The sequence below is a fragment of the Spermophilus citellus genome, assembly GCF_964194105.1.
Source record: "Spermophilus citellus genome assembly, chromosome: 8".
Classification (NCBI taxonomy): domain Eukaryota; kingdom Metazoa; phylum Chordata; class Mammalia; order Rodentia; family Sciuridae; genus Spermophilus; species Spermophilus citellus.
The window spans coordinates 124,960,829-125,092,977 of NC_138189.1; the positions used below are offsets into that span (position 1 = coordinate 124,960,829).

The following is a 132,149-nucleotide window of genomic DNA, read 5'->3' on the forward strand; positions in this document are numbered from 1 at the left end:
TAGCAATGATCAGAACAGGCTGTTAAAGGTGATGATTTTTGTATCATTGCTAAGTGGAACAGCAATGAATAACAATTATGTGACTTTAGGTAACAGGACAATTTGGATTTGTGAAAGATTACTTTCTCAGCGATTTGGGAGTGTGGAGTGGAGAAGGTGAAAACAGGAAAAAGGGAGTTTACAAGGAAGATCTGGCAATTGTTTGGCAGATGATGAGTGCCTGAACTAGGAGACTGTAGGCATAATAAGCAGATGTTAAGATTCTTCCAAGAGACCAAAATTGCAATGTTGCTTTCTCAAAGGTAGCAATGATTTGCTCATCAATACACTCTGTTAATCATACTTGAGATAATTAATAAAGGAAAAAAATATTTTAGATTATGGTTTCAGGGGTTTCAGTTTGTGATCTCTTGTCCCTTTTACTTTGGGCCTATAAGAGCACATACATCATGGCAGGAGCACATAGCACAGAAGATCTGTTTACCTCATGTCATTCAGAACACAAAACAGAGTACAAGGAAGGGGCTGGGGCCCTAATATCCTCTTAAAAAAAAAAACAAAAACAAAACTTCCCTCCCACCAGGCTCCACCTCCTAATGGTCCCAGGCCTCCAGATGGCACCAAGCTGAGAGTGTAATACATGAGCTTTTAGAAGACACTCCAGATGCATACTATGGCATGACCTAACTGCCACAATGCCTGCCTCAAGTAAATGCTCAATAAATACACATTGGATTCTGGGAAGACAGAAGTATCACTGGAGTTGTTTTAATCCTCCTTAATCTCTCTTCCAAACAGACATAATGTGCATTTTCAACTCACCCATCTTCTCTCAAGTTATTCATTCCCTAAGTATTCATTCTTTACGTTGAAGACACCTCATGATTATGAATATTAAATATCTTAATTATTTGTACACATCTGTTACCCTTAAAAGTTTGTGAGCTCTTTAAGTACGCTGACGCCATTTCATATTTATGTCTGTTTGGCTTCTGTGACTAGCCTTTTTCTTTTTTTCCTGTCACTTTGTTGATACTAAAGAAAAATAGCATTTAAGGCTATTTCTTCCCAAGATGAGCCATTAAAAATTTCTGTGTACAATGAACCAAAATGCATTCTGCTGTCATATATACTTAATTAGAATTAATTAATTAATTAGAAATTTTCATAACTAAAAACATACACTGTATGCACCTACCTAGCAGCAAAAAAATTTAAAGTTATGACAATAGTAAATACAAATTAAACTTTAAAATAAATAAGGTTATAAAATAACTCCAAAAATAACACAAATAATGCACATGGTGACATTGATATCATCCAACTGAAATAAAAACAGTCTAGAGAGAAGTGGAAAAAATAATTTATTGCAGATCTTTTACACAATAACATTGAACATTTATACATATATTGAGTGTGCTGATATGAAAGACTAAAGTTAAAGATATTTTTACACAAAAGTAGTTGCACTGTATTTTATAAAGATAGTTATTAATAAATTATCAGACACATTTTAAGAGTAACAGGCCAGTTATACCAACAGGAATGCATTCTAGGTTGAAATCAGACTAACAATTCTGAACATAGTGCCCTGGATAAAATCACATCCTTCTGAGTAAAAAACAACAAAAAAAGCAAGCTCATTTCTGGAAGTGAAAGTTTAAGAACAGCTCTATAGCAGTACCCATCAGTGTATTTCCAGCTTTATTCCTGGACACAGCTAGAGTCCCTGACCTGTAGCCCAAGTCAATGTGACATCTCAATGTGAAAAAACAGCTTTTTATAACAGCTGCAAGTGGATAATGTGATTTTATATAAGGGACACAGGAGAAATGGGAGCACTTTAGAAGAATTATGATTGCCATGTGATCTGAATGGCCAACCAAACACTTTAATAGCAGAAATGTATATTTTGTATTTCCAAAAGGAAATTACCGTACTTCAAAATAGTCACTCTTAGCGTGGTATATTCATTCTTACTTTGGAAGTCTGAAAAATAAATGGCATTTTTTCCTAAAACCTAGAATTCAGTCCTTTAGAAAATGATTTCTATAATGACATACATTGACATGATATAAACTTTGTTCTATGTTATAGTCATTAAAATATGCATATAGATGTGGAGTATTGAACAGATTTGGTAAATAATTATATATATCTCCAAATACTGCTCTGTTTCATTTAATTAAATTCAACAACTATTTATTAGGTGCCTACTACTTGCAGATCACCAGTAGGTAATGCTCACAGTAGATTTTGAGACACATGAAGCTCACATCATCCACATCAAAAGCCAAACTTTAGATAGTATACTAAAACCTTAAAAATAATCAGAAGCAGAGCTAAAGTTGAATAACAGAGCAAGATATATCTAGGAGAAGTGCTTGGGATAATCAGATAAGACAGTGACATCTGTGTCCATCCATAGGGAAGCATGGCTCCTTGGCTTGGCACATATTAGGAGACAATGGGAACTTGATCTGCAGTTCTTTTCATCTCCCAATCTGAGATTCAGTTATCATCCTGATTAGTTTCCTTTAAAAAGTGAAAGAAATGCAGAATTAATTTGTAGTGATAATAAATCTTGCAACATCCCTCTAAATACATTTTTGTGTTTCTGGCAGTATGTTTTGCATTCATATCTACAGTGTCTATAAACCATTTACAATACAATTCAGAGAAGAATTATTCTTAGGGTCACCCAGCTAAGAAGACTAACACTTGAGATATAGTTTATTTTTCAGAAAAAAATAAAAATGTTCATTATCATGCCAACCTCATAGGCAAATTATTTAAAAGCAAAAACAGCTAAAAAAAATAAATATTTAAACACTTGGCATTCCATTCTGTTTGAGACTTGCTATACTCTAAAAGGCAGTTTACATACACAGAAATAAATATGATTAAGTAGTCTCACCCGCTCTGAAGAACCAATAACGTAACAGGGGAACAGAATGTCACACTGGCTTCTGATGCTCTACCTCGTGAGGTGGAAGAGGCTAGATGTACCCCTGGGATGAACTAGGCCACTGCAAGGGGCATGATTCCACCTTGGGTGCGCTCAAGTCCAAGGGTTCTGGATAGAGTACAACCACAGTACTTGCAAACTCCTAAAACTTCCCTACAGAATTATTTAGAGTCTGGCAAAACATAAGTCATTCATTCCACTGGAAGAAATTCAAAATGGACTTGAACTTCAAAAAAATCTCCAAATGCCCCACAGGGAGATACTTTGGACCTTAAGCTTCATGGTTAAGAAACCTCCCAGGAACTGTAGCCCTTACTTAGTCCTGGTGGTGATCTTAGAACTAGCCCAGCTCTGAGGGGACCTAGTAGGGAGGGTGTCCCTTTCCAGCCCACTCAGTCACATCTGAACTAAATTAGGAAAAGCAAAAAAGGCAGTCCTTCTCCAGCTGGTGCTTTGATTTTAATTTCATTGGAGAACAACCATAAAATATCACCTACAAGGTACCAATTGATCTAACTGGCTCATATAATGTTTCAGTTTTGTAACCCTGTCTTACTTAAGAGTTAATTTCTATAAACAAAAATTCATTTCCAATGAAACACACTTCTAGGGATTATGACTGAACTCCCCATTTTATACTCTGTTTTTAAAATAAGGTTCGTCATACCTCTGTTCCTGTATTTTTTCTGGAGAGGAACCAAACTTGCATTGGTTCTTTTTTGCCCTTCATGGACACTGGGCCTCTGTGCTCCAAATGGAATTGTGGATCTGAGTTTTCTGGAGACATAAGACATCTAAAAGAGAGGGGAGAAAGAGTAAAAAGAGAAATAGATAAAGATTCTTGGGAGAAGGGGTCATGTACCCAAGTTACAAATTAAGACAGCAAAAGTTTCTAAAGTTGTATTTCAAGACACTCCAGTTTTTTAGTAATAATGATCATGTCAGGAGTTCCTAAGGTGATGTAGAATCATTTCAAATGGGAACAATGACATAATCTTCTTAAATGAAAAATAATCCCAAAGCAGGGGAAAGAAGTGGAGGTGATAACCACTTGAAGATAAAGAAAAAAAAAATCACTGAGTTAACACACATGCAAGAAACTCAAGAGAAACTCAGTGAATACCAAGGCTTTTCCCCTTACCTGTAAGTGTATTCAGAAACATTTATTTTCCCCTTTTCGCCTGTAGTTTCTGTTCTGCTTGTGAGGTTGACAGTGTTTCCAAAGAGACAATATCGGGGCATCCTCTGTCCTATGACACCTGTCACTACTTCTCCCGTGTGTATCCCTATTGTTATCTGCAGAAACCAAAGCTTTGCTTTAATAACTTTGATCAGTAATATGTGCATTTTTGCTTATTTTGTGTTATGGAATGCAGAATCATCATATAAAATCATAATAATTCTCTATAAGAACTTCAAGCACATCACAAGTAACTTCAAAAACTGTCACCAAATCTTGTGTCCCAAGAAAAACATTCTGTTCCAAAAGAATCATTTGAAGTCTGAAGATTGAAAGATGCAAAGTAAAGAGATTTTAAGCAATAAAACAAAAGATATGAGAAGTTTAATCTCATTCTCATGACTTTTCAGTACATGGGACAAATGAGATAATTTCCAATATAAGAGAATGTAATACAATGGGTTTAATAAAAATACTCTGGAATTTATTGTCAAGATGCCCTTCTTTGCACATAGTAATGATCTCCTGCACAAGAATATAAATTCATTTCTCTCAAAGGTCTACTACCAATATTACACACACACACACACACACACACACACACACACGTCTTTTTTTTTTTTTTTCACTAACCTGAACAGATTCACCATCTACTTGAACCTGGCCAGCAATTTCCATCATGTCCAAGGCCAGGTGGCAAATGGATCGTGCATGGTGGAGGCAGGGCTCTGGTAAGCCACTGACTGTCATGTACTTATCACCAACGGTCTCCACCTGACATAGCACACATAGTCAGATGTCCACTGGTTAGCATAAAAATGATACTTTCATTTGTTACTATAATAAAAGACAAAAATCTTCCCAGAGTTCTCAATAACTTTAAGCTCTCCTTCCTCTTAATTCTATTAAAATTCCAACAAGAAGAAATCTTGGAATTATTTGGAATTTATGCACTTGGTACTTGGAGTTATGAATGAGCATAGAAACAATTAGTTTCCTCTAGTAAGCAATTAGTTTCCCACCTGAGATCCCCTTCTAATTCAGTAGAATAATGTATTATTTTATTTCTCCCTGAAATATGAGACATTTTGATGGCATAAGTGCTCCACCTGAAGTTCAGTGATTTATCATGGTCCTTAACCATTTATTCTTATGATATGCTCAACAAGTGCTATATTGTGCCTCAGAAAATGACTATAAAATAAATAGTCCTTGTGAACTTATATTACCCTGCATGCCTAGAGATGGTTTAGTTAACATTCTTGCCTTTATGAAGCACTATTCCACTGACTTTCATTTTTCCAACATTTTATTTGTTTTTAGTTGAAATAAGGGCAGAAACACCGAATAAATGTTTATCTTCAAATTGATATTATCTAAAAGCAAATCTGAGTCCCAAGGTCCTGTCTAAAGCTCCCTGACTTCTTTACAACGCAAGGCATTTATATAATTCAGTAAAAATGTCTTTTACAGAGTATTAAAATGAATGCTATTATTTCTACTAAATGTGATAAATGACCTGCATGGTTTTGTTACTCAAGTGCAAATGAGCTGCTGAAGATTTTCTTTTAACCAGGGAATCGTCTGCTCCATAAAACATTGATCTTGGTTACATGGAAAAGAAAATTTTATAACAAGAAATAATTATTTAAGAAAACGGTAAATAGTGACTACATAGAGGCTTACTGACCCAAGACTGCAGCTATGGTCTAAGAATAGGGATAGTAGTGCTTCTGAAGGGGAAGTTCAGAGCTCAGATTCTGAACAGCACTACAGTGGGTTCTGATGAGGACTTGCCTTATAAACAAAGGGATTTTTCCGTGAATCTGTCAGTGTGTCAAATCTGGTGTAGAGGTCGTTGAGAAGGTTGACAATCTTCATGGCCCCTTCTCCAGATGCATGCTTGCTACAGAAAGCATTGAAGCCCACGATGCCACTGAAGAGGATGGTCACGTTGTCATATCTTTTGGCAGGCACTGGACGCTTATGCCTCAGTTCATTGGCAACGGATGGAGGAAGGACAGAATACAGCAATCTGTTTGTCAGGGTTAGGAGAAAGCCACTGTGAGAAATGTTTTTGCTGGTCTTTCAGAGAGCACCAATGCCATTTGCACAGGGTTTTGATAAGAAACTTCAAAATTAGTATCACATACTTTCTCTATATGTATATACATATATAACACACATATACATATGTGTAAGTATATACATGCATATATGTAATATATGTATATGTATGTGCATATATGTATATATACATATAAATGTACGTGTGTATACATACATATATATGCAGAGACAGGAAATATAGAACATATTATATCATTTGTTATTCTAATCACATATATTCCTAAATCCAAGCCTATTCAAACCAAATCAAAATAAGACAAACAAATAAGTAGGCAAAACAAAGGATTGGCAATGGAAACTCAGTTTTCATATATATATATCCTGTTCCTGCTATTATGACATTCACAGTTTGAAAGTGGTCACTATCAGTGCCTAAAACATTGTATGTAAAACACAATAATAGAAACATGTTTACTTCTCATGAACAAGCAATTAATCTCAATCTTTGTAAAGTAATAAATGAAACAGCACTATTCTGCAGTCTCATTCACACCTCACTTCTTCAAAGAGGACATTGACAAAACAGGTGGAAATTGGTTTAGACAAGAAAACATCTTCTTTCTGTAAGCAACACTGAAAATACCACTATGGCATTGGGGATTGTCCCTTTAGGGACAATTGTGATGAGCACACAGGTGGAGGAGGAGAGGTGATAGATTAAGGAGATGAGCAGAGACTTGTGGGCTCTTAATAAAAAGAAACAGGATCAAATGAGGTATCCTCATCTTTTCCCTGCCCAAAGCCAAAGGTGAAGTTTAAATATGCAAAACAGAGCTGAGCTCTCAATGTTTCTTCTAGCCATAGTGGAATGTCTCCAGTCTTCTATTTTAACATCTAAACAGATAACACCTTATAAAATATTAAAGCTATCTTTGAATAGTAAATGCAAACAGAGTAGAATTATTTAGCTTTAAAGGAAATTAATAGTGACTGTTTTATAACAAAATCACCTTGGAAACCCAACATTTTGTAATCTAATCTAATCTAATCTAATCTAATGGAAGGATTCTTGAAGCAAAAGAACTCTAAAAATAAAAAAAAATAATTTCAGAAAGTCAAACCCACCTTGGGAAACAAAACAAAGAAATCACCCTGTGATTAGTACTTATCAGCTACACAATTCAAAGACAAGCCCTTGTTCCAGTTCCCCAAACTCTCTGGTTTGGACTCCAGGTCTAGTGTGGGAATTGAACGCTCTATTCAAATTGACAATTTAGGGGGAAGTGAGTTAAGAGCTTTTTCAATATATTATATAGGATATATGGACATTACCTCAGTTTAAATATGCATTTTTTGGATTATTAGTTATCTATGTTACTGCTATTGTTTGGAACTAACATTACAATCTTTCAGATTCATAATTCCCAGTCCCTACACTAATTTAGAATACAAGAAAAGACATCTTTGAAATAAAACAATTAATTCAAAGTTCATTGTTCAGCACCCACCCAACCCTTGGACCAATGAACGTGGTCAGGATACAACTTTTGCATGAATTCAGAATTTGATTTCGATAATTTTTACACTTTTCTGAGAGATATTCTGACCTCTATCCTTTACCTTGATTTCTAAAAATAGAAGACATATTCCTCTTATCTTTGAGACTGATATATTTTCTTATTCATATTTTCTTTTTACAGCAAACTATGGCTGGGGATGTAGCTCAGTGATAGAGCAATTGTCTGGTAGCCATGAGACACTGGGTTCCAGCCCCAGCATTTAAATAAATAAATAAATATTAAGTAAATAAATAAGAGCAAAGTAGAAGATTTTACCTACTGTTCTAGATATACATCAGTCCCATGATTTTTAAGCCTTGTTAGCAATCTTAACTATAGTATCATCATAATATGAGTAAAACTTTGTCCTTATTTAACCATATTCTTACGTGTCTGTCTTTTTCTTTTCATCTTCCAGGGCTCTTAATGTGAGCTGCAGTCTGTCCGTGAGAATTTCCAGTTCTTGGGTTAGTTTGTATTCCTCCCTGAATTGTTCTCCCAAGAGAACAAGGTCGCGGGTGGCATCGTGCAGAGGGATGTCACTCAGATACAGACCTCTCCTTGTCAAATCATCCAGGTTCATCACACTGTCATACAGAGAAATAAGACAAACTCACTCCCAACTCGTTCCCGTGACAAGATCAGCCCTGATTACTGTCACGGAGCATCGTCCTGATAACTCCTACCATTCAAAGGCAGGCTGAAGAAAAAAATGATGGAGAATTGAATTAATAATATGACTTTAGTAACTTAGATATTTAAAGATCTATCAAAAGACAGTGAGCTTGAGATGCATTTTCATCAAGTTGTATTTTTTGGAATCAAAGAGTGTGCAGAAAATGGGTCTATGGAATATGCTTAATATGTACTTAATAAAAAGTTGCTATTTATAATTTTCTAGAATTTTTCCTTATTATAAACAAAGGAGGAAAAAATCTATCTTAGCAGAAATGATGCTTCTTTTGAGAAACTAGTTCATTTTTACCTATGGGTTCTATGAATCTTATAACTGGCTGTATTTATCATTTGAACACAACTTTTTAAAGTTTACAATATTTATTACCCATCTTCAACATATATTTTATGTACTTAAGAGACCTTTTGTGCTATTCTTACTTTTGGTTTTCAGTTCTTCTTCTGTGCTTATTCTCTTCGACTAATTTTTCTCATTTTTTGAAGCATTATTTGACCTTGCTGAATCCTACTGCACTCTTTGTAACTTGTTATTTTTGGAATGACTTAATAATGTTTATTGAGTCAGCCAATATCTGGTAAGTGAAAAGTTCATGGCTCTTAAAAATTCAACTCACACATCTTAAGGTTACATTATTGGTTTTAATTCTGTAAATGCAAAGGAATTCTGGTTACTATGAATAATAATTTCTCTAAAATGACAAAATCAGGTTATGACTTTACTAAACAACTTAAAATTAACAGAAGTTTCCCTTGCAATAAATTATCAGCATAAATGTCCATAAATCTAAGCAAAAATTAGCATCACAATATACAAAATAAAATAAAGATCTTATTAATGAAGTAGAGTCTCTTTAGATATTTTGTTAAATGGAATAGGTAAGCTGAAGCCCACTTGTAGAAATAAACCTATTTAGAAAAAGGCATTGGCCAAACGGTATGTAAGACCTGCCTACAAGCAGAGAAAAAAGTGGATTATTATAAGTTTAAAATGGAAATGATTGGTAAAAAATGTTCAGAATGTTAGAAAAAATGTTCAAAATGTTAGAAAATTTAATCAAATTATAAGTATCTCATTGTTTTAAAAAAGTTACTTTAGGGCTGGGGATGTGGCTCAAGTGGTAGCGCACTCGCCTGGCATGCGTGCGGCCTGGGTTCAATCCTCAGTACCACATACAAACAAAGATGTTGTGTCTGCCGAGAACTAAAAAATAAATATTAAAAAATTCTCTCTCTCTCTCTCTCTCTCTCTCTCTCTCTCTCTCTCTTAAAAAAATTACTTTAATGAGCTAGCAAAACATTGTTCCTCAATTTAAACCAATCATTCAGAAATTATTTATAGTACAAATAAGACTGCTTTTACTTGATCTCTTGGTTTATATAATGTGAGAACAATCTTTCTGTACACATGAGCATGTCAAAGAATGTCTCACTATAGGACAAATTTCTAGATATGGCAGTGAACAAATATACTTCAAGCTGGCTGTAAATTGGGTACAAGCCTGTAAATCCCAGCCCCTTGGGAGGCTATGTCAGCAGGATTGTGAGATCAAAGCCAGCCTCAGCAACTTAGTGAAGGTCCTAAGGTCCTTTTTATACTTTGTCTCTAAACAAAGTATAAAAAAGGTCTGGAGATGTGGTTCAGCACAAAACAAAAATAAACAACAACAAAAAAAACCAGGTCCAATTTCCAGCACAAAACAAAAATAAACAAAAAAACCACAGTACACTCCAAAATTCCATGAATAGAAATTGTATCTATTCGTGAGCTGTTGTTCTACTGAAGCTCAACATAGAAAGAGGCAAAGGAGGAAAAATGTGGATGTGTAACTGATGTGATTCTGCAATCTGTATTTGGGGTAAAAATGGGAGTTCATAACCCACTTGAATCTAATGTATGAGCTTTGTAATGTTTTGAACAACCAATAAAAAAAAGAAAAAAAATAAAGGTCCATCAACAACTAATAAAAATATTAAAAAAAACCAACAACAACAAACTAATACGTATTGATAGCAGGTGAGATACTATTAGATCAATTTAGTTTATTTACATCCCATAATTTTGTCTCTTTTATTTCCATAACATGTAATTTCCAGAAAATATCTTCATTATTCTTATATTGTCATATATATTAACATTTGATTGAATAATATGTAATTAATATTTAATACACTTAATTATTTAATAATATATTGTTCTTATGTGTTAATACTACAGTTATAATATTAAGAGAGGTTGTTACTAAGCTTGTTAGATTTTTCAGAAATTATAATGTAGTATCTTTTAACAGAAAGAGATCATGGTGAAGTTAAATTAAAAATTTAACCAATAATCCACCAAAAAGTGCTTTCTCAAATGTGTTAGTAGAGAATACACATGTATTTTAGTTTTACAAAGTTAGAAATATACAAAATATAACCTAATAGCAACCCCCCCACAGTTATCTTTTCCTGTTGTTCTAAAGCAAATTTAGTTATATTTTTTATATTCTGAATTCCCATGCATCTTTTAGTAAAATATTTCTCAAACTGTAAAAATACCAATGCATATATTTGTTCCCTTTTTATGTTTATTACAAACAACATATTCTACATAATTTTCAATTTAACAATATATGTTGAGTAGTATATCCTATAAAATGGTTAAATAATTTTAATATGAAATAACTGAAATCCAAGAATCAATAGCATCATTCTACAATTTTTGCCCACATAGTATAGAAAGGTTCATTTCTGGGTGCCAAATGTACCCATGCCTTTATGCCATCATATTGGATGCTTTTATTTTTATCAAATCTCTTGAATATACAAAAATATATAATTAGCTAACTACAGATTAGATATCCCATGATACAGTGGCATATAGAACTTTGCAAACGGATTTAGACATGACACATAGATTGTGTGACCTCTTCTGAGTGCAACAAATGTGTAATGAGATCATTTTTGTTAGAGAGAAGTTATAACAAAGGTTGGAAAATCCCATTACACTTTAACATAGGTAAACATGATGGACTATAATGTTATTGAACTCCTGTTAGCTAAAGATGGTACTTATATCCATATCGATCAATCAAAAAAGTATTACCTTGGTGAACACAGAAAAAGTATGCTATCTGCTTCAGGTAAGTAGATCATTTGACCCTTGAGACGTAAGCAGCTGATCTCAGTCCCAGTCAGTTCATCCTCACATTCTAATTTCTCTACATCCAGTAATCCTTCCTTAAAAAGGCAAGACATAACCATTAACTAGTGCCTTTTTCCCTACCATGCAGTTCAGCAACAAGAACACACATTCCTCATTTCCCCCCATGCATAAAGAAGAGTGAGTGCCTCAGAGCAGGAGAAGGCATTTCAACAGGTGATAAGCATAAGTGGTGACATTATGATAGACACTACAGAAAAGTGAATGGATGGTCTCTTCTGAACTCACAAAAGTGGTATCTACTGCTCATATATTTAAAGTTTTCATGAATCTTGTTTTCCCTTATTTTTCCAGTATGGCTACAACATGTATTACCAGGTTCTACTAAAGAATAAACCAAGCCAATCCTGAATTCACAGAGTAGCTGAAAGCAGTCAGTTCCAAATATATAAAATATGTATAGGTATGGCCTTAGGGAGAGATTTAAGAAGGATGAAATGTATCCTAGGTAAACTACCTTTGCTATAATTATCCCCAAAACACAAAATGTGAGATCTGGACACTATCTTAATTAGCAACCACATGATATTTTATCACTTTTATTTTCCCACAAAATGGCACCAAGAAAAATAAACAAGAATAAATGGCTTAGGGTGAACTTAAAAAAAAAAATCAAAAACAGTTCTTCTCATTTCTAAAATAAGTTGTCAACACTGCATAGGGAGTAGAAGATGATGGTTTTACTATGATATGACACTGGATTATCCCAGTGAAACTTCTAAAACTCAGTTCCATAAATTTTGATCAGATAATAGAGCACATGTTTCTCAGCCACACTTTAAATCACTAACATCACCTTTTAGATAACCATGTTTTTGAGGTTTGGCTTTTATCTTGCTATAACTTCTCCATCTCACAGAATGTCACAGTAGATAATTTTCTCTTCTGATAATGTCTAATTAGTAACACAACAGACTTATACTCAACAATGTCTTTGATGCAATAATATCTTATTACCTTGCTTCTCAATACAAAAACGGTATTGATATGTGAAAGGATCCCATGGAAACTAATATCAATATGAGGACGAACCAGAGAGAAGACAGACAGAAGGCTGCAGTTCCCAGGCTGGAGCTAGAATGTAGATAAAGAGCAAAGGTTACTTCAGTAATTGAAATCAATTTTATGATTTTGCATTAATAACTGCATTAAACCAGCTCAATTATTTTTAAAAATAAAAAATTAGAACTATTCTATAAGAAACATACCTCAACTATGGACTCAAATCCCCCTGTATGCAACTCAGTGGTCAAGTGGACAACAAATAGTTGCATTAACATAAACCCTAGTGTGGATTCAGGCAACTAATATCCAAATATAAGCTGATGCAAATAAAATAAGCATTTTCAGAGGGAAAAATAAGGAAAATTGTCTTCAAAATGCAGTATGATATGTTAAATGCCTGGTTAAATGCCCATGTCCTTTGATGCTTTTTCTTCTAAATGCCATGACAATCTTTGTTCTTTTTTTTAAATTTCCTTCTTTTATCTGAATTTGTTAATGGTTGATTTTCAAAGCTGTGTAGAAGGTAAATATGCAATAAATATTTACTCAATAAATGAAAAAATAAATGAAAGCTGTTAACAGCAAGTTCCCCATTTTGTTATTAAAACTAGTATATTATTCTCACAGATATTTCCTGTTGCCCCATAAGTGATCAAAGCAGAAACAAATAAACAAATGTCCTAAGGAAAGTTGCAGTATTTCAACTATATTGTTGATAAAAATTTATGGGATGTGTGATATGCTTCATTACTTGATATAGTCAAAGGGTTAAATGAATGAAGGGCCACATGTATCAAAGCTACCAGGCCCCAAGGCAGTAAGCCATCATTTTACCTGGGGGAGCACTCTGTATATGGCATTGCCACATTGAGTGACCACTAGGTCCCGGTCAAATATTATGTGAAAAGGAAAAGCTTTGCAGAAGGTATACGGGCTGATGCGTGATTCCTGGGTACCATTTTCTTCAAATCTGTCAAGATCTTCATAAAAATCTTCTTCTTTTGACTCTTTTTCCTCAATTAAGAATTGAGTATGATCACATTCTTCATTTCTCTGCTGAATAACCTAGATGCCAAAGAGGGGAAATGATGTTAACTGTCTGCATTTCAGTTGAGATAGCACCTCTAAATATAAGAAACTTGTTATGAGAATTACATTTAGAAGGTTAGTTGTAAAATATTAAAATATATGCAAATATACACATGTTTAAAACAGAAACTATTTCTGAGCATTGATGTATGAAATTTGATGTTTGAATAATTATGGTATCTTCTTCCCCCACCCTGTGACTCATATGGCCTCTTGGGGGTAGAATTAGGGGAAAACACACTCCTCAGACAAACCCATAAGGAAAACCCACAAGGAAACACAACTTAATATGATAAAAATAATATTTAAAGACAATGAAAAATTAATACAGAGAGATGTATATTTTAAAGTATATGCAATGTCCTTTTTTATTTGTCAATTAGCAAGTAAAAAAAATCACAACAATCTAGGTAGGGTCCTAAAAAGGAAGCAACAATAAAGACATCTGCATTAAGCCCCAGGTACAGGCTCACTTGGGCTAGATGTATTCATTTAATATCAAGATTTAAAAAAGGGGATCTCATGAAAATAGAGAAAATAGACAGCAGACTAGCAAAGTAGAAGAAGATCATCAGGAAGGAGGGAGAAGAAGGAAAGAGGGAATGAAATCTGCCAAAGTATGCTATTTTCATGAGTATACCACAGTAAATCATGCATATATATATATATATGTATATATATATATATATATATAATTATAATGCATAAATTACAATGATAATAATAATAATATTAATAATAATAAAAGAGAGATCAGTAGAGCAAGTAGATCAGGAGAGAAAAGAGGAAAGGGAAAGGAAAGGTACTGGGGAATTTGAAATCAATCAAATTATGTTATGTGCATATATGGATATGGTTAATGAATCCCAGTATTATATATAATTATAATGCACCAATAAAAAGTAAAGTAAATATATGAAGTATCTAAGAATAAATCTAATAAAAGATGTGAAGGATCTGTACAGAAAAAGAAAACTGTATAATCTTACTGAGAGAAAGTAAAGACCTAAATAAATGCAGTGAAATGCCATATTTGCATATCTGAAAAAAAAGAAGATTGGAAATGAGATGCATATACTATTTTAATTGAATTCCAGTAAGATTTCCATTCATGGATGTATTTCAAACCTCAATGCAAGGTTTTAAGTTTTAAGTGTCACTGGATTTGATAATGTCACATTACACATAGTACACATTCTAAATGGATAAAACTGAAGATGCACCCGCAAATCACCAACAGGTAAGAACTGACAACTGCCAAAAGAAAATCATATATTTTAACATGACATGGCTAGATAAAATACATGAGACACTTTTCTAACATAATCAATTTAAATGTTGCAGTTTTATTTTGTATAATACTGTACTTTGAAAGTTTGGGACTTTCCATGGTGTTAGAACATAACTATGATAGCTAAGAAAGTACTGCCCATTAGATGGTCATTAAAGACAGTCAAATAGGATATCTCTGTTTCCACGTGGTTCAAATGTAGGCTCACTACAAAATGCCACTTGAACTTGAATATGCTGAACACATAAAAAGAAGCTCACTGGGAGAGACTATACTGACAGAAAAACAATGATTCCCTTTGTTACAGTTACTCTATTAGTGCCTTGAAATTAGCACTCAAAACTAGTGAAGTATATTATCAATAGTAGTTCAAGTTTTGAAGTTCCAGATCTGGCTTCTTTGACCAAAGACTTTTTTTTTAAATGCCAAAATTTTAGTTGAAAAGAAGAATAAAACATAGCAACTACATTTCAAGGCAAAAAAAATAAAGAATCACTCAGAAAAAAAGATCTGTAAAATAATATCTAATTTTATACTATGGATATCTTGCAGGCTGAAATCCACAACTCGGTTAGTTACACAATCTCCTGCTTCCCAGCTGGTGTGTGCTCACAGGGAATGCAAAGAAATTTCTTCTTGCCTTCAGCAATGTATATTCAGAAAGAAACTCTGCTGGCACAAGCAATAAAAAAATATCCAGTATAATGCATTCCAAGGCCAAATATAGAAGATTACTGGTGTTTTCACAGTTCTAGGTGACACATATTTCTAGTAAAGTCCATAAGCTGCAATCACAATAGGTAAATTCAGAATATCATTTTTAATATATTTACAAGTGTCATATGTGTTAAGAAGAGTCTCCAGCATGGCACATTACCTTCATGTCTATTTCGGTTCCATGTATTTGCTGAGCTACTGTTTTGATGATTCCAATGACAATATCCTGAAGTCCTTCTCTCTCTGAGTAGTAGTGAAGAATGAGTCCCTTGCCCTTTTCTGCATCAGTGCACCTGAAGGAAGGTGCCCGCATACCTGGGTAGATGGTAGCAAGATGGTCATGCAGAGCATCAAGATTCTGCAGGGAAGAGGAAAGAGGGATGGATAAAAAAAACACTTCCACAATGACAGTGAACTTCAGAAGAGCAAGATATGAGAAAAGGGCTCAAAGCTGAGTTTATTTGGCAGCTCGGCAGAGCAAACATTCAGATGGCACATTTTTCACTGAGAAATCTCCAGGGTAAGTGCCACAGGAAATTGAAACTAATATAGTACAATTAAAAAATATATCTATGGCCACTAATAGCACACTTTAAGAATGGATAAAGAAGTGGCATGTAAAGAAAATGCCTGACATTGTCACATTGTCTGTTTTCACATTTCAAAAATTTCTCTCTGCTGTGATGATTGTGGTGAGGATTAAATGTTGACTAATCCTTAAAAAAAAAAAAAAAGAAAATGCCTGAGCCAGATAAAAGATAGAGTTTGAGGGTTAAAGCAAAGATAGGCATATTTTTAGGAGTTTTAGGTAGTTGTATATGCATCTTGTAATAAGCAATAGGGAATACCTTTCAGTTTATACTATGATCCTCAGACTTAGTTTTTATTTTAATACCAATCTTAGAGTGGTAAGGTTATGAAAATATAAGTATATTATTTTATGGAGTAATATTTTAGAAGTTTAAAGCACATTTCAGAAATTAAAGGAGCATATTTCTCCACATTCATTAACAGTCTTCAATAAAGGTAAAAATTCATGAAGAGCTTGTAAAATCATTAACTTTTGGAATTGAGGTCTTAGAAAACTGATAAATTGGCTAGTAAATATTTTCTATTCTTGTAGACTTACATTAATTTAGAACATGTTAAATTTCATAGAGTCTTATATTAGTCATATACAAAACTGGTTCCTATAAATATTATCACAATAAGTGATGCAAAGTATACTTTTAACTTGGTCCAATGTGACTTTCAAAATAACAATTCACAATTCATGTGTAAGTGTGTGTGTGTGTTGCCCATAATATACACACACAGCCAACATGGTCATGAAGGTTGACACTCTAATGCTCAAATAGGTAAATCTGGTGTCTTTTTGTATTGCCTCATCTATACAGTGCTTTCACTTTTCTTCCTCAATATTACATCTGTTAAAATCAAGTCAGGCTAGTTCTTAACAAAAGCATCAATTCATTCTAAATGCTTCTAGAGGCTGCAGTGGCTGTGTAAAGATAATCCAATGTGGCAGACAACAAGTGTTCCACAGCTGATATTACTTACAAATCCTTGAATCTTAAATTTATATTTTGTCCAGTTGAATGGTACAAGGCGTTCCTCCTATGACAAGTTCTTCTCATGGGGATTCTTCCCTGCCTGAGAAGGGACAGCTTGAGGGCTGCGCTTCATGACCCTTGAGATCCTTTTCACTTATATTGATGCTGGGAAAAATCTCATGAAAGATAATGTGCTGAGGAGAAAAAAAATCGCCAAAATATGTTTTTCCTTTTAGCTTCATGTGCCACAAATTCCTTCTAAATCAAAATTGAGTTTGTGGCTGAATTAAGGGCATTTGTCTAATATAGTCAGGCTTAGAGCTATGGTTTATTTGAAAGAAAAAAAAAGACTCAAGCAAGCATTTAATTTTTTTCAATTTTTCTTTATTTCATAAGTCAATAGGCCCATACCACTTTCATACCCACCTATTTTCATTTTGTGTCATATGTATTATTAGCACATTTTTACACAAAGTCAATGCCAATATAAGAAATGGTACCATTTCTGTTAGCAGTAACCCTGATGCTCAGGCATGTCAGAGACTGGATACAATCACCCACACCTGGTATTTGATGGGTCACTAAAGATAGGTACTACACCATGTATGTGGGTTGAGCCATTTTAATCTAAATAGAGTTACTGATAATATTAAGACATTAATATTGGTAATAGAATCTACTTCAATTTATCACTTAAGGCAAATAGAATACCAAAAAAAAAAAAAAACTGAGTGAAAATGTTCACATATTAAGTAACCAGCTTTTCTGTGGTAACAAACTCTCTGGAGATTTGCTGTTTTATTGAATTTACTATTAATTAAATGGACAAGTAAAGTGCTTTCCTGGAGCATAAAAGATTTAACACCACTTTGTAATATTGATTTTCTTTAGATAGTATCTAACATAAAAAATACCCCTGGGACTTCTTTAGTTACAGCTTTCCTTACTTGGTTTTACTTTCAAAATTAAAGTGATTTCCACAGCCTGCCTACTTGAAGAAACAGGATTAATGATTATAAATTAAATTATTTTATTTGAGTGTTATTGTATTGCTAATATATGTACCATCTTCATCTTTAGGACCACAATTATTGTGGCAGCCTCAAAAAGCTACAAAAACAGTTTCTTAGAATAGCTGAGAGAAAACCTTTCCTACATTTGATATTCTATCTAAATGAAGCTGATATTCATTACTGTATGGTTACGTTGTATTCTGAAGAAAAACTATTTCATCTCAAAACTGATAATCTGTATCATTTCTAAATATACCCATGAAAGCAAGTACACGAAGATAGGAGCTGTGTAGTCTAATACAAAAGATACACACACACACACACACACACACACACACACACACACATACATATATATGAATGAATTACACATACATATATATGAATGAAACCCAAAGAGAAATACACACACACACACACACACACACACACACACACACACTGCAGTACAGGTAGGTTTCCAGGACATGAAAAGTATGATTATATTGATTCTTCCTGCTTTTGTGAAATAAATGAGAGAAAGAGAGTGAGAGAGAGAAGAGAGGAGAGGATAGAGAGTAGGTCCATGCACCTATTTTATGTTGAGATAATGAAAGGTTAGTCTGAGAATTCAATTTCATTTCAAAATGTTTTGATATAATTTTGCTGTTCATTCTACATCCAAAGTGAATGTACTTTTTTCTACTCAGGAATGCTTCTACCCGGAAGTTCATATCACCCTGTCACCAGACATTTATCATTTGTAAAAGAAAAATTAGTTTCTGGTATCCTGGGAAACTATACTGGAGTTCCAGATTTAGTATGCTCCACCGATTTAGAAAACAAAAGACAATTTATTATTTCTTTGATAAATGCATTAAAGTTAAATGTTTTTAAAGATCTCAGAATATTGCAAAATATGTATAAACTTCTTTTTTTAAATATGCTTGCCAAAATAAGCTCAGACATAATTACATTGTATGAAGAAATTCACTACTTCATTTTCTTGCTTCCTTTACATATAATCCAGAATTCCTAAATGATCAACAGAAATGAATTTAATAAGACCTTGCCTTGAAATTTTTGAAAAAAAAAGAGTTTTTTTTTTTAGTCTTCAAGAATGGTAATCTAGCAGATGAGAAAGAGGTAATTGTCTATATTGAGATTAGTGAAGTTGAGATCTGAAAGAAACTTAAAAATCAATAATTACAAATCTCTCTGTTTCTATCTCTCTCTGAAAGAGGATGAAACACATTTCCTTTGTTTTTATTCCTCAGATCTCTGAAAAATAGGACCAGCACCAACCTTTTAAAATGAGAATCCTGGGGTGAGGAGCAGGTAGAGGGGCAGGAAAGATGGGGGAATAAGATGGACATCATTACCCTAGTACATGTATGACTGCATATACGGTGCGATGCTACATCATGTACAACTAGAGAAATAAAAAGTCGTGCTGCAATTGTGTACAATGAATCAAAATGTCTGCTGTCATATATACCTATTTATTAAAATAAATTATTTAATTAATAAAAAATAAAATGAGAATCCTGTACCTTAAAAATCATTGTTTAGGTTTCTAAGAAAAAAGTAATTTGGAAATTGAAGATGAAAAATTTCAACAAACAAGACCTAAATAAAATGGCAAACCCAATCCTGAATAAAGGAAATTGCAAAGGATACAGAATAAGATGAAAGCAAGTAAGAGGTTAATGCTTTAATGACACTTTTCTGAGTTTATTCCAGCAAGTTTTAAAAGAAATATTTCCTTAAGGAATAGGCTTCTACCTGAAAAATTAACAAAGTAAAAATCCCTATTTGAAAGAAATTGTTCCAATCATTAAAATTATTTAAATTGGAATAGGTTTGCATTAAAAGTATTTATCATTACCACCCTTGACATAAATATTTTAATTAAAGAAAAATGAAAATAGTCAAAGATCTATACATATGTAAGATATTCCACTTACTCTTGTGCTTTTAAACCCATGTTTTAAAAAGATCCTGCATATATAATATGACATTTGACAGTTAATTGATGGTCTGTGAAAGTATACAAAAGATATTCAAAGAGCAATGTCTTCTAGTTCTAAATTATTTCTTTTTCTTCCTTCACAAGCCTCTTAAAAGAAAACTAAATCCTCTGTGTCAATTTTAAAGTTGCAGGCTGTAGAAATTGACATTCTGGATACTAATTTGGATGCTAAGAAAACAGTTTCTTTTAAAATTTAAAAGTTAAAAATAAAGTGAATAATGCATTCTTTTCTAAGAAATATAAATAATTTAGGGAAGTATTAGAATTTTACAGCTGTTCAGGAAAATCCTCATATTTCCCAAAATAGCCTTTAGCACAAACATTTAAGAATTAGATCAGTCATCAATCCCAGATTGTTGCTGGTGGGCTGGCCAAATCACAATGTTGTATTTTCTAAGCCAAAACCTGGAGCCAACTGGATATGAAGAAAATCCTTTTGCAGGCTGAACAGAGGCACTGAATGAAGAACTTGAATATTGGTTAGCTGAGAGAATCAGTGAAACTGTCAAATGGTCACTATAACCAAGATGCATTTAAGGACCCAGTATCTCCAGCCAACAATGAAAGAATGTTTAAATGTTCAGTTGAGACCCTTATGCATATTTAAACAGGACTATAATTTAAATCCAGACTGGCCTCTAAAATTGCATTTTGCCTGTTTAATTTTCAATAATTAACCTGGCAGCCTTTGACGTTCATTTTAATTCCATCTTAACTCTGTAAAATTCTTGGGGAAGTAAAGAATCTACAATGGATTTGAGCAATACCACTGAAATTGAATTGGTCATTTGGAGTCCCATTCTCAGAGGTCATATATTATCCTAGCAAACATGGCTTATTCAAAGAAGTTGGCTCATTGTACAAATGCGCGCGCGCGCACACACACACACACACACACACACACACACTGTTTCAGTTATATATTGTTTTATATCAAACCACTGCAAAACTTACTGGCTAAAACAACAATTTATTATTGTTTTGTATGGTTCTGTGAGACATCTGAGAACAAAAGTTCTTGCACTGGTTTGGAGTCAGTTGGAAAGTGGGGCTGGGGTTATCAGAGTGCTGTAGCTGGCTACTTTTTCAAAACAGATTACTCAAATGGCTAGTAGTTATGGCTGGCTATTTGCTTCAGCTTAGCCAGGTCATGGCCTGTCTATGTGGCTTGTGCTTCTCATTTCATGTGCCTGGGTTCCTACAAGGATCATCCCATGAGCAACTCTTCCCAAATATCCAGGAGGCAACCTCAAGATTTCTTCTCCTGTAAACTAGAAAGTTTCAAAATGACACTTTGGTCATATTCCATGGGTCAAACAATAAGTAAAGCCAACTCATATTGATGGGAAAGGGAATCACACCCCTTGATAGGGGATAGCAAAAATCATAACTGTAGAAGTGCAGATGTGGTGAGAAGTGTTGCAGCAATTTTTGAAAAATATAATCTCCCAATATGCAATGAAACTTTTGAAACCATGGATTTAAAGTGGAAATACCATCAAAGTGGACATTTCTTATTGACTACTTTCTTATGGAGACTTCAAATCCCATATATTCTCTGCAGTGTTTTAATCAACATACTAGAAGCTTCAAATAGAAATTTATATAGCAAAAGCATGGGACCACATAATTCATTGCTTATTTAAGCATAAGAAAATGGAAAAATAGACAAAATTTCCTGTTGAATATGATCTTACCTTTAAAAGAATATATAAAATTAAATATTTAAAATTTAATATAAATTAATATATAAAATTCGAACATCAAAATAAAAAAAAACTTATTATTTCTTTCTCATCTGGAGATATATATATATATATATATATATATTTTATATATATATCATGTTATAATTACTGTCAACAAAAATAAAAGAAATTATTACTTTGCTCAATGGTCCAAAATTAATGACTTCACAGAAAGTAAGTAAAATCAATTCTAAACTATTTAATGTATCTAGAGCAATGTATCTCAAAAGTTTCCTCTAAAATATTTCTCAAGTTTATTACTGTATTCATTTATAGTTTTAGCTATATTTTTAAAGTGAAAATGGTAAAATAAGTCAATTTAAAAAATTGATTATAGATGCACAAGAATGACTGTATACACAGGGTCATGAATTTGATGTTGGAAGCAAAGTCTTTCAAAGAGATAAAATATATATTAGTTTCCATTGTTTCAACCAAGAAACCAAAGGAGATCATAAAATACATGTGAAAAAAAATTTTTCTGGAACTTAACCACAAATACTACCTTTACTTTTTGTCTTTAAATATAAACTTTGCATAAAGGAACTGAGGTATTATTACAATATAATAGCCATATTAAGAGAAAACTATAAATCCTTCAGGATTAACTCTTTGGTAGAATGCATGAGTCCGTATTGCCCAGCTAAAATATGGTCAAATATTCTCATGTGTTATGATTTCAGTTACTATTTTATTATTCTGTGAAGACTTCAAATGGAAATATTAGAATGAATATTTAAAACACCAACAGATACAAATAATGCACCTTGAAAATTTGATATTGAACAGTAATCTCCCTTGTGTCATTCCTTTTATGACACAATACCTTTATCTCTAGATAAAGGTATGTAGTCTCATTCCAAATTGATTGTCCTTAATAAAATAATTCATTTTGAACTATTAGTGAGTTTGCTTAATAGTGTTCCCTTACTATATACTCAAATAATGAATATCCTTTTTTTTCCCTCTAAAAGATATTCCTTCATCCTTAGACACACAGATTGAATCTGTGGAGATATAGTCATTAACAGATTATGCATGGTCTTTGGTCTCCTGAAGTTTACATTCCAGTTCAACAAACAGGAAATAATAATGCAGCATGAGAACAACTGTGGCTGGGAAATAGAGCGTGCTATGCAAGCATGAGAAAGCCAATCACCCTGACTTGGATAGCTTAGAGATAAGAGAAAGGAGGAAAGTCATCCGGGGAGAAGAAATCTGATCTCAGGATAAAGAAGATTTGTCTAGATGAAGAGGAACCAGTGTAACCTTCCATGCAGAGGGAAAAGCATGTGCCAAAGCTCAGAGGACAGAGAGAACAAAATAAGGATTCAAGAACAGGTTAAGTTTGGCCAGACTGAGAGAAAGGAAGACGAGGAATAGAAAGAGGATGGAAGTACTTTCAATTATCTTAAATGTTTGACTTTTCCAATGAGCAATGAAAAATTACTCAAGGTTTAAGCAGGAAAATGGGATGAGATAGATTTGTATCTCAGGTGAATCGCTAGGGTTATAGAGGGGAGAAGATATTGCAGTTGTTAAGAAGCAGGAAAGACACTTGATTTCTAGATGAGGTTAGACTCTCCAAAGAGAATTAACTCTTTGGTAGAATGCATGAGTATTGCCCAGCTAAAACATGGTCAAATATTTTCTTGTATTATGATTTTAGTTACTATTTTATTATTCTGTGAGGACTTCAAATGGAAATATCAGAAGTGTGTGGTTGATGTTCACAGACTAAAGAATGTTTTATCACTGTGTCTAATGCAAATACCAATTTTCATATCTGAGCTAGGTTCTTAAAACATCTCATGAAAATTGTTCAATTTATAGTCACATACAGAAAAAGCTCCATTTAATTTCTCTGTAATAAACCTAATGATAATAAAAATATTTACTTCTAAAAATATCAGAACTCTAACATAATCTATTTGTCACGAAGACATACCATTTCAGAACTAGAAAAAACAATGGATGAAAAGTGGGTAATATCAATGAAAACTCTATAGTATTCTAAATATCTAGCTTCCTCATTAATCATTGGGGTAAAATAAAATTTGGCATAATCTAAAATCTTGTTTTATTGCATTTTAATATAAAATTATTCACAAACTGGGTGTAGTGGTAGATGCCTGTAATCCCAGAAATGGGAGGCTGAGACAGGAGGATCTCAACTTGGGATCGTGAGGCAGGAGAATAACAGGCTTGAGACCAGCCTCAGCAACTTAGGGAGACCCTATCTCAAAGCAAAAAATAAAAAGTGATAAGGATAATGTTCAGTGGAGGTGCACCGCTGAGTTCAACCCCCAGTACATATATATATAAATATATATATGTATGTGTATATGTATATATATATGACCCCAGTACATATATATATATACAAGATATATAAATACTATATATGTTTATTATATATATTTATATGCGTGTAAATTTATATTCTTTCATACTGTCTTTGAAATTTGCTGTATATTTTACTCTTATGGCAAATCCCATTTCCAAGCTCAGCAGTGGCATGTGGCTAGGGGACTCTCCTACAGGACAATGCAGCTCTGGAACACAGAGAAACACACCTAAACAACTGCTTGCTCTCTCACAATGCCATAAGAAGATCAGCAGATGGTCATAATGAATGGAGGTTAAAAACAGAATTATTAAAACTTTGTGGTGTTGCTATGATCATTGAGAGACAATGTCAATATTAAGAGAACAACTGAAATTTACAAGTTTACTAATGAAGTGAAAATTATCAACAAAAATATTAAAAATGGTACATGTATTTCAAAATTTTAAACCCCCAAATACTTGAAAGTACCAAACTTTAATCCATTCAAAATGACCCATTTAAATGCTGCCTGTTTAATTTTATAATTTTAATTTAAATATCTTCCTGCAACTACTTTGTTTGGAAGCAGTAACTTTTTTTTTTTTTTTTTTGACACTGGTGGTTTAGTAAATCCACAGCAGGAGATTGCAAACCAGTTTCCATCTTGATTTAATGCTGTTTTAAGTTTATAAGAAAAATGTCCCTACGTAAACAACAGACATTTTTGATTAAACACTAAAGTTCTTATTTTGGCTGTTAAATCAATAAGGCAGCTGGGCTGAGAGTAGTTTACATTCCCTCAAAGCTGGGCTTCAGTTCAGTGGGTGTGCACTGACATCATTTTCCAGCAAGGTCTGGCTGCTCTCAGCAGCCAGCTTAGAAATATTCTTTGCGAACAACTACATAATTTTTTATGTTAACACATTTCAAGATGAGGGTCTCACAAAGGCCTGTGCTTAAAATAGCACAGTCCATCCAGAAATAGACTTTCATCTAATGGGGTAATTTACTAGTAAAAAAAAAACTTGTAAATTTTAACAAGACTATAAGATAAAGGCCTTTGGAGACATTATTTATCTTTTTCACTTGACACTGACTTTGAAAGGTTTCCAACTTTCCTCTTACTAATAGACTTATTAAAAGGTAACTCTATAGCAAGTATGCTCAGTATTTTGGGGGAGGTAGATACCTAAGTGCCCTGATCCTTTTTCCTAAATGACAAGTTCTAGGTAGGACTTTGTAAATACTGATATACTGTTTAACTAGACTCTACTAACTGGAACTATCTTACAAAATGAAAATAGAACAATATTATATGTCAAAAACTTTAAACTACAAACTTTAGCATGTATAATAACTAAGAAGCTGTTGAATAGAGCATAATATGCCTTGTGAAGTTTAAACAATATTAATTTGACTTGCATACTAGAAATGATCAGCAACAAGAAATTAAGAAAAAATATGAAGTGCTAAAATATGTTCAAGACCACCCAATAAACGTGGGAAAGCCCACTACGATTCCATTTTAGCAGCATGAGACTCTTGTACAGATGGCTGAACAAAAGCATTCTAGAACCTCTGTTTAAGAAACACAAACTCATAACTTTTACTGATAGAATATGAAATTGCTTACCTGTAGAAATTCTCTGACATTAGATCCCAGGACACGCAAAATGGTATCATAACCAGATTCTTGACAAAAGACAAAAAACATCTTCCCAAACATTTGGAGGATTTCACCAGCATTGAGATCTGTTTTATGGTTTGAAAGAGGTACAAAATACATACATATATATATTACAGGTAGAATACTGTTAACAAGAAGAAGGAGGCTAAAGGTATATTAAAATGATTTAAAATAGCTATAATTTTTGTGCAGAGTGAACACAGTTCAAAAGAAAAACATCTGGCCAGGACAATTCAATGCATTCTGAGAAGACAATATTAACATATTATTTACTATGTATTAATACATTAACAGACAGTAGAATCTATTTTGACATATTTACATAAACATGGAGGATATCTTATTCTAATTAGGATCCCAGTCTTGGGGTACGCACAGTGGTGAGACTCACTGTGGTGTATTCTATATGTACAGAGGAAAGTCATGTCAGATTCATTCTACTGTCTTTGCTTTTCCTGTTCCTGCTCCCTTCCCTTCAGTCTAATCCCTTCCCTTTGTCTAATCCAATAAACTTCTATTCTTCCCTACCCCTTGTTGTGTGTTAGCATTCACCCTTTGGTTTGGGGGATTCACTTATTTCACTTAGCATGATAGTCACCAGATTCAGACATTTACTGGTGAACATAATAAAGTCATTCTTCTTTATGGCTGAGTAATAGTCTGTGGTTTATATAAACCATATTTTCTTTATCCATTCCTCTATTGATGGCCACCTAAATTGATTCCATAGCTTAGCTATTATGAATTGTGAATTGTGTGTAAACGTTGATGTGACTGCATCACTATTGTATCCTGATTTTAAATTATTTGGGTATATACTGAGGAGTAGGATAACTGGGTCAAATGGTGTTCCATTCCCAATTTTTACTGCTTTCCAGAGGGGTTGAACTAATTTGTAGTCCCATCTGCAGTGTATGAGTGTACCTTTTTGCTCATATCCTCACCAACATTTATTGTTACTTGTATTCTTTTTCTTTTATTTAATACCAGGGATTGAACTCAGGGGCACTTGACCCCCAAGCCACATCTCCAGCCCTATTTTGTATTTTACTTAGATACAAGGTCTCACTTATTACTTCTATTCCTGATTGTTGCCATTCTGACTGAATTGAGATGAAATCTCAGTGTAGTTTTAATTTGCATTTCTCTGATTGCTAGAGACATTGAACATTTTAAAAAGTCATCTTAATTTATCATCAGATCAAAAATGTGAAGTGATTTCTTTCTCCTTTAATGCTACTCTTGACTGCATAGATATTTCATTTTTTAATAACTACCAAGTTTCAATTTTAAGTTATTTCATATTTTGTTTCAATTTTGATTACTAATGAGGCTGTATAGTTTTCTTATTATAAACCACTTACTATTTTTTTCTAATCCTGATGTACTGTTGATCAAAGCTACACACTTTATTCTATTTTATGCAAACTACAGCTAAAGTTATGCTGTGGGAATAACAGATATTACCTCGAGTATAACTTTCTCCAAGAAACTCTTTGCCTTTGAAGAACATATGGATATCAATGGTCTTTGCCTATAAGTCACAGTTTCCTTTTTCTTTTATCAGTAGCTAGCATAACTTGTGATTGTAAAAAGAGATTTGGGAATAGTATTTTCTGCATACACTTGTTAATTATGCTATTGCTGACATCATAATTAAAATTATTACATTAATTATTGATGTTTTTTTCCTTCCTCAATACATAGCTTTCTATGGGGAGGCGCATCGAGCACATTTTCTCTTTTCCATTCTAGAAAGAGCTTGTAAAGGGAAGAAGAGGGGGATAGCCTGACCCTATCATTACATATGAATGGGCTCCCCATCAGGGTTGTGATACTGAAACATACATTCCCTTGGGCTTCTATGTGTATGTGAACCAAAGAAAAAAAAATTGCATTCAACTTACTGAGAACTTTGCTTGCAGCAGCAACCAAATCATAAGTTTTGGAATCATCATATATTATTCTGACAAGAAACTGTCCTTCTTCATCTAACTGTGCCTCTTTTCTGGAAAACAAAAATGAGTGAGCAATGTGGGGGAGAAGTTGAAATAACAAAGTAACTACCATAGTCATTCTATAAGCAATGGTTTTATATCTGAAATAGGATTTGTTTTATTTAAATTTATTTAAATCAAGATATTATATCTAAAAGTTTAGTTATAAAGAGAAATTGTCACATCCCTTTTCCCAAATTAAAATATTTTAACTATGTTTTCATACAATTGACATTTAAATGGTACTCTAATACATGTAATTATAAAGCACCAGTAAAAAATGAATAAAACATTTATATAGTACTCTAATGCCCAATATAATACTTGACACTGAACATAATCAAGAAGCAGCTTTTGGTTTAATAAAGATTCATCAAACCTGCATTGTGTCCCTGTATGTGCTGAACATTGTTCTAGACACCAGGGATAAAATCTTCAGTGAAATTGACAAAAATCCCCAATCCCTTAGAATACATATATTCTAGTAAAGGAGATAGACAAGGCATAAAGCTAATATGTAATATAGAAAATGAAAATACAGGGGAAAATAAAGCAGAGTAGAGGAATGGATGTTCAAGCACAGTGGCAAGGCCTTGCTAAAGCTAGAGAATAAGTGAAGTCTAAGTGATCATGAGCCATCTGGGGGAACTGTGGTCAGGGCAGAGGGAATGGTAAGTGCCAAGGACTGGGGAGCATCCTCAGGAATTACAGATTCCAGTGTAGATGGAACAGAGCAGAGGACCAAGAGAATGGGTCAGGGAGGTCACAACAGGCCACCATATTTGGATCCAGTTGGTCATTGGGGTGACTAACATAACTTGAAAGAGATGAAGAGGTTCTGGCCCTTGCTATGTGAGAGGCTAAAGAACTGACATAGGTTCAATGAATGAGGCTAGCTGCTGCATTGAGGATGGAACAGAAGCTTGTAGGACACATTGAGCAGGCCAGTTAGAAGGCTACTACAAACATTAAGGTAAGAAAGACTTCAGGGTGGGAGCAGGGGAGTGGACGGGCAGTGGTTCAAATCTCCATGCTTGTTCCACAGGATTTGCTGATGGACTGGATGCAGAGTGTGAGAGGGAGAAGTCTAAGGGATGACACCAAGGTTTTTGGGCTGAGCAACTAGAAGGATGTTGTCATCAGTAGCTGACTTGAGAGAGACTACTGGAGGTAGACTGGTGGTTAAGATCAAGAGTTATGTTGTCAACATATTAAGTTTGAGATGCCAAGTGGACTGATAAAATCCTCAAATATATCCTTTGCTTATTAAACACAGTAGCTCGAAATGTACACAGTATTAGTGGAAGAAAATTATAGTTATCATTTTTAATAGTCCTCACAATTCTATAAATACATTTATTTTGATATTTGGATTACTTTTCTCAAACAAATGTCCAAATGAGAGGGGGAAGCCATCCTTCAAAACACTGTGAGGTGGAGAAAGGAGCTGACAAGCTCCCATATATCTTTTCCAGTGTTAAATTCATAAAAATACACAGAACTTGGATATCAATCTCTGACTCTTAATCCAACAGATCCAAGTCACTTTCTTTTGCCAGGAGAATACAAGGAAAGCTAGACACCAGGCAGGACAAATCACTTTCTCTCCTCTGAAGCTTCCTCATTGCAGATGCATCTCAAGAGAAAGTTTAAAATGGCAGTACAGCCTATGCCACCTTTAGCTTGGAGATATTCCTGAGAACACCCAATGTTCTTCAAAGCATATCATTTCCTGGCCACAGACATGCATTCAATTTCTTTGAAACACACCCCAATCCATAATAAGCCTTGAATTTAGAATGAGATCCAAATAGAAAACACAGTTCTTTTATATAAAATGGAGGAATACCCATTTCTCCAGAAATCCCTTAACCATGAGTCAAAGCATTCCTTCTTTCATTTCTTATTTAAAAAAAAATAAGATGATAAGGTGAGAGAGAGGGAGAGAGGGGGATGGGAAAAAAGGGGAGGGGGGAGAGGGGGCAGGAAAGAGGGGAGGGGGGAGAGGGGGAGGAGAGAGGGGGAGGGGGAGGTGTAGAGGGGGAAAAGAGAGAGAGAGAAGAGGGGAAGGGAGGGAATAATGGACTGTAGAGGCAGCTAAGTGGTAAAGTGCTTGTCTATCATGTGTGAGGTTCTAGGTTCTATCCTCAGAACTGTAAAAATAACAACAAAATGATTTTGGTAAGCATGGTGAAGTATGGTGTTCTGAATTTCAGAATCCAGAATTTACTAGCTAAATAAATTTGAAGAAACAATATACATAAGCATGAGCATTAACCTTTGTTTTCTAAAGTGGGAACAAATATATAGCTCACTTTCCACAACTGTAAAAAGAACATGTGCAAAATTATGTTTTAAGTAGTTGAAGCATTAATGCACATTACTAATAACTACAATGCTTCCTTTGCCTGCATATTCAGTGTAGAGCTATATGTAAAATGTGATCTTCTCCTTTCCTCCAAACATAGGTAGCTATTATATTAAAGGGACAGAGCTATTCAAAGACTTGACTCTTTTATATCAAACTTCAGTAGATATCCAAAACTCATGAATACAGAATGTACAAGCACCAATTTATCCTTTGAGAAATGCTATTGTAAATTAATGCATTTCTAATTTCTAATGGTAAAAATAAATAAAGTACAGGAAAGGAAAAACTAAAAAGAAAAACAATCCTCTCCTATCCTGAGATAACCACTGCTAATATTATATTTAAATTACTCATGCTTCAATATCCTATATATATATATAAAACTGCTTTTAAATCTCCTTTCTTAACTTACTATTTGATGGATATATTTTCATATTAATAAATATATTTTTGTGCCATGACTGAATAAAATTGCATTGTATATAGGCATATTGCAGTCTTGGTAAAAAATTAGATGGCTTTTATTTTTTTCCATATGTATGAACAATGCTTTGCTGACCATTTTGTTGTTAACTGTATTTCTACATAAAAATAAAATAAAATCCTAGAAATGGAATTTCCAGTTTAAAGGTCATAAATATCCTGATTCTTATTTTTGTCATTTTGCCATTAAACATTTTATTATGAAACAACACTACTCTACAAATTATAGTTTCGGAGCCCCTGATTTAGTCCATGCTGATAAAATATAAGTAAATGCTAATTTAACATATGATAAAATTAATTAATTAATTCAAGTTTTCACCATGCTCCATTCTCTTTCTTCCAACCCAAAGAAATAAAAGTCACCAATTTCTATAATAAACACAGTTTCTCTGAAACACACATAACTCCGTAACAAGCCTTAAATGAGTGGGATACAGGCAGAACACGCAGAACCTGTGCATAAAATGTAACAGCCATTTCCCCAGAAATCCCCTAACCACAAGTCAGTGCATTTCTTTCTGTCTGTCTTTTTATTAAAGACCTTTATCTTTCAAGCTTTAGCTTCTGAAATGGCCCACCCAAACATGTTTCCTAGTGAACAGTAGTATAATGGCAAGAAATAATCACCTTCTCTTACTAATTTCACACCAAATTCTACTGAGTTATTCAAAATTACTTAGAGCTCTTTCATTACATTTCTCTTAGAAACCTGTGGGAATATCAGGTCACCCTTCCTTCCTTCCTTTCTTTTTTTCCCTAGAGGGGTTTTACTACACATATTTAGACTTTGTTTAAATCATTGCATTACACAAAGAAATTGTGTAATTTCTTCGTCATTTAAACTACACTTAGTATACACGTGAGGAAAACCATGGTTTCTCTGAGAACCTTAATTAAAATGTTCTCCCTAATGAAAGATTTTGGATGTGCTTTTATGTTTCAGTTGTTAGGTGACAAAAATATCCTAGGTAATATGTAATAGGCAAAGGTAAATGGGATTAAAGTGCATTATACACCTTTTCATCTATCACATAACTACCAACAGAAGTGCTATATTCATATATAGTCATTTCTTGTATTTTGATGTTTTTGATGATGATGATGATGATTACTATTTAAATCTCTTGAGTAACCCCAAATGAACAGTTTCTACTGTGTTCAAAGAGTATGATTTTCAGGGTTTTCTGTTATCTCTACCTTATGTACCCAATGACTCTGCTTGGGGTAAGCATCGAATTCTTCTACTCAGTGCATAACTCCAGGAAAGCAGTCAACAAACATTAACAAATATTTAGAGAAGGTTTATTTTTAATGTGGCCTAAAGTTTGATTTTAAAGTGGTCTAGGATGAGGTGAAAAGGGCATTTTCTCTGGTTCACAAGTAAACATAGATAGAGAAACTCACTTGGTTTCACCCATAAGTCACACTCCAAATAAGTAACTAAACTAACCCCATATGCAGTCACACTGATTCTGGACAGTTTGCCTCTTGGTGTTTAATTTCCTCCTCTGTAAAACAAAGAAATAGCACTATTTACCTCCAGTCATTGGTCAGCTGACAATTTCAATCTGTGTAAAGAGCTTAGAATAGTGCTTCTCACAAGGTGCCCAATATGTCTGTTATGGTTTGAATGTTAAGTGTCCCCTAAAAATTCATGTGTGAGACAATGCAAGCAGGCTTAGAGGTGAAATGATTGGGTTATGAGAGTCTTAACTCAATCAGTGAATTAATCCCTGATAGGATTAACTGGGTAGTAACTGAAGGCAGGTAGGGTGTGGCTGGACAAGGTAGATCATTAGAGGTGTGGGGCATATATTTTGTATCTAGTGAGTAGAGTGTGTGCATCTCTCTCTCTCTCTCTCTCTCTCTCTCTCTCTCCCTCCCTCCCTCCCTCCCCTTCCCTTCCTCTCTCCCTCCCTCTCTCCCTCCCTCCCTCTCTCCCTCCCCTTCTTGGTGCAATGCCCCAAGCCATGTTCTTCCACCCTACTCTTCTGCCATGATTTCTCCTTTATCTTGAGACCTGAGGAATACAGCTGGCCTTCTATGGATTGAGACCTCTGAAACTGTGGGCTCCAAAATAAACTTTTCCTCCTCTAATTGTTCTTCTCAGGTCTTTTGGTTACTTCAATTAAAAAGCTGACTAAATCAACATCTAACAGGTGACCATCATAGTATTGAAGAAAAAGATGAAGGAAGAGGGAAAAGTGGAAGAGGAAGAAAGGATAAGAGGAGAGGAATGAAGATAAAAATCTTATTAATTCTCATCCAGCATCAGAATAACTTAACCAAACATTTACTTTGTTGATTAAATGATACAATTTATGAACTAAATTTGCCAAACCAAGCTCTATCTCCCCTATCTTAAAATCATGACCAAATGATAATCAAATTCTATGCATTATAGCTACGATTATTCAATAACTACTTAAAATTAAGTATTTTTAAATGAATAATTTTCCTAGTAGAGATAAGTGTCACAGTAGTATGGGTAGACAATAGGGATGGGAGGGGAGGGAGGGGAGGGGGGATAGGGAGAGCAGCAGAATACAACTGACACTAGGATTGCTGTATGTATACACATGGATGTATAACCAATGTAATCCTGCAATCTGTACATGTGGAAAAATGAGAATTCATACCCTATTTTAATCAAATGTATGATATGTCAAGATCATTGTATTATCTTAAACAACTAATAAAAAATAAGTATATAAAAAAAAGAAATTAATTTCCTACACTGTTAGAGACTATTGGAACTTAAACCAATATTTTGTTTTTTCTTATTACCTTTCCCCCCGAAAAGGTGGTGCTTTTGGATTGGGATTTTTGGATTTTAATTGACAACTGGTATCTAACCCAAATGTGTGAAACAATCTTGTGCTAAATAAATGTGTGCATGTTTTAAAATGAGGAAATGAATTAAATATATTTCCCCACATGTTTCCAAACACCTTACAAGCAATCAAACATAACTGGCAAAAGTCCACCACATATTTTGAAAATTCACATTATTTTGTGATATTCATTTTTTTAAATATACAATTTGTCAAAAATGTCCAAGCAACATTTCTCATAAATCTGTACTTAAGGAGATATTCCTTAATTACCATATGTGAACCTAAAAACAAACTGAATCCATATCCTGACACTGAGTTCCTGCTACTCTCTACTTTTTCCCACAAGCACACTTCAAGGACTGCTCATCTTGAGATAAAGAAATTGTTGTGGAGGTATGAAAACAGGTGTTCTGCAATTGGAAACCCTAAATATAGGTGTTAGAAAACAGAGTCTCAAATGAGTAAGTTCTTGTCTTGGACAGTTCCAAGGAATGCTGATCCTGTAAGCATTATTGGAGCTGAGTGGTATTAAAAGACAATACACAGAAGTCTGGATAATAGTTCCTTGGATGGTCCACTGGAAAGAGCTAGGATACCATAATATTGTGTGGTGTCCAATCATTATTAAAATTAAAATGTCCCATTATAAACCACAGATAATAACTGTACATTGCATCTAAAAATTAAAAAATTTATATTGCTTTTATTCTAACTGCCTGGGATGCATGAGTATCCTCTGTATTATTACTGTTTCTAATAAGTCTGAACTCCCAAAGAGAGAATCTAGCTCAAGGAGGCTGCCCAGGGGGAGAAGTGCCCTTCAAATCCATGAATAGCTTCAAGATCTTTCACTAGAGGTCAATCCCTGTGAGTCTTGTGTTCATCCTTCTACACTTTCATGAGGGACACTTATATCTTAAGGTTTTTTTTTTTTTTTTTCCTGTGACTAGTCTGGCATTGGAGACCCTGAATAGCAACTTCCTCATTTTTTAAAACATATCCACAATCATTTCAAATGAGCCCTTATCAGCAACTTCATTCTTAACCCTGGGAGTGCATCAATTCATAGTTGTTCTCAAAATAAATAAATAAATAAATAAATAAATAAATAAATAAATAACTTCCTCAAAAGTTTGGAGGTTGAAATTTCCTTGAGTGCCTGTGATGGTTGATAAAATAAAACTGCCTTTAAAAATATTATAATTAAAATAATCTGTGCAAGTGCCAGAACATTCCAGAAAAAGCAAAAGCAGGCAGTACTAACACACATGTACATCACCCATATCCTTCCTAAATTGATTGGCTTTGGGAACGAGAAGGTTGCAGGTCCTGCTCATTGGGAGAAAGCACATAGTAGATGGTCACAAGCCCACCTATATCCAAGTCCCTGATCTGATCAGTAGAGCTACATGGCTTAAAGCAGTTTTTGCTAAGGTTTCACAGTATCAATTCTCCTATTTATAAAATGAGAATAATGAGTGCATCTGCTTTCTACGGTGGGATGAAGATTAAGTGAAATGAGGATGAAGCACTTAGGACTGAGACTGCAGATCCATATGGTAACAGTCTAATATAAGTGAGATATTACATTCAAAACAGAACAACACTCTGAGCATTCCCATCTGGTTTTCAAATTTAATTTCAGTAGTACAGAGATTTATCTACTGTCTATGACATTGACTTGAAGCAGCATCACACATACCTGCCTTTGAGATGCATGCTAAAGGATTCTGTCATGTCCTGAATTCAATTCAGTAACTGCCTTTTCTCATAGGAATTTGGAAAATCCAACAACAGCATTAGTAAACCTTCCAAAATGTCCATAAGACAACATAAAGAACTCCCACCCTTCCAAATGGATATGTTATCATTAATTAGCATATCTTTTGCTTTTACTGATATAAGAATGATTTATTTTGTAAAGTGATACTAGTTAACATTATAATGAATATTTGCAATTTGCTAAAAGGGTGGATCTTAAGTGTTCTTATTACTATAGAGGAATAACCATAAGAGGTGAGGGGTATGTTAGCTTGTCTATAGTGATTATTCCTCAGTATGTACATACATCAAATCATCAAGTTGTTTACATTAAACACACACAATTTTAATTTGTCAACATATCGATAAAGGTGGGTGGAAAATGTCTATTTCAATAGAATATTGAAATAGGGTTAAGATGTTATTATTCCAACATTATAAATTTCGGTTGCAGAAAAACATCTGTGACAAATGTGCGTTCTGTGTTCTCTGGAAATGAAGAATGTAAAAGGTAATTCATATGTAAGAATTTATACATATTATATTTACAGAGAGTGGCTGGTAAAAGTATTGAAAAACAGAAACACATAACATTTTATCGACCTTTCTCCTAGGGGTAGTTAAGGAGGATAGACAGACATAATTATAAAGTCTTACATATACTATGAAGGGAAACTACAGTTTTGAATATGAGATGTTCCTTTACCCAGTAACATTTGTTGTGACCATTCAAAGCTGATACCTATATATTTTTACAGGAGGAGGTAAAGAGAGTGAAGAAAAGAAGCCCATTCCAAGTGCAGATGTTACTGGGACACATCTAAAAATTCAGAATGTTTGAGGAACTGAACATGGGCAGGAGTGCTAAGAGTAAATGTGACATATAGACTGAGAGGTAGCCATGATTAGGTAATTTGAAGATGGACTAGTAAGGATTTCAACAATTCAATATTTAATGATTCAGCATGAATGGCAAGTAGATCAGAATTTGCAATAATGACCAATGAAATAGTCTCAAAATATCAAAAACTTCAGAATGTTTAACCTAGTTTAGAAATCTCTTTGACCTCAATATCTTTTGATATAGTTCATATAGAAAGAGGTGCTACATTTTGCTAGACACAAACAACAAAGACACCATTTTCCTTACTGTTTCCTCTTCACTAGACAAGGAGACAAAGTAGCAAATGCAAAAGCTCCAGGTATTGTTGTCTTCTGAGTTGTCACCATGTGAATTAGGCCAGTTGAGATTTCTTTATAGTGTTCATTTACTTATGTGTGTTTTCCTGTTGCGTCTGTGAGACTGCACAGTATCAACCCATAACTACTGCTGTCCAACACATTAAAGAGAAACATTTGCCAGAGTCCCTTATTCTGGAGAAAAGGAAGACGGTAGAAAGGACATTGTTCTTGTAAACAGCAGCCATCTCTACTTAATGTTTGCCATCACCATAACTGGATATATAAAGAAGGAAAACATAGATCTCATTTTTTCTTCTGGTGCTCATTGTAATGTGTGGAGTTCCTTTTCTGACACACTAAATTAAACACTATAGTTCTATGATTTTCTTTTAATTTTCAAAAATTGCAGAATACAAAGAAAATAAATATTTTATATGGATTCTTCAAATCATAGAAAAATAAAGATGCAAAACAAATCAAAGCACTTGAGATAAAGTTCTGACTAGCCTTATCACCAAGGGCCACGTTGCTCCCCAACATAGTCCATGTTCTGGGAGAGCCTCATGCAAAGAGCTCACTGGCAATATGAAATGGTTTATATTTAGACATCTAGTTCCCCAAAATTGCTGCAGACATAAGTAAGTTTCTTCAGAAAAAAAAATCCTGATCCTAACAAGGACCTGGTTTTCCTATTTTTCTGTCTGTTAGGAAGTCTTTCACAGTTCAAATAGATATTGTAACATTCAACTGAAATGGTAGAGAAGAAAGGATTTTGGACATTTTAAATAGCTTTATAATATAAAGAACCATTAACATTTGAAAATATACATAGGTTTATTCCTACTTGAGAACAGATATGAAGAGGTATAACTTAACTCATGTCTTCATAAATATGAAAATCTAATCAAAACATGGCAAAACATGATGACATACTTGGATAGACGACTACAAAGGATTGTAACTAGTTCATATCAAAGCATGCGCTTCTTTGAACCATAATGTCTGAATTTGTCTTAATAAAATGAACACTAGAGCATACATGGGGTTTTCTGACAATAAATAAGCACTAGGGGCAGGGAAGTGGTTTGAAGAGTATAACATGAGATTGACTCCAAAGTAGAACTTCAGCTGGAAAACAGAATAATGCAAATAATATTTTTTCCATAATCCACAGGATGTATAGAAAGAGAACTAAACAAACTGAGAAGAGCTAAAGAAGGACTTTTTGAGGAATGCAAGGGAAGGTAATATGAACCAGAAGTAAAGAACAGAGGTGTCTAAGAGGCACTTCAGATTCAAAGTTACTGGTACCAGTTACAGGAAATGGATAAGAGAGGGAGAACAGACAAACAAATAAATAAATAAACACACATTGTAGTTACCACTTATCCTAGAGTGATATGGAAACATTTAGATGAATATATAGTTTGTAGACTGCAACAGGCATGTGTGTGTGTGTGTAGACAGATAGATACATAGATATTTTTAAAATCGTTCTGGGGATTAAACCCAGGGCCTTGCACATACTAGGCAAGCACTCTGCCACCAAGTTAAATCCCCAACCACTCCAGGTTGCTACTATTAAAAGGAAATTTCATATCTTTCAGATGAGCTGGGGAAAAGTAATATTGAAAAGCACTGATTTTACAATAAAGTGATTAAAAAGCTACAATTAATTAAGCTGCTATATAAGAATTGCACTAAACATTTTGCAAACATTATTAGTACAACAACCCTATTATATATATATATATATATATATATATATATATATATATATATATTATTTTTTTTTCCTTTTGAAGTTGAGACTTAGAAAGTATAAGCAACTTGAGAACCACATAATCATTGTATAACAAAATGTTTGTTTACTTGAACCTCAATGTTGAATTCATGATTAACAAATTCAACTGGAAATGTTAATTTAAACACGGGAATATCAGTATATGTTGTCTAACATGTAAAATGTTTCCATATTTGAGTTTCAGACAGGAAAAGTAGAGGGAGAAAAAGACCAAAAATATCCTGATATCTCTAGACTCTCTGAAGTCAATGGATTACATCATTTGCTTTTCTATCCTCAGTGCTTGAAACACTAAACTATGCTCACTAAAGATAAGTTTAACAATATATGAAAGAGAAAATGAATCAATGCATGAAAAAGTATTAGGCCCTGCTATAAGGAAATCAGATAAAACCATACAAAACAATTATGTATTCTTAACAGAAGGGAAAATAATTGACAACCCTCTAGAGGAATTAACTACAATATTTGTCAAATAGCAATGTCATTAAATTATTATCAAACTTATTTTCCTCATATAAAATCTTGATCTAACTGTTTATCTCAGATCTTTTAGTAAAACAGAGTAAGGCTTATCAATACTTTGTGAAGCACTTCATAGTTAAAAAGATATTCAGTAGCCTGCTCAATTCTAGGTAAATGATTATCAGTTTTAGAAAAGTGCTATTTCTTATTAAAATTTTGTGCAGTTTGGGGGATTGAAATCAGGGTCTTGTGTGTCTAAGCATGTGCTTTACCACTAAGCTAAATCTGTAGAATGTGTTATTTGTTTTTTAATAGATTTTTAATCATCATAGATTTTTCAATTTTTTGAAACCATCTTTAAAATCCATATGTTCCAGTGAAGTTAGAAAAATCTAAAATTGAACTCAATGAAATAATTAGTTTATCCAGTGCTGATGCAAGGTTTAGATAGATGGTTAAAACAAGTATTTAGATGCACTTTTAATATAAATAAATCCTGACTTTATGTGTTTTCTAGATTAATCATTGATTTTTCTCCTTATTTAGGAAGCATGGCCTCTTAAAAGGACCATAGGAAACTTTAATGGATATCAACAAAACAGGATTTGAAGTAGATTTAAAGGTCTCTTTTGTTTTTTCGTGCTATTTAATGTGTAGATCAGGGGTAAGCAATCTGTAGCCAGTGGGTTGAGCCTGGTCCAGTGCATTTTTCTTTTTTGGTCCAGGAGGTAAGAATGGTTGTTACACCTTTAAAGAGTTACATTTTAATATTCTGTAGATTCTACACAATGTCTTCAAATTTTTTTTGGTCCATAGACCTAAGACATTTAGTATGTGTTCCTTCAAGACAAAGTTTGCTGGCCTTTGGTTTGGACAATTTTTCATTTTCCTAAAAAGGGGAATTTAATGCCCCTGTGAAATGGTTATACTGTTGGTAAGAGTAAAGTGAATGCTGAGTTTACAATGAAGCATTTTTGGTTTTATCCACTAAGAATTTTCTGTCTGGAATCTGTTACTTAGGGTTTTATTTGTCATTAAATGTTTGGCATCCTTTCTCATGAAGATGGATGGCCATTTCCTACGAAAATGAAAAAAGTATTATATAAAATATTTGAACATCTACTTAGTTTTTCATTGGCCAAAGAAGAAGATAGAGCAGTTTTTTACTTATTGAGACAAAGAAAAATGTTTTCTTACATATTAAATTTCTCCTTAAAAAAAGTTCAAGATGAAAGTATCTTCAACCAATAAATGCCATGATTTTCCTTGGAGTGGAAGGTGCAATAGGGAGGAAGGATCAGAATCATTTTAGAGCATTTTTCAATTATACTCCTCTAATTTCTCCTCCTCTCTCCCCAGGCAGTGAAAATTTCTGCTGAGGTAAGCAAATAATCTTCCAGTGGGCATTTAACAATCCCTCAGGGGAACTGGGTAGGAGACCAATTCCCTCAGCGCAGAGCTAAACCAGGGTCACTGGCATTGATATTAAACTGCATCCCCTAATACATGCTAGGATCCACCAAAAGAATGCTTCAGAAAAAGGAGGAGGAGAGGAGGAAGAAGAGAAGGGGAAAGAGAATGAAAATTAATGTCTGGATTGCCCATACTAGTTCAACCAACAGTATTCTCCTTGCTGGAAAATAATCCTTTAAGGTATTTTATATGAAAAAAAAAATACCCTATGACCTGTTTCATTTTTACAAAAACAATGTTGTTTTGATGACTGTTATTACCGCTTGTCACAAAATAAAAACTAAAAAGAGCTGAGGAGGTGGAGCAGCAATAGAATGTCCCTGGGTTCAATCCCCAGTGTTGAAAATAAATGAATAAATAAAAATTAATAAATAGTTTTTTAAAGTTGCACATAACTTATTATTCTTATCATAATTTGGAAATTCTCATCAGTGAAATTTGTGTGTTTTTAGATTTTCATCCCCTCTGAGGAAAATGTGATCAATATTGATAATTGTTTTGATCATTTAAATTTTTTAAAAGTTTTGGAAGTATAAGTTTTCATCTCTATATTTACCAGTTATCTGAACTGATGATGGTAATAGATAGGACATACATTCTAAATGTGGTTAAATTCTGTATATACTGTTTAATCATCATAGTCATCTTTTATTATGCTCTTGAAATTATAAACATTCATTGTCATAGTATAGCCACCAGAAAATCTGGAAATTTCTGTTTTACACATGAGAAAACATTATATGTAAGTTGCTTTTATAAATTTACCTAGAAAGTAGCTTACAAATAATCCTGTATTTAAATTACACTGTTTAAAACCTTGTTCTGTGTGTTTGCCTTTCTATATCTGTCTACCAACCACTGTAAACGTATAAATATATTTAAAAGGTGGAAAGAAAATCAAAGTCTCAAAGTAAGCCTTAGGGCCTAGATTATTGTTTGATTTATAATAGCCAAATCTCAACATCTTTTTTGTAATATATAGATGCATTTTGTGAGTAATGTAAATGACGTATGAAATAAGCAAAACTGCTTAATGATTGCAGATCCAGGGAAAGATATTGCATTCTAGGGATGGATTTATAACCTCTGTCATTTCCATGGAAGTATATAATTCTAAGAAGTCACTATCCTATTATTGCTTAATAAGACCTGTTAGAAATGATTGATAATATTCACAATGTGCTTACCAAACAATAGCAAGGAGTTGTTACCTACATGAGATAACAAAATAAATTCAGTGACTAAGGGAAATCAGAGTATATAAAAATGTTTTTATCTACTTACAGAGGTAACCTTTCTCTCCAGCACCACTAGAATGTGATAGAATGTGTTAGGCTGATTATTACTCTAAGATTATAATCTACAATATGGTTTGGTACAGCTAGTTGGTGGTGGTCAGTTATACGACTAGATGCAAATTTCTTAAGTGTGGGAGAGAGAGGTAACTTTGGTAGACTGAAATGATTCAGGGGCTGAGATGATGACTCATCATTATAACAGGTTCAAAATCACAGGTGTGTGATATTTCAGTTCATATCCTCAGTCCTGGGCTCCAGGCTCTAGATTGAAAACAGATGCCCACCCAGAACTGTCAAGCTTCATCACAAAACACAAATAAATTAGGTCCCAAGGGAATTGTGGGGAAATTAAAAAGAAAGTATTCCAATTACACATTATTTCAGAGGAATAAATACATTTGATGCACTTGCTCAAGAAATTGAGTGCATTTTAGCATACAAAAAAAAAAAAAAACCTCTTAATTTTATGTGTCTACGCCATGTGTAAATCATAAAGGAGCTCAGGTCTTCCGTTTATTTTTAAGGCCTCTGGTAACATTTGCCTCGCAGAGAGGCCTGTGCAGTCCCTTGGGCCCCCTCTCTGCGTGGGAGCTGACCAGCCTGCTGGGCCTGGGAGCCATAGGCTGTCTTACAGTGTTCCCACGCTCTGGCTGGGTCTGAGGCCGCATTGACCCCAAGGAGCTCCTTTCGGTGGCTCTAGTCCTCCCAGCCCCGCCCTGGCCACCCCTCCTCTCCGGGTCCCAGTTCGGGGCGTGGGAGCGCAGCTGCAGCCAGGAGAGGAGCTTAAGGGCGGGCGGAGACAACTCCGAGGATGCGCACCCGCCACCCCTCCAGGAGGCAGGCAAAGAAGTCATTAAGTGCGGGGGACAATGCTAGGGGCCTCTCAAGAGGATCCCCCACGCAGGGCTCCAACGCGCGATCCCTGATAGAAAAGCCGGTCACTTACTTGATGTCTTCCCACACTTCAGGGCCATAATTGCGGATCACCAGCAGTTCCAGGGCATGATTCACAAATCCGTACTGTAGGGAGAAACCGGAGTGTCAGGGGCCCGCGGGCTGTAGGTGGAAGGAGCTTGGGAGCCAGGCCCCTGCATCTGCGTCCACTGCGCCCTTTAACCTTTTACCCAGCCCTCTACCCTCTATTAGGGGTGCCCTATTATACCACGGAGGTGGATCGTCGCGGGCAACCCCCCCCCCCCCAATTAGGGGCAGATTCTCCCCTTTACCACCCGCCTTTTCCCCACGCCATCTTCTCACCCCCACTCACCTGTCAACTCGGGAGACAAGCTGAAGACCCGGCACAGAATGCGAAAGGCACCCGGAGCCTCCCTCTCTCGGGCGCTCAGCCTTCCCCACTCGCGGGCCCTGCGGGAGCCGGGAACCACCCGCACCTCGGCCGCACCTTCCTTTCCCGAGCTTGGGAAGCTGGGGCGCCGCTCAGAGGACCGGCTCGGGAAGCAGAGGCACTGATCGCTCCCGAAACTACCCCCGGCATTCCCGTCTCCCCGCTGGAATGCGGGCAAACGGAGGCTTCCCCCGCGGCGCGGCGGGTGGTGCGCTCCTCCGGACCCCGCATCACGCTCCAGTAGCGGGCCGGTTCCCTAGACAGCCTAAGAGAGCCTCCGACAAAGCGCGAGGTTCCTACCTGACCCGGCTGAAAGTACTCACCATCGTGTCTGCGCCCAGAGCCCAAGAGACAGCCTCCAGGCAGAGACGGCGGGAGGAACCCAGGCAGCGGCTGCAGCGGCAACAGCGCAACCCGACCGCGGTGGCAGCATGGAGCTGAAGGGAGCGCATCAGCCTTGGCCCGCCCTGATTGCCACCTCTTTCCAGCCAATGGCTAATCGAGCTGCAGGGGGCCGGTCGCTGCTTCCCAGTTCTTTACCAATCAGTCATAGAGGGGGGAATTCAGATGCTATCAGTGCTGCTGAGCTCCAGTGCCTTCCCGCCCCCGTCTGGTGATAAGACCTTCATTTGAGGCCATAACAATGAGGATGAAGAAGATCCAGCTTTGCTCTTTGCATGAATTTCAGGGTAGAAGGGGGAAAAACAGCTTTTATAATCCCAGAGATCACCCCTCAAGAATAATAAAAACTAGGGTGAGGAGGGGACTGTTTGAATGTGGTTGTGCTTATGCGTGTGTTTGCAGGAGACAATCCTTAAACGGAATATACACTCCTGGAGCTCAGTATCTTCATGTATATTAGAGTCTTAAAGATAAACATTTCCTTTGTGGTTTGGTCCCACAGTAGTTTATGGCAGATCGAAAGCTAATAAAACGGAGCTAAACATATTTTATTCTCAGTTAAAGAGACTGAATGAAATGTTGAGTGGCATAAGGATACTTTGGTGAGCAACATGTTAAAACCATCTCTGGCCCTTAGTAACCTGTTCAAGATCCAGCCATGTTCTGGGCTTGATCCCAGGGGAACTCCTGACCCTACAACCATGGCCAGGAATCATGATTACAGGAAGTTTTGAAGCCTCTAAAATTGGCCTTTGTTGCTGTTTCTCAGGGATAATTGATGAACTGAAAAGGCCCAGTACAAAATGCACAAGCTTTTAATTAATCTAATGCTTCCAGCCTCAGCACAGGCAGAAGGTGAGAACAACAGGGCTGTCTGTTGCCTGAAGCTACTGTGCTTTAGGTGCATGGGTACCAGTTTACACAGTACGGTCCAAAGTGAGGTTATCAGTCTCCAGTGGACTTAAGAAGCCAGGATGACATTCTAAGGTGTGAATAGTTTGCTGTGAGAGCAATTTCAATACGAAGAGAGAAAATGTAAAACAATACAATTGTACTTAAAGATATATGTTGATGTATAATTGATACAGAAATAATGATCTAGCACACAAAACAACCAAGAACCTAAAAAATTTTCATCAATGAAGTTATGATTAAATAGTCTTTCGTAAAATGGAACACCTTACTTTGTACACTTACTAAAATATTGAGCCATTATTTAATACTAGTTTTTTTTAATTTTATTGGTGCATTATAATTATACATTATAGTAGGATTCATTATGCTGTAGTTGTATATGCAAATAATTGTTATAACCTTTATGTTTTAAATCATTTAAATGGCACATTAAATTATGAAAATGCATGAAGGAGACTTGATACATAATGATAAAGAAAGATACATTGTTAGGTAAACAAAATACACATGAATGGAGTCATCACCAATTTTTAAATGGATTGTGTAGAATAATGTGCTCTTTGGGTGGAAAAAGCACACATGCATATACTATGTTGTAAACATAACCTGCAAGAAGGAAGCATAGGAAAGTGTTGGTCTAACCATCATCTAATTCCTGGAGAGACCAAGACACTTTTTACATTATAGTTTTCAACATAGATGTAAAAATGTTTTTAACTTGTTAAAAAACTTTTTCTTAACCATGTCTTTGTTTTTCCTCCTTTGAACAGCAGTGTAGTCATGGTGTCTCAGTCTAAATTATGCTATGGTCTCCTCCATCTTACACTTTATATAGATGAAGAAGGAGAGAAAATTGTTCTCTGGGGATGAAGAACAGGGAAAGTTCACCTGGAAAAGTTATGAGGGGAATTGAAAACTGAGTGTTCCTACTAATCTCTCTTTGTCTCCAATTCAAATTTCCACCCTCATTGTTTCTTTTGTCCGGTATATTTTTGCACTTACTGTCCTTTGGCCCAACATATATTTGCATTTGTAAATATTTACACTGTTCTGTTTTCTGTCTCATATTCACTATGAGTCTAAAGAAAGTTCTGTTCACTAAACCATTGTTGACTTTTATTTGGCTTACTAGATACCACAAAGGATGTGACATGAAGAAGGGTTCCTGCCAGCCATGGAAGAGCTCAACAGGGGGTCACCATGCTTCTTCAAGTGACCTATCCAATGTCACTTCTGCTGATCAAGGAGCATAGGAATAATATCATGAATTGGATTATGCCATATTCTCGGAAACAATACATTTCATTCTTCTAGGTGTGTCTCCAGTCAAGGAGAATCAATGAAAGAGGAAAAGGAGGAGCTTAGGGAATGGCTCAACCAGCACTAACGTCAACACTGACTATTTGAAGATCAGTCTAATGAATGAAAAACAAATAAATATAAGGCAATATGTGGCTTTCGGAAATGTCAGATGAAATGACTCACATTTGCAGCTAATAAAAAATTAATTGTATGAGTTACATATTAAAGTATAGTGACTATTGTTTTTAAAACTTTCCCAGTCAATATAATAATAATAAATCTTAGATTGGAAATAAAGAGGGGCACGATTATAAGGTGCTTTCAGGCCCATGCAAATGTTTTTCAAAGCTTGACATTTTCCCCTTTTTTTTCAATCATGGAGCCAGGTTTCTGTTATGGATTATTTTTTTAGAGTGGCATGTTTTTTAATTTCAATAATTTTTTTTAACAAGAATTTGCTTTCAGTTCACATGCTTCTTTAATCTGCATTGCTCAGAGCTCAATTATCACTTAAATTGAAGCTTCTGGTGCTCGTATTTCATGGGTACACAATAATCATTCCTCTTGTCAAATTTTTTTTTTTTTTTTGCTGAAACAATTACTCAATCCTTGAAGCAAAGAATTTAGGATGCAATGAGCAAAGAGAAAAGCACAATCAAAATGTCATTCTATATTATGGTTCTGGATATATGAGGAAAAATTCAATAAGTCTTATTCCTAATCAAATTTATTTTTTTCTTCTTATTCTCTTCCTCCTTCTTATTTTTCTATATTAACTGTAATCTTTGTCACACAAACAGGGGATTATTAAATATTTTTAAAATATCTTGCTAAAGTGACTTTTTTTTCTATACCAAATTCTTTTAAATGTTTATTTTTCCACCAAATTTACCTACTTTAAGTCTGCTAGGCATGCACTCTACCACTGAGCTACATCCCTAATCCAGGAAACCTCTTTAATGTACCTTACCTGTTGAGAAATAACAAAAATAAAATAAAATAAAACCTTCACCAAGAAGTAATATAATGAATTGTTTTTCTCACAATCCTGAAAGATTTTGAGATTTTAGTCAAGTTAAAAATGAAATATGGTCTTACCTATTGGTAGTCAGAATCTAGCACTTGAGCTACATGGATGTTTCAAAAGCAGTCTATAACTCTTAAAAACCTCTAGATATCACATTATAATATTGTTCTTCTGAAATGAAAATTCAGTCATATGTTATTATGGATATAAAGATAAATTCAAACAGGAACCACAAATTCAAGTATTTGTTTATTTCTCTTTTTATCTTGTCTCCATTGAAAGAACAAAGAATAAAGTTAGCTAAGGGGACAGCATAGTGTAATGGTTAATTGCAGATTTTTGCACAAGTTGCTTATTTTATTATCAACTACAGTTTTCTAACTTGTAAAATAAAGTGATAAATATTATTTGTGAAAATAACAGGTCAGCTCTGCTCAATGGTGCACACCTATAATCCCAGTGGCTTGAGAGGCTGAGGCAGGAGGATCATAAATTCAAGGCCAGCCTCAGTAAATTACTGAGGCCCTGAGCAACTTAGTGAGGCCCTATCTCAAAATACAAAATAACAATGGTAAAATGCCCCTGGGTTCAATCCCCAATCGAGAGAGAGAGAGAGAGAGAGAGAGAGAGAGAGAGAAGAAGAAGGAAGAGGAGGAGGAGGAGGAGGAGAAAAAGAAAATAATGGGTCAATATGCTCCAGTGCTGAGAAGATTAAAAACTGTACCTAGCTCTCATGTTGGTTGTGAACAGTGACTGTTTTAATGCAACTATGATGCTTAAAGCTGTAAGTGGAAAATATTAAATACTCAGAAATTGTTATCTAATTTTTTTTGAGATTGTTACTATTGCTGCTATTTTGGGGATCAACAATTAATGTGACTAAATCCTTTTTGTGTACTTTATAGAGCTGGGATCTGTCTCCTGGTAGTACATGCACAGGGAAAAGAGCTGAAACATGGTGACTGGATCAGCCTTGTAAGTTATTTGCTTGGCCAATCAATGGAACATCTCATTTTAATGCAATAACTGCCTGACTCAACTTCTTCCATTAAGGTACTATGAGGATCAAAGAAAACAGCACACTTGACACTTTTCATGAGGACTACACAATTCTGTCACTGATTGCATTGGGATTACTAACTGAATAGCCAATGACTCACATATGAAGGGATGGAGACACTTTGCTCGGCCAAACACTAGAAAGCCTTCTGGATTTTCAGTTAATTCCATCTGTGCATTTTCTTGTAAAATGGAGTTTTGTGAAGAACCTGCTGAGTAGTTTAGAATCCCTGCCTTCTCTATATATTCAATTACATTCCTTCTCCTTCACCTTTGCCTGGTGATTTCTGGTCATGCTGGTCTGTCTTCAGCAGAAATTCGGTTAGGTCAGTTTAGCCAGAATCCCCATTATCCCTGATGTTTCCTCTTAGTCATTTTTAATTATCTAACCCCCTGCATGTCTTCTTGGCCAATTTCCACTTAGCTCTGCTTTATTCGGAGTTGAGCCCCAGCTACCTTTCTTACTGCAGGACCCCACTTAGTGGTTCCTAACCTATAAATTACTGAAACTATCTATATCTCAGTTTCCTCTCCTGAAAATAAACAATGGTGGAGATTAAATGTGATAACATTTGTAAAGGACACATATTACAGTGCTTGACACATGGTAGATATTTGTCAGATGTGAGCTTTATAATCCATTTAAGCAATGTGTTTATGAAATATATAGTTCCTTTTCACATGCGTCATGTTTGAGTTAAAATAACTTGCTTAAATCCAATGCTCACATTATAGAGAATATAAGACATGATTCCTGATCCCTTCTCTAATTATCATTCCAGCCACACAGATGGGCACCAAAGTCAACAGAATAAAGCAGCCCCAGATGTTTTCCATTTTATTATTCCAAAAGAATGAAAATCAGGCCATCTTGGAGTATCTTATTATGTTCTATCTTCTAAAATAATAAGCCTTTAGTTCATTGAAATGTTCTTATTTCTTTCTTCTGTGTACTTTGTTACTTTCACTTTCATCCCTGCCAAGAGAATAATAAAAAAGTCTGCAAATAATTGGCCATAATTTCCAAGGCAACTCAGACCTATTTTTTTGGTCTGCTATGGAAAACTGTGGTTTCTTCAGTCCGATCCTAGGTAAAGCTGATTTTAGTAACTCTAAGGTTTTCTCACATGAAAAAAATAGCATTATAGTGTGAAATGAGTTAAGAAATCCTGATTTTTTGATCTGGATGTTCCTACAGATATAACCTTATGAATGCTATGGTAGACAGAATAATACTGTCCCCCTTAACAAGATTTCAAAATCCTAACCCCCAGAACCCATAAATCTGTCACCTTATGCAGCAAAAGGGACTTTGTAAATGTGATTCAGGGAGTGATATGGGGAGATTACACTGAATTATCTGAATGGACTTAATTTTATCACCAGGGGTCCTTATGAAAGAGAAGCAAGAGAATCAAATCCAAAGAAGCAGAGTTTAAAAGATGTAAGGGAGTGGCCATTGAGCCAAGAAATGCTAATGGCCTCTGGTTGTAGGAAAGGGAAGGAAGTGAATTATCTTTTAGAACTTTTAGAAGGAAGGTAGCCCTGCTGACACCTTGGTTTTAGGACTTCTGGACTCCAGAACTGTAAGATGAAAAATTCCCATTGTCTTAAGCCACTAAGTTTACGGAAATTTGTGACAGCAGCAATAGGATACTAATACAGTACACCAATCTTTTCTAAACCAAATTCTGAGATCTCCCAGATACCTTTGTATGGTCTGAGTATTTGTGTCCCTCTAAAATGCATATGTTGAAGCCCTCACCACCAGTGTGATAGCATTTGCAGTTTCTGGGAGGAAATTTGACTTAGATGAAGACATGCATATTGGGCCTCCAAGATGGGATTAATATCCTCAAAAGAATAGCAAGAGAGACCAGACCATCCCCACTACCATGTAAGTACACAACAAGAAGGCAGCCATCAGCAAGTCAGAAAGACGGTCACCAAAGGAACTGAATTGAATCTCTCAGCACTTGATCTTAGTCTTCCCAGCCTCAAGAACTGTGAGAAATAAAAGTCTGTTGTTTAAGCCACCTGGTCTATGTGATTTTGTCATATTGCTCCAAGCTGACTAAGACATATCTACTAGTTCCATTTCTATGTTAATTTTTTAGAGATGTCAATATGATAGTAGGAAGTCTCCCCATGTGCCTCTACACATATCTTATTACTATCTATCAATCTCCTGTTCTCCTGGGTGCCAAGTTGTATTTCATTGTTAAAATGACCATATTGCTGTAACTAGTAGCTAAGAGAGGACCCTCTTATCACAGACAGCCATAGTCTTTCTTGAAAGTAAGCATGTCTCCCAGGATTGTCAGGAAAGTATTGATGTTTCCACCACAATTCTGCCTTGCAAACAATAGACACCAGCTGTGATTAACTTAAACAAAAAAGAAACTTGTGAATTTTGAGTAGCTCACAAAATCATGAAGAAAACTGAAAAGATAGTGAGAAAAGCATAAACTATATAAATTCTACACATTTCCTCCAAGAAAAGGGATGCAAAAGTAAAGAACGTGGATTGGTTGTTCTGTCCATCTTATAAAGTATTAAAATACTGGAAGTGAATTTTTACAAGGAAATAATGTTATTTGAGAACTATTTTTAATTTGGGAAGTTTTAAAAAAGTATTTTTGATTTTTATTATAGGTAGATGCATTACAAATTTAAAGATTTTTCCTGCCTGTATTCTCTTTTCATGGCAAGAAAACCACTTTCAATCACCATCAAAATCCTTGATCTAGTAAATGTATTGAATTGGAGATCATCATGCTAAGTAAAATAAGTCAGACCTAGAAAAAATTTAAAAAAGTCAAGGGTCAAATGCTTTCTATCATATGTGGAAGCTAGACGAGAATAAGGGAAAAAATAAAAAGACCAAGACAAAGAAAAATAGGAAAATCCCATAAAAATAAAAGAGAGATCACTGGAAGAGAGGAAGGGGATTGAGGGAGAGGGAGGAGGCACAGGAAAATGAAGGAACTATAGAATAAAATTGATCAAATTAAGCTATGCACATATATGACTATACCAGAGTGAATTCCACCTTTACATATATCCATAATATGCTAACAAAAATTATAAATGAACAGAAGAAAGAGGGAATGAAGTAGGAAGGAGGAGAGGGAAAGGGGAAGCAACAACGTAGAATGAATTGGAGAAAATTATATCCCATGCTTGTATAATTATATCAAATGAAACTGAATATTATATATATAAAATGAACTAATAAAATTGTGTGTGTACACATGCATGCATAGACATATATATAATAAACTAATCAAAAAAAGATTCTTGACCTATTTCCCAGCATTCTTTCTTTCTTTTTTTATTTTCTCTTTACATTTAGATACCAAAGTGGGTAGACAGATGTGGTTCTTCCTGGGAATTGAGATTTGGGGTTGAGAAAACGAAGTTATAAGGCTGGGAAAGAAGAGGGGAGTGCCATATGTTACTACTTATCTCTGGACTAGGGGAAAAGATTCAAAGTAGGAAAATTCCATTTCTGTAATAAGCCTGTGAATGAAAATCAAATCTGGTATTTGTCATGTCTTACTATTAAATATTATTAATTATACAATTGAGTATAAATGCAATAAAACCACCATAAGCCAATGATTGGCTTTTCTATATTCTATCTTTACCATTCTTCTTCTAGTCAGTCTTTTCTATTATACTTTGACATAGATTCCTGATAAGAATTCTTTGTCTTTGATCTCAAAAGATATAGTCTATACTCTAGCCTCAGTATATTGAACCACACAAATCATCACCCTAACCTACTGGACCATCTTAGGATGGAAGGAATCCTAATAAACAATACTACTTAGCCCTTATCTGTATGCCCATGGTTCAGGAAACAAGGAAACAGTAGACTGAAATACTTACCTAGAAATACTCAGAGAGAAATGATAGCTGTTAGCAGAATTTGCCATCCAGGTTGTAATCAGGAATAGAGTTACCCCAATCATTTGAGAGTGATCAGAGTAGTCTCCCAGGATTGAAAACTCTGATGAAAATCTCTTGTGGAAATTCTTTTTAAATGCAAATTCTTATTTTCTAACACTGTTATTATAATTGCTAAAAATGTAATTTTATTCAGGAATTTGCACTATAATTCTCATTCCTCTTCCTCAAATGATTCTTAGGCAGGTGGGCCATAATTAAAGGTACTCTGATTTCTAGGTGAAGTCTAGTGCATAATACTCTTTATTTACTTTCACTTGATCTCAAGTTTGAGAAATGAAGGGTACCTTGTGTGCAGGGAACTCCTCTGAAAAATGTACAAGAAAATCCTAAGTAGGTTGCATCAGCTTCAAGAAGATTCTGTACAGACTATTTCGAGTTCTCACAGTAATGAATTTCTCTTAGCAACTGCTTGGCCATGCTTCTGCTCTTTGTGCAAAAATCTTCCTGGATAGAAGCTACCTTCAGTGTGTAATTGACTGTGTGGGAGATAACCAAATTTTAAGAATTGATTGTCAAGAATCGTTCTCCCTCAAACAGATGTGAAAGAGGATGGAAGGAGCCCTGCAGTCCTTTCTAGGCCCACCCTGCACACATTATTAAAAAGAGAGCTGGCACTCGAATCCATCCTAAAAACCTGCAGGAGAAGATAGCATCCTGCCTTTGCCAGGTGATAACAATCTTCTTTTTTTGGGTGTGATCTCTTGGGAATGGCTCACCTTCCCTCTGAGAACAGCCCAAGTATGTAATAGGGAATTTCTTGTTCTCAAATCAGGTATCTCTCATTCTTCCCTGGTGCTGAAGAATTGTAGGCTATCGTCCAATAGGCACAGAAAATGAGAGACAAAACCTAGAGAGCACCATCAATGGTTTTCCTGATTTGGGAGAGGAAAGAACTTCAGACTTTCCCCATGAAGGCTTACATGTGTCACCACATTAGGATTCTTCCTTTGTTATCACTTATCCTCAGTGCTACTTTGTTTACAGGCTTAAAGATGGGCACCTTCTGGACAAAACTCATCAATCTTCTGATTATGTGGGAATCTGAAATAATGAGTAGCACAAAGTATAGAACACTGTCTGGCAATGAGTAGGCCCTCAAAAAATATTATAGCAGGGATTGTGTTGATCATTCAAATCATTCTCATTTCTTCCTAGCATCCCTTGCAGTAAACTTGGTCATGTCATTGGAGTGTGGCAACCCATTTGGAAACTCTGCTTACCCAGCGAAGAGTCATCAGTAACCAAACATCTGTCCATGAAGCTCTCTGTGAACCCTTCTTTTCCTCTCCTCTCATTCCTCTTTCTCTTTTTCACCCCCCCCCCCTTTAAAATGCTGGGGATTGAAGCTATAGTCTTGTACATGTTAAACAAACTACCATGGAACTATACCCCAATCATCTTTATTTGATTTTGAGTCAGGGTCTCACAAAGTTGCTCAGGCTGTACTTGTGATGGCCCTGCCTTAGCTTTCCAAGTAGCTGGAATTACATGTGTGCACCATTGCACCTGCATTCCTACTTTCTGATACTTGACTTGCAACTCTCTTCATTATTCTTCACTAGTGGAAACAAATGGAGAACTATTCCTAACTCTGTTGAACATACAATCTGGTCACCACATTTTCTAACAATTGCATAGACTTTTTCCTCAAACACTACTTATGAGCCCACTAGACCTTCTGGAAAGCCAGGTTTCTATCCTCATTGCAGGAATAAATGTGAAGGGTCTGAGATTTTCCCAGTTAGCGAATTAGAGTGACACAGCTTCATGGTTGCTCAGAGAAGATGCAAATCTCCTGGATCAATGAAAAAAGATTAACTCACTATAATATCACCAGGAAGAGGGCATTAGTGTGATCTTGCACTGATTTCCTAGGTTCCAGTTTCCACAGGACAGTGTCAAGAGAACAAGTGACACTGATGAACACAGTGCATTGCTTTATAGGAGAAAAATTCTGAGTTTAGGAATACACATTTTTTGAACCAAGATAGCCAATACTTTTTTTTTAACAAAATGGTAGGGACTGATGTAAAATTGTGTCTCAGTAGAGTATAATGAAGACAAATTGATCCTGCCTTGTGCTATAATACAACACCATTATGTTTGTATAAGCCAGGGACAATTTTATTTCTAAATTCAGTTTTAGTAAAATTTGATTTTATATGTGATTTCAAAAACTTAATGAATTTTGTTGAAACGAAAAGATTTACATCCCTAGAGGCATACATTTTGACTATATGTATATCTTTTTATCACTTATTTTCTGAGAAGGGAGTTTAGATTCATTTACATGTTTACAGCAATAGCCTGACATTAAAGTTCTTAATCTGTTTGTCCACACTGTTGTGTTCGAGGTTTATTCTGCTATCACACGCAGCAAGATCTACATGAGAACAAATCTATTTGCATAACTTGGAACAATATTATTTTTACTTTTATTTTTCTTTTTAAATAGAACTCATTTCAAATTTTAAGAGGATTTTTAAAATTTAAACTCTTTTATTACCATGTTTATATAACACCAGTATCTAACAAACTCCTGAGACACAGAGTAATATTTTGAGAGACTTAAGAACTCTTCCAGAAGCAAAACCCAAAATAAATGTGTTATTTAAAGCAACTGCAAAAATAATACTAAAAGGAGTATTGTTAGTATGAAAAAGATTTTCAATGCAAGGTATAATAGCCATCTTCCTTTACATAGAGGCAAAATTACAAGAATAACAAGTCAGGAAAAAAGGATACCTATACAATGCATATTTACCAAAAGCTAGAAACAGATGTAGAGATGTATGTTGAATACTGGCTGAAAAGAAAATCCCATCTGTATGTGAAATCCCATGATCATTATAAAGAGTGGGACAAGAAAACAAATTCCCCTTTTCCCTCAAATTTCAAAAATGGCCTCATCTAAATCAAAGTCAGAGACTTTCTAGGAACTGATATGATAGTTCTAAATCCCATGACTACGGTGACCACAGCTTTCCAAAGAGCTCCAGTTTTGTTGCTCTTATTCCATGTAAATCCTACTTAACACTGGACTGTCCAATTTGTAAAACAGAATTTTCTTTTGCTTTGTTTCATTTTAGTTTATTATGAAGATACCTCATAGTTCTTTTCTCAATAAAGATGACCTAGCAGCATTTCAGACTAAGTAAATATCTTAGCAGATCCATTAGGATTTGGGTATTATGCAAAATAAATTTCTGCCAGCCAATTGTATTCACAAGTTGGAAGATTTTTGCATAGTGATTTAATTTTATGATATTATATACTTAAAAATTTTTAAAGTCTGAAAGATAAGAGGATAATTTAGGATGAAAAATAATGTGTGGATTATGTGGACTGGACAAAACAGTTAATCAGTTTATTCAGGTTAAACAGATGCAGGTGTAGCTAAGAGCAAAACTGTTTCATGGAAAATGCAGATGGGCATAAAGTGAACAGTGTTTGGAGTGGCTTAAAATAGGAATACCAAATGTATGCATATCATCAAGATAATAAAAGAAGCATTCAAAAGGGAGCAACACTTCATCAAAAATCTAGAAGCTGACATGCTAAAATCAGATGGAATCTAAACTCAACAGGTTACAATAAACTAATTGCTTAGATTACCATAAGCTCTTGGCTTTCATAACTGAAGTGTTTCCCCCCCTTATTACTAAAGGACATCAAGATGTTCCAGAACTTGAAATGTATCGCAACAAAACTCTACATGATAATATTGTAAATTTTGATTGAAAATGACATTTTGGTGTTTTCGGCTAAGTAAGACAAGCCTCTAACTTGGATATAGACAAGAGAGTCATAATTCCTTGTTTTCTCTGCTACACTAGATTTGTTATGGAGGAAATGGTATGACCCTCTTTACAGGAATGGCATTGCGTCTTGCTCAGACCTCCCTGTGGTTTCTTTCCCCGTCACATGTCATGCCCCCATCCCTACATCCTTTACATCTTTCTCCATTTCACTGTCCAGGTCCTACTATGTGAAGAGTGAATTAGCACCAAAGTGCATGATTAGGTGAAATAAACTTCTGTGTTTGTTCACTAAAAGGTGGTGATCTGTATTAGTTTGGTTCTTGAACATCCCACAAAGGCCCATATGTTAAAGGTTTGGTTTCCATCCTGGTGCTGTTAGAGGAGATGGAACCTTTAAGAAATGGGTCCTTGTGGAATTTCTTTAGGTCATTGGGGGCTCGTACTTAAAGGAGACTGTGGAACCCCCAGCCCCTACTTCTTCTTCACATCCCAGCCATGAGGTGAATGGTTTGCTCTGCCATGTGCTCCCACCAAAATGTGCCTCCTGATTCCACCAGAGGCCTGAAAGCATTAGGTATGCCCAATAAGGAACAAAATGTGTTAAACTGTGAGCCAAAATAAACATTTTCTCTTCAAAAGTTGATTATCTTAGACATTAGCAGAAAGCTAATACATGATCTATCAAGCAACCCTAATGAGTATGCATCAAAAAGACACATATTAATAATGTTACTTAATAATAATAATAATTTATACAGTTCAAATACATACACTTAAAACTGTTGCAGTAATTTCTTAACCCATTCTCTTTGGGACTACAATAGTTGCTTGAACAGAGACTTGAATGAAAAAAAATATGTGTGTGTGTGTGCGTGCGCGTGTGCAGATATATTTTCATGATACAAACATATCAAGTATATATAAATGTATGTATATACATGCACATATTCACTGTACATGTGTGCATACACATATGTATATACCAATTAAAAACAAAATAACATTTAAAATAAAAGAATTATATTACCTTATAATTCACTGGGGCTTTGCATATGAAGCTCTGTTTGGGCAGTTTTCCACCTAGGTTCAGGTCTATGCCCAGCTGATATTTGGAGTAAACTTTCCTGCTCATTCTTCTCCTTCATTTGCTAGGCTCCCCATAGAACATATTACATCCTACGCTTTCCTCTGACCTGACCCCCAAACAGGCCTGGTCAGGGTCTGCCTAGATGTGACTGGTAACATTAGGAGAAGAAATTTGGAAGACAGGAAAATACTAAAGCAGCTCTTTTTCCCTAGCAATGGATCTTATGAGCTAATGGTCTTGAGATTGATATGAAATTGTTATACCAGACATCCTGGCTTTCTGTTTATATTTATGGTAAAATACCCCAACTACAGCATGAGACACACACAGACAAAATGTTCATGTATTCCCCTGTACAGGTAAATATTCATATCCATATATCTGGTTCAACCACACTCCTTCTTAAGATTTGACATTTCCCTTGTCCTAGTAGCTTTAAAACTCTTGGAGAGGAAAGCAGAGTCCATGGATCTTCTTCTTTCCTGCCTTGTTTTTTTCTTTTATTTACTGCTTTCCATAATCAACAGGATTTTTTTAGTTTGTCCTGGGGAAAACTACCACTGATTATTTCTCTGGGAAAAAGATGTTTTGGTAAATTTTTATTTGGATGAAATGCCAAAATTACAGAAAAGTTACAGGAATAAAACAAGGAATTGTCATACAGTTTTTTACCCAGGTTATATACGTTTCCCCCCATTTATGCTGTGTGTGTGTGTGTGTGTGTGTGTGTGTGTGTGTACATTTACATATCAACATCATACACACACACACGAAAGATACTTTCTTTTATGCTGTTGTTTTGTTTTGTTTTCAGTACTGGGGATCAAACCTAGTACTTTGCACATGCTAGACAAGATCTCTACCACTGATCTACAATCCCAGCCCTGAATAAGACACTTTTGAATTCTAATTAACTTGTAAAGTTTTAGAGCACAAATTTTCACAATAAAATCATGACATCATTTTCTTGGCAAATACTTCCAATCTTTTTAGAAAATATCATCAAGATAGTCAAATCAAGTTATTTCAAATAGAATTAAAATTTTCACAATCATATTTTTAATAGGATGCAAACTTGATTCATAATATATATATATATATATATACACACACACACACACACACACACACACACACACACTAAAATGTTCAGCACAAATACTTAAGAAAGCTGTTGAAACAAATGATGAAGTATTATATATATGATAAATATGGCATTCTATTTTATGGGTTTTTTTTTTTAATTTCTTGGAGCTCCTATTATTTTCTCTAAAATAAAGGTTCAGGTCCAGAAAGAAAAAGTGTATTTACATCAACTTCATATCATTGTGACATTGTAAATATATTTTCCCAAACCCTGTAGTACTGCTCTATACCAGGGAGAAGTGTTTACTGAGACACATCCAGTCCTAAAAGACATCAAGTTTCATTGAATAAATAGTAATCATTGTACTATCTATAGTGGTACCCTTCGGATAGTAGAGGCCAATCAGAAATGACTTTTATTATTAATGTTACTATGGACTAGTCTGGGGACTAATGGTGAAAATTAAAGAGATTTTAAAATGAACTACTTCTTGGAAACCCAAATAAGAGTTAACTGTATCTATGGATCTGCTAATGCTGACTTAAAATCTATAATGTTCATTTTTCTCTTGGTTTCAAGTTGACCTCTTTTGAAAATAAAATCCTTTTCCCAAACTAAATTGTGCATGTTTTTTCATTTCATCAGAGAATTTAAACTGACATAATTAAAAATAGAAGTTTAAGCTCTATTGTTGGGCTTATAACTCCATGGTAAAGTACTTGTCTAGCAGAGACGAGACATTGGGTACCACAAACAAAACAAAACAACAAAAAACCTTCAAATTTCAGAAAATTGTTCTGAAATTTTCACAATGAAATCATGGCATCATTTTCGTGATAAATACTCCCAGTCTTTTTAGAAAATATCATCAAGATAGTCAAATCAAGTTATTTCAAATAGAATAAAAAATTTTCACAATCATATTTTTAGTAGGATGGAAACTTGATTCATAGTATATATACACACACTAAAATATTCAGCACAAATATTTAAGAAAGCTGTTGAAAGAAATGATGAAGTATTATTTTTCACTTCTGAATTTGAGTTTTCTTCTTGGAACTTTTTTGGCTCAGCATGTCAATAGAGGATTCTGCTAAAGAAGGTCTAAATTATTCCAAGCATATGTGTGTATGTATGTATGTATGTATGTATATATATATATATATATATATATATATATATATATATATATATATATAATGTTTTATTATTGTGCATACTTGAACCCCATATCACTTCTGGCTAAATTAAATTAAAATATTATTGCCTCTTAATATAGACTAAAAGCCTTTTTAAAAAAATGTTCTGAATAGTTTAATGATTTAATAGAATTTGATAGAATCTTAATGATTTAATAGAAATTAAATTGCTAGTGTGAATTAAAAGAGCTTTTGCCATATGTAGAATAAAAAATGTCAAAAAAGAAAATATTTATTGTATGACATTGTATTGTGAAGAATATTTTTAACTTCAAAAAATGAAAATTGTTCTTTGATACTTACAGAACTATTTTATTACATATTGCTTCTGACTGCTTATTTTCTAAAAAGAGAGGAACAACAACCACAAAAAATATGAGATGCACGGAGAAAAAAAGCTCAGCTTATTTTGTTATATACACTAACAGATAAATGAGAAAATGCAATAAAATGCAGAATTTGAAAGGTTGAAAAAACTTACAATATTTAGGACTGTAATTTCTATTCAATATTTTTTTAAGGCAACACTATCACAAATACACTTTAGTAACCATGACATTGCACCAGGACACAAGATTTCAGGTGACTGCATCACTTTGTGCAGTTGACTACAATTGCCTGATATATGTACAATGCGTGCTGAATTCAGAGTGCAGGCAGTTAAGTGATTGTTATATTACAGAAATACACCTTCAGAAGTCACTGATTGAGGTTTCTCTTTGAAGAATTGAAGTACTGACAGGAATATATTTTTGTCATGTTAAATGGGGAAAGGGTAGATTATGACTTAGCTTCTGAAATTTTAATACTGCTCTTGAGTCTCTGCAATTCTAATGTGCTTTCAGAAACTCTACACATTCTTGAAGGAGTCAGACCCAAAGACTAACAAGCATACAGCTCACTAATCTATTCCTGATGCTTTGCCTAAGAAATTGGCATTGCCATCTTCAACGTCTTTCTTTTGGAACCACGGTTTTGAATTTGTTCCTTGTTGATAAGAATCCAGAAAATGACATATTCCAGGAATTTCACTGGGGAAGTTTGGTGGAAGTTCCTCCCTTGATCGAGGGGTAAACACAAAACCAGGACAGTCTTTGAGTAATCTGAAAAGGTTAAAATAAATATAGTAAGAGTTAATGCTGACATAATATTGGGCAAGCCAGGAAAAGAAGACAACATAAATAAATGAATATAACTAAACCAGCCATTTCAGGTGTAATTGACAGAAAGATTTTCATGATGTTAACAGACATCTTCACTGAATAAATACAATGAAAAATAAAATTGAAAATAACAAGAAAATTCTACTAATATATTTTACTCTTATTAGAAATGAATAAAATATTGTGAAATATTCTGAGATACAATTTATATAACAGTGTGATTCACGGTATTAAAAAAACAAAGATCTAATAACAGCATAATTAAAATATTATTGAATAAGGCTTCTTAAAATGAAAAGTGTTAAGTCATGGTCCCTTTATCAATTCATGAACTGTGAATTGATAAATTCCAGATTAGTAGAACTCAAATGAGATGTCATTGAACATACTCACTATGTACTTTCCATTTGGTATGTATTTATAGTATTTTCCTCTTAAGTCCATCAGTTCTACCAAGCCTTATTATTTGTTACTTGTCCATTATGCTAAATTCATTTTAAATTAGAACCTTACTGATTAAGTTACTGAATTCACTTCCCATTTGCTTCCCTAGCTTTCTATCAAATGCAAAAATCATTAATCATTCTCTCTAATTTATGATTCAGGCCATGGATAAATTTTATTGAATAGTTCTGGGACCTAAAGTAATGCTTACAGAAAATCATTTACCATTTCTGCTTAACAGAAATGGCTATGTTTTCTATTCACCCGTCTGTGGTGTCAGGTCTTAAGGAAATCTGAATTAGATTTTAGTGCAGTGATTTTCTTCTGTGCCCTGAAAAACCCAACTGAATTGGATTTCATGTCTGAAGAAAGAGTCTAGTATAATACAACACACCAATATTCTATTAACTGCTACAGTACATCAATAAATATATCATATGTAAGATAGGAAAACTAATAAAAATTGTGCTTTTATCACAAAATCAATATTTTAAAGTGGCTGTAATTTATAGGGCATAGTATCTGGTGAATCCACTCTAATATGACTTGAGTAGAAGAAAGACGCTGGCTTATACATATCATATAATACATATTATATAACAGAGCATGCACACAGATTCTGGCTTACTTACACTCTAAAATACATATTATAACACATAATATTCACATAGACTGACATGCTAGATTTGGATCGCGTTGGCTTGGGAGCCAACTTAAACACTATTTTATATTTGCATAGCATCCAGTAAGTGTCTACTGCTTGTCTTGATTAACATTAAATGTATACCCATTATTAATCAAATTTCACAAAGCATAAATATTTCATTGAGATTTCAATTTTCTATTTCTTTTTAAGTTTTCCTGTCACATTGAAAAATAGTGAAATACCACTAACAGAATTTTAAAATATTGTCAAATGTCTCTCACATTATTTCTTGCACAAATAAAACGTTAACTATTTGGATAGGATATAAGTACTTCCTATATAAGAATAAAGTGAAAGTCAATTATCATTCAATCAATGAGAAAAGAAAAAGGCTAACTCTATTTTTCTACAAAAAAAAGGAAGTGGGGAGAGTGATAAAGCTGAAGTGGGCTAGCTCATTTGGGAGAGAGAATCACGGCATGACTTGGATGGTAGCACTGAGAAAGGTGAGAAAAGCTATATTCAGGATGTAGTTTGTAGGTGGACATGGTGAGATGTAAGGAGAAGAAAGTAACAGCCACTGTATAGTTTAGTGTCTTGGTAAAAAAGGGAGAGTGGTGTCCTTTTAAGGTGATTAGTAAGGCTTAGCTGGGTGGGAAGTGAATTTCATCAGGGTATAGTGTATTGGAACTCACTCCATTAAGTTTATTTTCCTATGTCAATTAGTCATCTAAGAGGAAATACAGGATAGGATGTATGAGTCTGTAGCTCAGTGGAGAATTATAAAATGGTCTAGAGTTTAAAAAAAAAGATGAGAGTCATAAAAGTTCATTTTAAAATTTAATTAATTAATTATGTTTTTTTCTTAAGTTAGGTTCTCATTGCGCTGACCAGGCTGGCCTTGAACTCCAGGGCTTAAGCAGTCTTCCTGCCTTAGACTCCCAGTAGTGGGGACTACAGGCTTTCATCACTGCACCCAGAAAGTGAGTCATTCATAGACTTTCAGACACAGAAGAGGGAAGGGACAGAGCCTGATGCTGTGACATTTAAGAGTCTCGTGGGGAGGACTACACACAATAGACACTCAGATGGTGTAGCCCTGTGGTAAAAAGAAAACCAGGTGGATGTAGAATAAACTTTTTAAAGAAGGGAATGCTGCCCAAGCCCATTCAATTGCTATTGAGATGATATGGAACATAAGGAGAGAGAAATGACCATGATTTTAACAATGTCCACTGAGGATCAGATAAGAACCATTCCAGTGAAGAAGGGACAAACAATGAAAAGGGACTGAGTTAAAGAGCAGCGAGAGAGAGAGAGAGAGAGAGAGAGAGAGAGAGAGAGAGGAGAAGACAAAATAGAGAGACTCAGGATAGATGGCTCCTTTTTTTAAAATTTATTTTTTATTTGTTTTAGTCAGTTATACATGGCAGCAGAATGCTTTTCTATTCGCGTTGTACACCAATGGAGCACAATTTTTCACTCCTCTAGTTGTACACGAAGTAGGGTTGCACCATTTGTGCAATCATACATGTTCCCAGGGTAACGATGTCTGTCTCATTCCACTGTCTTTTGTCTCCTGGTTCGCCCTCTCTTCTCCTCCCTCCCCTTTTCCCAATCCTCCACTTGTCCCATGCATACCCTCATGATGGATTAACATACACTTATCAGAGTAAGCATTCGGCCTTTGGTTTTTTGAGACTGGCTTATTTTGCTTACCAGGATATTCTCCAACTCCATCCATTTACCTGCAAATAGCATAATTTTACTCTCTTTTAATAGAAGAATTATATTCAGATGGCTTCTTTTTTTGTTTTACTATGTAAGGAGCAGAAATACAAGATGGTAGCAGGAGACAAACTTGAAAATGAGTGAGTTTTTACGTTTTCAAGAGCTTCATTAGTAAGATACGTTTGAAGGCTGTTGGGAATAATTATTTCATTCAAGAGAAATCGATCATGGAGATAAGACAGTTATTTTCTAGCAGGAAAGTTCTTGAGAAGGTGACAGAAATAACATTCAAAGCAAAACTATTTAAACAGGAGCAAGGCAGCTGGCCCAGTGCCCTAGGAACAAGAGCTGAAGACATGGGCACTGAGGTGGTGGTGAGGATAGATTTGACAGCATGAAGATGGATGGTGGAGTTCTCATCCAACTGCTGAGAAATAGGAAGCAAGGTTTTCAAGGGAGTCTGGGTTGGAAAGCAAATACTGTTGCAGATTTCAGGAGAAAAAAAAAATGATGCTCCAAAGGAATTATCTCTGAGAATAGTAAAACAATTTGCTTACTGTTTTGGCTACCATATAGTTCTGGAAAATGTTTTTGTTATTTAATAGTTTTGATTATAATGTTTTATTTGAGTGTGACAAAATTCACAGGACCGATATATTTCTATCAGTACAGAATGGTTTATTTTCTGGTTAAAGGTGGATAAGAAATACCACAATGACAGGTTTTGTTCACTCAGGTTGTTCAGGGCACGCTGTCATGGAGACTAGTACTCTTAGTGCAAGATAACACATGGCTCATCTTTTACTATGTGAACATTAGCTGCTTGTCCACAAGACTCTGCATACCTGGAAGATGTTTAATGACCTGCCAGTTTTCCTCTGGGAAACTGTCCACTAATATAGTTAGGGAATTGCATTGGTTACAGGGAGCACGTTTCCAAAACTCTTTAAGATTTCCTGAGTTATAGAAATGTTTTTGCTTTTCATGAGCCTTTGGATCACACCTGAGTTTATGCTAAGGAGATGACTCTGAATGGGGGCAGAGTTCCAGAGAAGACAAGTAGGTGATTAGAAGACTGAAAGTCTGGGGAGAAGAAAGAGTGGTTGGAAACTGAGTTCAATTACAATGCCATTGAGTAAATCAATTACATCTACATAATGTAACCAAGGAGTCCTGACACAAAAGCCTACAGCTTAGTGGAGCATCTTGGTTGGTGAACCCAATGATATGGTAAGAGGGTAACTTGTCCTGAATCTATGGGAAGGTGGCATGAAATCTCCATAGTGAAGATCTAATTATTTGACTTGAGGGGTTCATGGGAACACTGGAATTTGTAGCCAGTCAAAAGTGCTGGTAGCTTGAGAACCCCTGAAGTATGGCTGGCATCTGGTTTTTAAAGACAGTATTATTAGGTACTGAGTCCTACCACGAGTCTATGCTAATTTTGGGTAGTTAGCACCAGAATTGTGCTGAAGTACCCCAACTGATGTGAAAATGCCTACTGATGTACTTGAGAATATTAATATATGCTTTTTAAAAAACAGTGATGAAGGAAGATGTGATGTCTGTCAAGAATTACAAGAATTGAGTCACAAATATCTCATGAAGCTAATGAGTGATTTAAAAACAAGGTAGGGGGGCTGGGATGTAGCTCAGTGGCACAACACTTGCCTAGCATGGACAAAACCTTGGGTTTGATCATCAGCACCACACAAAACAAAAAAAAAATAAATACAAAATAAAACCAGTTAAAGTGAAGATGGTTAGAAGCTATTGCTTTTCTTTTTCCTTTAATATTATCTATGCAAGAAGAGAGTTATGGAAAATGAATCAAATCAGTAATATAAAAATGACAATTTTATATAGTAATAACAATATATTTCAGGTGTTTAATGCCATTAGTACCTGTAGGTTGTTGGACTGACATTGATTTTCCGTGGCACACTGCAGGACTCAAATTTGTTAGCCAGAGTGACATTGTTTCCAAAAAGGCAGTAACGGGGCATTTTAACTCCAACAACTCCAGCAAAAACGGATCCAGAATGCAGTCCAATTCGCATCTGAAAGTAAAAACATAACAATGTTCCCAGTTACTGGTAAACCACTTCCTACTTGTCACTGATAAACCGTTTCCTACTTGTCAGTGTTGTTTGAATGTCATGTCTAAATTATTTTTACCAGTAGCTCCGACCACACCACTGCCTTCCTTAACACTTCCTTCTATTTCTCACTTGCAAGTAAAAATTATTAGTGAGGAATCAGTAGTCTCCCCCTTACCTCTCTTCCATTTATATGGTTAGGTTTCTTAAGCAGACCACATTTATTATCTTAATTTCTGAAACACACATACCCTTATGGTCACTACAGCCATGTAACAAGGAATCTGTGGGCTGTTTATGTAAATAAGCTCTGTCCATCAAGTGAGAAAGATATAAATTCTGGACTCTGGGAGTTGTTTCTCAAAATAGTGACAGAGAATGGCAAAAGAAAAAAAAGTGGAATTTTTCAAAGCCTGGCAAGGTACCACACATCTATTGTCCCAACTCCTCCAGAGGCTGAAGGCAAGGGAATTACTTGAGCTTGGGAGTTCAAGGCACCTGGGGAGCATAATGTGGCTGTACCCCTAAAAAAGTTTTTTTAAGGATGTTTCATTTTAAAATAATTTATGTCAAATGTTATCCCATTATCAAAATGACTAACTATGGAAGATAAATTGTAATATTTAAGTAGAAAATGACACAAGAAAATAAAAATTAGAATTGCCAGAGATAAGATCACACTGACTATAATCTATGTATTCTACACACACTAAAGTAAAATTCAGATTCATGCAACACCAAAGTTGTGCCATATCTAGAAAAAAAGTCAGTATGTAATATGTTGGCATAAAAGTTGAAGAGATGTGAATGACTGAAGGATGCAGAGACATGGAATATTTTTAGTGGAATCTTCTAAAATATCTAATATTTGATGATCTAAGAAGATGTACAAATTCTTAACACTACAACAGTAAAAGTTAATATATTTTAAATGAGAATCAGATATCATATAAATTTTTTTCACATTCTATGTGTAGTTGACCATTTGAAAACATTTTATTAGATACATGCATTTTAAACAAAAGCCAAGGATTCAGTAACATATATACAATTAAAAAATCTGAAAAAATAAAAGCCTCTTTTATCCACAAATATAAACCATGACTTCAGCACAATTGATTGAGAAGTTATCACTCTCTTGGGGATTCTTTTGGTCAAACCAATTTTTCTCTGTTTATTTAGTTACTCTAGCTTTTTATATGATACACATACCATGGCATTTTAATCTTATTATTTCATAAATAATATGTAAATACATTCTCTTCAAATCCAAAGCCAAAGCTCAGAGAATTCTTCCCATGCCCGTCACCCTTCCTCCCCTTTTCCAGTTCTCAAATCAACCCCAGAGGCTTTTTTAGAGAACTTTCCAAATATATGAGCAAGAAAATGATCCAAAGTTTAAAATGCACATCGTGCCCTGAATGCATATCTTTACACTGGAAAAAGACTTCTATGGAAACAATTGAAGACTAACAGACTTCTGTCTCCCACTAAAAGCTGAATTGGGAACCTACTGGGAGAGTTTCATATTTGGGGACCACTCTACTTTTGGCCTAACTAATTACTTATTCTAGGCTTCTGGGAATAGGAAGGTGAAGTACCAAATGTTTGTTTCCATGTTCACTAACTTAGAGACTCTCACTGTGACATTCAGCACTTCAGTCTGTCTTCTGTCCACTATACTTATCTAAGCTGGAGTGGATATACGTTAGTGAAGCTGTAAATAGGAAGTGTATCAGTGAATAATTTGCATATGGGATGTGTTGGAAAAAAGCACAGAGTTTGAAAAGGAGGAAAAAAAAGTTTTCATTTTTTTCATTTCAAGTCCATTCCATGAGGTAACCAGGTAAGAAGTAGAAGTTTGAGATTTGAAGCCAAATGGACCTGACTTCAGCTCCTAATTCATAAAAAATTTTACTCTTGTCCATCTCGGTGAATTGTGGCCTATTCTTCTTAATGTTGAAGGTCAAATGAGACACTGTTTAAGCCACAGTGTGCTCCTTTCTGATACATATTTATGTTCCCTTCCCTCTAAAAATGCTTTATACTCTGGCTTTATAATGTTTCACATGCATTTTCTAAAACTCACATATTTCACAGGACTGCCAGTAAGAACACATAAAATGATATGTTTTCTGTGTCACTTTACAGCTCAGAAAATCTAATTTATTATTACTCAGGTAACTTTGTTAAAGTTATTTATAAATAATTCATCAAACTGAAAAAAATATTTAAAAAATACAAATATTTAGGCAAATAATAAAAGTCATGCCATTAAACCCACCCCCTAAAGCACATAAGTATAAAATTCATTTATGTGGAAAACACCATTTTCTATTTCAATATTTTTAATATTTACTTTATTGCTATGAATACTCACAAAGAAATAGAAAGAAATGCACAATTCTCCTCTAAAAACGCAATTAAAATACAGATGCAAATTTCATGCTCCTTCTATTGAGACACGGTGTCTAAGCTGGCTCTCCTCCGGGCAGCCACATGACTACTATCAACAGTATTCAGCAGAACTTTCGTTGTGTATCTTCCAAGGCTGGATCATAAAAGGTCATGCAGCTTCCAACAATTTTGTTAACTAGCAAGTAAGTTACCACCTAAGAAGTGGCTACTCTGAGACTACCATGTTGTAACATCTGGGCTGATGGTCCCAGCAGAGCTCAGGCTGTTTGCCATCCTCACCAAGGAACCAGGTACATAAGTGAAGCACCATCTTGGAATAGGTCCACCTGCTCCAAGCAATACAATTCTAAGTATTCCAGGTATCCTCCACTTCTTGTGTGTTTTCCAAGCTAAAGTCTCAGATCCTGTTAAGCAAAGACACCCTAGTGTTCCTATGCCTTATCCAGATTCCTGGAAAACAGAATCAATGCATAATATAAAATATTGGTCTAACACCACTAAGTGTAGGAAAGTATGTTAGTCAGCAACATTACAAATGGGATGACAGAAGATTTCTTTAACCAAGCAGATGGCTTGGTTAAAGAAAACCAAGGATAAATCTCTAATTATTACAGTTCTGGTTTTCTTTTTCTTTTTTTTTTTTTTTTTACGTTTTATTGCACACCAGATGGGATTATACATTACTTTAAGGGGCCATTTCTAAAGGTCCCAAATTGAGAAGTATTCTATAAAAATTAAGCAGCAGATTCACTGTCAGTGGGGAAAATGAATGTGATTCACTCATGTTATTGAACAAATACCTACCTTGCTGATTTTATTTCTTCTCTATAATAAGATATTATTTCTGAGATCTGGGTCATCTAAATTTTTTGAAATGTTTTATGCCTTGGAAAATATTGGTGGATGCATAATCAACATTTATTGTAACAAAACAACATTTATTGTAACAAAATGTCCTTCCCTACAGGTGCAGGTTCTATCCAACTAAGAACTACATTTTCCAAACAGCTTTGCAGCTTCTAGATGTAGATAAGTTGGTGAATCAGATGTATTTACATAAGATTTGGAAGACAAGATTTTCATTGTGATTGTGTTTCTTTTGCTTCCAGGTGCAAACACAGTTGTGGAAGCTTTTGGTTTTCTATGAGATGCTTAGCAGAGAGTCCATTTTCTATTCAAGTATCTTGTGATGGTCATGATGTAGAATTTTCACCTTGCCGAGTGATATTGTAGTAGGTGCATTTTTGCTCTGTAGCCAATAGCAGAGACAACAGCTTTGTGAACACAGTAGTTTCCTGATGGTCACTATGATACAGTTGCTCTGGAATCAGCTTTCAGACCATGAAAAAAAAAAGGATCTGAGACCTTAGCTTGGAAAACGCACAAAAAGTCCTGAAGTTTGTTTGAGAGAGTCAATTTTTCAAAGCCCAAATTATAAATGACTTCTGCAGCCCTCTCAATGATTGTTAAGCCATTTAATATTCTTTAGTAAACTTCTTCCTGCTTAAACAAGTTAGAGAAGATTTTGCTGTCTGCAATAAACCCTAATAAATATACCATTCTTTGGTAACCAACCCCTAAGCCTTTGGTCTCATGACATTCCCTTAATAATATATAATCTGTCTTACCTTGATAGGTTCTCCATGGGGAGACATGACTTCGTCAGAGAGCTCCATCATCTTTAGGGCCATCAGGGCTATCTGGACGGCGTGGGTATCAGTCTCTCTGTGTAATCCCCCTGCTACACAATATGCATCGCCAATGGTCTCCACCTAGATGTAGGGTATGTTGCATACTATAAATAAAAGCTCAGGAAGACCAACTGGCATATATTATATATTGGAAATCAAGAATCAAATAGCAGAAATCTGCCGGGTGTGGTGTTGCATGCCTGTAATCCTAGCAGCTCGGGAGGCTGAGACAGGAGGATCATGAGTTCAAAGCCAGCCTCAGCAATGGCAAGGCACTAAGCAACTCAGTGAGACCCTGTCTCTAAATAAAACACAAAACAGAGCTGCAGATGTGTCTCAGTGGTTGAGTGCCCCTGAGTTCAATCCCCAGTACACCCCTGCTCCCCGCCACAAAAAAAAAAAAAAAAAAAAAAAGCAGAAATCTCAAGGCTCAGGCCCTATGGAGAATCAGAGTAAATAATGTACTCTCAGAAGAGAGTTTCCTTCTCAGGAAATTCACAAGGATTAGACCTCTTACATTGGGACACTGCAGAATCCTGTGAAATACAGTGTCAGGCAGCTTCTATTCTAGAGTTGCAACTAACTTCCTAGGTCATTTAACCTATTTTTTCCCCACCATGTAAAGCAGCTTGTGTAGAAACAGATGAGGTATATAAGTTTTATAATAAATTGCCTAAAACATTAAAAATATTTAGTCATTTTATATCTCCTTCATCATAAAGCAGTGTAGGATGAAGTCATCCTCAATAAATGTCATATGAATGTAGTAAAAATGTGTAATGCAAAACTAAGACACTAATAGTCTTAAGAGTAAAAGAGATCTTTTTTTTTTTCCTAAATTACTTTTGGGGCTTTTACAGCAATTACTAACGGTATATGTGCATATTAATCACAAAAGATAGAAAGCAAATGTCAAATCAGAAGATAAAAGTAATGATGCTTGGTAGGCTACTGGAAATCAAGCTGTTATATAAATTCCAAGTACCACCACCACCATCATCATAATCATCATTGACACTGGCAATTTTTTTATCTGTCTGTGATACTGGCCACAAAAAAATCCCTAAATATTAACTTAAATACATAAATATTTTCCCTAATTCAAATAGTTGCATTTTCTTCTTCTCTAAATATTTATTATAACCTATTAGACCATATTACTCCAAAGCCTCCTCAATGAAGGGATAAAGTTGAAGAAGGGACAAAAAGAGAAGCTTTTTGTTGTTGCCTTTGGTAATTTGCTACACGTTCAGAAGCCTTATCACGCCATCACCAAAGTTGTTCTTAACCTTTCTGCTAATCTCTGACTTGATCTTCCAAACCTGCCTCTTGCTCAAGTTGTTTCCATGTCACTGGCCTCCTGTTATCCCTTAAACATACCAAATGTGTTCCAACTTTCTATTTCTTCTCCTGGAACAAACTCTCTGCAGATAAAATTTGACTGCCCCCCAACCCCACTGTTTCCTCCAATCTCTCTTGCAGCATTTTATTCCTACTTGAGTAGAATCGGGCATCTGTCATGTCATGTAGAAATCTGGCATTTGTGAACTTTGCTCTTTTCTCCCTCTCTCACCACATATGGACCCTTCTCCCCCTGGTTTGTTCCCTCCTTCTTTGTATTTATTGCCTACCCAAAATGGAAGAGGCGGTATAACCAATAAAATTTTGCTAAAACAATGGACTAAGGGATGCAGGAGTACACATGGCAATGATCGGAAGATTGAGACAGAAAGAAAATGAAATTACATAAAGTCCTGGTACAACTAAGTCCTGCAATAAATAAAGTTGGCTATTCCTTAGAGTCATTACACTTGGAGGTGAGCCTTGGTTGTGCATTTTGGAGATCTTAATTTAGCCGATGGCTATGACCCTTCCTTGTTTACTTTCAGCTCTCTCCAGATATTTTCATGCAAAATTAGAAATGGGGGGGGATCCTGGGAGAGCAGATGATTTATTACCTAGCTCCAGCTGCATTTAGGCTAACCAGGGAACTCTATGGCTGCAGTGCTTGTAGGAAGGAGCACAGTTTCTAAAATTCTTGATTGGGTATTTGGAGACTACTCTGTAGCCTTAAAGGAATTATCAGAATAGAAGAGGGCTACTTCTGCTAGCAATCACAGCAGGTTAAATGGAGAAAATGACACCTTCTCACAGCTCAGGGAGAGGAGACATTCTCAAAACAGAAAATGACTACAAATAAATATAGCAAATTCCACAAGAGGTCATCAAACTTAACTAAACTGAAGCCAATTATTTTATCTGCAATTATACAGGGACTCCCTACCACCACCAAGGGAATCATAGTACTGTTTGGAATTTCCTGTTAGAAATTTCAAAAAGGAAGTTCTTGCTTCTAGCATCTCAAGTAAAACAACACAACGGTTTATGTATTCCCATAAATAAAATTTGTTTCCTCCTCAATAAATTATTTATTTCATGTTCAAACTCTGGAATGCCAGATTGTTATGTGGCAAATTAAGCAGATGATTTGAGACTTACAAATGAGATGAGTGCTTTATTCTTAATGCCAAAATCCATAACAAGGCCAGATACTTATATTTTATTTTTTGTGGTCCTGGGGATGGAACCCAGGGCCTTTCACATGATAGGCAAGCACTACACCCTGGAGCTAAATCCCAAACCCCAGGCAATATAATTTAAACAATATGAAACTTTTAATTCTAACGAAGCAAGCAGAATGTGAAATTTCTTCATTAGCTCTCTTCCTAACAATAGTTAGACTTTTTGAAAACTAATTTATTAGGTGTCAGAGACAGTCAATGTTGTATCCTCAGTGTTAATTATAATCATTCAATAAATCCTGAATATCTGATCCATAACTCTATGATAACCTTTGTAACAATCTTGTTCACAAAGTTTATGGGATGTAGTTAGTGTGTTACTCATGCATATAAACTCTAGGTGGATATTTCTCTGTTGCAGAATTGAGAAAAGGTTTTTCACTTGCTCAGTTTATTGTGTATGCAAGGTAGAAAACAAATTTGAAGACACATCTGTCTTATTCAAATGTCTACCCTTGACCAAGCTGCAAAAATGCCTTAAGTAGGTAATTCTGATTTCTGTTAACTGGCTATGAAAAGTGCCATGTAAATTCTGTTTACATGAATTAATCTATTTAAAGGGATTTTTTTTTATAATCATCATGGTTTTTTTTTTTTTACTCTTTAAAGACACAAAGGATAAAGTTCTCCTTTATGAGTCATACCCTGAAATATCTCATGCTTCATAATTCAACTCGATTTGCACAGTGAAGTGGCTGCTCTCTTGACTCTTAAACTCTACCTTTTTACTGTCTTCCATTCAGCCTTTCCTCCCTCCTCAATTCTTTGCTTATTTTTTGAGAAGACAATGTGGCAGTCCTTTTCTGGAACAATTAGCTTTGTTTCTGTGCAGATCCAGAGCTATTTTGGGCTGGAGAACACCCACATAATTGATACACAAAGACTGTTCCAGGATATAGCTTTCCTGACCCTGCAGAGAAAGCCTGTCATTTACATTACAATTCAGATTCTAGGCACAGTACTTTTTCCACAGTGACTTTTGCCTGTAAATGGCCATTGCCCTGCCCCACCCTTACCTTGTACACATCCAGCTCTCCACACTGTTGGTCAAAACGAGTGTAGAGGGCATTGAGCATGGTGATGACCTGCAGTGGTGAGCACTGGGAGCAGATGGCAGTGAACCCAACAATGTCTGAGAAAAGCATGGTGACATTACTGAATTTCTTGGCTTGCACCATCTGCCCTTGCCACAGTTGTTGAGCCACCTCAGAGGGGAATATAGAGCACAGAAGGTCTACTGTCTTTTTCTTCTCTTCCTCCAGGGCTTGGTGGGCTTGCTCAAGGGTGGCCTTCAGCTTCCCCAGCCTCTTCTTCAGGCCATCTTGAGCTCGAGCTTGTTCCCCTATCAAGACCACATCCCTCAGTGCGTTGTGAATTGGGATGTCTGATAGATAGAGCCCTCTTCCTGTAAAATCTTCTAATCTGTCCACACAGGGTGACCCCAAGAACAATATTGCACTGGATTCAACAATGTAGATCATTTGGCCTTTGAGATCCATAACCTGCAAAACAAAGGAGAACCCAATTGTTTTGGTTTATTCAAGTTTGCAGCATCTTTCTGAGACAAAAGGAGAGGAAGTACATACAGGGATAATCACTAGGCATTCAAACTCTGTTTTTTAACCTAAAGCAAAAGAACAAAATGCTTTCTAAAGTTACAATTTGGTATGAGTTCTAAAATGCTTGCAGATATTTGAAGAACATTTTGGTGTATGCACTACACAAAAATTATGATTTCCAATGGACAATTCAAAACATTTTGGCTTCAAGGCTTTCTTACCAAGAAGCATGCTGATAATTTTGCTAATATATTCTTTTAATATTTCCCTTACTTCTTCCTTTCTTCCTCTTTCTTTTTTATTCTTTTATTTATTTATTTTTAATTATAGCTGGACACAATACCTTTATTTTATTTATTTTTACATGGTGCTGAGGATTGAACCCAAGGGCCTTACACATGCTAGGTGTGTGCTCTACCACTGAGCCACAACTCCAGTTCATTCGTTTTCTTCCTTCCTTCCTTCCTTCCTTCCTTCCTTCCTTCCTTCCTTCCTTCCTTCCTTCTTTCTTTCTTTCTTTCTTTTTCCTTCTTCCTCCCCCCTTCTCTTCCTTTCTTCCTTCTCCTCATACCCTCTCTCTTTATCTCTACAAGTGATTGAACCTCCCACACCCTGAGCCCCTTTTATGTTTTATTTCGAGAAATAATTTCACTAAACCTGGGCTACCTAAATTGCTAGGCCTACTTAAATTGCTGAGACTGTTCTCAAACTTGCAATTCTCCTGCCTCAGCCTCTAGAACTGCTGGGATTACAAGCATGCACCACTATGCCTGACACTTTTGGTATTATTTATTGGCTAATCTGGAGTTGCGCTTTTTGTATAATTTGTGGTATCCATGAAAAACAGAGTCTTCTTTCCTCCCTCCCTTTTTCTTTTTCTTATCCTTTCTCCCTACCCCACCCTTTTTTAATTTTTTTGCCATCTGTTTTAGCATGCTTTTTTTTCTCTTCCTCTTTTATCATGAGCTACTAATTCCATTTGGTAGATATGGAAGTTTAAAATCCTCAAAGGTAAGATTTTTGCCTTTAAAGAAAGAAATTGTCATGAGAAATCCCACAGAGGTATCTTTTATAAGTCATTATCTCCCAGAGACTTCACTGGGAGAAAGCTGATCCTATAGAAAAAGTAATGTCCCTATTTCAACTTTGCCTGTAGCACTTAACCAATGCTGCCTTTTATAAACTCAAAACAGAGTACCAACCAGCTAGCACAATGGGGGGTTGGAAGAGGTGATCAAGTTGGACCACAGAAAATCGGTGCACATGTGCACAAATATGTATGTGTGTCCACTGAAGCAATTATTTGCAACACAAATATTCTTCAATGGGAGACTGGTTAAATAAAGTAGAACACGATCATCCAATGGAATAGCACAATTTCCAAAAAAGTGAAATAAATCTATACCCAATAATATGAAAGGATGACCAAAACATATTGTTTAGCAAAAAAAGTAATTTTGAAGTAATAATTTTGCTGTAAACAAAAATTTAAATAACTGATATTTTCAAATTTTTGCTCCAAAGAACATCTTTGTGTATTAGCCATTTAAAAACACATGTAGATATGTTAATTTTACTATAAAAGTTAACATTAAAGCTGTTTCAGTTTTGGAAACAGTGGTTGTCCTGGGGTTATAAGCAAAGCGTCTCAGCTTTTTTTTTACACTATCAACTGTGACTGTAAACTTTCTTTCCTGAAACTAAATAATTACCAAAGTTCTCTATCATGATGTGTCAAAACTCATCCCCTACCACACTCTCTGTAGCAATTAATCATATCTATTAAGTATTGATTAAAAATCAATTTAGTGGTTGGGGATGTAGCTGAGACGTAAAGCGTTTGCTTAGCATGTTCAAGGCTCTGTGTCAGATACTCAACACTGCAAAAAACAAACAAATAAATAAACATTCACTTAGTTACCTCTTACAATATGTGGTTTTTCTTTACTTATTATAAAACAATATTTTTATTATTCAAACTAAATTAACTATTTGGTAATTAAAATAATTTTATATAAACACTTATCTAATTTAAATTTAAATACCCAATAAGGATTTTGAAAGGCAAATTATATTCAATAAATATTTGTGAATTAATGAATCAAGTAAGCAAGTAAATGAATGCAGAAAGGATTTTGAAATCATTACAGCCTCAGAAGGGAGTTGTTTTAGACATAAATGTGTAATCAAAACATTTGAAGTGATGCAATGGTTTTTAGTACTCAAATATGAAATAACAATTTATATGAAAGATAATATTGTGCTTTCCTTACCCTTGAAGCTTTCTTCACAGAGTTGTCCCATCTCCTCACTCGTATGACAAATTGCATATTCAACATTGTCATGATCCCACTAAAGGTTTGGTTGATTTTTGGAGTCAGAATTTCAAAGTATTCTTCAAAATTTGGCTTTCCTTGAAAGTCCCTCCTGTTCATCAGTCTTCTAATGCCATTGCCAAGTTGCAGAATGGTCAGATCTTTGTCAAACATGAAATGGAATGGGAAGGTCTTACAGAAGAGCGATGCGGGGATCACCAGGGAGGACTGGGGTTTCCCGGGGGACAGAGACGGTTTGGTGCTTTTCACGTGGACAGAGTATAACAAATAGGGCTGATTGACGAATTCCGTGCAATCACTCCGGAAACAGGGAGGCATCAAGGACACGTCCACTTCGGTCTCATACAGTGTGTGAGCAGCTGCCTTAATGACACCGGGAAGGATCAGGGATGTGATTTTCTTGGGGAAGAAATAGTAAACATTTAAGAAATCATGCTCCTTATCCAGGCATAGAATGGAGGCATCTTCAAGCCTGCCCTTCTTTTCTGCTTCCTGGCAATGGCTGCTCTGTTTCAGGAGGGTGCTGAAGCTGTTTAAAAAATCTTTCAGGGTGCCTCCAACCACGCCGAGTATGTGTTCATCTTCCTCATAGCAAATTTTAAAGAGCTCTTCACCGAGAGATTCTCTGATGTTCTCCGCTGGAACCCCTGACAACACAGAGCACATGTCACTCCTATTTTCAACCTGGTTTCATTTGCTTATTTAGTTTCCTCTTTATCTATTTCCTCTAATAAGAGCTCCAACCAAAATCAAATAACTAGAGTCAAATTATCAATACCGCTTAGCTTCTAAAATTCTGGTAAAAATTCTGAGTAAAAATCCTCAGATTATCTTTTTAAATGACCAATTTAGTGTAATAAACTACCTTTTAATCTCTCTTAACTATAAGACAACAATTAGAATCTCAGGATTAAGTCCACTTAGGAAAAAGCCTTCCCATCTCTCCATTAATGACAAAAACCTTATGAAATGCCTCACCTCTCAGAGGACCTCCTGTAGTGTGTCAAACACTGGAATCAGTTTAATATCAATGGCAGTGAGACTCAATTTTGTGTGGAGATAATTATAAAGCATTTTTTCCCTCTGAGCAGAATGAATCCTTGTTATTTAATATTACCTGGATGAATATTTGCTTGAAATATATTATTTACTTTCTACAGCTTCTCCTTCCAAAACCTCTGTGTATTATATTTTCTCCTCCGTGATGTAGGAAAAAATAACACTAACCACTTCAAGACACTATTGTGATATGTGGAGATGATGCTTAGAATAATATAGGGCTCCTAAGATGGGCTCAATATAAATTAGCCATTATTATCATAATTCTGTACAAATTGTACTTTTAGAAAGAGGCAACCTCTTGGTCCATGTATTCAAATTTGAAAAAGGCAGTAGAATAGTCACTCGTCTATTTTTTCCCCCAAGCTAGTTATTAACGTGGGAACACTGAAAACCCTTTCTCCCATGATTGATTTCAACCTTTAAAAACATTCTTTATTTTACCTTGTTGAGCAGAATTTCTTGTGTATAAATTAGAAATGCTTGGGCTCAAGACCAAAGCCTGTGAATGTCTGTAAGTCAGTTTCCCATTTCTCAGTCAATAATGATGATAAAAAGAGGACATGTTTGAGGTCAAACAATAACATATAATACATCACATTACATTAACACAATGTAAAATATTGACCACTTCACCCACAAGTAAATATAAGTATTTTGAAGAAAATATTTCTATTACCTGCTGCAATTGCTTGATCTGCAATTATTTTTTCAAAGTCTTCTCTTTCTAAAAATCTCCTGGAAATAATTCAATATCTTAAATTATAAAATGATACATGAATGCTAAAAATTCATATTATAGGAAACATATAGAAATTATGACAGGTAATAGCTTTGCAGAAACAAATTTTGTCTAGCAACTTTGCAGGAACAGAGCAGTGACATGTACAGTCCAAAGCAATGTTGGGAAAGTCCAAACTGTATGTGAACTGCACATGACATAGACATAGATATATTAAAGCATATTTGCTTTTGATGTTTATTTTACATAGACTAATACTAAAGGAAATATGCACTGGCAGAGAACCAGGAGTGTGACTTGCTCAAGAAGAGGTAATGGGGGCTGAGATGTGACTGAGTGGTAAAAAGCTTGCTTAGCATGTGTGAGGCCCTGGGTTCAATTCTAGTAACCCCAGCCCTCCCACACAAAGATAGTAATAAATCTTCAGAGTTTTCTTATCATCTATCTAAAAAAAAATCCACATATAGAGGGATTTTACTTTTAAGTATCACTGTTGCTTTGCTGTTTTTTTTCCTTAAGCAAATACACAGTATTTTTTCTTTTTGGGTTTAGAGCTGTACATATTTATCTCAGACATCATCAAATTATACTTTCATTCTTACTCTTGTATAGAAAATTAGTAACTGAGAAATATAGTATTTAATCAAACTGCACTTATTTTTATAGCACAGAAACTGATAACCTAATAGCAGACATTCTAATTAATAAAAATTATTTCAGTAATTTCAACAGGATAACCTGTCAATTTGTTAAGTTTTAGTGTGGTCATTATGTCACTCAGGTAGGTTGCTCAGAGAGCTTTTGCTTTGTTTCTTCTTCTGGGATCTTCTAACTAATCATAGCATCATTTGTATGAATTCATGGGGAGGGTGAATTTCTGACACCCATGATATGATTATAACAAAATCTACTAAGTTACTGAAGCATATTAAAAGACACCCAAGGTTCTATTTGTGGTTCAATTTGCCATTAGATGAATCATTAGATGAATCAATCAGGAAAATTTAAAATTTTAAATATAATTTCAATACAATGTTGAGGAGTTTTCACAAGGAAATATGTTCAAGAGGGAAACTGGGCAGTTCAGTAATTTGTCATATAAAGGTATACTAGTTATAACTATTTACAATACTAGGTAAAAATATTTTATCTAAGTGGGTTGAAAATCACCCTATGATTTATTTATGTATGCATGTATAAACATATGAATATGTGTGTATTATTATATGAAATTTGGATCTAGAGATCCCCAAATCACTTGTTAGATATTTGTCTATATTAATCAATTTTTTTTCATAAAGAATGAGAGCAGATATCCTCACCCTGTGCTCTCCTTCCTTCCTTCCTTCATTTGTTTTTTGAATCAGGGATTGAACCTAGGGGAACTTAATCATTGAGCCACATCTCCAGTCCTTTTTAAATTTAATTTAATTTATTTTATTTTTAAATTTTGAGAAAGGGCCTTGCTAAGGTGCTGAGGCTGGCTTTGCTCTTGCGATCTCCCGCCTCCACTGCTGGAGCAAGCTGCTGTCAATGCTGCCATTTCCCCAGCACCCATGATACGAGATGCGAACAGAGGTTAGTTTGTCCAAAGAGCACATAGTGCAATTCATGCACCTGAATTTCTTCAAAATTCATCTTCAAAAAATACAAGCAGTCATAATCACTTGCATGTGTACCAGCAAATGCATGTATGCAACACACACACACACACACACACACACACACACATTATACATACCCTATCCATGAATTCATACAAATGATGCTGTGATTAAAAGATCCCAGAAGAAGAAACAAAGCAAAAGCTCTCTGAGCAACCAACCTGAGTGACATAATGACTACAATAAAACTCATTCTCTTAAACAGTAGTGGGGTGGGGGATGAAGAACTTCGGTCAAGGGCAATTTCCTGTTTAATATATTGGGTATTTTTGTTGTTGTTGTTGTTTGTTTTTCAAGTTCCAGAAAATAGTAAGCCTCATAAAAAAGGGTTAAGTTGTGTATATCCATTGGCAAACAGAGAACAGTGAAAATGATTTGTGACTTGTCAATGAGCAAGTGAGGGAGAGAAACAGAAACAAAAAGAGGAGTGCCCAAAACTTAAAAAAAAAAAAAAAGCAGAGCAAAGAAGAGCCATTTTGCTCATACACAAAGCAATCCTAAGATTAACAATCCAATTAACAATTGTTAACAATTAACAATTATATCTTTTAAAAGGACAGTTATCTTTTTGTCCTGTAAGAAATAGGGAAAGTGGTAAACTGTTTTTTAAGATTTCCAAATAAAATGATTGTTGTTTATTAAGTTGTGAGATTTATTTTAAGAGATATGGCCCTGGGAACACATCCTTTCTGCATATTTGCCTGTGGTTGTCAGAATATTTCAGGATGCAAAGCCCTAAGAATAAATTTCCAGTGAACTGGCTGCCAAGGACTTAAGCAGACAGACACAGTAGCAGGGCAAGAATGACTTGTGGCTATCTTATCAGTCTGACTGAGAATTAAGGTCAGAGGCCTTCTGGAATGCTTTTCATATCACTCGTGTAAACAAAGCTTCTGTCAGACACATAGATTCACACTCTCTCCTTCTGAACCTCTCCCTGACCCCATCTTGGCTTATTTCTGCTGCCTGTAGCCAGGGACCAGTCAGTCAGCCAGGAAAATTAAGCCCAGATAATCCACAGGACAGATTATCCACTCACGGGTAGGAGATAATATGAATGCATTTATAAAATATCCCAATGATGGTAACTGCTTTGCAACGTTCCAGTGTTCAATTCTGCAAATCTAACTCAAATATTTATTGTATTATTGACAAATTAAGTTATCCTTGAAATTTCAAGGTATCAGAAATAGTGTTGATCAAATTATTCACCAGCCATAAAGGTGCTGAGAAATGGATACATGTCAGCTTAAAAAAGAAATGTTGCCTTACATTAAGTCTCCTCCAAAATCTTTTCAAGGAAAATTTTAAAAGAGAGTACACACATACACACAGAATATGATCATATTCACCAGAGCAGCCAAACTGGTTATGAGAATGCTGATACTGAAGAACTTCCTTAAGAATTAGTAAGTAACTTAGCTTCTTCCCCAAGCCTGGGTCCTCCTCCTCTTACCATCTTGATACTTCTACCTTCTCTGATACATTTGCTAAAGATTGAACATTTTGAAATATGTGTGTTAGGGTAAGAGTGCCTGCTGGCACACTACTTGGACCTCTGTTCTGATTTCTTTCTGTCTATGCCTTACCAAATATTTTGCTAAATACTTCCTAAGTATTTTACACATAACCCCTTAGTATATATGAAAGTATAAACCTTATGGGAGCTTGTTGAAAGTAGAAGTATATGGAAACATGGTTAAAATCATGAGCTGTAAAAAAAACCCAAGCTGAATTTCAGCTCTGCTTTCTCCTACATAGTTGTAAAATCCTAAAACTTTTGCATAAACCCTAATTTAGTCTTCTATGAAATGTGAAAAATAAATGCACTTACTTTCAAATTAGTAGCTGCTAAAATACTTAGCCCATTTCTGGCATATTGATGCATGCAGTAAGTACTGGCTACTTTCAGTCATATTAGTAGTTATAACAGGGAGTTCACAGAACAAAAGTGGTTCAACTTACCTGCTTTCTTTTATTTTATGCTTTGCCAATGTTCTCTGAAGTGCAAGGTTCAGCCGTTCAAACTGGAAATTGAAAAGAAATGTTTTAAACATTTCCTTACCTAACAACTCATTTGAAAAATGCAGATTTTAAAAATTTCATTCTGAAGGTTTCTAAAAAAAACTGAATGATTTAATATAGTGGGTTTACACTTGGAAGCTGGGACTGGTTGCTATGTGTTCTTCTAACTTGGGAAGAAACAAGGAGCTCAGACTAATGTGAGTTTGGCTGTGTGGTTGTACACAGGCTTTGCCTCTTTACCCATGATCTCACTAACAACCACAGGACAATAAAACTGAGTCTGAGTCTAAACAGAAGACTCCAGTTTGGTAATGTCAAGTCTTCTATAGAATCCATAGGCATCATTCATTGGTTCAGGAAATTCCCCTAGATATCCTGCCACTACTTTAACCACAGCATCAAGTAACTCATTATGTCTCTCCAGTACACTACTAATGCTTTTCTTGGACTTTTTTTAAAACTTTCTTATTTAGGAAAATGAGTTCTGATCCAAAATGGAAAAGCTGGAATACATCTGCTTCACCAAACTCAGCTATAGTAGGAAGAGGGACCATTCCTCCTCCCTCTCTTATAAGGACAGCAAAGGTTAGAAGAAAATGACCAATTTTTTATTCCATGCTGGCAATGAGAAGATCATGAAACACCAAAAAGGGTCTTGGCTGAAAGACACAAAGGGATAGCCCTGAGGAAGAGGAAGAAAAAATATTCCAGTGACAGAATTGTTTGCATTTCTCTCCTCATAGCCCATCAGGAGTTCCTGATTCAGGATAGGTGTAGCTCATTGATTGAGCACTTACCTAGCAAGTGCAAGGCCCTGGGTTTGATCCCCAGTGCCAGAAACAAAACAAACAAAAAAACCTTCTTGATCAGAGCAGCAATTCATATATAAACAAGATGATTCAACTTATTTTAGTTTGGAAATAATTTGTAAGAAATTCTAAGAGTAACATTCTATACTTGACTATAACACTTCTCTAATAAAATTTTACAGATTAAGCATTCAAGACTTTGACTAGTGAACAGAAGGAATGTAACTCATTCATTCAATAAATATGTATATTCTATCTCCTATGAGCAAGTGCTATTCTAGGTTGTGCACTCATCCCAGTGGAAGAGACAGGTAATAAAAGTACAAAAAAAAAAAAAAAACTGAGTAGCAAACACTATGAAGGAAAACTGAGACCTCATTCACAAAGGCAGCAACCCTGAATTATTGATGAAATTTTTCCGTATTAATATATTTTGCAGAAAGAAAGAAAGAACTCAAGCCCATGGTTTCGTGGATTTATATCCATTTCAACACTCTGTTATTAGTGCTATCAGGGTAATGTTCTGCTCTTGAGAAATTCAGCTTATTCAGTACTCTGCATGATGAACCTCATTTACTGTCTCACCAGTTGAACTAGCACCTGTGTTATGAATGCACTCTGAATGAAAATTTCATGAATAATTGCTATTTGAGGCAACATGGATGTGACTTTGGATGGCTAGAAACTCTGACTTTTCGATGGTCAGAATTTCATTGTCATAGTTTTTGGATGTCACTACTTCAATTGGTTTTTCACTTGTATACAATTTTTAATAGACCAAGTATACTTGAATTCATAAGGGTAAATTATAACATTTCTCCTTTTTTTTCTCCTTACAACCCAATATTCTGGAACATATGTAGAACCCCATGATTCTCTTCATATCCTCTTCTTCTCTAGATCTGTGATATGGGGTAAAACCATTTATGTGAGCATATCTAATGCAATTGATTCAATTCAGAAAATGGATCTCATTTGCTACAACTAAGGCTCAAACTCCATTAAAGCTCCTTAGACTCTATGCCTGAGGAGCTCACAGGATTATCAGGGGGCAACATCTATGAAAAAAATAAACAAACAATATAATAGTAAAAGACCAATAAATGAGATGCAAAGAGTTTTTCATGACTCCAATTATGTTTTTCTAAGTTTAAACTGGTATTTTAACTTTATGTGCTTTCATTTTTTTTCAGACAAAAATTACAAATTTGGATGTAATGATAAGACCTTTTAAACTCAAATATTCCACTACTCTGGAAGAACAGCTCCCATTGTAAATTTTCTAATGATAATGAATTTTAATACTTGCCATCCCTCACAAAAACGCAATCAAAGAGTTAAATCTGATTACCTAAAATAAGAACTATGATGTCAAATACTATTTGAGTTTCTTCCTTTGGATTATTGATAGAACTGAAACTAAAACAGGCTGAACATTAAATCTGTCAATTTGAAAAAGAAACAGTGAAAAATAGAGGTATATATCAAAGACAAGCAGATGTTTGGACAGCCAATGATGAAATTCAGATTGATTAGTACACTTTTCAACTGTTTTCATCAATGGGGCATTTACTGTCATATGGCAAATGACCTCAGATAGATAAGAAGAAGAGTAATACTTCTTCCTACTATAATTCCTGTAGCCTTGTCCTCTCTGCTACATGACACTAGTCAATTCTTTGAGTATTTTTGTGAGTTCATGAAAAAACAACACAGTTTATTCTAAATAAAGAGAAAGCAAAAATATAACTTATATTTCATATTCCACCCTGGCATTTCAGAACATTTCATTAGGAAAAAAAGTAGGGCAGTTTATAGTGGCCCACATGTCTCAAATAATAACAGAATTCACACAATCCTGTGACTTCTCTAAGAGAGAGGGAGAGAAATGGAACATGGACATCCATTGAAAAGGTTTCAGAAGGTCACAGAATCTCTAGCTTGGACAGTTGTTGAAGGTATTTCCAATACCTTTAAAGCCAGCTCATAAAAACTCAAATGATGATTGCTTCTTCACATGATAGACACCAAACAAAGCTATAAGGAACACAAAGAGCCAGGGAAATGTGACAAAACTGAAGAACAAAATAAATGTTTAATAACCTACCATCAAGAAACAAGGAACTACGAATTACTTGACAAGAAATTCAAAATAACAATGTTTGCTCAGTAAGGTATAAGATAGCACAAATAGACAAAGTCAAGAAAACTTTGTGAACAAACGGAGAATAAAAGAAAAGGAGTAGAAAATGTAAAAAATAAACCAAACAGAAATTCCAGAGTTCAATAACATATTAACTAAACTGACAAATTCAATAAAGAGTTTTAGTAGCAGATTTGATAGAGCAAAAGAATCTGCAAATTCAAAGACAAGTCATTTGAAACTACTCATTAGAAGATCAAAAAGGAAAAAGAATGAGGAGAATTTATGGGCCTTTTGGAACACTATCAAGTGAATCAGAATGTTTCAAAAAGAGATTCCAACATGTATATATTCTTAATGTAGCACTTCAAAATTTATCCAACAAAATAATAAAGCTAACGTGACAGAACTCAGGGAAAGGATGGAAGCAATCCAATTTTCTCATAATCACCATCTGTTCACCTCTGCGCATTTCACTCTATGCTTGGAAATAAGAGTATTAACCACTTCTCAGACTATGATACAAACACTCCTTGAGAAGGGCTATATTTCTCATCCTAGCCAAAGCTGGTTGTCTAATGACTGAAGAGGAGTAAACATAATTAAATATTTCCATTTCAATGATAATAAGCCAAAATACTATAGTGATAATATAATATTTGTAGTAAGCTCCCTCAACTTTCCTCTAGTTCTGATGCATCTTCCTTTAAGCATCAATTTGTCTCCTCTTTCTTTTTTTTTAAATCAGTTACTGCTCTAACCACTGAAAGCTGCTTGATTTTGGTTAAGTCACTAAATTTCTCTGATACTTCCTGCCTGCAGGTGGAGGGAGTTTTCTTTGAAATTCCTTTTATATCTAAATGTCAGTGAGTCTGGGTTCTTTGGTGCTCTGCATCAGTAAAAGGTTGATTTTTGTATTAATTAAAATTATCAACATATTATGATAGCTGAATTATGACTATGTCAATGTCCAACTTTATAGATTAAGTGAGTTTATATAAACCTATGAATATCAAAAAGGGATGAAGGTATCATAAGGATTTTCAACTGCTCTTCTCTTTAGTCCTACAGGGAGAGAGGAGCTCTCCACCTCCATTTCTTAAATATTTGACTTCCTTTGGCAAATACCTTGTTCTAAAGTTTCCTTTCACCCTCTCTCTCTTTAATATAAAGATATTTTAAAAATTTTATTGGTGCATTATAATTACTATATATAATGATGGAAATCACCATTACATATTTGAACATGCACACAATACAACAATATAATTTGGTAAATTTCATTCATCAATACCTCTTTCCTCCTATCCTCCCTTCCCTAGTTCCCCTTCTACTCTATTAGTCTCCCTTCTAGTTTCATAAGATCCCATCCCTCTTTTCCTCTTTTTCTCTTTATATAAACATTGAATTCCTAGTTTGGCTTATGCCACTTAATATAATGCTCTCAAGTTCCTTCATTTTCCTGAAAATGACATAGTTTCATTTTTCTTTGTGGCTGAATAAAACCCCTCTCTCTATATACATATATCTCACAATTCTTTTTTCATTCATCTGTTAACAGACTCCTAAGCTGGTTCTATATTTGGCTATTGTGAATTGTGCTGCTACAAACATATACCACTATAAATCCTAACTTTAGTACTTGAGGATAAATACTGAGGAGTTATATAACTGGATCATATGGTGGTTCCATTACTAATCTTTTGAGAAACCTATATATTGATTTTTATAGTGGTTGTACTAATTTACAATCCCAGTAATGGTGCATAAGTATTCCTTTATCATCATTCCTGTGTCAACAACAGTGAGACACCGAAAATCACAAGCTCATGTCTCTGACCAAAGGGAATGCCTGGGTTAAATCTAATTTGTACAGTTTTTAGATTCAGAGCCAATAAAAAAAGGAGATTTCCAGACTTCTGCAAGTTGGCAGGGAATAAATGATACTCTTTGGAATTAGGACAGGAAAGCCTATCAGAAAGCACATTATTCTTCAAAGAATTCAATTTTAAAACAATAGATAAAGCTACTGAGCACTTATGGTATGGCAAGAGCTACGGATGATTCCACTTAGTACTCATAAAATTCTAGGGACTAAATAATATTATTTTCATTTCACAGATGAGGAAAATGAGGCTTTCAGGAGTTAAACAGTTGCCCAAAGTCATAAAGTTTGTCAAAATTCATGATCTTTTTTGAAAATAATTCAAGATGTTAAACATTTTAAGACTAAACACAATTTGAAGCATGGTTCTTCTTAAAAAATGTTTTCATATGTTTTAAGGAAATATTCTGTATTTAGTATAACCTTAAAAGTGAGAAATCAAGTGTTTAAGCATTTTCCTTAAACATATGTGAGTGTGTGTGTGTGTGTGTGTGTGTGTGTATTTACAATTTCAAAATATCATTAACCTCTCTAAAGGATATGCACTCACTCACCTCTGGGAAAATCAGTTTGCAAATACTCTCTGCCAAGGTGTGAAGATAGACTCGGCTCCGACTGGTTTTTCTTTGTGGAAGTGCTCCTTGTACATTCTTCTCAGGGATGTCTTGACAGATGGGCAGGGCTGCTTTGCAGCTCTCCGCACCTCCTGCTACCTCCTCTGCTGGATCTTTAGGAACCTGACCTGGGGCCAGTAAGGAGAAAGGACATTCCCCTGTAATCTTGAGATCCTTGAGCTTTGTGCAGAACATGATGCTGGAGCTGTCTCTGCTGTGATTTCCGCTGGCTGAACTGCTGTCCTGATAAGCAACAGCCACTATCAATTCAAGAACACTGTTGACCGGTGTGTCTATAGGCAAAAAGAACAGAAAGAGAACTTAGAGGAGTGACCTTTTACATTTAGGAAAACAAGAGGAAGACAGAGGAAGACAGAAAATAAAGACCATAGAGTCATATCATTTTCAAGTAAATAATTAAATATATATATAATGCAGGTGCCAATTACAAAATGAGTAGAACATCTGGCAAAGATATTTAATATGTGTACATTTAACTACACCACTGTAGTAAATACTTGCTTTTAATGTTTTAACATTTGTCAAATAAAACGTTTTTTTTCTAAAATGTTCTTAACACAAACTACTAATTTTTATTTTTATAATCCATTTGCTCTAGTTTGATTCCTTAACAGTGGAATACCATGCCAAAAATTCAAGTCTAAATCTATATTTTATTAGTTTTATTACTACATTCCATCATTATTCCATTCTTCTTTCTAAAAAAATGTGAATTGTATAAACCAATATCTCCTAAAAAATACCTAAAGAAGAAAGTATATATGGAAAGACATAATGATGCCCAATTATATGTTTTTGGACCTGGAATATGGAATTTCAGATGAAAAACAAGATCAGTAAAAATGACTACTGCAAATAAACATATTTATCACTATAAATAGCAAAATAACTTTAAAATATTATCATAAAAATTAATTTCTCTTCAAAGAACTCCTCATGACTAAGAACATATGGAATTTTCAGGTGTTTGAGGATCCATATATAGAGAACACTTGGATAAATCAAGAAAGATTCTCTTTCCAGGCCCACTAAACTCATACACTTCTCCATTCCTGCATAATTTTTCCTTCTACTTTTTTGTCAATGTCATGGTTGTAAATCTGCACATAATTCATAACTCAATTATTGCTAGTTAATTGTCACTAAAACTGTATAGTTTGAATTCAACACATCATTAACAACACTAATGATCTTTGACTGGGTCCACCAACTCTTTTCTACTCTAAAGAAAAAAAAAAAAAAACTCAAGGAATAATGGAAAAGAACCCACAGCTACAAATTCCCTACAACGTGTGTGACACAGTTTTGAGACTCTATATTTATAACTAATCCTATCAGCAACCATATGACACAGGTATTATTATCCCCAAAGGGCCAGAGGCTCCAAAGCTCAGTTCATTTTCTTGCAAGTGAAAAGTTAGAAACTGACAGGGCTAGTGTTGCAATTGTAGGTCTATCTGACTTCTGAGCCAACCTGTTTGCTATTACCCAGACTAATTCCAAGTGAGACCAATTTCTACATAATCAGGCTTAGTCTATAAACTAAGTTTATCTGAAAAAAAAAACATGGTTTACAAGTTTATATTAAAAATCAATCAGGAATCTGTATCTTCTGTCATTTGGATAATGGTATCTGAATCATCCAACACACAGTTTTATATTTCAATCTTTAGTACTGGAATGTGATCTTTTTCTTTTTCTTTTCTGTGTTTTTCAATGACCTGATATATTCTCAGTATGTATGTAAATTGTCACAGGTAAGTTATCTTATCAGATCTGAACAAGGGACAATTCATTTTTCTGAATGGAGAAAAATAAGAAAACTAAATTCAACACTGGACATCCAGGAGGTGACATGCATATCAGATACAGGGACATTATGGATGCTGCCAGAATCTGCCAGAATGGGCTGTCACTTAAAGTTATACCCCAATTCTGTGATCATATGTAATTTATGAATCAATAGGGCACATAGGAAGATTCCATGTGTTCAAGAGCAGAAAATATATTCTGCCCGAAGGGAATGGAACTGCTTATCTCAATCATTCACTGAAGCAGGCCAAAGGTCCTACAGTGATCGGGAACAGCTATATGAGTTCTCAAAGACCTAAAAGTCTAAAGTTTCCAGCCACATTCCCTTTGAGCCTTCATTCAATAAAAATCCATATCTCCATTTTTATCACATCTCAACATAATGCTAATATTATTTTACTATTATTGTTTACTGACTTTTAAACTTCTATTTTTTATTTTTACTAACTTCTATTTTGATTTATGGTTTAAATCTCTAATGAGTAAACATTTTCTGTAAAGGGCCAGCTTTGCAGGTTATGCAGCCTTGTTTGCAACTACTCAATTCTACTGTTGCAGCATGAAAACAGCCATGGACCCTAAACAAAGGAGTGAGCATGGATACATTCCATTAAAATCTTATTTGTAAAATCAGGCTGCAAATCTGATCATTTGCTGACCCCTGGTTATAAAAAACTGAGTAATTTAAATGAAACATTTTGATCTGACTATAAGGCCAGAGTTACTTTTTCATATTCATTTCCTGCTTTTTTTCTTTCCAAAAGAAGCAACTATGTGCATCTAACTCTTGTTGTTTGTAGTGCTAGGGACTAAACTCTGGAGGCCTCCTGCATGCTTGGCAAATGCTCTTCCCCTAAGCTACATACCAGGTCTATGGATCCACCTTTTGTAAAACTTGAAAATAATCAAACAGATTGTGGTGGATAATCTTAAATACCTATTTATTTTAAAAAATAAAAATGCCAATATTTGCATCAATGCTAACAAGAAAGAATGGTAACTGAAAGTCATAATTTCAATTATCTCAAAATATAACTACAAAGACTAGCAAAAGAAGATACTCGAAAAATGAAGGCAATGAGAAAGAGAATATTATAGATTGCATCTGACAAAAAATATGGAACTTCTTTCTAAAGTAAATTATTCTAATACATATTAGAATTCTAGTATTGGACTTAGATGTTTGGCAGAATACAGCTTATGATAACTCTTCTACTAAACTTAATCTCTCATTCACATTGGATTTCAACTCTGGGAACCAAATTCAACATTTTAATTCTTATCTGTCTATTCATTCTGGTTCTAGATGTATACAACTGACCAATCAACCTCTCTTGAAATTCTTTCTTTTCCTGTATTGCATAGTACCCTAATTTCCAGAAAATGTCCCTGTTTTTTTTTTTTTTTTGTTGTTGTTGTTTTTAATCAACTTAAAAAGGGCAACAGGAAATGAGTTGTGGTTACTTCAAGATTAGTTAAGTGTTTAGTCTCATTAAGTCACATGTGTATAAACAAATAAATTAGCATTCTTCATGGTTGTAATTTCTGGTGAAATTACACACGGACCTCTACAGGAAACCTATGTTCATCTTGGTTTGTTGACCAGGAATACAGAGAGTACATTCTTCCATTAAACTAGTGATGATTTTTATGAGTAACACCAGCAACTACTTCAGAAATGGTTCCCCGAGTTGATGAACTCAGAACACAAAGGATTATAGAAATGTCGTAACATGTTAAGGGGAAAAATAAATTAGAATAATAAACTTGATGACAAGATACTGATGAGCAGCAGGATCATTTGTTCTCAGAAACATAGAGAAATACTTGCTATCCCAAAACTTGAAGATTAAACCATTTCCAAATACAGTGAATGTTTTCTCACTTTTACTAGTCAGTGATTAACTTTGCTGGGCTGGGAATAATGACCCAGCTACCAGCCTTATCCTCATAATCAGAGACATTATTGTTCAGGTAAGGGGACTCTCTACTGAAACTTTAATTGACCATGAACACCTTGTTTACTTCATGTAACAAAATCATGTGGACCTGAGGAAAACACTACTTAGGTACTCTGACACTAAATGCCTCTTTTATAGCAGCAGATTTCAAAATTAGAAAGAGGTGCCTGGTGCTGTGGCACACACCTGTTAAACCAGTGATTCAGGAGGCTGAGAAAAGAGGATTGCAAGATTGAGGACAGCCTGGATAATTTGTTGAGACCCTGTCTCAAAATAAAATATTTTTAAAAGGTCTATGGATGTAGCTCAGTAGTACAACATTTGCCTAGTACACATGAAACCTTGAGTTGAATCACCAGTACCACTACCAAAAAAAAAAAAAAAAAGAAAAAAGAAAAGAAAAGAAAAGAAAAGAAAGAAAGAAGAAATGGGGCTTGAGGGGTGGGGTGTGATGGCTGGACAGCATAAGAACTGAGTCTCCATCGTAAATGCAAGTAACTATATCCAATGTTTAATATCAGACCTAGAGCCTGAACATGCCAAATCTATGACTAAAGAGAAAATATGTTTTACAATCAAATCTCAAAGTCCAGACGTTTAATAGTAGCCAATAGGAGAACTCAAGAACAAATTGTTTTGGTAAGGATAAAATTTGCATACACCAGGACAAACCATAGCACCTGTTTTCATAAACAAACATGAGAAAAAAGAGCTAAATTTTCAGGTAGACTGAAAGTCTAGAAAGTTTTCCTTCCTTAAGTATTGAAAAAAACATGACAGGTGTGGTGGTGCACACCTGTAATCCCAGCAGTTTAGGAGGCTGAAGCAGGAGAATCACAATTTCAAAGGCAGCCTCAGCAAAAGTGAAGGGCTAAGCAACTCAGTGAGACCCTGTCTCTAATTTAACACAAAATAGGGCTGGGGATGTGGCTTAGTGGTCAAGTGCCTCTGAGTTCAATTCCTGGTGCCTCCCCCCCAAATAAGAAAAAATAAATAAATAAAATCCCCAAAATAAGTCTTTCAGAATTCACTGTGCAGTAGGAAATGTTTACAGAACTTTCTCTGTGCTATATCAGGAAAGCAGCACAAAGTAGTAGAAAAATTGGAGAACGTGTCCACGTTTCTCCAATACTAAGTTTAAAAAAATAATTTAAAACCAAACCCAATTCTGACTCCTTTATCATGTCCTTCCTTCCTAGCATTATCATTATGTTTTATTGTCACACTTCTTGAGAGATCATGCCTGTGGAATCTGTTCAATTCCTTAATTCATATTTATTCCTAAGTCTAAAACTCTCTGGCTTTTGCTTTCAGTGTGTTACTGAAACCACCTTGTTAAATTTAATGATGCCTAAAAGTTAAAACTCAAAAATCTTTTGACTTTTAATATACTTGGATTCTCCATTCATTTATATTTTCTTTTTCATAATCTTGACTCCAATACATTCTTTGATATCACTGGATTATCTCCTACTTCATATAGTTCATTCCATAAATATTTACAATGCCCTGCTATGTACCAGGCATTCTGTATCAGCGGGAGATGCACAAGGGACTTCCCCTGCTCTCAAAGAAGTTTGCATCCCAGTAGGAAAACTATTTCTGGGACATCAGTCCCAAGTGTGGCATGTGCCACAACAAGAGAGGAAGCACACAGTGTTCTCTAGGAATGCAAATCAGACATCCAAATTTATTCCCATAAGAAATCAGAGCCAAGCCAGGGGAAGAGTTCCAGAAAGAACTGCATGCTTGGAGATAAAGACAGATCCAGTAATACCTAATCCGCAATATGAAATGAGATAATTCTAGGCTACTGTAAATACAGTGTGTGAGAGAACAAAGTGATAGGAGTGAGAGATAAAAGAAGTAGAGGTCGGGATTTTGCAAGGTTCTGAAAACCACATTAAACAAGTTGAAACTCCATTTTATGGGCAATCAATTAAATAAGTGAGAAGCAAGTTTGTGAATAACTTAGGCTGTATTTTCAAAAGATGTTTTGAGATATATAATGAAAAATGATTCAAAGTTGGAGAGATGGCAGACCTGTGTCAGGCTGAAATGGTGACCCTGAGGATGAGAAAGTAGACCAACTGAAGAAAAATTTTTGAGAGAATCCATAGGTCTTGCCTACTAACTGGCTATGGGTTCCAAAGGAGAGGAATTCACATCATGTGACTTGCTTTCTCAATACTACAGGCCATGAAAAAATCGGGGGACCATTTTTAACACTCAAGATAAAATATAGTATATTTCCTATGACCCTGGTTATTAAATAGTAACCATGCTCAGATTTGGGGTTTCAAATTTATATAATACCTTGAAGGAGGTATTATATTTTTCCTGTTAAAATTTTTTTTGGAAAGTTATCTCTGCTGTTTCTTTAAAAGCTAACCTAAGGGAAAACAAACTCCAATTTATGTTACTGGATAGAACATTCACATTTTCAATAGACTATATCGGTATTCAACTAGAAGCTGTCTCCAGATAGTTTTAAGAAGACTGGAGGGTACCTCTATTGCATTTCTGAAACTAACGAAGTCTTCCAAGACAAAGAGGTCAATGACATCACTTCCAAAGATCAAATGCAGCAGGTGTCCCCTCCCAGTCCAATGGCATCTGCCTTGCTAACACTACATTAGTGAACACAAGTTATGTTTAATTAAAACATTAATTCTTCATTCAAAATAAGATGACTATGATCCTCAGTCTTTTTCATCGTCCTCTGACCTCTTTGAATTTAGTATACTATATGATAAGGAGATAACTAAAACATTTTCTGGTTTTTAGTCTGGTTATCAAAATGTTTACAGAATGTTTTATAACTAATTAAATATCAGAACCTGTGGAAGTATGAATCCTAATTATATATGTTTATTAAATTAATGTGATTATCACTTATACATATACTTAATACATCTTTGAATTAGATATTATTGCCATTTGTGGTGGGTCATGTAGGCTTTGAGGAAATTGGATAAACTTTTCAATATTTTATTCCTAAAATATATAAAACAACCTCCTGTGGTCCTTGCTATGGTTCTCATCATAGTTATATTGCTAAGACAGTTCTTTACATATACTTTGGCATTTAAAAATATAGTTACTAAAAACGTACTAATTATTTTGAAATGAGTTAGAGGAGAAATATAATTCCTTTTTAATCCTACAAAAGCCTTTTTGTTTTCAACTATTTGCAAATGGGAATCATATATTTCTATAATGTGAATTGGCTCAGATGCAACTATAAAGAGGGAAATGATGTCAGTATGAAGTGGCATTTGCTAGATCTCCTTCACCCACAGTCATCGCCTGAGCTGTATCTGACCAGAGACCCTATCTTGGAAGTACTTACTACTATACTGTAGTCTTCATTAGAATTCAATTGTCTTTCTACTAAGTTTATAGCATTTTTAGGATTGTTATCACTAAGTAAAGATATTGAAAGATATTGAAAGGTTTCACCCAAAACATTTTATTCCCATAGTCCTTTTATTTTTAGTGCATAGTTTTGCAGCATCTGAGATTTTCCAAGAACACATATCACATGACAGCAGAAATGTCTCCACCCTCAACAATTTTGACTTACATCTGCAAGCAGGGCAAAAAGCCAACTTAACTATCTGGAAAAAAAACAGTCAATACAGTTCCATTTTCTAAAATCCCACAGATTGGACAGTAATTTAATTTAAAAAAATACCTTCATTAGTAAACAATTGGTCTGACTGATACATTTCATTTAAGGAACATTATGAGTGGATGATCACAAGACTTTATAACTTCTCCATTTTCTCTTCTTTTAAATTTTTCTCTGACAGGAAGGCTTGGAAGTACACCCTTTAAATCAGTGACATAATTATATAAATAATACATAAATAGCAACATAAACACATATTTAAATATACTTATTTTTGCTCTTCTTCAAAGGGGACTTTTTTTGAGGCTCTTGAAAGTACATGTATAAGTGTATGTGTGTATGTGTGAGTGCATGTGTCTCATGAATGCAGGCAATTAGAATGGGAGACTTTATGATTTGGAGGGATAGGTTCACATAAAGGTAGATATCATGCTCAGAAGTGCCCTGAGTTAATGGGGTTAGTGCAGAGGTTAAGAGTTTAAAAGATCAAATGTTCCTCTGCCATGTACTATCTTTGTGACCTTAGCCAAGGTCTTAGCCAAATTCACCTCAATTTTCTCCATCTGAGAAGTAAGAATACTAATAGCAACAATCTCATAAATGTGTCATGAGATTAAACCAAGCAATACATAGAGGAGCTGGGGATGTAGCTCATTGGAGAGTTTGCATAACTTGTGTAAGGCCCTATGATTGATCCATAATATCCTCAAAAAATAAAAAAAAAGGAAGGAAGGAAGAAAGAAAGAAAGGAAAGCAAAGAGCAATAAAAAACAAGAAAAAAGTCCTGGCATCCAGAATGCACTGAACACATTTTGACTATCACAATTCCTATTTGGGAGTAGTATAGCATTGAAAAATTTCTTCACTTCACTGTGCTTCTGCCATCTAACCTCAAAAATGGTAAAGTGGTGATGAAAGAGTGTTAAATTATGGATTAAAGAAAATATACATAAGGTGGTTAGTTTGGGCTGGCACCGACAGATCCATAATTTAAAAAGAAAAAAGAAATCCATTCTTGTATTCAAGTCTTAAGTCATTTGCTTTGCAAAACATATGATATTTCTTCTCCTAGGTATGTAATCAATTTTCTACAACAGAGATAACATTATCAGTGTCTGGCTGATAATTTTAGAACAGATCATGCAATAAATGCTTTGGGTACCTACAGCCAACTGGAAACGCTCATTGAATTCTGCTGATTTTAACAGACATCACTAAATAAATAATTAACACATGCATGCTATCTTCTCAGGAAGATCCAGGAATGTTTTATATTACTTAACAAAGCCTATTTAAGGGTACTGTGATGTAATCAAGTGCTTTGTATTCTTCAAATAAAACAATCTCCACTGAAGAACATTAATAAATTCTAGGAAAGTAATTTCTATGTCTATAGTTAGTTTTCCTTTTCTTTGTTTTACATTTATTTTTTAGTTGTAGTGGGACACAATACCTTTATTCCACTTATTTATTTTTATGTGGTGTTGAGGATTGAACCCAGGGCCTTTCTTGCTCCACTGATGAGCCACAACCCCAGCCCCATTTTTCCTTCTCTTAAATGGCAAAATAATAGAGTTTATAGCACAGCTCAGAGCAGGAAGATCTCATTTCAATTTTATCCTATATAATTCTTTTAACTAATAACTTATATGTCAAATTTATTTCATACCATATTAGAATATGAATGCTAGATTTTAAAGCTCTTTCCTGCTTATCAAGCCAAAATTGTTATATAAATCATGGAATTCTTATGAAATTGGAATTCATAGTATTTACTATAAATCCACATTATCCTCAACATGGCAATAAAAATCTCATGATAATCAAGTTTAAGTAGAAATTCTGTGTTTTATGATTTTCTTTTCCTAGAATGTTAGATTGAAAAATGATTAATATTTGCTATACAAACTGTTGCCTCTAATCATTGCTTTTTACAAGATGTGCTCAATATCAATTCAGCATTAACTTTTCTGTACACTTACTTGCTCAGTACTTGCTTATTTTGTAGAAAGGTTTAGGTGAAGGCCAGGGAGAGATGGGATATTAAACTGACATGTTTGTTTTACAGCATTTGTGAAATGACTGAGAATCCAATTAGAATAAGAGATGCAAGTGTTCCTTCTCAGGGTAAAAAGATTCTGCCATTGATCACACCTGTAGAACATTTGTATTAGCATTTCAAACACTGGGGAGATATGAAGACCATCTCATACTTGATGGGAAAGTGAGGGTGATCTTAACATAGAACTCACCAAACAGTAGAGTAAAGCCAAGTTATTTGGGCTCTAATCTGTCCTATTTGGAAAGAAGATTCTGGAATAAGAGACAATAATGATGTCTATGGTTCTTCTAATGCAGCCATTTGAACCTTTCCCAAGTTTCTTGACAAAAAGAATCACAAGCTAAATAAGTCATGAAAAGAGTTCATGAAAGAGTTCCATATATTATTAGATAGAATCTTTTATAACTTAGTTAAGAACAAATTAACCAAGGAGTTGAGCTAAAAAGAAAAACCAAGGATAACAAGAACAAGTGTTTCAATGGTAGACGCAGACAGTAGAGAGGGTGGATTAGAGTCCTGGAAACCGAGGGGAGAAAGTGTCTCTAGGAGTGACTAGGGCATAGGCACCCAGTAGCTGGCCACCATGTGTAGTCAGGGACCTTCTCAGGATTTCAGGTATAAGCATGGCTCTTTCTGATTCTTGACAAATGATCCTTTGTCTCCAACACTGGGAAACTGGGACAAGGCTTCCTAATGCTTATGTTGAAACCAAGCTACCAATAGACACGCACCAAAATGTATTTCATTTGATTCATTATAAATTTAATTCAGTTCATTATAAATGTTAACATAGTGATTAGTTTCAAAGAAACTATTACCGGAAATGATGTGGGGCTTCTGACCATGTATTTTGCAGGTATATATCTGTATACTTGCAAAAAAACATGTTGAGAATGTTTTCCCATTAAATTCAAAACCACAAACCAAGTTTTAAAATGCCCTCTAGTAGATTCAAAATAGAGTGAGTTAAAAGAAACCTCCCAGACCGTCAACCCAAACCATTTTCCTCCTATTCCAGTGTGTATCTCTTACATAAAAGCTAATGTATAAACATAGACATTACATAATAAAAGTTTAAAACTGGAATATATGCTAGAAATTACTTCTTGCAATCTCTCCTCTTTATAGATGACAGAAGACTTTATGACTTGGCCCCAACCCCAAAGCTCAATGGATGTAGAGGTGAAACAGGAATTCAGAAAATTTGACACAACCCCATAGCTCACCCTAATGTATTGGTATTACCTCCTCAACTGAAATGCAGAGAAACTTTCCTCCTTCTACACGCCTACAGTCACTGTATGAACAGCTTGGAAAAAAAATAACACATAGTTCTTTTATGTGTTTACTTATTATTACTTATTATTATTTGTGGTGCTAGGGATGAAGCCCACAACTCTGCACATGCTACCAAACGCTCTACCACTGAGCGATACCCCATGCCCCCAATTAGTTTTGTTTTATTTAAGGTCTCTGCTTAGTAACTTATGAGCATTATTGTAAATGCTTCATCTCAGTCCAATCTGATGACTGGATTTCTTCTATATGTGACAATAACATTGAGCACACTGCAAAATTGCTCTGGCTGGCTATAGTTTCAAAAATAGTTCTTCCAGATTCCTTTTTTTTTCATAATTTTCTCATCATCCATTGCATTTTCTCAAAAAGCTATGTTTAGCCTCTTTTTCAATTCTGCAAACAGGTTTTCTACATAACCTTATTGTCCCATCTTAGTCACTTAATCAAATGTTAGTTATGTTTCTACTCTGAATCTAGCCAGCCATTGCCAGTGGATCACCATTTATCCAACCTTGGACTGCCAGTAAGTTTTTTTTTTTCTGCTCAAATGAATAGACAGAGCTACTGGCTACATGTCATCTGGCATGAACGCTGAGTAAGTATAGTTGACCTAAATCTTGAAATCATTTGGTCTTTTCCCTTTACTTTCCCTAGATCTTTTGTAAATGAAATATGAACGCACACATGAATGCTAGGCAACTTGAGAAGAAAAACATTTTAAAATTGTTCCTTTATATATATTTTCCTTTTCTATTTTATCAGTTTTAGGTCTGGATTTTTACTTCTTTTAAAAAGGTGAAATCTCATTATTTATAGAAGTTTATGAATGTCACTAAAATTGGCGGTTGCTCATGAAGTCAGTGATGCTTGTGTAATTCCTTGTCATCCACTGTGAAAGAATCTAAATGAAAATCCACACATGCTTCCTCTAGTTCATCGCTTCCTCACAGGGTTCTGCATCATTGGGAATCCAACAAATGCAACTAAGGCCAATAAAATATGTCAATATTAGACTATTAACCATAAAAACAATATATGGGGTCAAGTGCAGGCAAGCAAAACTGTGACATATGAATAAAATGAAGCTGGATTAAAGCCTATACTGTATTTTATTTCTTGGAAGCACGTTTTAAAGTCAGCTGTTAATAAATTCATTTATATTTCACTCAAAATTTATTGAGTTCTTTAAAATAAAACCATCCCTTCCTGTAATTTTCTTCCAGGTAAAATACTGGATAAACACATGCACAAACATACACACACACACACACACACACACACACACACACTCTGAATTTTCTTAAGTGGCTATAATAAAAAGTAAAAAATATGCAATGAGAGAGTTAACAATGTTAATAAGAAATATTAATTTTCAGTGGTGGCAAAAGAAGGACAAAGGCTTTTTGGAAAGTACAGAATTCAAGCTTGTTTTTGAAAATGACTGGGGTTTAGACATTAAGACATTGAAAAAAGAGCATGCCAAAGATGGGGAAGAGCACAAGAGAATGCAAGTAATGAAGGAAACTGTGGGAAAGAGGCAGGAAAGGATGGGAGCTTGAGATATCATGAAACTACAGCTGATATGAGGTGGCCACTCACAGATGTGAGGCACACAACGATTATGAGGTTTGGTCTACAATGATAACAGTGACATTATTAGAAAGAGGTAGCAGAAGTCAAGCAGTAGGTCTAAAAGTACATTGAATTTTGTGTTTAGCTGTTAGTGGGACATCTATGTAGAGAAGATGAATTTGAATATTGGAATCTTCAATTCTGATGTATTCAGCAGGCTACAGATATGAACTCATGGTCATCTAAATAGAAAAAGTAAAAACGGGCTTCATTTAGACTGTTCAAGGTCAAAGTGTTACATGCATACAAAGAAGAGGGCCAAATTTGGTACTGTGAGGAACAGTCACGTTTAAGGATTGAAGAAGGATGTTATGATTAACACAGAGAAGAAGCAATTTAAAAAGCATGACAGGAATGAACACAGAAGAGGACAAGTTTAAGAAGAGGTGTATGTTGCAGGAAGATAGGGGAGACTGAGAGAATACCATTTGATTTTTGGAGTAAAGGGAATTGATGACCTGTAAGAGAGAAAATTCTCTACCAATAATGGAGTGAAAGGAAAAAGAAATAAGTGAAAAGAAATAGAAATAAGGAGTATGATAAATGCAATATTTGAGCTTAGATTATGTGAAGACCAATGGATTAAGGAATAAAAAATTTGAAAGAAAGGATTTTCTGGATAGGAAATCTCTTTTGCTTTGTTAATCTATACTGGTAGTTTTCTAGCAATAGCAATAATCACTACACAGTGGACAAAATTTGTTTCATTAATGTTACAGTACAGAGTCTTTCATTCATGGTTTAGATGCAGAAAATCATCAATCATAGTTTTTTTTTTAATCCATCAGAAAATTTCTATGAAAAACTACAAAGTCATACTTAACAATGAAACACTTTTCAGGCTCTCTTCAGAAACAAAGCTCTTCCCAGTCTAATGAACACTGTACTGAAGTTAGGCCCTAGCCATTGCAAAAACTTAAGAAAATAAAACACAGGGGGAAAAGGTGGGCTGCTTGTTGTATATGTATATAATTTCTCATGTAGGGATTCACAAAAGCTATCAGAGCAACAAAATAAGTTTAGCAAGAATTCAGAATAGAAGGTTACATACAAAAGTCCACTGCTATTTCTATACTAACAGCAAATATTGGGAAATGATCATTTTTAAAACTCACTAATGATTGTGTTGATAAATATAAAATAACATAAAAATAAATCTGACCAAATAATTGCAAGATTGCTACACTGAAAATTAAAAACATTGATGAGATAGTTTAAGTAAAGCCTCAGATAAGTGGAGACAAATTGTTGTTAAGGTCAGTTTGGGTCAGCTAAGGTCAATGTTCTGAAGATCAGTTTTCCCTAAATTGGTCTATAGATTCAGTACAATCCCAATCAAAATCTGACTCAAATCTTTAGTAGAAATTGAGAAAATGATGGTAAGATACAAAAGAAGATACAGAATAGACAAATCAACATTAAAGAAGAAAAGTAACACAAAAGGAAGCACACATATCTGATTTAAAAGTTATCTTAAAGCTACAGTCATCAAAAGTTTGCAGCTGGGTACGTGGCACACATTTATAATCCCTACTACTTAGAGGAATGAGGTACAAGGATGGCTTAAATACAGGAGTTGAAAACAAGCCTGGGCAACACAGAGAAATACTTTCTGGAGTTGGGGGGTGGGAGGGAAGACTGTGGTATTGGTTTAAAATGAGTGACATAGAGATTGATGGAATTGAATCCAAAAACAAATCTAAATTGCATTGTCATTGATCTCCAACAAAAGTTTCAAGATAATATGATATAAAAAGAAAAAAAAAATGTTTTTAAATAAATCATGTTGGATAATCATAAGGAATAAAGTCAACTTTTACCCATACTTCATACCATAGATAAAAGTTAATTTTAAATAAATCACAAATTTAAATGTAAAAGTTACAACTGTAAAACTTTTAGAAGAAAGCACAATAGAAATATTCTGTGACTATGTATGAGGTGCAGATGCTTCAATAGGGGAGAAAGGCATGAAACTTAAAAGAAGATGATAAACTGGACTTCATCAAAATTTTAAGAAAAATTTTTGTTCTTTGGAAACTATCATCAAATACCAAAATGACAAAGTCGAGGCTCCAAAGATATCTGCAACACAGGCATCAGTGACAGTTGAATCAACAGCATACAAAATTTTACAAGTCAGTAAGAAAACAGAAAATTTGATTTGAAAATGAGTGAGAAATCTGAACAAATAATTTACTAACGAAGATAAATGACTAGCCAATAAACATTTATTTTTATGTAAAATACAAATAAATGCTATACATTTACAAAATACAAATTAATGCTATACATTTATTTGTATAGCATTAATCATTGAAAAAACTCTATTAGTATGCCTAAAATTAAGAATTTGAGAATGTCGAGTTTTTGTCAATGTTTTATTCCAAAAACTATAATGCGTACACTGCTCATGGGACAAAGGTGCCACCACTTTGGGAAAAAGTTTAAGGGTTTCTTAAAATGTTAAACATTCTCTGTCATACCACCCAGCTATGCCATTTTTACATGTTATTTGAGAGAAATGTGAACATATTCTAATACAGATTTGCATGTGAATGTTCATAGCAACTTTATTTGCCATAGCACAAAACTGAAAACAATTCAAGTGCTTATCATCATATGAATCTATAATCAAAGTCCTGTAGAGCCAGGCATGCATAGGAATATCATTCAGGGGATGCATACAACAAGATAGATAAATTTCAAAATCTTCATGCTGAATGATACTCCACACACAAAAGGCATACTATAAACCAGCTTTTATATAAAACCTATAAATCTATTAGAATAGAAAGCAAATTAGTAGCTACCTGGAATCAGAGGAGGAGGGAGGGATGAAAAAGAGACACTCTGTGAGGTGATAAAAATGTCTGGTATCTCAATTGTGGTGGTGGTTTCACAGGTTTATACATCTGGCCAAATCTCAATAAACTATATTCAATATATATGTGATTCTTGTATATTATTTTTACCATGATCAAGTTATTAAAAATGAAGAACTCAGAGAGTTGAGATTGCAAAGAAATTAAACTGAGCTACATTCCATAAAATAAAAAGCCATAAGGACCATGAGATTCATAGCCATGTTCATCCCTGATGAAGTGGTGGAAGGTGACAGAATCTCCCACAGACGAGAGACAAGAGAAGCTAGTTAAATATTGATAAGACTTTGGGCCTCTACAGGCTAGAAGGACATATGAGAATCTTGAGGAGTCCCATCTAAATGCCAAAGGCTGGACAGCCCCACCTATCCTGGCCTTCATCCAGGGCAGGAGGCCAAATGTTGGAAGCAAAGGAGGAAAGTTGAGAAATTCTCTGATCTGTGAGACTTTCCTCAAGAGCAAATCAATGAATTGCTCAAGGCTGTAAGGCAGACAGAGGTATTCAAAGCCTCAACAAGTATAAGGCAGTGGCTGCTGATGGATAGCAGGGCAAGGAAAGATCTCTCAATAGAAGAATGACAGAAGAGAAGAGAACTCTCCAGAGACCCAGAGAAAACAGACTGTTATCCACAGAGCATACAAGGATTTCAGATATGTCAAATCTTAAACCCTGCTTAAGAGAAAGTCTTAATCCTGTCCTCAAAACATTTGAAGGCATGGATTGAATGTAAGTAAAGCTCCAAGAAAGCTCAGACTCAGATGCACTCAGTACTAAATGTTTGCTGCCTGGTAAGAATAAACAGAGAAGGAAAAAGAGTACTGAATTCAAGAGAAGAAACAGTTAATAGAAACAGACCAGGAAATTATGTCCTCCGCAGCAGATAACAACAAGAAAAGAGAAGGACGAACAGAAAAACAAACAAACAAACAAAAAAAACCCACTTAAACAGATAGTGGCTAGGAATTTATTGCACGTATTTGATGGCGCCATTATTTCTAAAAATCCAAGAAGCTAAGCAAACAATAAATACAGGGAAAACCAAACCCAGAAAAATCATAGTGAAACTTTGAAACTCCAAGATTGAAACAACAATAACAGAAACAAACTTTAAAATTAACCAGAGAAGAAAAAAAAAAGAAAAGAAATAAATGATAAAAATAGTACTGAGTTCTTATCAAAGTAATTTAGTCTAAAACAGAAACAAAATAAAATTTTCTACCTTAACTTTCACACCCAATAAAATACTCTTCAAGGAGTAAATGAAAAGACAAAAAAAAAAGTTTCCCAAATATTTCAATTTTAAAGAGCATTAGATAAGGAGGAAATCTGAAGATCATTTATTTATTTTAACTTGAATGATTTTTTATCAAATTTCTTTCAGATGTATTAACTTTGTTCTTCTTTTATGTGTTTTATTTAGAACATCACAAATCATTGAAACCTAACTACAAATCATATGCTAGAAAGGGTAGATAGACTTTGAATGGTATTCTTCATATGTAAAACTTTACTAATTTTGAATCATCAGGAAAACTTGCAAGCGGACAGAAAAGTTATCTAGCACGGTTATCAAAAGGATGGACCTTGGCTCAGGAGGGACACTCGTACCTCCACTGATGCAATGTGTGACATTTAGGCAAGTTACTTTTTCACTTGGTCCTCCATAAAACAGTGATGAGAACAGAATTTCTCTAGGGGTTTGATTAAGGTAATGAAATTGAGTCAGTGCTTGAACATATTTTGAGCTTCATAAATGTTAATTATTACCCAGATTTTATATAAAATGATTGCAGCACCTTTATGATTACCATGTTCAGGACATAGCAGACCTGTAGCCATATATTTCCACTGTAGTCTGAAAATTCTAGGAGATACCCTGAGACCTTTTCAGAGGATCTGCAGGGTCAAAACTATTTTCATAATAAAACTCTGATAATGTGTGCTTTCTCACCCTCATTCTCCAATTTAGTAGAGTGAGTTTTTCAAAAGGCTATATGACATGTGATGACTTAATCATCTTAATGGAATTTATGTTTTTACAGAATTTTCTAAATTAGTACTTTTAAAATATAAATACATATTTTTGGAGATTAATTAAGTTTGCTCTCAGAACTTCTGTTTTGCTCTTCCTTGCTATCACCATAGTTGCTACAGCATTTATAATCTCATTATTGTCTAACAAATCAATATTTTGAAATCCTGAGTTTTCTTGCACTCACATATAAAAATAAGTTAACTGTAGTTTTGTGTTTTGTTCTGCAATAACATTAAGTTGTTATAATTCTTCTAAGTTTTGATTTTTTCATTTGAACTGCTATTAATTTAGAACTTAATTATTACTTTAAAGGAAATGTATTTCTATTTTTTTATATTTAAAGAGAGTTTTTTGCTGCAAAAGAGGAAACTGGAAAACATTCTCAAACCACAAGGAGCCTGATGGCTTTGTGATACTTAAAATTTCTAAAGTCAGTGGTGAAATTAATTAATGTGATTTTTGATACTATTTGTGCCACCATTTGGAAAATCTGTAAATTTCAATGGACAAATATTTGCCAAATGACCATCATGTTACATGATCATGATGTAAAAAAATCATGCATGCGTAAAGGATTTATTCAAAGAAGCTGAAATAACAATGGATAGAAATAGTTTTGTATTGCACATTATAACTTAATCTTCAAGAAATTATCACTTTGCATTTTTTTGTGATATACCAAAGAGTAGGTAATGTTTTTTAATAATATACACTATAATACCATTCTTCTCTTTAAATATGTATTAGTGTAAAAAAATCATGCATGCATAAAGGATCTCTTCAAAGAACCTGAATACTCTCATGTACTTTCAAACAAAACAACATGGATTTATTCAGCATCATAAACATTATTTTATATTTCAAAGAATCATATGATGATGGATTCTTTTACCAAATGCCTAGTTACTGCTCAAGAATTTTGTGCTCTAAGTTTATATCTCACTAGTAATTTGGGTAACTGCTTTCTATATCCACCAATGCAGCCTCATCCATATTGTACAGGACTCTTTACACTTTTTTTTTTCTTTTTAAGTACCTTTATTTTATTTATTTTTATGTAGTGCTAAGGATCAAATCCACACACGCTAGGCAAATGCTCTACTGCTGAGTTACAACCTCAGCCCTAGAATACTCTTTTGTAGTAAACTGTATTCCTCCATTTATCAGTCTCAGAAATTCAGCTACCAGAACTACTGATTTCAGGCAATTGACAGTTGAGTTTATCTACTGTGCCTTGAATATCAATTAATATCAAATAATAGTAATTATTTGAAAAATCCATGGTATTTTCTGCTATGTCTCCAATTGCTATCCTTAAAAAATCATTATCTTAGCATGTTAGCACAATGCTGAAATGTACTAGGCCCTTAATATGGAAAAATTTTTGGAGGGGGTACCAGGACTTAAAACCAAGTTGCTTAACCACTGAGTCACATCCACAGATATGTTTATTTACTTATTTATTTTACTTTTGAAAGAGGATCTTGTTAATTTGTTTAGGGCCTAAGTTGCTTAGGCCGGCTTTGAACTTGCAATCTTTCTGCATCAGCCTCCGGAGGCCCTGGGATTACAGGTGAGGATCACCACAGCTTTCTAAGAACTTTCCATAAATCTCTTGCTCCCATGTCAATCCTAGGTTTCTTCCTGTGATAACACAACTGTCCCTCTGTCAAAGTAAGTCATGAGTTTCAAGGAGGTCATATTTTAAGGTGCCTCCTAATATATATCATTCAATAATTTCAAGTGTTAACATTTTTACTGCTTTGATACATTAGTATTTTTCAAAAAATTATAATACTTTTATACATTCACAGTCAACTTAATAACTTTTTTTAGACTGATTTTGTGATTTTATTTATTTATTTTTTTGTGAGCAGAGATTTTTTAAAATTTATATATGACAGTGGAATATGACAGTGGAATGCATTATAATTCTTATTACACACATAGAGCCCAATTTTTCATATCTCTGATTGTATACAAAGTATATTCACACCAATTCATGTCTTCATACATGTACTTTGGATAATAATGGTCATCACATTCCACCATCATTTCTAAACTCATGCCCCCTCCCTTCCCCTCCAAACCCTCTGCCCTATCTAGAGTTCCTCTATTCCTCCCATGCTCCCTATCCCTATCCCACTATGAATCAGCCTCCTTAGATCAAAGAAAACATTTGGCATTTGGCTAGTTGGGATTGGCTAACTTCACTTAGTATTATCTTCTCTAACTCCATCCATTTACCTGCAAATGCCATGATTTTATTCTCTTTTATTGCTGAGTAATATCCCATTGTATACATATACCACATCTTTTTTTATCCATTCATCTATTGAAGGACATCTAGGTTGGTTCCACAGTTTAGCTATTGTGAATTGTGCTGATATAAACATTGATGTGGCTGTGTCCCTGTAGTATGCTGTTTTTAAGTCCTTTGGGTATAGACCAAGGAGAGGGACACCTGGGTCAAATGGTGGTTCCATTCCCAATTTTCCAAGAAATCTCCACACTGCTTTCCATATTGGCTGCACAATTTGCAGTCCCACCAGCAGTGTATGAGTGTACCTTTTCCCCCACATCTTCACCAACACTTACTGTTGTTTGTCTTCATAGTAGCTGCCATTCTGACTAAAGTGAGATAAAATTTTAGAGTGGTTTTGATTTGCATTTCTTTAATTACTAGTGATGATGAACATTTTTTTCATATATTTTTGATTGATTGCACATCCTCTTCTGTAAAGTGTCTGTGCAGGTCGTTGGCCCATTTATTTATTGGGTTATTTGGTTTTTGGTGTTTAACTTTTTGAATTCTTTATATACCCTAGAGATTAATGCTCTGTCTGATGTGTGAAGGGTAAAAATTTGCTCCCAGGATATAGGCTCTCTATTCACCTCACAGATTGTTTCTGATCTGGACTTTATCACATCATATTTTCTTTAGAACCTTCCTTTGATAATGACTCTACCTGCTTTTATCTTAGAATCTGTTATCAATCCTTTCAAACATTCATTCATTCATATACTTCAAATGTACTTATTAAGTTCCTATTGTTACATTTTAAGGAATGGTTTTCAAGAACAAGCCAATCCTATATTCTTATGGAATATATCAAGCAAGTCTTGGAGTAGAGAAATAAATTCAGTTCATTGTGATGTCATGACAGGTCTTGATGGAGACACCAAAAATCTGCATCTAAATTCTCCTGGTACATTGTCAATCAATTTCCCAAAAGAGTCATAATTAAGGTGAATTAAGTAGGAAACAGTGAAAACAAGTAAATGTATTCCAGAAGTAGAAAAGTATGTACAAAAGATGAAGGCATGAAAACTAAAAAGAATTTGACTACACATTGTAACTAAAACAACTGGCTAAATGCAGTATTTGAGAAAGAGATCTGAGGCTGCAGTGTGGCTGTCAGATTAACAGCCTGAGTTATGAACACAGCATGACTGGTGTGACTCATAAGCCACTTAAAATGATCCTAATGTATAGCATTCAGCAAAAATTATTGAGATCTGTATTTCCTGACCAATTATCATTTATCAAAGACAGTTAAAAAATCATAGCCAAACACAGCTACTAATTTTCACTATGCACTGAAACAGATCCAATATCACAATAAAAAGAACTAAACTGATTTAACTCTGATTTGATTTAGATAGATAATTAAGGCCATGACATGTTGATGTGGAAAAATTGTCCTAATCATCCACAGTTATGAAGAAAACTAACAGGCAGCAAATCTATGATGAAACACCTCTTTTCACTATCCTCTCTGGTTTCTTTGTCTTACCTTTTCCTGTTTGGGCACCATAGTGCTGTATATGTATAGATCCTATTTGGTTCTACTTTCTTACCTATGTCCCACATTCTGAGACTTCCTTTCTTAACTTAAAAAGTCTATGAGGCAGGAGGATTTCAAGATAGAGATCAGCTTTATCAACTTAGCAAGGCCCTAAGCAATTTGGTGAAACTCTGTCTCAAAATAATAAATAAATAAATAAATAAGCAGAGCTTGGAATATGACTCAGTGGTAAATTGTCCCTGGATTCAATTTCTAGTACCAAAAAAATTTAAAAAATAAATAAATAAAAATTTAAAAGTCTATATCCAAGTACAATGCTCTTGATTGGAAGGCAGAAGGCAATATAGTGAAAGTAACTTTTGTTACTGGGAAAACAATGTTGTACTACTCTTATGAAAAAGCTATCCTATGGAATCCTAGAGATACAACCCAGAATACTAAATCAACCCAAAGAAGTTCAGGCACAGGTCAATACTAGTGGGAAAACTTTTGTGGAGGGTGACTTGGTGATACCCCTCAAATGAGACCTTCTTTATCTTGAACAAGCCAGCTGTTGAGCTGTAGGTGGTAACCAGGTTAAGTCAAGGTGAACTCTTACCTTCAAAGGGAAGAGGAAAAAGGTGGGGAAAGAAAGGCACCTCTCCAAGCAAAATATAAACTCTTATTGAGGAAAACCGCAGCTCTCCTACAAACTCCTGCTGAACATTTTAACATGGGACTACATAGCAAGAGCTTCAGAACCACTCTGAGCCAGCCACCGCAGAAAAGAAGCAGAAATAAAAGCTTTGGCATCTTAAATTATTATTTGGAATAGAGGTGGACAAGGGGGGAATGCTAACTATAGTTAGTGTCTGTAAATATTTTAAAACAGCAAAAAAATGGAATTTTACCTTAAGAGTTTCCACTGGAAAGACAGTCTTTTGGTAACCACTATACAGTTCCAACCCAGTGTGAGAAGATTTTTCTTTTAAACCTTGACGTCTCAATTATTGACAGTTTTATTGTCCTTATCCAATTCTTCTTCCTTACTACATTTGTAACCTTCGAAATACTTTGCACAGGGTTATATTGAGTAAGCTTTACGCTCACAAATATGCAACTTAAAAGTTCTTATTATACTGGTGGAATATTGATATTACTTGTCCTTTATTTTGTTAATTGAGCAGAATAGCAACCCCCCTCCCCTTTATCTGTGGGGATAAATTCCAAGATATTCTGTGGATGTCTGAAACTGTGATAGTACCAAACACAATATGTACTATGGTTTTTTCCTATACATACATACCTATAACAAAGTTGAATTTATAAATTAGAGATTAAGAGATTAACAGCATATTGATTAACAGCAATAACTAATAATGAACTCAAACAATTATAATGATACATTTAAAAGTTATGAGTTGTTAATCTCTGGAATTTTCTATTTAATATTTTCAGACTGCAGTTGACTGCTGGGAACTGAAACCACAGAAAACAAACCATGAATAAGGGGGATTATTGTAATAAAAAGCACATATAATTTAACTACTTAGTGCACATATGAAGCTGTAAAATGATTGACAATTGGGATAAGTAGATAATTCCACTCAATATGAATATGTATATACATACATGTATAAACAATCTAATTAAATAGTAGTTCCTAGTAAAAACATAAAATCAAAGTCATAGGGTTTCACAACTTGAAGGATGAATACTCTGTTCCATAATATAGATTGAATGTTTGCGTTTCCTGGAAAGTTTATATTTTGCAACCTAATCCTCAGTGTGACAGTATCTGGAGGTGGCACCTCTGGAACATGACCAGGGCATGAGGATAGAGCCTTCATGAATGGATATTTGGCCCTTATGAAAAGGACCCTGGAGAAATCCCTTGTCCTCTCTACCTTATGAAGATGATGGACATCTGTCCATCTATACATTAGTAGGCCCTCACCCACAAATGATCTGACAGGATCTTGATCCTGGACTTCCCAGAAACCAGAATTTTCAGAAAGAAATCTCTTTTGTTTATGGGCCACACAGTATACTGTAATTTGTTATGGCATTCTGAATGGACTAAGACACAGGATAAAAATGCTAAATAATTTTCTAGTTAAATCTACAAATGCATTTCAAACTCCAAATAGTCTGAACATATCTACTTAAAAGTAATGCATCTGTCATATATTAGTTCTCCAAAATTCAAAATAGCATAATATAGGTTCCACATTACCTAATAAAGCAAAAGACATCTTTGTCCTCTTGTAATCTAACTCCTTTTTATCTTAAATACTTTGTGCAAATAAATATTCCCCAACATAATCTCATTGCTCCAAGAAGGTCCATATCACAGCACACATTTTTATTGAGTGCTTACTGAGAGACATCAAATAATTCTATTAGGTGTCTGTGCATAGAATAGGGAACTAAACCAAAATAATTCCTCTTCCCACATAGCATCAGTCTAATGGTGAAAACACGATTCAGCATACAATCATCATAAAGTTCAATAATAAAGAGTATTCAAAGAGCTGGATTACAAAGGTTTGGTGTTACTCTTTCTGCCTCCGTACTTTGATATCTCACACACACACACACACACACACACACACACACACACACTCCACATACACACACAACTCCCTTGCTCCCTTCAGAACCTCTTATCTTTTTCCTTTTTTTTAATGCCTGAAATACTCTACCCTCTATTTTCTTTTTAAGAGAGAGAGAGAGAGAGAGAGAGAGAGAGAGAGAGAGAATTTTTTAAATATTTATTTATTTTAGTTATTGGCAGACACAACATCTTTGTTGGTATGTGGTGCTGAGGATCGAACCCGGGCCGCATGCATGCCAGGCAAGCGCGCTACCGCTTGAGCCACATCCCCAGCCCTACCCTCTATTTTCTATAATTTAAATCATAAGGGTCCTATTCTGGGCTTATTGTAAAATCTCAACTATGCCCTAGATCTCTCTGGAAAGTTTTTCTCAGTGTTCCTATCCTGAAGGACCACCTCCCTTCTGAATTTCTTAGAACCTATTAAAACTGTCCGACACATGTCAAGCTCATTGTTAAGTGCTGACACATATGATCCTGAGCCCAGATCTTGCTTTTGTTTTCTGTCACGTGCAGACTTTAAATTTTTTAAGTCAGGAACCCTGTTATAAATGTAGTCTGTATCTCCTCCCAGTGAAAATCATAATCTGTAATATTTATTGATAGAAGTACTGAAGGATGGCACATTGTCAGAAGAGAATCATCAACTGATAAACATGAAACAAGCTAGAGTTTTTAAAAATTACAAAAACAAAAAAGTCCTTTAAATTTCTGTTCTGATGGCCAGATAAAGTGGCAATGATAGCATTTTTATTAGATACAGTAAAGGCATACTGGATTCGGGGAATGAAGAAATCCACTTCTTAGAAGATGATCAGACAAGCTGTCCTTGTTTTGTTTCCTCTATATTCCTCAAGAAAGTACTATTCATGTAGATTTAAAAAAAAAAAGAAAAAAATTAAAATGGAAAATTCACATATCAAGCTATAATATGATGTTAAATTATTTAAATTGATTTTCTACCAACTAATATGGAGAAATTATACTATGGATCACTGAAAGTATTTGTCAATAAAATAAGAGAATTATTAAAATCATCTTTAAAAATATTATAAAGAGAAGCGCTGGCAGAAGATGAGGAATCTAGCCAGAACTTTAATTTTCAAAATATAGAAGGTGGATTCTACCAAATTCAGCCCAGGGAAGTTAATATTAATTTCAGGCAGTATTTAAATGAGTTCTTAAAATATAGTATGTGAGCATTCAAAATGTGCACACCTGTAATGTGTGCAACACAGGAGGCTGAAGTAGGAGGATCATAAGTTCAAGACCAGCCTCAATAAGTACCAAGGCCCTAAGCAACTTAGAAAGACCCTGTCTCGAGATAAGAAAATAAAAAGGGCTGGAGATGTTGCTTGGTAATAAAGGACCCTTGGGTTTCATCGCTGGTACCATAAAAAAAAAAAAAAAAACAACAACAACAACAACAAAAGGTGAAGGTGAAGTATTGTTACCAACAAAGCACTGGAGAACACAGGGGCATAGCATCATAACTTAGTGTTAGCTCCTTTTGTCTTCAGTAAGGTTACTTAATATCTGTTGTGCAGAAAGTGGAAACATTGCAGCAAGGAATTTGACCAGGTCCATCACAGTATACTCTTGGGCCACACAAAGGAATGTAAACTTCAAGAAGAGTTATTTAACTATGCAACTGGTTGAGCAGCCTTATAAAGTGGACTAATTCATGGGCTAACTGAAGCAGGAAGAAGGTGTCTAAGATCATACCAAATGTCTTTCCAGTTCAGCATTTTACAGTTATTTGGATGAATATACTAATTATGTTCTGATGTGTAAATGCCTCTAAATTGGGGAAATGGGTCATCTGCTTTATGGAATCCAAATTCAAAAAGATCTTGACCTTCCGGAACAATAAGCTATCTAAAGGTAAAGGTTGCATTTAATTACAGGAAGTATTTTTTTTAAAGTCCCAAATGAAGTAGTCCAATGTAAAATCAGGAAGAAATGTAATTTTAGAAGAATGCAAACAAAAATGTATAATTAAACACTGCAGTATGAATACAGAGAGAGATGGGGTGGGGAAGAGATATAAAAAATGGGGAAAAAGTTAGATTAGAATTCAGGATGATCTACTATGCACTATGGAAAGGAGGTAATCCAGTATATTCGATGATATTAGGACAGTTCTCCGTTCAACATCAGGGATCACATTTTAAGAAAAATAGGAGTACATCAAAGGAGAAAATCTCTGATGGTAATGAGATTCTTAACCCATACTAAGTAAGAATGGTTTCAAAGAATTAAATATTGTCTGAGCATTGCTATATGAAAAATACTTCTGAATGAGTACTAAAAGTGGTAAAAGTAGGATATGCATATTATGGAGATAAATATTATATCTCAATTTAGGAAAATAGTTCTTATACTCAGAACTGGCCAAAAAACATTTCCAAATTTGTCCAAATTTACCTTAACAGTCTCTGTGAATTAGGGAATATGGTTTCCTACTCTAATGAAGATTGAGAATAACTGGAGTAAACTAAAAATACCTCTAAAATCCAGAATACTCACTATGGACATTTGATGAACAATTAACCAGGAAAGAATAAAATAATTTCATAGCACTGTTAATCTTCCCTTAAACTGAAATTGGGGTGAATTAGTTTGTAGTTGAACAAAAGATACAGTCACATACTTTGTCCAGCTAAATCCACAGCAAGGAAGGTAAAGCAGACATTAAATTGAAGCTGAGATTTAGAAGGCAGGTTCTGATAGGTTTACTAGGAAGAGATTTGAGGATTAGAGCAGAGTTAAAATTGCTATTCCAAGATGCATGTGATAATGAGAGGAAAACATTAGAACAATAAAAGGTTTCCAGGAAGCAAAAATGAGAGGAAGGTGGTAGGTGGTGACAAGTGAGGAAAATTTTTGGAAGGATAGGTGGTTGTGGTCAGAAAGCTCAGATTTTTCAATTGGAGAAATATTAAATGATGAGAAGACTCAGGGATTGGGGTGTGTTAGAGGGTCCCCAGAGGGAAGCAGAGCAAGTTAAGGTCAAAGTCAAAGGAGTCAAAATCAAACACCTAGTTGCTGCATGGAATCCTGAAAATGCTAGCAGATCAGTGTAGGTAGAAAAACCTTGGTTATTTTAGATCTCTAGGAAGGTGGAAAGTTTCAGAGGCCAATACACACTGGCAAAGAGGAGAAAGTAAAATAGTGAAAGGTCTAAACTCAGAAAGGAAAAGAGTAATCAAGGGGTGGTGACAAAATGCCCGTGGGTTTACAAGTAGTTAACAGACTGCAAAGCATGTAGAAGGGTCTCTGCATGACCAAGGCCATAATATTCTATGTGAGGTCCTCACAAAACAAATGCTGTGCTTTACATTGTATTCCTGAACAAAATTACTTGTAGCATTAAGACACAAAAATTCTTAATTAAATAATGATGAGGAGTGCATTCAGCTCATGAGTTACTTAGTATGGAACTCTTCGAGCACTGTGAATCCAAGGATGGTCATCCTGAGGGAAATTTGAGTTTGGTAGGAAATTAAGACATTTTTTAAAAGTATTTTCAATATACTGTGGTATAACAAGAGCGAATATAAAGATAAGTTGGATCTAGAAAAAAAATAAAATAAAATTCAGGATTAAGTAGTGAGTTGGCCTGACTTCCCTTCCCCAGGGTGTTCACTGCTAAGACCATTGTCTTGTGTTGACTTCCTGCTAATTCTTACCATGTGAGACAGAGGAGTTGGTATGTAGATTAATTAATTTGAGTTGGCTTCAGTTTCATAAAAGGGAGGGGTTCTGTTCATAAAAGATTATTAATGGCCAGAGGGCAGGCCAGGTAAAAGAAGTTACAACTACAAGCAGTGAGAGTCACATTTTTTTAGGCAAAGGAAATCATGCCCCAAGAGCCACTCAAGTTTAAAAAGTAGTATTCTTCCTCACGTGGGCTGAGGCTGAGGGAGAACCCAAATAATTCTTCGCTTCTATAAGCTCCTACCCCCAGGTATAGTAGAACGAAGCCTGCTAACCTGGACTCAGGCAAGAGGGGAAAAATATGAAACAGGTGCATTAGTTCAAAACTGTTTTGAAAGAAAATAGAAGAATTATATGTGACTCAGGATGGCCAAAAGATTACACCAGCAATGAGTTGTGTTTTTTTTCCCCCAAAAAATGGTTTATAGGCAGATAAATTGATTCAACAAAAGAACTAAAGATTGCCAAATTTCTTCTTGTATCAAGTCGATATGGAGACACTCAAAGAAACTATTACAGGGCACTTGACACAGGAGAAATCCAGAGGCCTAGAAACAAAAACTTTTGCAATTACTGATGCTTTAGAAGGGAAAGTATTTGTTTCTACAAAGGCACAGGAAAGTAATAAATAGGAATGTTTAAGGAAAGTTGCTTGGATAAATATTTCTAATTGAGTGGGATAAAAACAGTGCCATAAAATTAAATATCTTAGCAAATAAAAGCCAAGCCACTTCCTAGTGAAAGTGACATGTTGAAAGTTGTTCTGAATCACATTTTTTCCCCATCAATAACATACTTGTCAGTATGTTTTGTCTAAATACTGCTTTATCTTTCAATTTCCTCTTAACTTATGAGATTAATTCTTAACCTAATTTGATATCTACTTCTAAAGAAATATTAATCAGGGATTTTGGGGTAACATACCATATTACTATATTATCTTAAACCAACTTGTAAAAAGGAAAGAATATTCTACTCTTACACAGAGTCATTAAATTGTTAAAAAATGTAAATACAAAAATATATTTTTTTTTGGTGGAGTCTCAATCTTTTTTTTTTCAGTGTTTTATTTTTTTTTTTATTGGTTGTTCACAACATTACAAAGCTCTTGACATATCATACTTCATACATTAGATTGAACTGGGTTATGAACCCCCAATTTTACCCCAAATGCAGATTGCAGAATCACGTCGGTTACACATCCACAATTTTACATAATGCCCTATTAGTAATTGTTGTATTCTGCTACCTTTCCTATCCCCTACTATCCTCCCTCCCCTCCCCTCCCTTCTTCTCTCCCTACCCCATCTACTGTAATTCATTTCTCTCCTTGTTTATTTTCCCATTCCCCTCACAACCTTATACACAGATCAGTACCTCAAAAATGACCAAATACCTGGATATATTTTCTTTGACAGATTTCTATTTCCTAGACAGTAAGGTCAGCTTTAATATAATATATCTCCTACCTTTTCAGTGAAACAGAATTTTTAAATTTTAAGTAAACTTCTCCTATAGGCTAACAATTCACCATATAACTATGATACTAATACAATTAGTGATGGATGTTACAAGAAAAATTCTTAGTTCTTTTAAGAGAGTTTTTTGAAATGAAACACTATATCAACACATGATCCTTCAAACAAATTATGATAGTGCATGCACAGCAATACATTTGGAATAAAGAAGGTATAGACATTTATTACCTACAGGACTTTGAAAACACATGGACCTAAACATGGACCTTTGGACCTAAAAGACAGTTATTTTGCTTTGTAATTGCAGCACTTTTTACAGCCGTGTGAGGAGTTTTAGGTCTATGTTTTTGTTTTGTGATCTCATGTGCATCATTTATTCACATGTATTAATGTAATATATACTTATATGAGTTATATGCCTCTTTCTAATTTTAGAATTTTGTTTTAGAAACTCTTGGTAATCATACAGTTTCTAAATTAGAGACCAATTACCATGCAAGCTAGAAAATGCACAGTGGGTTAAAGAACTCCTCATCCCAGAGTCTAGCCTTAGAGTTTTCACATAGTTGATGATAAATAAATTTATATGGTTCATAAAGTTAAGATCTGTTTAATCTTAAAGTAAAGAAATAGGAAGACAGAGAGTTGCTTCTTCACAGATGTCAAGCTGTCATTACTGGGAAACCCAAGGAGTCCTAAAGGGCAGTCTGTCCCTCTGATTGATGTAGTTATGTAATATTCAAGTCCTGCTTTTCTTCCCCACAACTTTGGCTTTCCTGTGTCATCTTGTTCTTTGTGTTTCAGTGACCAGAGAATGAGATAGGTTCACAATTATTTTTTCATGCTAAAGACAAAAAACAAACAAACAAGAAAAATAAAAGAACTAAAAAACAACTGAGATTGTAAAAACATCATAAATTTAAGTACAGTGATAAGGGTAAGATGAGATTCCAAAAATATTTTTAATATTAATATTTAAAAAATTTTTTCGTTAGTTGTAGACGGACACAATATCTTCATTTTGTTTATTTATTTTTATGTCTGCTGGGGATCGAACTCAGTGCCTCCCATGTGCAAGGCAAGCGCTCTACCACTGAGCCACCACCCCAGCTCCTTGATTGTTTTTGTATTATTTTCAATGTGAATTATTTTGAATTTTATTTCTGACAAAATTCAAGATTTTATAATATCTTAATGTGACAATAAGCGATGTTAGCTGAACGTTTAAATGTTTTGATGTTTTTTTGAAAAAAATCTGACAAAATTCTTGAAAGTTAATACAGAAAATATTATTGATGTATTATTCTTAAAATTTTATTGTAATGTTATCACTTAAGTTTATGCTGAAGCATATTAATTATAACAACTTTTCAAAATGTTTTAAAACAAAATCATCTAATAAGAATATTTATGAGATAAAAATACAGAGCATTGAGAAGTTTCCACACTTATTTGTGTGTGTGTTGCCAGAGAGAAAGAAAGTAGTTTGTTTCCTGCCTTTTCCTCAAATGACAGAAAACTCTCTCATATATGTTATTTTATACCTGAACACCTAGAAAGAAGATCTTTAAGGGCTTGTTCAGTTTTCTTGCAGTATGAAGCCCCATATCAAACTGAGGACTTTAGAATTCAGGTGGATTTTGAGAGAAAAACATTTTTATTTTCCACATATACTAGAAAGATCCTACAGTACAAGAAGGAACAGAAGATGCCCATTTCCTCATTACAAATTCCTACTTAATAAAGTTAACAGAAATAAGTTTGCTGATGTATTTTAAAACTTACAAATGAGTCTATCTTATGTGAAACATTTACTCTTTCCTACTAGTCTACCACCACAATCTTTATGTAAAGTCTGTGGTTTTGACAAGAAGCAACATGGCCTTCCTGGTTGAACTTCAGGCTTCTTATTTTTCTAATGGGCCACAATTCCCTTTGGGAATTAGTGCTATCTCTCTAAAAATACAGCAAATCAAATGTTTGAGAACAATTTCCAATAATCCATGACCGCTTGAAATAGATCCATAGACCCAGATGTTTAATAACTGAACAAAGCAAAGAAACTCAACCTGCACGGAGAAAGTAATATAGCTGAGATGGCTTTTGGACAAATTAAGTTTTGCTTTGGAATTGTAGACACTGCTAGAGTTCCATTGTTCCTATCATGATTTCTACCACTGTTAAATAAAGTGATGACTCCTGAAAAAAATATATGTGCATATATATAGCCATTTTAGAAAAAGCAACAGATCATTTTTCCATTATGAACCAAGATATAAAAATCACTATCATCACATGCTTCAACACTTACCCGTGTGTAAAGAAAATGCTAACAATATTTATACCAGGACCAGTTCTAATAAAGTAGATAGACATTTAATGAAATCACCATTGGAAGATTGATCCCTAAGAAAAAGTCACTAAGGATGCACTAAAAATGAAGTTCAAGAGAAAAACAAAATCTTTCCTCTTTAAAATTCAGTGGGTTTTAATACCTTAAGAACCAAGATAACCTCCAACTAGTCATCTCATCATAAGTTGTACAATATTCTGGTTTCAGAAGATGTAAAATGTTTATCAAAAGTAAAATAAAGGAACAGCCATGTGAAAACCAGTGAGCACAGGAAAGATGCATGAAATCCATACTCTGAAATCACATGACCACATTAGAAGCCAGACCCTTCACACAAATGTCCCAGCAGATCCTGTACAGGCTGCCCACACAGACAGAGGCAGTGTCGATGGTGACCCCCTGCCCATCGAAGTGTCACCTTCGTAATAAAACAGAAATGAGACAGTAAAACACACACACACACACACACACACACACACACACACACACACACTTTGGTGGAGCCCTTGAGCAACCCTTTGGAAGTTTGCTGGCTGCTTTCTGGAGGCAATGCAATGACCACAGAATGCAGCCCAGGAGCAAGGCGAATCGCTTACCCACCCTGCAGCCTGCAGGCTCCAGGGAAGCCCAAGCGCGGTCCCCAGCCCCGGCGTGCTCTAATGTCCAGAAGAAGCCCCTCTGCTGTTAGGGGTCGCCCGCTGAGCGGGAGGCCGGGGAGTTCCGCGGCTCGGGGTGGCTCAGCCGCCCGGCGCCCTGGCTGTGGGAGAGCAGCTGCCTGGCGCGCTCCGCACGTTCTCACGGCCCGGCCCCGCCAGCGCAGCCGCCGACGCGGCCACGCGCCCACCCGGTCACTGCTCCTCCCTCGGGCGCCGCGGGTCCCCGGGGCCCTGAGCCGGACACCCGGGCGTAGTCTCCTTTGCGTCCTTGCTCCTCCCCAGCGTGGGAACGGGGCCCGGGCTCCCTGGGGCTGGGCAGCTGGGAACGCAAGGAAATCTTCCCAGGAAGGGAAGAAGGAAGAGCCCAGGCCAGAGGCTCTGGAGACCCGCAGCCTCCCCGCGAAGCCTCGACCCCCCAGGGTTACGCCGCGACCACTTACTTAGCGGTTTCCCAGACCTGGGGACCGTGTTTCCAGATCTGCTGGAGCTCCGGGGCGCGCCTTGCAAATCCGCACTGTGAACGGAGAAAAAGAGCGTCAGAGGCGGGAGGCAGTGGGTGCCAGAGGGTCCCTGCAATGGCACCTGTCAGTCCCCGCGCGAGGGCACGCACCGCACAAACAGCCGCGGCGCTCAGGCTCGGACTCACTTCTTCAACCTGCTCAACAGGCTAGGCGGGACGCGACGTGTCCCGCAGACTCGATGATTCACGTTGCTCTAAAACAATCTGCTCTCGCCTTGGCTTTCCCCCCGATGTCGCTCTGTAGCTCTCTTTGTTGACCCCAAAGGATCCCTAGCGGTTCTTTTCCCTACAGCATTCTATTTCTTTTGAGACCTTGCCCCGCCTCCTCTCTTTCTCTGCACAACAGGACCTCAAAAGAAAAAGAGGGGGCCAAAACCCACCATGGTGAAGTCACGCAAAACCTGGGTCACTCAGTCGCGGTCAGCACACACTCCCTCGCAGGTGTCCTTTGCCAGGAGTTCCTTCCCAGGCTGCCCGCTGGTTTTTGCCTCAGGATCTAGTGCAGGAAAAGTGGAGAAAAACTCTGCCTAGGAACCCGATGATGGTTTGACTCTGCGCTGAGTCCCACCCACTATTCTCAGACTAGGGCAGGGGAACTGAGTCCTGGTCTCTGCAGCCGCCCAATCGCCATCCTAGAAATTACCCTGGGGAGACTGACTCCAAAGACAGGAGAAAAAACGGGGAAAAGAGGGAGGGAGCTCCAGGAACATTTGGCACGCTTAAAAAAACAAAAACAAAAACATTTCCTCCACTATGCACTGGTCCGGAAATATTGTACTTTTCCATAATTAAAAATTCCACCATTTCTGCTAGGAAGTTGATACATACTTGGATGGTTTTCTTGTCCTGGTTTTCAAGTTTGAAGCCAACATACTTCTTTGTGAATGTGATTCTACAGTGCAAAACTTTTGTATCTTTGGAGAAATTTTTTCTTCTTTTGAGAGGTCCTGCTTCTGCTGGGTTCAATACATTTAATTCTATTATATTATACATATATACATATATATATATATATATATATATATATATATATATATATATATATCACATATATATACATATACATACACACACATATTTGTTTTATTATGGATGTTTTTATTAGTTGCCTTTCTGACAAAAAAAAAATGGTGCTATTCATTGTAAAGTCACAGTTGATCCTGATCTCTTTGGGATCTGTTTTCAAACCTTGGAAACATGAGACAGATTGTTCATGTTTACCTTCTCCTCTGTGAGCTTCCCAAGTCTGTCATTTAGTTTGGTCCTGGTTTAGGCTCTTGGCATTTATACAGTTTTCTCCTAGTCTTGCTTACTATGCTCACCCCATAGCAAACATCAGTCAGAATCAAACAATAAAAGGATTTAAGTAAGTTAGGAACAGGCTTTAAAAGCAATGCAAAAGCAGGTAGCTGAAGAAACTTTTGCTTTAGAACCAGGCAAAATTTCGGAGTTGTCAGGCTGCATTTTTGTTTGTTTGTTTTTTATTTGTTTTCTGCCATCTCAGAAACTTCCTTTACCTTTAATCCATGATGCTTTCTTAGATCAGTAGACCATTCATATTTAGAGGAATACAAACTTAAGACCTAGAAGGAAAATTAAAAAGAATTACATTCATAAATAAAAGGGATCATCATGTTATTAAGTAAGTTGAATTATATGAATGATCAGAGGAAGATGAGCTAACTATCTTCAGAGAGGGGAAATAGTTTCCAAAGGACTAGCATTAACATTAATGCTGAAGATTTGCTCATATTTGGCAAAAGATTAAATAGAAGCTGTTTTTGTGTTTTGTTTTGTTTTCTAGCACAGGGAAACTCCTGAGCAAAGAGTGCAAGATTGGTAGGCTTGGCACTGATCCTCAGCAAATAGAGAGTGATACCATTTGGTAAAAATAAAAAGTACACAAGACCAGGCGTGGTGGTTCACTCCTATAAATCTAGCGGCTCAGGAGGCTGAGGTAGGAGGATCATGCGTTCAAAGCCAGCCTCCACAATTTAGTAAGGCCCTAAGTAACTTAGCAAGACCCTGTCTCTAAATAAAAATGTAAAAGAGGGGCTAAGGATATGGTTCAGTGATTAAGCACCCCTGAGTTCAATCCCTGATATTAAAACAAGAAAAAGGAACAGTTTGTCTTACAATTGTTATGAGTTGTGGATTTGTATAAAGACTCTTTGGAATTGTTATTTTCCCCTATTGTCACTCACTACTGTGGTCATTATCACTTTCATTCTGGAATACTATTCGATTAACCCATTCATTTCTGCCTTTTTGATGCCAAAATTTATGGGTCATCCAAATTCTGCATTAAAATCTGAGTACTTTAAGAACTAAATTTCCTTGATATTAGGGAAATCATCTTCACAGACTAATTAATGAACATGATTTGTAATGCCGATTCAATGAAGACTACTGAGGGCATAAATGAATACTTGAACACTGCATCTTCTTCCAGAGCCATTTGTCTGTCATGATTGACATGTAGTTAAAGCTTTCCAGCTTTGCCTTTCTAAAGAGAGAAAAGTCATCATGACTACTTAACACATATGTTAAGAAGGGCAATTAATTATTCAATGTAAAACCCCTGTCCTATGGCTTTGTTGGGTCTGGCTCAAAAGCCCAGTAGGTTTTTGTCTCTTTTCAAGATTATTTGTTCTTCCTGTACCTACAACTGACTGCACTGCAAAAATATTCAAATGTATAAGAATATTTTCACACTTGCAGATAAAGTGACAATGGCACCAAAGATGTGATTTAAGCCCTCACTACTCCAGGTGTATTTTGTATATTAGCAACATACAAACATGACTTGGCATCTTGTTAGAAATTCAGAAACTTGGGCACCACTTTAAACCAACTGAATGAGAATATTACTTTAACACAATCTTCAGGGGTTTCTTATTCATCTTATTCATATTAAAGTCTGAGAAGCACTGACCTGAAATCAATTCATTAGGTATGCTCAAGGTCAAAATGTTTTTTTTTCTAAATCCAGGGATTTTAAAGCTACTATCTACATTTTTTTCTAGGTTACTATTGCTGTATCTGTTCAAATAAAGTAATGTGAATAACAGGTTCATTTCTACTGATTCCACAGACCATAATAAGTTTATAAACCTAGCGGAGCTGAGAGATCAAGAGAGATCTTTTTATTTTTTAGTAAACAAACCACTAACTATATTATTTACCAATTTGAGATGACTTACCAAACATGAAATATAAGATAAACTTCTACCTCTTCATTACTGTTTTTCTTTATCCTCTTTGTATTACTATTTTCAGTCTGTTTTTCACACATCTTATTCGATAAATTTTACACTGTAGTTAGCAATAACTAAGACCATGCTAGCACTTGAAAATGTCTCTTTTGGAATATGAAGTTTTAGTTAGAAATAGCAGACCATTTTGGTTACAATCCATAAAATTCAAGTCTTATTACATACATTCCTGAAAAAAAAATCTGAACTTAAAGAGATTCTGATGGTGACAGACCTGTTGTCCATTACATTTTGACAGAAGGGTGGTGTTTGTTAGCAGGCAGAATAATGACCTTCCAAAGACTCCGATGGCATAATTTTCAGAACTTGCAAATGTACCATGTACTATGTGCTAAAGGGGGAAAGAAATGATGCAGAGGAATTAGAATTGATAATCAGTGAATCTTGAAAGAGGGAGAAGTTATCTCAGATTATCTGGATGTGCAGCCAATGTTATCAGAAAGGTCATTAAAAAATAAAGATGGAGGCAAGAAACACAGAGTCAAATAGTCAGTGGCACAAGTGAAAAAAACTGAACCAGCAATTGCAGACTTAAAGGATAAAAAGGTGCTTTTCCAGGAACACATGTCACTTCTTGGAGCTGGATAAGGATAGAAAATTATTTCTCTTTTAGTGTCCAGAAAATAAAGCAGTCCTGCCATCACTGTGGTTTCAGTCTAGTGAGACTCATTTCAGACTTGTGACTTCCACAATTGTAGGATAATTTGTGCATTTTTAAGTTCTCATTGGAGTAACCCATTAAGGAATAAGCAATAAGGAAACAAGTAGAGAAAGGACGTGCTACTGTAACAAGCACCTAAAGGTGTGGAAGTGTCTTTGGAATTGGACAATGGCAGAGGCTAGAACTTTGTAGAACCAGATTTTTAAAAGACTTGATTTCCTTGAAAGTAATTTTTAGAGAAATGTAGATGTGAATCCTGTTAGTGAGGCCTCAGAAGAATCATAGAAGAGAAACCCTGTATCATTTAGATAAGCTATAAATCATCATTGACAGATGGCTAGTAGAAGTATAGATGTTAAAACTACTGGTGGTGAGGACCCAGATGGAAATGAATAAAACATTACTGAAAATTTAAAGGAAAGGATATCCTTGATATATAGTGATAGAAATTGTAGCTGAGTTGTGTACCAGATGTGTGGAAATAATGATCTTGAGTATTTAGTAAAGGAGATTTCTATGTAAGTGTTAAAGACATGGCCTGCTACTTATTGTAAAGTGTAAGAGAAAGAAATAGATTTAAAGAAGAACAGTTTAAGCGAAATAGAACCAGAAATTATTTACTAGAGAAATCAGCCTGTCTAAATCTCAGAATGTGCTACATTATCCTTTGTTCTGATGAACCTATTATTGGCATACTTTGATAAGACTGAGATTTGTCAATTCAGAACTCAGAAGTTTTATTTGCAAAGACTGTTAAGAGAATTGGCACAAGAGATATCTATATTTTTATTTTTATTTTTTAATTAATTAATTTAGTTTTATTCCAATTATATATATAGACAGTAGAATGCATTACAATTCATATTACATATATAGAGCACAATTTTTCATATCTCTGGTTGTATATAAAGTATATTCACACCATTTGCATCTTCATACATGTACTTAGGGTAATACTGTTCATCTCATTCCACCATCTTTTCTACCCCTATCTCCTTCCTTTCCCCTCCCACCCTTTTGCCCATGCTCCCCCTCTCAACCCCACTACGAATCAGCCTCCTTACATCGGAGAATACATTTGGCATTTGGTTTTTTGGGATTGGCTACCTTCACTTAGCATTAATTCTACAATTCCATCCATTTACCTGCAAATGCCATGATTTTATTCTCTTTTAATGCTGAGTAATATTCCATTGTGTATATGTACCACAGTTTCTTTATCCATTCGTCCACTGAAGGACATCTAGGTTAGTTCTACCATTTAGCTATTGTGAATTGTGCTGCTATAAACATTGATGTGGTTGTGTCCATGTAGTATGCTGTTTTTAAGTCCTTTGGATATAGACTGAGAAGTGGGATAGCTGGGTCAAATGGTGCTTCCATTCCCAGTTTTCGAAGGAATCTCCATACTGCTTTCCATATTGGCTACACCAACTTGTAGTCCCACCAGCAATGTATGAGTGTGCTTTTTTTCCCTACACCCTTGCCAAAATTTATTGTTGTTTGTATTATTAATAGCTGCCATCCTAACTGGAGTGAAATGAAATCTTAGAGTGGTTTTGATTTGTATTTCTCTAATTGCTAGAGATGTTGAACATTTTTCATATATTTGTTGATTGATTGTATATCTTCTTCTGAGAAGTGTCTGTTCAATTCTTTGACCCATTTATTGATTGGGTTTTTGTTTTTGTTTTGTTTTGTTTTGGTGTAAAGGTTTTTGAGTGTTTTATATACCCTAGAGATTAGTGCTCTATCTGATGTGCTTGTGGTAAAGGTTTGCTCCTATTCTGTAGGCTCTCTAGTCACCTCACTGATTATTGCTTTTGCTGAGAAGAAGCTTTTTAGTTTGAATCCATCCCATTTATTGATTCTTGGTTTTAATTCTTGCACTACAGGAGTCTTATTGAGGAAGGTGTGGCCTAATCTAACACAATGGAGATTTGGGCCTACTTTTTCTTCGATTGGGTGCAAGGTCTCTGGTTTAATTCCTAGATCCTTGATCCACTTTGAGTTGAGTTTTGTGCATGGTGAGAGATAGGGGTTTAATTTCATTTTGTTACATGTGGATTTCCAGTTTTACCAGCACCATTTGTTGAAGATGTTTTATTTTCTCCAATATATGTTTTTGAGACTTTTGTCTAATATGAGATAACTGTAATTAAATGGGTTTGTCTCTGTGTCCTCTATTCTATACCATTGGCCTACAGGTCTATTTTGGTGCCAATACCATACTGTTTTTGTTACTGTTGCTCTGTAGTATAGTTTAGATCTGGAATAGTGATGTCACCAGCTTCACTCTTCTTGTTATGGACTGCTTTGGCTATTCTGGGTCTCTTATTTTTCCAGATGAATTTCATGACTGCTTTTTCTATTTCTATGAGGAATATCATTGATATTGGATTGAATCTGTATAGTGCTTTTGGTAGTATAGCTGAGTTGTATACCAGATGTGTGAAAATAATGATCTTATGTATTTAGTTGAAGTTGTCATTTGACAATATTAATTCTGCCTATCCAAGAACAAGGTAGATCTTTCCATCTTCTAAGGTCTTCTTTAATTTCTTTCTTTAGCATTTATTTTGTAGAGGTTTTTCACCTTTTTCATTAAGTGGATTCCCAAGTATTTTATTTATTTATTTTTTGAGGCTATTGTAAATGGGGTGGTTTTCCTAGTTTATCTTTCTAAGGATTTGTCACTGATGTACAGAAATGCCTTTGATTTATCCATGTTGATTTTATATCCTGCTACTTTCCTGAATTCTTTTATTAGTTTTAGAAGATTTCTGGTGGAATTTTTTGGTTCTTCTAGGTATAGAATTATATCATAAGCAAATAGTGATAATTTGAATTCTTCTTTTCCTATTCATATCCCTTTAATTTCTTTCATCTGATTGCTCTGGCTAGAGTTTCAAACTTTATCAATAAAATGTTGACAAATTGAATACAAAAACAAAAAGATAGTGCACCATAGGGCTGGGGCTTGGGCTCAGAGGTAGAGCACTTGCCTAGCACATGCAAGATACTGGGTTTGATCCTCAGCACCACATAAAAATAAATAATAAAAATAAATGCATAAGAATATTTTTTAATTTTTTTTTAAAGATAGCACACCATGATCATGTAGGGTTCATCCCAGGGATGCAAGTTTGGTTCAGTATATGGAAATAACTGCATGTAATTTATCACATCAATAGACTCAAAGATAAAATTCATATAATCATCTCAATAGATGTGACAAAATACAGCACGCCTTCATGTTCAAGACACTAGAAGAACTAGGGATATCAGGAACATATCTCAACATTTTAAAAGCCATCTATGCTAAGGCCAACATCATTCTAAATGGAAAAAAATTGAAGGCATTCCCTCTAAAAACTGGAACAAGACAGGGATGCCATCTTTAACCACTTCTATTTAACATAGTTCTTGAGGTATCTATATTTTTAATTTATGTAAAAATAATATTTCCCTTGAGTTATTAATATTTAGCCAGATATCTTTAAGAAACTTAGTGTTCCATAAATTGTTTGAACTGTAAAAGAAAATAAAAATGGTACTCTGCAGGCCCTGATACATTTAATGCTGCTAAAAAATATTGTCTTGTAGTGAGAATTTAGAATTCATTGATACTGGGAGATTGAAAGGGCAGGGAGTAAGTACAGGGACCTATAGACAAGTCAGATGAATATGTTAACGGATACCACAAAATAACCATTGTGAAACTTGTTTAGAGAGTGTTTTTGACTCAAGATATTTCAACACAGATATCTCACACAAATATAACTTGACCAGTTTTGAAAGAATTATTCAGCCAAACAAAGATACATGTCTGTTAAAATAGGAAGGGGAGTTCCTCATTCTAGTTGGTTCAAGCTTTCATTCTAAGATGGTTCAAAAATTTTCAATATTGATTTTTCTTTTCTTAGTTTTTAATCCCTTCTACAGTTTTTCTATTCTCTTCAAAGTAATAGCCCATTCGAAGTCAGATTCTGTTTTAGGAGTTTTTGACTCTCTTTTCTATATAAGAAATTAATGTCAGTTGCCAACAAACATATAATCAAAGAATGACCAATGATTTTTTTCATGTGGTTCTAATATTTCAAATCTCAGGAGACTCTTATGATTATAAGAGTCAAGGTTATAGGATGCAAACTCTGTGCCAGGCACTGTTCTAGGCACTTTACATGTATCAATCACATTATTTATTTTCCTTAGAGACACTTTGATATAACTGCTATTATTATATCAGCCTTTAGAAAATTGAAGTATAAGGAGATTAAATGTCTTTCCCAAAATCACACAGCTGGCAAATAGTAAAATTGCGACTCAAAATCAGGAAATTTAGTTCACCCTGGGGTATACTCACCTTTGAAATTTTGAAAAGACCTTGTGAATTATGAGCATAAAGATCCCCAGTCTACAGTTATGAGATCCTATTCTTTAGTTACTGATAGACTACAAGAATCTGCAATCTGACAGACATCTTAGGTCATTTTGATGGTTGAAGATCACACTCAGAATCACTGCAATTCCATGGTAGTAAAGCTGATGATTGAGATGTTCTCAGGCAGGTACACAGTGGTGATGACATTATGTAACAGGCTTTGGTTCTCAACACAAGTGATTCAAAGTGTTTCTATTCTCTTGATTTCTTTGCTTGACATTAGTTTGAGCTACCAACTGATTGGAGAGAACATGAATTTTGATAGCTTGATTTCCTAATGGATTGGAATAATTCACTAACTCGTCTTAGAATTATAAGAGTTACTAACACCCCAGGTTGAGCTAGACTGCCCAAGTTTGAGTCCTATTTGCTACATGTGTGATTTTGAAAAGAAACTAAATTTCCCTATACCTCAATTTTCTCAAAACTGACACAAAACTTTATGTCAAAGGATCTCTAAAGCAAACAAATAATGTAATGCATATAAATTACCTAGAACAGAGCCCAACACAAAATTAACATCATATGGTGTCAAATATTATGATTTTTCTCTTGACAACTGAAGTGTTAGAACCACAGCAAAGAACTCATTCATCATTCTTCTAAAAATCTGTTTATTGGCACCAGCATAAAGTTGGTTACCTAAATAAGGGCAGTGCTATTGTCTGGATTCCCCCAATGGCCCAAGTGGTAAACACTTGATCTCAAGTGTAAGACCACTGGGTATGGTGGAATGTTTAAAAGGTGGGGTCTAGTGGGAGGTCTTTAGGTAATTGGGGTGTGAGAAATACAGTCCCTTCTCTTTCACACCCTGATCATAAGGTGAGCAACTGTGCTTTGCCACTACCTCCTACCATGTCGTACCACCACCTGTTCAAAGCAACATGGCCAAATGATCATAGACTGAAACCTCTAAAACTGTGAACCAAAATAAACCTTTTCTCTTTGCAAATTGATTATCTCAGGTTTTTGTTACAGTAATAGAAAACTAACACAGATAGTGTGTTTTTATCTAACTATACTTTTATAGAAGGAGGGAAGGATGGAAGGAAGGAATTAGTTTAGTTTATAGAAGCAGATGAGCAAAACATTGTAAATATAGACCATAAAGCTATATATAAAAGATGTACTAAAGAAAATAACAGAATACTTTCTTCCAATTCTTCAAATGTCATGAAATTTGTCTGATTCTTGCTTCCTTTCATGACAAGGTCTATTTAAGAATAATCATAGATTAAATGTAATGCCCATTAAAAAGAGTTGTACATTCTCCAACAACTTTTACTTTTGGATACTGGAATGTAAACAACTCCAAAGCTCCTGAGATTGATGTTCCCATGCATCCTCTAGAAGCATGGCCGACTGCTATTACAGGGGATTCTTGTATAGCTGAATTAAACAGAGCTAAAAAAAAAGTCCAAGCATTGGTGGGACTGCAAATTGGTGCAACCACTCTAGAAAGCAGTATGGAGGTTCCTCAGAAAACTTGGATTGAAACCACCATTTGACCCAGTTATCCCACTCTTTGGTATATACCCCAAATTCATAAAATCAGCATACTATAATGACAAAGCCACATCAATGTTTGTAGCAGCTTAATTCACAATAGCTAAGCTATGGATGCCATTCAATAGATGAATGGATAAAGAAAATATGGTACATATGCCCAAGGGAATATTACTCAGCCATAAAGAAGAATGATATTATAGCATTTGCTGGTAAATGGATGGAATTGGAGCCTATCATGCTAAGTAAAATAGACCAATACCACAAAACAAAAATGGAATATTCTCTAGGATATGCAGGTGCTGACTCACAATAGGCAGAGGGAAAGGGAAAAGTGGAGATATACTGGATTAGACAGAGGGAAATGAGGGGAAGGAAGGGAGATGGGGAATGGGAATGACAGTAGAATAAATTGAACATAACTTTCCTATGTTCACATATGCATACATGACCAGTGTAACTTCACATCATGTACAATAACAAGAATGGGAAATTTTATTCCATGTATGTATAATATGTCAAAATACATTATATAGTCATATATAACTAAAAATAACAAATTAAAAAAATTAAAAGAAAAATTCCAACATTAATGGAATATCACCTTTAGAAGGACATATTGACTCATAGTTAGAAATATTTTTAACATGAAGAATTATGAATCCTTATTTTTTTTAAATTTTTGCAGTGTTGGGAATCAAACCCCCCAAAAATCAACCTTAGGCAAGTACTCCAGCACTGAACGATATCTCCAGCCCTTAAAGTTCAAGAAACATTCCAAAATAGCAGAATCTACTGTCTTGTAGGAAGGAGAGGTCATCCTCCTACAATTAGTAGTTTGTAACAGTAAATGATAAAAATAAAAGTACCCTTAGGGCAGTAAAGTGACTTCTATCATTTTAAATTCTGTAATAAACAAAAGATTTTTCTGCCTTTCAATTATATTTTATAACAATGCTGCAAAATTTTAATGAAAAAATGATGTAGATCTTACTCCAATGGGAGTAAGATCTTGTCATTTTACTTATTCTCTCACTCACCATCTTGGATGTTTTGTATTACTGAGATAATGCAAATGTTTCAAAAATATCTAATGAATGAATATTAATTTTGATTCTCAGTTTCCTTAAAAATCCAAGATGTTTCTTTTGAAGCTCATTCCTAAACGTGTTTAATGCATGCTTCTTCTCCAGGATACACATAGATCCCCAGCAGGAAAAGGCAGCCAAGAAGACGGAGATGCTCTTAAATAAAAGTCTCGTCAGATAGGGCCAAAGGCATATCTTGAGCCATGGTTTTAAAGAAGAGAGCAATTTAAGTTTCAAAGTAAAGGGAACTCTGTTTTGACATAAAGAAAATGGAAATTGTGCAGAGGCAGACTTGTTGAAATCTCATTTTAAGAAAATGACAGTTATGGCTGCTACTCTCATATTTATAAAATACTTTGTTTAAACAGTTGACAGTATTACCTAAGGGAAACAATGTCTTACAAAATCTCTTTCTTATTACTCTGTGTTCTATTTCAGTCTGATTTTAAAGTTAATGCCAGGGCTAAGGAAGATGGACAGAGAAACATTTCCAAAACCAAATGCCTGGAAAGCTAGATAAAAATTTAATCATGCTTTTATGGCTTAACCAGGAAGTGTCCAGAAAAAGTAACAAGATGAGATGAAAAATAATGAGATAGATGAGACAGTCAGGGGTGATCAAGCACCATGGCTGTCAATTTCCCTGAGGTCATTGCCTATAACTGGTCTTTAGGTACTGGCTCAGAATGGAACAGGGAGAAAGCAAGTCTCTTTTGAGAATTCCTGATCACCAGCCTGTACTTCCACAGTTTTGGGGTGGAAACTCATACTAAATATGTAGCTGGAGAATCTTCAGGCTAAATCTGTATTTTTAAGTGGTCATGCGTAGAGGAGAGGCCCCAGGAGCCTGGGAAAAGAAAACACAAATCCTCACTGGGGGAATTCACTTTAAAGATAAGTTTCAAATAATCTGTAAAGATAAAGTCCAATGCAAAATGAACCAGTAACAAAAAAAGTTACCAAATATATAAAGGCATGAGCCATCTTAAATGATAGACAAGTAAAACTAAATAAATTAAGTTAGATTTACAAGGACCTCCAAAGTAGAACCTGTTAGCTTTCTGCTGTTGGTCTGGCAAAGTATCTGGATAATCAACTTAAAAGGAGGAAAGATTTATTTTGTCTCATGGTTTCAGAAGTTTGGGTTCACGGTCTGCTGGCTCCATTGTTTGGGACCTGTGGTGGATCACAATATCATGGTGGAGAGGTAGTGGAGCAAAGCCATCAGTGACCTCGTGGCAGCTAGGAAATAAGAAAGGAGAGATGAAGGAGCTAGAGTTCCAGTATCTCCTTCAAGGCCATGCCCCCAGGACATCTCCAGTAACTTCTTTGAACTAGGTCCCACATTCTAAGAGTTCTACCATCTCTCAATGGTACAATAAACTGAAGACTAGACTAAGCCTTTTACACATGGGCCTTTGGGGGATACTCAAGAAGCAAAAAATGACATCATTCAGAAGAGAATTAATAAGCATACTTCAAAATATTTTTAAAATGGCATATTTAGAAATACGTACTATATTTTATAGTATTTTACTCATATTATTATATCATATACTATAACATACTTTAAAATTAAAACATCACATTTAAAAGTAAAAAAAAAAATTAAAGTAAAATAATATTCACAGTATAAGAAAGGAGCCAGTATATAAAACTTGACCAGACTGAAACTACAATCAAAATGAATTTCCAGAAATGGAAAATACAATAACTGAAAATAAACTCTCATGAATAAGCTAAATCACAAACTTCATAAAATTTAAGAGAAAATAAAGACCTGGAAAATACTTCTGAAGAAATAATCCAGAATTTAGACAAAGAGATAGATGATAGGTAAAGATGCATGAAGGAGAGTAGAAGGAGAGAACTGAAATTTAGGAAAAAGACAACATTCAAACTGACAAGGCTGGAATTTTCCAGAATTTAGTTGAGTCGTCCTATGGTTAGTTGAACAATTTCCAAGAAGAGTAACTAAAGTTTTAAACACCTACTTATAAATTCTTTTGACCAAGTGACTAAATCAAAGGTAAAAGAACTCTTAAAAACAACAAGAAAAGTAAGTTCATCTACAGGGGAATATTTTAGACTGGTAGCCAACTTTGTTAACTTCTTAAAATGAATAAATGGATTTGTTCAT

At 35.0% G+C, this 132,149-nt stretch overlaps 2 protein-coding genes across 6 annotated transcripts; both read right to left on the minus strand.

Annotated features, from left to right (window-relative positions):
• Nucleotides 1-1,347: 1,347 nt before the first annotated feature.
• GUCY1B1 (guanylate cyclase 1 soluble subunit beta 1) lies at nucleotides 1,348-43,611 on the minus strand. The gene is made up of 14 exons (XM_081304139.1): nucleotides 43,461-43,611; nucleotides 42,739-42,812; nucleotides 28,026-28,126; nucleotides 26,065-26,183; nucleotides 15,938-16,135; nucleotides 13,515-13,745; nucleotides 12,633-12,749; nucleotides 11,559-11,692; nucleotides 8,167-8,364; nucleotides 5,946-6,183; nucleotides 4,782-4,922; nucleotides 4,110-4,264; nucleotides 3,636-3,762; nucleotides 1,348-2,535 (listed from the first exon to the last, which is right to left on the minus strand). The coding sequence occupies exons 1-14, from the start codon at nucleotides 43,587-43,589 to the stop codon at nucleotides 2,512-2,514; spliced, it is 1,986 nt and encodes a 661-aa protein (XP_081160265.1). The 5' UTR covers nucleotides 43,590-43,611; the 3' UTR covers nucleotides 1,348-2,511.
• A 15,325-nt stretch (nucleotides 43,612-58,936) lies between these two features.
• Nucleotides 58,937-119,650, minus strand: GUCY1A1 (guanylate cyclase 1 soluble subunit alpha 1). 5 transcript variants are annotated; one of them, XM_081304959.1, is made up of 10 exons: nucleotides 119,416-119,650; nucleotides 118,956-119,029; nucleotides 86,502-86,854; nucleotides 81,051-81,112; nucleotides 77,359-77,417; nucleotides 75,558-76,267; nucleotides 72,742-73,227; nucleotides 69,081-69,224; nucleotides 64,841-64,995; nucleotides 58,937-60,054 (listed from the first exon to the last, which is right to left on the minus strand). In XM_081304959.1, exons 3-10 carry the CDS (start codon nucleotides 86,754-86,756, stop codon nucleotides 59,853-59,855), a joined length of 2,073 nt encoding a protein of 690 aa, XP_081161085.1. In that variant the 5' UTR covers nucleotides 86,757-86,854; nucleotides 118,956-119,029; nucleotides 119,416-119,650; the 3' UTR covers nucleotides 58,937-59,852. The 5 variants fall into 5 exon arrangements, with proteins under 5 accessions (XP_081161085.1, XP_081161086.1, XP_081161084.1 ...); XM_081304960.1 differs by lacking the exon at nucleotides 118,956-119,029; XM_081304958.1 differs by having other exon boundaries at nucleotides 118,956-119,650.
• Nucleotides 119,651-132,149: the final 12,499 nt, after the last annotated feature.

What these genes read in the sequence shown, in the direction of transcription:
- GUCY1A1 (XM_081304960.1), bottom strand. Translation starts at nt 86,756, where the DNA reads ATGTTCTGCACAAAGCTCAAGGATCTCAAGATTACAGGGGAATGTCCT. An exon ending in CCCATGGAGAACCTATCAAG is followed by an intron (nt 64,996 to 69,080) that starts GTAAGACAGATT and finishes TTTTACTTTCAG; the next exon opens with ATGCGAATTGGACTGCATTC. An exon ending in GTCAGTCCAACAACCTACAG is followed by an intron (nt 60,055 to 64,840) that starts GTACTAATGGCA and finishes TAACCTTTTCAG; the next exon opens with ATTACTCAAAGACTGTCCTG.
- GUCY1B1 (XM_081304139.1), bottom strand. Translation starts at nt 43,589, where the DNA reads ATGCGCTCCCTTCAGCTCCATGCTGCCACCGCGGTCGGGTTGCGCTGT. An exon ending in TGCTGCAAGCAAAGTTCTCA is followed by an intron (nt 26,184 to 28,025) that starts GTAAGTTGAATG and finishes ACCATAAAACAG; the next exon opens with ATCTCAATGCTGGTGAAATC. An exon ending in GTTTCTGAATACACTTACAG is followed by an intron (nt 3,763 to 4,109) that starts GTAAGGGGAAAA and finishes CCTCTCTTTTAG; the next exon opens with ATGTCTTATGTCTCCAGAAA.